At 44.1% G+C, this 134,876-nt stretch overlaps 2 protein-coding genes across 2 annotated transcripts; one reads left to right on the top strand and one right to left on the bottom strand.

Moving 5' to 3' along the window:
- Positions 1-36,547: 36,547 nt before the first annotated feature.
- On the top strand, positions 36,548-133,157 carry syn3 (synapsin III). The gene is made up of 14 exons (XM_036520506.1): positions 36,548-36,642; positions 46,648-47,039; positions 56,586-56,643; positions 69,391-69,482; positions 76,922-77,078; positions 77,400-77,489; positions 113,837-113,899; positions 117,561-117,703; positions 119,649-119,723; positions 119,867-119,969; positions 125,235-125,366; positions 126,019-126,061; positions 126,995-127,154; positions 131,158-133,157. Exons 2-14 carry the CDS (start codon positions 46,699-46,701, stop codon positions 131,285-131,287), a joined length of 1,587 nt encoding a protein of 528 aa, XP_036376399.1. The 5' UTR covers positions 36,548-36,642; positions 46,648-46,698; the 3' UTR covers positions 131,288-133,157.
- LOC118772204 (metalloproteinase inhibitor 3) lies at positions 79,991-94,346 on the bottom strand. The gene is made up of 5 exons (XM_036520507.1): positions 93,960-94,346; positions 85,285-85,367; positions 84,212-84,323; positions 82,453-82,574; positions 79,991-80,201 (listed from the first exon to the last, which is right to left on the bottom strand). Exons 1-5 carry the CDS (start codon positions 94,087-94,089, stop codon positions 80,004-80,006), a joined length of 645 nt encoding a protein of 214 aa, XP_036376400.1. The 5' UTR covers positions 94,090-94,346; the 3' UTR covers positions 79,991-80,003.
- Positions 133,158-134,876: the final 1,719 nt, after the last annotated feature.

Below are 134,876 nucleotides of genomic sequence, written 5' to 3'. Positions count from 1 at the left end.
GTGAATTAGGATGTGTTAAATGCGTGTGATGCCTGGTTATGTTGAAATAGGTGCCTGTGTTGCTTTGCCATTCGACGTTGATTAAAAATGTTGCAAGGTTTCATGGTGTGAAGCTCCTTCTGTGTATCTGCATCACGTTGCTCTTTCCCTGGGTGAAAATGTGTGTGTTCGAATGCTGCAACAGGAGGAGAATCCGGTTTACAAGAGTAACGTCTTTTTTTGAGTGTGTGCCATCATTTATCTGAAAACATACTGAGGAAAAAAATGAGTTTGTGGGCGGAAAAACAAAACAAAATCGCACTGAGTTGCGTTTACAGGTTTACGGTCCTTCAATGCCAGGTGCTCTGTGAGGCGTGTGTGGGGAGTGTGGGTATTCACAGTATGTGCTGGACCAATGCAGGAGTGCCACTGAGATCCCGAGGGAAGGGCGGGGGAGGGGGGGTGTGGTTACACTGGCTGTGTGCCGGACCTTTGCCGCAGCACAGTGACATCACGCGCTTGCTCAGCAGACACTCCTGCCCTCATCCCGGGTGACACACACCGTCTGTGTGTTACACATCTCTCCCTTCGGTCAGGCACCCTGCTAAGGCTCCAGGCAGCAACAGCTGTCACAGTGCTGTGGGGCGGGGCGTCAGGGTGTCACAGTGCAGCCCAAAATTTCATCCCTGTGTGAGAGGATGCTCGCTGCTCCCTCCCTCCCTCACTCCGCGGTGTAGGAGTTACCCTGGTACTCCCCTGCCCTTAATGAATGGGCTCTTAAGGTTGTTTTTTTCACAGGCCCTGTTTGGCTGTAACTGCGAAATACATTCCTGGCATAGTTCTTGGTGTCAGCACGGCTGTGCGCTAGCGTTGCAGTGGGCAGCACACAAGGACTCCCTCTCCGCCCTGCGCTCGGATATCTCCCTCTGAAACCCAGCAGAGCTTTCCCTGGCACCAGGCCTGATGCGTATTGCTCACAGTCAGTGCCCTGAAAGTTTATGCCGTGTCATCTGAACCCCTTCCTTCAATAACATTTTATATTAAAAAGCAGCTGCTGGAGCTTTTGTGGGGCGCATTGGTGATCCTGTGTGGTACTTTTCATCTTCTCTGAAGTTGAAAGTTCAAATGTTACAAGATTATCAGCGTGGTTCCTTCCATGTCTGCCTCTTTATTTTTTACTGCAAGATGTCTAATATTGCAAAATTCCTGTTTAATTTTTATCTTGAATGAGGGGAAAAATGGATGTTTATTTTTTTTGGCGAAAAAGACATTTTTGCATAATTTATTGTGCTTATTTTTATTTCCTCTGTTTTTAATTATTCTGAAATGAGGTTTTAATCTATTCATGAGGAGCCTTGTTATCGTTCAAGAGAGGAAATCTGCTCTGGAATACAAATTAGAGGAAAGCCCCACACATCAAAGAAAGGCCTTTGAGAGACGTTGATTGTGCCAGTAACTAAAAACATAAAAACTAAAAACATAAGGTGTATTTCTAAAAGAAGTTTCTCATGCAAACTTCAAATAATATCTATGCTCTTTCAGGGCGATTATGTTATGTCAGAAACTACTGCTGTTTCATAGTGCTGCCCTGGAGTCATGGTAATAGTAGGAACTCAACATTTGCCTTAGATTTCTGCTTTCTCAGGCTGCTGTTACGCACATCCTCATGACCTGTTATGTGGTCCATTGTGCATACAGGGTCTCCCATCACCTGTGGAGGTCCTTCCTGAATTGGGCACTAAGCTGACAGACCTAACACTACAGTGGTTCAACAAGGGCACAGGGGGTGTGGAGCAGGAGTGCACCGCTACTCCAAATGCAGTCTCTGACAGTCTGAATTAGCATGTTAGCATTAACAAACTGCTGACAGCTCTGAAGCTGCGGCAGTTTATTTTCGTGCAGCTTTAAAGGTTTTGGGCTTTTGCGACATGATAATTGAACCACTCAATTGAAGCGTAACTCATTGAAGGCTTCCTGAAATGTAACAGATTTATAATTCCTTGAAGCGAAAACAATATTTTGAAAGGAAGACATTTTTTATTTTTATTTCAGTTTTTAAAATTCCAGTCAAATGCTGTTTATCACCAACTGACACACTATTGCTTTCATTCAGGTTTTGGTCTGTATTTTTGAATGTGTGTGACCGCTTTAAATGTCAGATTCAATTCTGGCCACTGAAGCCAGCTTTCTCAGGCAGATCACTGAAGTAAGTACTCCCTGACTGCGTGACCCAGCTGAGCACCAATGAATCACATACTCTGACCGGGTCACCCACATCTCTGTGCTTTTTTAAAGGACATTCAAATGAATGAGAATGTATTTCAAAACACCGCTTCATTGCACACCAATGGGACCAAGAGGATGCTGTGCATAGCTGCGCAACCACATGGCTAACCCGACGTCAAAAAAACGTGGACAATGACATAATGTCACATGTATGAAAGGGGAAATCAGTTCAAGGCATGGGTATATGGGTTCCTTCCCATGAAGCTTGTGACTGCAGTCGTGGTTCATATTCTGGGACAGCTTCTGGTGTCAGGTGCCAGGCGAAGACTGTCTGCTGATATTGGCAAGGGAAGCACTTTGTGATGTCATGTCTACTCTTCTTTGGTCCTTCTCAGCTACACACTTTTACAACATACATACTCATGTGTAGCAAAAGCTAATTCATCACGCCTGAGTTCAATGCATGCAGCCATCTAGAGACAGCTATGTGATTTTGTCTGACACAGCACACTATGAAAAAGGGATGTGATGGTGCGTGCCCTTTGTTCTCTCTGCGTCTTGGCTCTCGTGTTTCCCGCTCCGTGTGTGCGGCTCGTCAGCTGGCAAGGGAAAGGTCCTGCGAGAGTTCCCGCTGCGAGCGTGAATAATTTAGCAGAAGTAAAGAGTCGTCGCCCTCAAAACATGAATTAACATTTGAAGTACGCCCCACTTTTAGTGTTGTGTCATTTTTAATCATTTGTCGGCAGAGAACAGCTACGTCTCTGGGGCGGGGCCTGCAATTCTGGGTTATTTTTGGCATTAGGTTTGTAATTGGTGTGTCTGCACCTACAAGAGCCTTTATCATTTCATAATAGTAATATAATAAGAAGAAGAAGAGGAAGAAGACTATCTGTATACACTGTTGAGCCTTTCAAGGTTCTCGAAGCACTTCATGAGTTTCACACTGAATTCAGATGGACACACCGCTTAACCTGTAGGAGGTCAGAATGCTGCCTCCTCGCTCTTTTGATCTGCATTCATTCGGTCACCGTGCTCATTGTTTTCCTTCACCGCATCTGTTTTCCGTTGTGGCTGAGCAGCCCTGGAAATAGACTCGCTTGCTCGCCCGCGCACCCGTTCGCTTGCCTACTCACACATTCGCTCACTCTCTCGCTTTCTCTTTAACTTACTCGCTTGCTCACACACTCGCTCACTCTCTCGCTTTCTCTTTAACTTACTCGCTTGCTCACACACTCGCTCACTCTCTCACTTTCTCTTTCGCTCATTCACTCACTGACTCATTAATGCACTTAGCCTCCAGAATTGCGGCAGAACCTTTGTCTTTGCTCAGCGGGGGTGTTGCTCAGGAGTACTGGCAGCCTCTGAACATCGTCTCTCCTTGTTCCTGTAGTCTTGCACCAAGTGTGCGTGGCGGCAGCGTGGCTTTAATGCTGGAGTGTGGTCTGAGAGTGAAAGCAACGACCTCACCGTGACCTGCTATGTGCCAGTAATGGGCCTCTCTATCCCCCTGTCAGACTGAAAGGAGTGGAGGAGTTGCTCTGTGGCCTGCGTGGGGCAGGATGCTACATAATAGCATGACTTCAAGAACAGTGTTGTGGAGAAAAGAGAACAAGTTTTGTGCGAAGTTAAGGTTGACACAGGACTTCCTCTCTACAGCCCACAAATCCCTGTCCATGAAGCTGTAGCCCTGTACATTTCATTCCAGGCATGGTGAGGGGTACCCTGGGATACTGTGAGGTCAGGCCAGGCCCCTTGTTTGTGTCTGGGACAGTACACTGAAGGGAGTGAAAGGACCCGCCAAGATCAATTTGGACTGTAAAGGGGACTTCAAAGCGGCTGGGACACGCAGCTCTGCGGCCGGGAGGGAAGTCGAGCGTGAAATGCTTTCGTTAACAGTCCAGTTGCTCTGCAGTGCCGGGCGCATTTTATGACTGACTGCGTAACCAGGCTCCAGCTCCAGCTCCACTTTGCATGACAACGCGCCGGCCCTGTCGCCGTGACAACGGGCGCGCGGTTTCTTTGCAGTTCGGCCTGGAGTGCGGGATTTACCATGGGTGTGGAAAAGGGAGGGGGTGGGGGCCTGGGGGGCGGTCACCCCCTGCTTCGTAGTGAGGGGTTGTACAGCCCAAAAGAGACACCCCAGTGGATCTCTGTTTCAGACACCTTTACCCTAAAGGTGTGTTTTATGACCATCTGCTGAGAGTTGAAATTGATTGGTGACCCGTTCTCTTCGCAGGCCTCAACACAAAGTCAGTTTAAAAGGGTGTGTGGAAATCCCGGCTTTTTTATTCGTTTCTGTCACACCGCTGTCACAGTTGTCCCTTTGGCTAATGCGTTGAGCCTCCGTGGAGGACACTCACAATAACCATCAGATTCTCCTCCCACAGTCCCCGCTGCAGAAAGCCATCCTGCTGCCTTTTACAGCTGCAATGGGAAACAGTGTGAGGGAATTAAGGGTATAAATAAATTCTGGAGCTTCAAACCTCTAGGTACACACACTGCTTTGAGAGCCCTCAAAAGGGGTTTTTTAAAATCATTTTTAACTGTGTCTTTATCTTCCGTGCATGCATGCCAAGATACAGAAAACCGGAGGCTCAATTAGGTTTTACTGCAAAATGAGAACAATGCATGAGAAGCAGGAAGAAAATTGCATAATACATTGGCATAGAACACACCACCTCAAAACCCCATGCGCATGGCATCTGCGAAAACGATATTGGATTAGATCGAAATGGCGCACATTGCAGGAAAGCAATGAACTGCCTCCGAAAAGGCTTCATAATGATGCGCAAAATGAATTTTCTAATGGCAAGCTCACATGTTTATGGCTCCAGTCCCTATAAAAGAAAATAAACCCGCCTGCTAAGACCGCATGAGCAAAACGTTTAGCATTCCATTCTGGGAAATCACGGGTAGCTACAAAATCACGCAAGGCAGAGCCCGGCCTGCATGTGCCTCTGCTGTTGGGCCAGTCGAACGTGGCTGCTCTTAGGGCCCCTGTATCTGTGCAGTGCTTGAAGGGACTGACGCCACGGTCCAGGTGCTTTTCCGATTTCCAAGAAACCGCTAACTGCAACCATCGCCCACCAGACACATTAACACAAACATTGGGCCATGACTTTGAAGCCACCAGCCTATTCACCAAGCAATGAATACATCCTTAAGTGCAGACACACATTACATGGAATCAATGCGTAATTTGCTTTTGGGTCTCTTCCTTTGAAAAACCAAGGTGAATTACAATTACCCACAGCCACTCGGGGTGGCCTGACGTGACCACGCACAATGGAGACAGCAGTGAGTTTGAATTATTAAATGATAGATTACCAGCATATCTGATTACTGATTTCCTCAAAACTAAATATCTTCTGACTGGGAATAAAAAAAACATTTGACATCAAATCTCTGCATGCTATTCATTGTTAACCTTGATGTGTTTGGAGTTGCTCACCCGAGCACTGAACCCACAGGTCAGGACGTGTCACAAAGGTTAAACCAGGCCTTGAGCTCTTTCTGGCTTCCTACTCTGGAGATGTGTTGGCTTGGTGTCAAAGAGCTGTTCAGACAAGGGCAAGCAAGCAGTGCCTGGCATCATCCTTCTGTGTGTTTTATTGAGATTTACTGAGGTCAGAGCTGGATGTGCCATGTCTTCCTGACCCACCCTTTGCTTTAAATACAAACACCTTTGAATTATTCATTAGGAAGTTCCCACAATCCTCCAGGATATGGATTATTCTGGATATACTATCTTTAGGTCTGTATGTGATTTAGGTGATTAGGCTGTTCACTTAATTAAGGATTGCGTTGGAGTAAAATGGCTGTTTGGGCTGTTCGCCAGTTCTTGCAAGAGAACATCCCCTGGATCAGAGCCATAACCATAGGCAAACTTATACCAAGGTCACCACTGCAGTTCAAAGCCAGATCACCCCTCCCAGTCTTAACAGTGCAATTCTGACCTCAGGGATGTTTTGAGCAAACAAGTAAACTCATAAGGCCAAGAATTTGGCAGGAACCAGCGTCTTTATAACTGATACATGCTCAGTGCGCAAAAGGACAGAGGCTCAGCCTGAGGCAAAAACGTTTTCCTGCATGCCTAAAATTTGCTGATATTACAGTTTTCCATCCACAGTGTCTGTAATTATAAAAGCGGCCTTAATCACTCAGCTACCAAATCAAAATAACTGCATCTGCCACTGTCCCGCCTAGAATGGACTGTTGGTTCACCAGTCCCCCCACAGCTAAAATTCACCATTCCTGCACTGTCAAAGGCAGCTCATTTGTGGTATGAATTCATATTGTCCACAGTGTTAACAAACCAAAAAAATGGCCTGACACGAAACACAAATACACTTCACACAGAGGTGAGCTGAGGTCATTACCTCTGTGGCCTCCATAGTAGCTACACTTCTGTCTGGAGTGACAGCCTTCACACCCATTCCCCTGAGGGTCCTCTAAGTGTCAGGGTGAATCCAGCGAGCAGATTTAAAAGCGTGCGGAGATAAGCCTTATGGGCCATCAGATGGGACAGCACGCTCCTCTCTGCAGAAGGTCCACCTCGTCCATCTGCCCAGGCTCCACGGGGCAAACGGGATAATTCACTTTCGCTGGTGAGACGGATATCACTCCTGCCTCTCGACGCAGAATTGAATGGCAGCCAACATTCTGATGGTTATCTTTCCCCAGTTTTCTCCACATGAACAACTACCTTATTGTTCTTTTTTTCTTTCTACAGTACAGTTTTTCCCATTTCTTGCTATTTCTGTACACTTTAGATCTCTACAGCAACAACTGTTAGCAAAAAATGTGCATCCCATGATAATGTTATATACATACTGTACAGTATTCGTAACATAACAATGCTCTCAAATGCCTGGTGAAATCTACAGATTGTTTCATGCATGCTGAAGAAGCTGAATCATTTTAGACATCCATTGCAGAGATCATCTGCGTGGGATGTTGCAGAGACCGATGCATCTATGCTTGTATTTGGCAGTTCACAGTGGCACACCTGAGTCAATATTCACCATACAGTTCTGTCAGGAGCTGTTAGAAAAGTATATGATTTTTCATTTGGAAAAATAGTATATTTGATTTGTCCCTGTAGAGTTTGAACGCTGCATTTGCCAAGATTCACTGTCTTATGGATTGCCAGCTGAGGCCACTTTACCTCACTGGAGACAAACCAGTGCCTTCAGGCAAAACCGTTTCAAATGCTATAAATATCCACCAGGGGAGGGCTAACCCCTTAACCTCTGGAAGTTTTTGTTCGGCAAATGACTTATACCATCTGCATATGACTCACCAGTTTGTCTGCAAGGCAGGTAAGGAGGGCTTCCTCAGGATTGGCTGAAGAATAGAGTGATATGCTGGCATCTCGAGATGGGGTGACCCCTGTGAGGTACTGTAGCTGCCGCTAGCAGGGTAGCATAGTGTGTCTATGTGCTGAACTGCAAGTTGGTGAAACTCCGGAGCCTGGCAAGTATCAATGCATATTAAATAAATCAAGAAGAACTGTGCGACTCCTGGCCAATGCCATTCAGCAAAAGGCAGCTGCCTACAGCTAATATTTCCCTTTGAGATTAAATTAGATATTAGATTAAACTAGAGACTAATGGGGGCTATTGTGATTGGACGTCAGAGGTAAAACTATGGGTAATCAAATCTGCAACCATTCAGCCACAACAGGCATTTGTTACGGAACCACAGTCATTTCTCAAGTTTAATGCATACTAAATTACATGTAATTCAGAGCCCAAAGACTGAAAATCTCATCCTTGGGCAGCTGTTGTCTAAATTTGTTTTCCTTGGAAATATATTGTTTGTGCATGATTGAGCAGTTTTAATGTAAGAAATCCTTCAGAAAATTGCAGCTGAATTTCAAATTCTTACCATTTGCTCATGGTTGACTTAACACACAATGATGATTTTCTCATTAGAGATGGTTGTTTGAGAAAACAAAGACAGATTGTTCAGTTTGTTTTGAGGTTCATCTCCCCAGCGCTTTTTGTGGCCCGTGGTTTGGTTTTGAGTGTGATTTCTCCATGCCATCGTAATAACAATTGATAATGGCATATTGCTCACAGTCAGCCCCTGCTGGGCTCTCTGCCTGGTTAACGTGGGCCTTTGGCTTTGCGTTTCTCTCTATTCCCTAACCGGCAAGCATACCAGTACTTGATTAAGGCAAGGTGGAAATCAAGCAGAATAAATAAGATCTTCCCCGAAAGATTCTGCATGTTTCTAATGGGATTATGTCACTGACGGTTTTGCTACTGAATTGTCTCTAAGGGGTATGTGGTGGGTAGGAACCAACCTGATTTCTGCTTTGCCACCAAGATTATTGCAAGGGCAGGGCTGGGCCTGTTGGCGGTTTATTTGAAGGACACTCATCCAGAGACTCCAGAGACACAGGCGGTGAGGGCTTAGGCAGCTGGTTGGCGCTAAAGCCTGGCCCGGGAAGAAATCACATTGTTTCCTGTGCATGAGCGGATCTTAGCTATCCCTTCCAATTTATCCAATTGGAGAAACAGTTCAAAAATGTGAAATCCCTCCTCAATATTAATCAAGGATTGCACTCTTTTTTCATAACACTGAACCAGCAAATGCCTTTTTCTTCCACCAGCAGAAATACGTCAGACCATCAATGTGACATAACAATCTCTACATAAAAGCACTGTAGAGATTGGCCTAGATGCACATTTAAACCCCTTGGGTGATTTTTTGGCATAGTTTTCACATTGACATTTCGTGGAAAGCAATGTAAGAATAAGAATAAGAGTAAGAAATACTTTATTAATCCCGAAGGAAATTTGAGAGGATTTGTAGGAAATGTAATAGTAGAACCTGTGTTTGGCCTTTCATGAGACATCGAGAGACTACAGTGCATTCAGATACTGGAGACAAAATACTCAAAGTCTGTGTAGAAGGACTGAAGGAGTCTCAACTTGCACGTGTTGACAGTGGATATGTGAGTATTTGTGAATGCAAGCTGGTCCAGATTTGATTGTCTGAGTGTTTTTTTTTTCCCTACAGATCAGTAGAAACTGACTCATGTAATGTGGTAAGGCGGATAAGATCAACTCAAATCATGAGGAATTTGCTTTGTTTGGGCCTATTTAGGAATTCCTTAATTTAACTGAAACGTTCCAACTGGTGTGCTTGTACACGGCTGATGGAAGTCTGCTGCAGTCGAACTGTGAAACATGAGAGAATGTTCAGTTAACGTTGGCTGGTGGGTGAAATTGGATTCATAGGAACGATGAGTTTCTCAGAAAATCTGTGCTGTCATGCAGGTTGAATCCGAGCTGACAATGTAAGTGGGGGGGAAAAACAGACAAAACAGAAAACACAAGGCCGGGCACGGAACAGGGCGTCAGGGCCTGCAGCGAAGAGTATATTACAAAACAGCGAGGCTGATCCAGAAAGCCAGAAAACAGCCTTTGGCCACTCTGCGTGCAAACAATAATGAAAATATGGTCTCCACAATGCTACAAAGTGAGCTATTTTTAAATACAGGCTCACTAACAGCGTTCAGGCCCTCCGTACCAAATGGACCATTTGAAGCAGGAGGAGTGCAGTTGGTGGTCCTACGAGACTGATCTGGTTTGGTCCTGCGAGCCGGAGGTCCCCGGTGGGCTGTTTGGTGAGGCTGCGGCTGGAGAAACCATGCTGCGGGTGCCATTTTATTTCAGGGTCAAAGGTGTCAGAGAACTGCGGGTAGCAGTGTGGCGTAGTGGTAAGGAGCAGGGCTTGTAACCAAAGGGTTGTTGGTTTGATTCACCGCCAGGGCACTGCTGCTGTACCCTTGTGCAAGGTAATAACCCACAACTGCCTCAGTAAATATCCAGCTGTATAATTGGATAAAACTATAACCTACATAAGTCACTCTGGATAAGAGCATCTGATGAAAGACTATAGTAATAATGTAATGTAACTGCTGTGCAGTCGTCTCTTAGTATAGCTTAGCTCTGTGCTCACTTTATGTGCTTGGAAAGCCCCTCCCCCTACTACAGAAATCTATATTCCTATCATTTTGACATTAGATATGATGAGATTTGAGTGGTCTTCTGCACTGATCCTAAGATAGACATGATGAATTCTTCACAATAGATGATTTTTAATATCATTTGCCATATTCCCCGCAGAGCTTCACAAACTAAAGTGTATATGGCAAATGGTCACATACTGGTTAATTCCAAGGCTTTCTATAAATTGACACCGCTGTCCTGGCTCAGAAGTAGGGCTTCATTAAATCAAGGGCCGGGAGAGGAGGCTTTTAGGGGATAAAAACGAGCGGACCATGAAGCAGGCGAATACTGAGTGTCAACTCTGATTGGCTCAGACAGGGTGCCTCTCAGGTCATTTATTAGGATGAACTGTGCCTGTTCGACTTCTGCATCTGGCTCCGGCAGCTGGGACTCCCTGTCATGATACAGTAGTGTGCCTAAGGCTAATGTCTCGATAATGGGGGTTGTTGCAGGGGTGAGGTTTCACTCAGTTAAATGGAAGCCAGAAGTAATACACTCTCTGCTGTGTATTTCAGAAATGCACAGAGATCATGCCCTTTACCGTAATTGACCAACATACGACCAGCTAACACATGTACATAAGCTAATGCTGTATCCTATATGTGGGGATAAAATGCTTGGAGAAGGAGGTACAACAGTGTCCCATTGCTATTGTTTTTATTATTATTATTAGTAGTAGCAGTAGTGTCATTAGAATTAGTACTGATAGTCTGTCTTATTATATTCAATTATTACTGCTTTTTCTTAGTTATAGTAGAAGTATTAACCTTAGTCATAGAAGTACAAGTAGTATTATGTCATCCTTTTTTCTTGGATGGTATGTAAAGTATAAGAAACAGCATAAAAGCAAGGACCATATCAAGTACAGTCAAGAATGAAGCTCATATTTGTTCAAATTAAAACTATAATCAAGCAGTTTATCGCAGCTGCAGTTTAAAAACAAGCAGAGGAGCGGCTGAGCATCTGATGTCACTGCTGGTGCTTTCCAGTTGCCTCTGCGTCTTGCTCGCCTTCTAATCACTCGGATCAAAACGTGTGATTAGGCCCCGAAAAAAAGCGCCAAAACTGTGATTTCCTGCCAGGGTGGGCGGAGCACCTGGAGCTCCAGACCAAGTGCCTGCCAGCGCTGGGTGCTAGCTGGCGACGAGGAGGACAAGGAGGAGGAGGAGGAGGTGGAGGAATCTCATCTATAATTCATGAGGAAGGGGCCATCTGCGGCGGGCGTCCCGCGTCCTCCCCCAACACCCCCCCCCCCCCCCCCCCCCCCCAGAGAACGCTGAGCTCCGCGTGAGTCGCCGTCCCATCTGCCCGTACGGCAATTAGCCGGCCTTAACAGGGCTGCATTATTTATGTGCCCTGCCCGTCCTCCTTTCAGGTTCTTAATCTTTGGCGGGACCAGTACGGAGTCACAGAGTGGCCACAAATCACTGCTGGCGCCTGGGCGGCATTGTGGCCAGCGTCCTGGGGCGGGGGAGGGGGCGAGCGGGCTCCAGTGATGGACTGGATACTGGGCAGAGAGGGCGAATTTTGGCGCAGGACATATTGGCATCGTGGAGGGCCTGGAGGGGATCTTTGCGAGGCAGACAGCTCGTATTATCAGTGGTGGGAGGGATTGTGAGGAGTCATGTTATTTTGGCCAGGTTTTGATTTAATTAAACAGGGATTTGAACAGACTGGCATTTTTGCTGTCTCTTGTAACTGCCCCCCCCCTTCAGTTCTGCATCTCCACTAAACGTTTGCGCTGTATTGAACATGGATGATTTACAACATGTGCTATATGGAACTATAGGCAGTTAAGTGTGATTGATACTGGAGACCATTCAGCAGATGGAAAATGATGGTACTCCACATGCGGGGCAGGATAAAAGAAAAAACTCAATTTACCTGGTACAGTGCAATGCCAGCTAATCTAACAAATACACAAAATTGCATCACATTGAGAGGGGCATTCATTCACAGACGGGGGCCTGTGAATGCTCTCTGGAACAGGACAGATTTGGTACCGCGCCTTCTGTGGCCTTTCTGGGAGCTGTGTTACTTCTTCTTCTCCTTATCTCCCGGAAACTTGACCGCCAGGCTCCCCCCACCATAGCTCCCATCTCATTAGGCAGCAGCCGTTTCTCTCAGACAACTACTGCATGCATGTGTGTGTGTGTGTGTGTGTGTGTGCACGTGCATGTTTGTGTATGTAGTGTGTGTATGCATGTTTGTGTATGTATGAGAGTGTGTGTGTATGTGTGTCTGTGTATGCGTTTGTGTGTGCATGTGTGTGTGTGTGTGTGTGTTTGTGTGTATGCTTGAAGGTTTGATAGGCTTACGTGAGTTACTCAATGCCACCCCCCACCCCCCAACAGTTTGGGTGTTCCACAGAGGGAGAAGGTCTTTCATATCATACGCATGGGAGTCAACTTGGGTCAGAGAGCTGAACCCCTGTCTATATTGAGATAGAGCTGACGTGTGATGCAGGTCCAGCACCAGAATGCTAAAGTGGAATCAGCAAAGTGTAACATAATATTACTGAAGCAACGTGGCACCTTGAATTTTGTGCTGTGCAGTCATGTTGGGTGCATTCTAGCTCTTGTCCATTTACTGCCCTGGATCTTCCCTCTGTTAAACAAGCTCCTCAGAATCTAGCAGAGCACTTTTTGGGGGGAGGGGGATTTGACATGATGAAAAACTCAGGTTGTCACAGAAAGACGTTGTACAATTTACAATGAGCCTTCGGTTCACTGACACTTGGCATAACCATGGTGTCGATACCTGACTCACCAAGCATAAAACACTTTTTTTGACAATGAAAAATGACATGTGTCAAACTGGCACTGAATACTCTAGAGTCCCTGCAGCAGTAGGAACAAACCTAAACTGAAATACGAAACATTTCAGGTAAGAAGAGATTCTTTTTCCTAGCATCCCCTTATACACATGCACACGCACACACAAACACACACCTCTGTTTCTCTTTGGCAACCGGGACTCCCGCTCTGTCATGTATCTAAATTAGTGCTGCCATCAGCGTCTGACACAGAGAAAGCTCTCACTCAGGTAAACAGAGAGCGCTGTGTCCTTGTGAGTCAGGGCAGCTCAGCCAATAGGAGCGCAGGACCCATTTGGAGTGCGGCCAATAGACTAAGGGTGCTTTCACATGAGCTGCAGATACTTTCACTGATCCCAAGAATGGTCATAACAGCTCCACTTGAGAGCTCTATAGTTTGTGGGCATTCCAGAGCCAATCCATTCACATAATCAAACATTTTTCTACCCATTTCATAGGGGTTTAGCTCACCCACTGGCCTCTCTGATGACAGTTTCCTTTAAGGAGGAACACAGGCTTAACTCCCAAATTCAACTCAGGGCCTCTGTTTGCCAGTACTGCTATGAGTGCTTTGGCTTTGACAACACAATGAATAACCTTGTGCAATATGTAGGCATCTTAAGAAAACCACTACCTGGAATGTTATGGTTGTGGCTGGCAGATTCTGACAAATCCTTTTCAGATTGCGTTATCTTTCTGTTGGTGTTCAAGTTTCATGTTCCATTGCAAGTAAGTTGTAGCACATTTGACAATTGCATCACAAAAATGTAACTTGTTGGAATACAAAATAAATTGATAGTGTTTCCTTGATGGTCTGAATAAAGCCTTGTTGTAATCTGAAGAAAATTAAAAGATGCACCTATGCCTCTGTTTTGGGCTGCATTTTCAAAGGTTAAGGTATGGAAAACCTAGACTAAGCATGTAAAAGTTCACATGTGGTACATGTGGTGAATACACGCCACAGAGCATATCTTTGGGCTTTTTGGTTCCAAGACTAAAAGTGCACGTGTGTGCAATTTGGACATGTGGAGAAGGGGATGGTTTTCTGGAGCATTCCGGGAAACTCCGGGGATTGTTTACTGTCAGCGTCGCTTCACTTCTTAAAAGTAACATGCTTGTTAAGCCTTCACTCGTCACTTTTTAGTGGAGGTAAACAGTCCCTCTGCTTCCTGGAAAGCCTCCTTCGCCATCTGCAGCGTGGTCTTTCAGGCCGTAATCCACAACTGCTGTCCACCTCCAGGCCTTTTGTTAGAGCTGCTCAGCAATCTCTTAATGCTGCTGCCTGATGCTGTGGGGACAATTTGCACACCACATACCCCATCTTTAAATAAATCTTGCCGTCTGCTGGATGGTAAACTCAGGGTGTGGTCATTCCCAAAAGTACAAACCGCTCCAAAATGGACATCAAAGGCGCCCAAAGTACAGTGTAACCAGTCTTTTTAATGTCTAGACGAAAAAGGCTCTCTACTTGACATGCAGTCATTTCATGGTTAGCGCTATGCTAACCATGTTTATAAACAGAAGCGACAGAGCTACAAACCTGTGTTTCGCTTCCTGCTTTGTACTGCTCAGGAATATATGTCAAAGGCTTCTGCTGCGGTCAAAAACTGTGTCTCTACCCCACCTGGGGACTTTTTGTTCAGTAGTCCTTCATGTGCCAGCTCTTTCCTCGCGCCGATGGCCAGCGCTGAGAAAGTCAGCGGGTAGTTTCGAAACATTCGGCCCCCCCGTCTGAAGCACGCCACCTGTGGTATTTCAAGAGCAGCGGGAAGTGGGATTCTGGGAAATGATCAGTCCGGCTGAGGTGGGAGGGAGAGAGGATACCCTGCCGTCTGCCGCCGTGCCCCACCTGTCCTTTGCAGGTGAAGGCGGATGATTCAGTGGGGGGATGGAGGGCCTGGTGTGAACCGGGTCTGTTGAGATTTATTTATAGGCCTCGTTAGACCCCGTCCTGTGAGGGAGTGAGAGCCGAGGCGTGAGTTTTAAGCAGCCCTGCCTCTGTGCGTCTGCCGCTCTGCGCTGCTACACACTCCCCATGCGAATACACTTCGGTTTTACACCTCTGCACTTCTCACACTGCGAAGTCATAAAACCCTGGCGCCTGCGCGCCTTTCAGGGACGTTATAGACAGAAATGTTGATGCAGAACGTGCTGTTTCTTCTGGCTGATTTTTCGGCTCCAGCGCATTATCCGAGGACACGGTTCAAGGAGAATCAGAGCGGGGGGTTGAGCGAGGGGCCGGTGGGGGGGGGTGGTACGTTTTGTCCTCAAGCCCTGGTTCAGTTACAGCATTGTCATGTGAGACAGCAAAGAAGACACTGAGCAGTAAGGCAAGTCTATAAAAAGAGCCAAAAGTCTTACAAAAACCCTCTGAAATTTATAGAGAATAGCTGCCCAGTGTTGGAACAAAAAGAGACTAAATTCAGCCAGATAAAGGCATCTTTTATTTTCAGGGACCCTTCACAAAAGGAACAAGCTTTCTTTCACATGGGTGATCTGTCCTCTCTTGGAACAGGCTTATTCTGGCTCCGCTTTCTCCTCCAATTGTTTTTTGAGCTCATCAAGGAAGGAAAAAGTGCTCTCCCGCTGTTCTTCTGGGCAGTTCCGCATCTCTGTTAGCCAGAATGTGAAGGTTAGCCCTACAGACTCACATTGAAGGTACCTCTCATCCCATCAGTCCTTGAAAATTCCCCTCTGCCACAACGGCAATTTGAGTTCTCTTAATTCCCCTTTATTCACTTCACTCATCCAAAGCTTTCACTTGCGTTCACTTTGGGTCCCTCGCGCTGATGTTAGCTGACGTACCTCTCCTATCATCAGTCCTTGTAAATAACCCTCCACTATGAGAGGAATTCGAGTTTTTTTCTAATTTCTCTATTCAGTTCACCCATCCAAAGCTTTCACTTGCATTCGTATTGCGTCCCTCATACTATTGTTAGCTACGTTATCTGCACAGAAGGGTTTCCTTAATATACACAACTGTGGACCTATAGGAAGGGAGAATTAGTGTATGGCGTGTTTCTGTGAAGAAGAAGCTGTGATTGCAGTGACGCCAGCCACATTGATGTACAGCAGTAGTCCGTCAGCAGGGCTCCATAGACCGGAAGTACCCGATTACCCTCTTCCCTTGGCCCTTGAAAGTCAGCTAGTCAGCAGAACCCATATCACAAGGCTGTCATGGACATATCATATATTATTAGAATAGGGGCAAAGAGGGGCTCAAATTTCCTTCCTGGTGAATAATGTCCCATATCTCTCTGTAAGGTATCTGGAATGCAGCTCCAGAGATGCCTCTAATCCAAGCCTCCATGGGTAGGATCTGTCTCATTGGTCTTCCACTGGGGACCTTTACTTTAGCTGCGCTAGCCCAGCTTATCCTTCTTATCCAGCAATGTCCTACAGGGGCAGTAGGGTCACTTTGGTCATGTTCCTTCTTGCCCCATACACACACACACACACACACACACACACACACACACACACACACACACACACACACACATATGCGTGCACTCTCACACACATGTGTCCGTCTTTGGAGAACCGAAATGAGGAACCTGTCTCTTACCAATCTGTCTAACCCCCCCACCCACAATTTCCATCTCTGTCTCAATCCCTGCTCCCCATCCCCTGTTAGCTGCCCTCAGCAGATTGGTTTCATCAGAACAAAAAAAAAAACCAAGGGAGATTTAAAGACCATATTGATTTTATTTTCCTTCTCATTTCACCCAAGTGTGGGTCTTATATCTTTTTTATCGAATGTATTTTTGGAACCTAAATGTGCCTTGCGCAAAAGCCCCTGAAACGCGACGGGGCGTAAAATGAACTTTGAAGTAATGATGCCGAGTTTCTGGGTAATGGTGTCAGCCGAGGGATCTCCTACGGGGATTAGCAAGGAGCAGGAGTGGACAACCGTGGAATGAGCTATCTGAAATCGGTGGGGTAGCGGCTTCGCGCATGCAAGTGGACAGGGTCATGCAGTCTCCTTTCTGCTCATTAGCACTTGGCTCTCCCAGGCAGGTAAGGAGAAATGAACAGGCAGGGTTGTGAATAAAATTAATTTCCTCGGCCTCTTGAGAAGAGAAATCTGGACAAGGGAAAATGGAAAAAGAAATGGAAAGGATTGGATTAATTACTGTTCTCTATTAGTCCGAATCTCTGTGAGATTTACTCGGCTCATAGATTGCGTGCCTTCGTGTGGCCTTCGGCAGGTTCCCCATAAAGGTGAATGGTCCTGGTGGGGTTTGCTTTAAGAAACAAGCACGTCGTTTCTCTTTCACAAATGCAAATGTGCGTAAATTGTCTTCACAGACTGAGAGCAGTGCATATCATTTTCTTTGGTCGGTCTGTTTATGGCTGGCCTCCCTCATCTGGCTCTGTACTTAGTGTAGGAGCCTTTGATGTTTCCAGAAAATTAGCATTCTAAAAGCTGTGCTGGAAAGGAGAACAAAAGCGATATAAAAGGGAAATGAGTGGAGGAAGAGTAATAGTATCAATTCCGTTCAATGCAAGCTAGATGCAGAGGAGGTTTGTACAAGGTTTGTGAATTGCTCTACTCTTTAGGTAAGTGCCATTCTGTAAAATTCAGTTTAGGAATCATATGAATAATGGGTTTTTAATAGCCAGTTAATGATGCACTGAAGTAATGACCATTATGAAGACAAAGAATATCATTTTCATAAGAATCCTTCATTGACATGAATTAGTATTTAAATTGCATTGAACAGTAAGTTTAATCAAACTTGTAGTCACAGAGAAGCTGAAGCATCAATATGAGTCATCATCATGTTTTCATCACTGCCTCTTGCCAAATCATTGGTTCTTATACTGGAAATGATTTCTGTTATGAGGTCTCATGATTCCAGACCCAACAGTCCGTCATACATCAAGCGTGGAAGCAGGACTCGTGTTGTCTTGTGAAGAGCTTTAGTTTTCAATTTCCTGACCAAACAGTTGGCCATTGTCTGTTCATCATAGGACAGCAGGCTCAGTGGTTAAAGGATATTGGGTATTTTAGACAGAGGAAAACATTTTAAACAAATTGTCAGACAGCTGTGTTTTTTTTTGCCTCAGCCTAGTCGACCCTTCTTTAAACATACATAATGTATTTGCAAAAGCCCATAATTGTATGCTTTATCTCCCCTGTAGCCGGCGCGGCAGTGTGTTTATATAATTCATACGACGATGCTGCGTCGTTTGCGAATGCTGATTTTGTTTTTCCCAGCGCCTCGAGCGTTCTCATAAATATTCGAATTCTCCTCGACGGTCACCTCGCCAAGACCCGCTGCGGAGGAGAACAAGCAGAGCTGAGGTTGTTTCTGCGAGAGACAAGCTAGGAGGGGTTTAGAAAAAAAACACAAAATACATATGCATAATATTATAATATAAAAATATACTGTTGTATAACAGAGCATGGCAAGCTGGGGAATTACCCCATTTCTGCAGAACACCCCACCTCTCTTCTCCTTACCCCATCTGTCAGCCTGATCATCAGCTTCTTTCTGGTGGTGCATTAATCTGTGATCTGACAGATTGTTGATTATTGACTGCAGGACCGTCCTGTGAGGCCAGGATAGAATGGCCTATTCTTCAAACAGCACGCTCTTCTTTCTGCCATTCTGTCTGATAGACCGCTCCCCACATCATTTCATGCTGGTGGCCTTTCTTTGTTTTACGATTCTTTTCCCCGCACAAGCCACAAGGCCGGCCACATCATCGAGGCTACAGCCCCTCAGGGAGCCATTCATCCACTTTTTGAATCCAATGCTTTCGGTTTCTGTTCCCTGCATTCCATCCGTATTTCTTGCACCTTGCAGCCCCCCTCCCCTGCACCACTAAAGAATATTCATGACTACTGTCTTACACCTCTCCACCGCCACACCACATGTCTGTCACCGAGAGCGGAAGCTCCAGCGGAGATGAAAGATTGCATATGAAAATCTCCCACTCTGTCATGCTGCGTGATCGGCCACGGTGTTTTCAGTCTCCTCACTTCCTGTCCAGGGCCTTACCCCTCGATTGCAATTCATCTGACATGTTATTGGCTCCAGTACTGGCACTGTGATCCCACACCCCAGGCCAGGGTAACATGCCAGATGTTAGGTCCTCCTCAAAGAGCCAATGAATCAACTACATGGCACATTTTACACTGTTAGCCTCACATATGAACTGTCTGGGAATGTATATATAGGTGTGTGGTGTGTGTGTGTGTGTGTGTGTGTGTGTGTGTGTGTGTGTATGTAAATGAGTGTGCATGAGATATGGCGTACGTTCAAGCCAAAGTTTTCTTATTGGTTTAGTTTCAAAAGCTTGACAGCCCAGATGGCTTTTCAAATGAAGCATGCTTTACGCTTGAGAAAAGCTACCCCCTTCTTCACAGAATCCTGAATTCTCTAGAGAATCCTCTAATGAAGTGGACATATCCGGTATCAAATCTATCTTGGCGGACATTTTAGTGAGGACTCCATCCCAGCGCTTGAGTAGAGTCCAGAGAGGCAGGGGAAAAAGGAAAACGGCTGTTTAGAGTCTCTAACAATGCATCATTCTAATTGCTTCTGACCACACAGACAACAAAATCATGTCAGTCATGATTGCCTGATAATCATGATAATCAAGATAAGGTCTCTGGGCCTCTTGTGCTGACAGAAGGTTTTACTCTGTGCTTCTAAAAAAAAAAAAGGAAAATAAGTATGTGCTCAAATCCCTCAGTATTTAGCTTTTTAAGCATGCATCTCACTGATGTGTATTCTTATTGGTAGCCTATTAGAAAAAAACATGCTTTGATCACAGAGGAGTGGTGAAGCAGATGTTAATGACAAGTCTTCCTTCTTATGTCTGAAAACTTCTTCACAGGACATGAATGGAAGTAGAAGCTAAGAGACAAGGTTGTTTCTGACATTCAGTCATAGGAAAAAACAGGAAGTGTCACATTAAGGTCCAAAGGTCCTCTGAACTAGAGGAATGTTTCAGTACATGACACATCACAGAACATCTAAACTAAAAGCTGAAATCCAATCAAATGTCAGATGTTGGGAAATCGGGTGCAACAAAAGTCTTGGGCACAAAGTGGGTTTCTGTTTATAGCCATTTCCGTTCTAAACCAGAAGATTCAATCAGCGGGGACAGAGATGGCCATTGTCTAGAGTGGCACGCCAGAGAAGTGGCCTGATGTTAGGGTCTCCTGAAACGTGGTGAGGTCATTGACTACATGGCACATTTTACACTGTTTGCCTCACATATAAACTGTCTGGTAATATTGTCTTGGTGTTAGTTCTTTACATGAGGGAAGAGGCCTAGCTGGATCATTACATTGCATTACATTACATTATTGGCATTTAGGAGATGCTCTTATCCAGGGTGACTTACACAGGTTACAGCTTTTTGCATGTTACCCATTATACAGCTGGATATTTACTGAGGCATTTCTGCATTAAGTATGTTGCCCCAGAGTACAGCAGCAGTGCCCCAGCAGGGAATCAAACTGGCAACCTTTCAGTTGCGAGTCCTGCTCCTTACCACTACACTTCACTGCTACACCCTCATGTCAAGGTTGCTCCCTGCCCCCAACTGTCTTCTATACTGTAGTTGGCCCTGGGCTGGGTCAGTCAAGGTGACTGCTTCGTTTTGAGCGGAACAGGTGTGTCATAACAACTCAATTAGCCTCTTTACAGAGAGTGAGGGGATTATTATATGGAATGACCATGAATCTGCTCTGTGCTCTGGGAGTAATATCAGGTTGCAGAGGAAGGTCTTGCTGCGTGGGGGCTCTTCAGACAGGCGGACTGCAGCTCCAGGCTGTGGCTTCCCTGAGGGGAAGCATGGTGATAAACACAGTTTCTCTGCTGGGGGATGGGGGTGACCAGAAGCTGCGCAGCAACTTCCCTCCAGTCACACTGCACTGCAGGAGAAACCTGAACTCTCTTCAGTGCACACTCACACACACACACACACACACACACACACACACACACACACACACACGCACACACACTCACACGCACACACACACACAGACTGATGTCTACATAGTATTTATGACTTTTTGTACATTCCCTTTGATTACAATTGCACCCCTCTGTATTTTCTCCTACCACCAAGCCTGCTTACATCCTTCCAGCACCTCAGACCTTGATCAGCCTTTCAGAGCTGCCCACTATAACGGGCCACTGTGCTTGAGCCGATATGTATGCATTTTAGGGTGGACATGGTCACAGCTGTCATTTTCAGAGACTGAAAAATTCCCAGAAGTCAATAATGATTGCTTCCTGCTTCCTTTAGCGTACTGACTGCCGCGGCCTTTCAGAGTGAGAGAGACAGACAGCCATAAGCTTATCTGCTGTCTTGGGGATGATAAGATTTATCTCCATTGAATCTGAAATGGCATTAGGTCTTGTTGCAGAGATCAAAAGAGCCTCAGCTGAAAGGGGCCGAAAAGAGAACTCCACACAAATGCTCTTATGAGATGGAATTTCATGCAGAGAACATTCTGACATTCTGACGTGCTGTATGAAATTCCAGTTCAGCTTTGAGTTAATAGATAAACATTTGTTTTGGCCTTGGATACAAGACTATATTTTGAATTAAAAAATGAAATGTTTACTAAAATGTCAAATGACTGGTGAAATGGAACCATCCAGCACAAATGCATTTGACTTTTACTCATACCAGTTGTACATGAAAAATAATTAGAACTTAGAATAGCCCACTTGCTGTTGCTTGGGAATTTTTCCTCACAGGCCTTAAATACACCTAGGACTCCAGTGTTACACGAAAGGTTAATTCACGTAATTGGACACTGTAAGGCTTTATTGGAAGTGTTTATCTGTGCTCTATCTGCAGACTTTCATTTCCTGTGGATCCTTAGCCTTTCTTTTCCTGTGGATCTGAACACTTTCATTTCCTGGTTTAAACCATGGTAGAAATGGCACTGCAGCTTTGGCGCTGGAGCTTTGATGTGACGATGAAGCATGATGACTGTGCACCTCTCCACTCTGCATCACTTGCCAGATCGATGGTGACCAGTACAAGCAGGTATGGACCTTCCTCTGTTGTCCAGGGGTATATCAGATTGCTTTTCTATGCTGAATTATTCCTGTCCAAACATCAGATGTCATGTGAGACACTGGCTCTGTGAGAGGAAGGCTTTTGGAGTGTGTTCTTTTACAGGTAACAAAGGGAGAGAATATTTTGAGATTCATCTGTCCTTAGACATCATTGATTATGGATGACCGGACTATAAGGCCACAGCAGAGGGGAGAGGTTGTGGCAGGGAACCCACTTTGTTTTGCTCACGACGGCAGAAGTTTCGACAGCCGAAAGGTACTACTATGCTGCTATCACTGCATTTGTGTTGGCTTCCCAGAATGCATTGTTCCTTCACACAACTGAGCAGATCAGAGCGATAAGTTGAGCTGGCCAAACACACAAGAGGCGGCCATTTGAACAACAAAAAGCATTGTTTATCTTCTTGTACATTCTGTGCACATCTTATCATTAGTGATCCTTAGCGTGCTGGTGATGATAGCTGTCACTGATTGGTTCATAACTGCCCCATCCCCAAAGAGGTGATCAGACAGGAAGTCATAAAGAGGCGTAGCCACTTATCTGGCCGCTACATGTACCCTCCTTTGAACTCTGTTCTCCATCAAATGGATACTTAGACACAAGAATAAGCTTTCCCATGCGCTGTTTTCTGTGCTTCCAGTCCCTGCTGAAGTCCTGCTTTGTCTCAGCTCTCCAGCAGCACAGAAATATCCTCTATCCTTGCAAGTCTGCCAAGAGCGCCGGCCATCCATCTCCGCGCTGCTCTAACGATTCGCCCTGCTGCTGCTCACGGCAGATTCCTCTGACGCTGCTGCAGCGGAGCAGAAAAGGACTGTATTGTGTGCCGCTGAAGAGAGCCGCAGGAGGACGGTGTCCGCAGCCACGATGGGACCCTCAGCGTGTGCTCGGTCGCCCCTGCATTCGCACAAAGAGGATAAAGCACTCGCTCCGTTTCGGAATGTCGGTCTCTAATGGTGCTCAGCCCATCTTACAAAAGATCCCCCTAACACGCTTTGAGATAGATGCCATTCTAAGTCCAAAGAAAGATGGCACTCCCCCTGTGAACGTATTTCATTCTGCCCGCTGTTATTGTTACTGCCTGGTTTGGTCATCATGGCAGAATTCGGTAAAGATGCTTCATCGTGATCTCTCTTTGATTGAATTTTGAGCAGAGGGTAACATTTATTTTAAGGGAGACCGGTTAACAATAACATGCAATATTCAGCTGAAGCCTCACACCCTGACCAAATAGATTTATCAAAATTTATCAGAAGTTTCCAGGATTCTTCAGTGGCATCAAAGAGCTGATCTCAGGCATGAATAAGCTGTCAAAGTGGAACAAGTGAGTGCCATCTTGGTGGGCTTAAATCAGATGCAATTCGAACGGCAAAGAAAATAGGCCAAAAAAGAGGAATGAGCAAAAATAGAAAAGGCTATATTGGTGCAAATAAGCATGTAATGCACTTTGACCGATGGCTCCTTTTGGCAGTCCCCAGACACCACGTGATTGCTTGCTCTACACTAGGGTTGGGATCAATTAATCTTTGCCCTAACTTTGTCTGTCATCTGTCTCCCAGGCCTCCTTGGGAGTCATTGGTCAGCATAGTCTGATCAACAACACATATACTGAATATGACTATTTAAGTCAATGTCCCCACCAGTCAGGCCAGCCAGCTGCTGCCAGATTAATGTTGATTAATCATGTCTTGAAAGGGGTGCAGAGGACTCCACCTGCAATAGAGGTACAGGAAGTCTGGTGAGTATTTTTTAAAAGCATGACACTGCTCTGCTTAGCCTCCCTTTAAGAAAAAAACCGAAGCCAAACAAAATCTAGCTTAAATGTGTTTGACTGCTCAGGGTGCAGTTGTGTTGAGAAGGAAGTAAGAGTACTAAGCATAGACACAGACAGGTCTGGGCACAGACAGTAAGCAAATTTTACTCTGAGTATACAGCTACTAAGGTCATGCTATTGATGTCTGTAATGAGCAAATATTCACAAACAGATCACTTATTTGGTGCTTGTTTTTTCAGTTGCCCAGGTTTTATGTAGAGAACAGGAAAATAAACAGGAAATCACCAGAATGCTTCTTCAAGATGTGTGATTCAAACCTTGCACCATACAGTGTGCTATTAAAGGCAACGAGGCAATGCCAAATGAACAAAATCACTTGGGCATGATTCTCTATGTGATAAAAGGCTCTGCAGGGCTTTGGGACGGTCCACTTCATGAGCTGTTTAGGTGTAGGAAATGTTCTGATTCTCATCTTTTTGAATAAAGGAGGTCTGAATCACAACCAGCAGCACCACTCACCCATCTCTTCCCCTGCATGGCATGAAGCATAATAGGGTCGTAAACCTTAAAAGATATGATACAATTTTGACACCTGGGCAATGATTCGAGATATTGGGATATGTTTAACGATTCGCTTCAAGTTATATATAATTTGATACATTAGGTTTTGATACAACATGATTCAATATGACCTTAATGTTATTCAGTGCAATTAAAGAAATGTAGACTATATAAGCATTATTTCATTATTTGTAGGATTGTGGGAAGTGCTGTAGTTTCATCCAAATTGCTGCATTAGAATGAATAAAAATAAATAAATAAAAATTCATTGCTGCGGATCCATTATCACATCGCAACACTGAAGCAGCTGTGTCGTTTCTTTTGCATGAATGCATCAATATGAATCGATGTATCATGACAAGCGTAGAATATAATGATCGAATCGTCTCATATGCTAGGCAGGGAGGCCGGGGCACTTTGTGTGTCAGGAGTCAGGTAACTCACAGGTGAAGATCTCACCCTGTGATCGCATTCATGGTATTTCCCTCAGGAGTCATTGCTGCTAATTGATTTGCCTGGAAGATGGATCATCACAAGGGACACATACTGGCATACTGGCAACTCCATCCCAGGCATCTGGTGACACAAATCATTTCAGGTGAAACATTCACCGTCAGCCCCATTACTGAGTCCTCCACCATGTGACAGCACCGCACCACAGTACAGAACCACTTCCGTCTGATAATCTGTCTGTTCTCCACAAGCAATACAAGGACTTCTAAAAGTCCAAAAGAAAGACTCAGAAAAGACTCAGTCTCCTCTAACCCTGTGTGACAAAGTAGTTAAACTGACCACAAACAAATGCAAGAATAGAACACTCTACAAAACCTGAATGAGCAGAATAAAGTTAATTCATAAAATACAACTGAGGTGACTGTATCCATATTCATGCCTTGGTAGATTTCCATGAAGCGGGGCCTCAGTTTCTAAAGCAGAGGAGCATCTATTTAGAACTGCAGCCAAATAGTACTGTAACTTGTCTTTGATCCTGCTGCAAATACGGTTCAACTGAATGAGTGGGAAGCGGCAGAGTCGCAGTAATCCGCGCTATACTGATGCATCATTTCCTCATGGCGGGGGCACTGACCATAAATCCGACTTACTTCTACGGCTGAATCACCGTGGCTAATTCCTTCGGATGTGGGTGCGATTGTGTTTGTGCGTGTGTGTGCTAGTGGCGGGGGCGGAGGCCCGTTCTTTTGCTTAGGGCCTGCCTGACCGATGTTCGTGCTCAACCTTTAAACCAATTCTTCTTGCAGATCTCAGATTTCAGAGGACTAAGGCAGGCTTCAACCAGTCACTGAATTTAATTTGATTATGTTCTTATTCTTATTCTTATTCAAGATTACAGTGCAGTCCTAGCTAGAAATAAACTGCTTCTCTACTAGGGGTGGATGTGGGAATGTGTTAAAATGTGTTAGAATGTTAGACTTGCAATATTGTCCACATTCTGCTCTTTTAGCTAAATTCACTTAATGTCTCCACTCTCAAAGGAGCTTAATTTTAAGTTCACTGTTTGCAAAATTAAAACCATTACCCCTGCAATGAAAGCCATACAATCACATTAGTCATTTTCCTCAAGTGCATCACTGTTACAATTGTCCCTTCAGCCAACCAAATGGATTGGTTCTTCCATAGCATTTTTACAGCCTGGAATTAGCATTGATAATTTACCACCTATCAGTCATTGTGCTGGCCTTCTGTGGCCTTTGATTGGCCAGTCAATCAGCCAAATGCCAGTTAGTTCAGGCTAATTTAATCTGCATAACAGGGGCGTTTTTCTTAGTGAGCATTTGGAGTGTGGTTCAGTTGCGCAGATGCTTCAATGAAATGAAAGCATCCTAAAAGTAAACCATATCTCAGTATCCTCATGTTGCTTTCTGCATCCTTCTTTTGTCTTCTAAAAAAGCAATGGAATTTGCAATCTGTGCACTCTCCCCTCCCTCATCTAGAAAGTATGGTAAGATTATGATTTTATTTGATTGCATTTTATATAATCCTGTATTTCATATTGTTTGTATAATCCTTGGGGCCTATAACCTAAGAGCTCTTTGATATCATACTGTTACTCTTTCAACCAACTATTGCTGCAGCTCTTAATTTATTTGAGCAATTGTGATGCCCACAAAATCACAAGGCTATTGACTGTTGTAATGAAAGAGCTCCAACTAGTGGTACAATCCTATTTACAGCAATTACCCCCTCCAAAATACAGATCATTGCTATGTTGCACAAAAAAAGATAGCTTGACTTGAAACACATAAACAGTATTTAAGTTTTAAGTTCTGAAAGTTCTTCCTATATCATCCATGCTTATTTAATAAATAATTTCAGGATTTGAGATAAAAATGAAAAAAAAAAAAAAAAAATCTTGAGTCGGGAAAAAATAAGCATTTATATATATATATATATATATATATATATATATATATATAAGCAAGAGTTTCCCATAACACAAAAGCATACATCATTGTTACAGATATTGCTTGTCTTATCATCTTAACCTCCTAATGGGAAGATTAATATCAGTATCTTCTTCCACTGTGCTGTTGTCAAACACTATTGAGACTGAAGAGCTGAGATCGTACTGATGCCAAAATGCCATACGCAGCTCCATGAAGTGCCACAGCAAGGTTTCAGATTAAATGATGCTGTTTATGAAACAGTGCTCAGTCCGATCTTTTGAAGTGTGTGTAGCGTTTTACTGGAACATTTGAAAAAAAATCTACAAGTGTTCAGTTCCTTTCTTATTCCTTTCCTTTTATAATCCTTTCTCGCCACTCAGACTAGACAGTCTTTTCAAGGTGCCTCTTAGCATATTACACAGAGGGAGACTCACAGATGGTGCAGACCACAGGACCTGCATAACTGTGTGTTGTAAAATGCAGTGATGCTGGAGATCACCGTGAGACACACCATGCCCGCATATGCACATTTGGAGCATCTCGGGAAGCCAGCGCGCGGGGTAAATCTGATCAGCGAATGCACGTCTAACCTTAATTCACCCGCGCTGAGACACAGCCGGTCACTGACAGCGGAGCCTGTGGCATTCAGAGGCCCAGAGTGCCACCCAGTGCCAGCAAGGAGAACTCAAATTTTGCCTCAGCGGCTCTGTCAGGAGTCTCATCCCAGCAGACACGGAGGGTATCACACAGACAGAAGCAATTAATCAGGCGAATTACACTCCTCTGCTCCAAATGAATTTTAATGTTGGAGTGGGCACAAAAATGATCATTCTAGCCAATAAAAAGAGATTCACCATTAACCAGCTTTTAAGGGAGGGCGCGTTTGTGAAGGGTGTCTGCCGGAGCATTAAGTGAGAGACACCGCTCTGACTTTTGGCGCTCTGCTCGTCTTTTAATTATAGCTTTAAAATCATTATTCAGGCAGCCGGGAGTTCTTCGCAGAATCATTCAGTGAGGAGGTTTCATCTGAGCTGAGCTCAGGCACTGTTTGCATAATAACCAGGAGCTGGGGCTGGGGCCATGGCATTAATCACATGTTTTATAGCTCTGGATCCCTTGTGTTCACTGGCCTGACAAAGACAGCCTCTACAGACAGTGAATCTTCAGACTGTGAATGAGGGATGCACTGACATGTGACAGAAATAGATATATGGAATTCTCCAGGTATATGAACTGATTGCATTACACCTCAGTCTGGTCCTTACAGATGCATAATGATTTTTTTTCCTTTTGCTCTACACTTCAGTCAGGGACAGTAGGAGGAACAGTGGTGAAGAAACTGAACATCTGTAACCAGAAGGCCACAGGTTTGAGTCCTGGGCAGGGCGCTGCTGCTGTTGTCAGCCTGAATGGCTTCAGCAAATGCCCGGCCATATAAAAGACAGGGCACATGTAAACTGTGTCATTTATGCTTGGTTGTACTGTGGAAAATAAATAATGACTTAGCACACAGAGAAGTAACCCTTTCTCAAGCGTTAATGTGAGGCTCTGATGGCATGTCGTAAGATTGCTTGAGGAAAACAACGTAATACATTTCCTTGGCACATGCGCACTAGAGCCCAGACTGTTAAGCCTGAGGGACTATTGTCAGGTCAGAAAAGAGGAAACTGGGCAAAGAGTTCCCTCACGTGTATATATGGCCACATGTGGGCGCTGCTTGCATTTTCACATTGGCTGCTAAGTGATTAATGATATTTAACTGCAGTTTGGTTATAATGAGCTGAACCGGGTCCATTTAATTAATGTGTCTGTCCTTCTGGCCTTAATGTTAAATCGTGAAACATCCATGTGAGCAATGCCTAACAGGAATGAACAAAGGGAAGTCTCTGTCTGTAAAGCAGTTGGGGAATTCCCTGTTTCCATCAGCATTGGTGATGTTTGGTCATGCAATACCACAGTTCCTCACACAACACCACCTGAACTGGATTCCTTTCCTTGGGAAACTATTGAGAAAGTACAAACAGACTGGTGAGTATACAACCATTATTTGTTGTGAGAGAAATATTCCTTCATGGTATACTGTCTCCTGAAAAGAGCTGCACCTTCTCAGAATCAGATACTGTTTCCATGGATATTGATGGTGCTGTAATAATGCGATTCAGAATTCAATGGTGAGTGATTTTGAGTAAGTATCATCGATACGCTGTCTGAATTGTTGTGATCCATCAGCTGAAGAGAAAGATGAAAATATGAAAGAGAGGAAGTTTGTTCTTATGCTAACAAGCTTTGCTTTGGACCTCATCACTAGAACACATGCAATAGCTTTTATCATCTCATTAGTAAGCTGTCTGAGTACATTTTTCCTCCAAAAATTCTTTTATGCTTCTTCAGACAAATAGGCTATAAATTATAAGACTTTAGATCAATATACTTGGCACTGTTGTCAATATCTAACGTTTATTTTGTGTTGTAAAATAATGAATGCGGTCAACCTGGCTTCATTGCATTAAATGTTGGCTGAACACCACACATTTAATGCCATTTGAGCTGAAATCATAAATAACATCTGCCGTATGAACTGATGTTTTGAATTGAATTTTGTTTCCTGTTGACTTGGCGTTTTCATGAAGACAGCATTTTCAGTGCATATGCCAAGGGATATAGTATTGACATTGAATATAGTCACCCTATTTACAGTAGAATAAATTATTATTATTGTGTTATTTTTCACATTTTCTTCTTAAGAAACGTGTATGCGTAAATCTATAAAATGGGACAGGTATATACCTACAATAGGTATCTAGCTATGTCGCTTTGGATAAAACCGTCTGCCAAATAAATAAATCCAGCTAATCTGTGAGACAAAGGTAGAAATAGCAGTCTTCTGATAAACTGCATGAACCAGTGCAGGCGTCTCATGGCGGTTTCCTTCTCCACGGTGCAGAGAGGTATGAGGGGAGATATTTGACAGAGCTTTCTATAAGTAGGACGTCATCCTAGATGGTCATATGGTGCTGTTTGGTGAACTGCGTTCCCCTGTGCCCCTGTGCTAGTGACCCAGCAGAGACCCGTCTGCCTGCCAGTGACCAGAGGGGCTTACACCCACATACCTGTGATTAGAGAAGCTGTCTGAAGATGCTTCAGAACAGAGAGTATATTCACTACTGCAGTGGTATTCCCCGCCTCACCAGTGTCCAGCCAAATGCAAGGCTCCCTGGATGTCTTCCAAGCCAAGGGGGATTATGGCTTGCTGGCCTCCTACACCAAATGAGGTAAGCTCTCCCTTAACAAATTACTCTGGGAAGAAGAGGCTCTCTCAGTACTATGTTCAGTTCATTTAATTAAGTAACAGTGAGCAGGAGCTGTTGGCAGGTACTGTATGCTGGCTTGATTGTGTTAGTTGTTTAAATGGGTTGCAAGTGGAATGCAAGTGGAAAAGGGCATTGTCTACTGTCAGATGGAGGATCCACAGTTATAGCCCGCCTGAGGCCACCAGGTCATCCTGTGTCCACTCCACTGGCGACAGAATGGAACTGCTACAATAAACTGATGCCTTTTATGTGACCATCTTTTCCTGGGGTCAGGGAATAATTTTCTATTTTTTCCATTTTCTCTGTTGGCCCGGGGTTTTCTGATTTTTGACTCCCTCTTGAAAATCCACTATGCTGCATACACAGCGGTTTGTGACTTACTTGAAGTTGATTGATTGATTGATTAATTGATTGATTGATTGATTGAAAAGTGTTCAAAGGTTAAGAAAAGTGCCCTCAGTTTTGCTCATTTCACTCACAACCACAAGATAAGGTAAGTAGTTATTCAGTCAGGTGGTATGGATAGATATTAGCATATATTACATATTACATATGACTACATATCCTTTACCATGACCATATGAGCAGTAGCACTGTGGATGTGGTATTCTGCTAGGTGATGGTCCTGAGGAATACACACCACTGTAGTAATAAGCAAAGAAGGAAGAGCGCAGGGGGAAAGAGACAGGCCATTGGAGCAATGTCTGTGTAACTGGTTGATGAAGAATGATTCACACACTTTACAGAAAGGCAGTGCAATGTGCCAAGAACCAGCAATACAGTACGTTACAGTATGGCGTTCAATACCTTTGGGACGAGTCAACATAAACCCTGATGAAATGCTCATTTAGCGTTAATCACTTCCTGAATTATTAAATGAGCGTATGATTCAGCCGCAAATGGACTGAATTGCAGTTATAGTCCCCTCCATATTTATTCATACCTCTTGCTAAACAGGAATACATTTTTCTTGTTATACAAGAAAAATGTATATATTATGTATTTGTTTTGCTGGATTTTGTGTTTCATTTTTGGCTCAACGAGCACTTTGTCTCTGACAAATTTTAGTTGGCTACATAGACATACTGTCACGAAGGCTTTTTTGCGCTGTTTCAGCTAGCCCCTTGAGTCAGTCACCACTCGATATAACTCTGAATCCCTCCCGCAACAATGGAGGAGAAATGCGACAGACTTGTATTTTGAGTGGCACAGAATAGCCAGAGTGAGACACAGCTTCATGTAAAAAAAGCTTCCTAAGAAAGACAGCGCAGAGTGCAGTCATAAATACAGCGTGGAGTAGAGTCATAATTGGTGGAAATGATTCCCTCTAGTGGCCCATTGCTGCCACCTCCATTCTGAAGATGATTGCACATTTCCTCCTGGTACTCTCTCCCTGCTTGCTCCTGCTAGCGTTTCTCAGCCCACAGTCAGCAGCGCGGTTTGGCCCCCGGCCCAGTGTCTGATAAGGCATAGTTTAGAGCTTATTAATCGGGAGCAGAGATCCCTGTGTGTTAGCATAGCAGACGATAACATTTCAACCACGGGAAACGAATGAACGTTTTACATTTCACAATCTAGCATTTTCTTTATTCATTATTAGCTGCCCTCAGGTTATAGCTGTATACTTTCACTCTTTTTATGCTGGTTTACACAATCTGTTAATCATTGTTTTAATCTTAAGAGAGAGAGTGATTGAAGCAGATAACTGTTTGTATGTTATACACACTTGCCACAAGGGGGTACCAGTGAGACATACTGGTCATGTCTGCTGTGTTCATTTACATGCTGCATGGTGATTTCTCGGTGTTACTGTGAACATGTTGATACATAAATAAAGCGCAAATCCCTTACCAAACCCTCAATATGTGGCCAACTCTGTATGATTCAAGGATTGTCTGTTAGGAATCATTGTGACGCTGCTTTCCTCCATTGTTATTGATCTGAATCTGAATCAGATAAAACAACAACTGAATTTAATTAACTCACAAGGTTCCATTATTCATGCGGAACATATTTGCCTGTTGCAAACGCTCAGTGTAGCCTGAGACACGATCCAGCTGCAATGCTCTTACCTTTGAATGAGGAAAATAGCAAAGGTCCAGAGACTTTGTAGGGGCTGTAAGTCAGTAATGACCTTGTCCAGTGTCACTTTGTATAGGTCCATATTTTACATTCACATTTATTCATTTGGCAGACGCTTTTATCCAAAGCGACATACATAGGTTACAGTTCTTTTCAATGTTATCCATTTATACAGCTGGAACCGGCAACCTTTCGGTTACGAGTCCTGCTCCTTAACCACTATGCTACACTGCCGCCCATATATAACATGAATGACTGAGTTAGTTCTTTGAGTTCTCCCTGAGTTAACTTAATTCAATGCTTTACATCATCTCTTACATTCTTCACAGTATTGCCATAAAAACTCATCATAGCTGTCTGTCTGGTAAGCAGTACCATATGTGCTGCAGAATCCAGAGCTGTAATAAGAATACAGTTTAAACTGGCAGTCAGGGACTATGCTGACTGGAGCATATGCACATCCCTGACTAACATCACCTGAACCATTCGCAGGTGCCTGTGGGGTTGCTAGAGGGTGTGGATGACAGGGGCAATGAGGGGACCCTGGCCAACATAACTCTCCTTACCACCCCTCAACATCCCCCAGAAAGGAGCCAGATATGTTCTGCTGCTGTGGACTTCCAGTCACTGTCAGCTAATATTACGGCCTAGACTCAAACTTGCGATGTCTTGGCCCACAGGGCTCAGACTGGGCTTGAAATGAGAGCGTTTCCTGACTGAGCTGCTCTGGAGTGCTCGAAAAAGGCAATGTCTGACCAGGGTGATTCCACCTCCTGTAACTGTCTCTGAGCGCAGCCTCGGCAGAAGCTGAATAAACCACACCTCACCCCAAACCCACCCCAGACACATCTCAATCTGGCGCCCCACCTCCACAGAACACAAATCACTCTGTTCACTTTGCTACCTCCTCTCCGCCTTCGCCGTGACCCCGTGGGCGAGCCCATGCCCACAGGGCTGATCCCAGCAGACTGAGACCAGGGGGCTGCCTGACCGACACCACACACAGAAATTGAAATGCAAGTCTTACCCTCCGGCATCTTTATGAAATTAGCCGGAGCAGAGAGCTAATCAATATAAATGGTGCTACGAAATGAGCTACTTCCATTAGGCACAACAAATCAATTCGGCTTTTTTTCCCTCCTACATTCCGACTGAGCGTATTTATGTTGTTTGAGCGTGCCCGGGTCTCCTTTACTCTCAGCAGTGACCCTGTATTTAAATGAGGGTCCAGGGTTGATGCATAAAGTGGTTTTCTGCTGTTGAATTAACATCTTTGCAACACACCATGTGAACAGCACAAGCGCTACGATCCATTCAAAGCCAATGCAATGAAAGGCACTGAAAATGCCCTTGCATGCTGAAGCTCTCTCTGCTGAAGACCACGTCTGTTTCTGGATTTATGAGTATGTTTAATCAATTAAACCCCACCACTGTGCCAGTGCATGGGAGACTTGAAGTACATTGGGTATGAGCCAATGATTTTTAAGTGTGGGTGAGTCACACTTTCTGAGTATGCTAAGCCATTACATGGACACAGCATTCATGAAGAGCCAACCACTTGTGTGACCAAGTGAAAGTCCTGCTGTCTGAAGAGGGGCGACGTTTTATCTGGGCCTTGAGTATCCAAGGCAACCATACTCTGACAGCAGTCAAGCAGCTGCAGTGATGAGGACTGGCGCTGACATGGCTCTGGGAACATGGCGCCTCCTTGATCGTTGCTCAAATGTCAGAGTGTCTCCTTCGAGTGCGCATGAAGAATCAGTGAAAAACAACATGTACAATGCTCCTTGCTGTTGCTCATGCCACACAGAGTGGATTCAGGAAATAGCATTGCCTGATGAATTTGCCGGGTCACAAATTTTCACCACGATGCATTTAGTCAGTTATTGAAATATACTCACTATTAACATAAAAACGTTTATTTCTTTGTAAGAACAGAAGCACCGCCTATTCTGTGGACCGTAAAAGGAGGTGCCTGACATGGAAAGATTTGGACTCTAAACTGTCACCACAGTGCTCAGATAGTCTTAGATTCAGATTATGAGATCAGACTTCCGGCAGTGTTTCAGAGCCTTTCAAAACACACACAACAAACACAAACCCCTGCACAGGCGAGCATGCGGAACAGCTGCTCTTGATTATGTTCTGTGTGGTATGTGGCAGAGGATAGACTAAGCCCTGCCATTCTTCTCCAGCATCCTCTTTTTCACCAAATCACAGATCACACATTAGTCCTCAGCCTCCTCTGCGAATGAGAATGGCGCACTAAGTGCCACACAGGCAAGGCTTCCTGGTGTGTGTGATTGACAGGTGCCTTGCGCTGTGCAACTGCTGCAGCAGGGGAGGATGGCAAAGGCTGTGTGTGCGCGTCTCTTTGCAGCTGCGGGGACCGCTCCACGGAACAGCAGGCGTCTCACCCTCGGATTTCCTCTATTAATATTTAAATATGTCACCCTCTGAGCAGGAGAAGATCCCGCTCGTCTTGGGGCCAAGTCAAGTTCTTAATAAGCCAAGGATGAATTGCTTAAAGAGAAAGAGGCAGCCCAAGTTATTGCCAAAGTTAACCGTGTTTTAATAATTTTCTGAGATTTTCAGCGGCTTCTTCGTTGAGAGAATATCTACATTTATTTCCAGAAGAAAAATATGCATTATATCTCCTGGTCTGCATGGATACTGAGCCTGCCTGTTAATCTCTCAATATATACAAGATGGTGTTACATCTTTTTTACACTGCACGAAGAGATGTTAAACACACAACTTCCTGCTTTAGTTTTTTTTTAGCTGTGTAGGAATTAAAATTCATTTTATGTCTTATTGGAAGAAGACCCTTTGCAGACAGAAACACTTAAAATATCATTGTCAAGCAAGCTGGTTACATAGCCTGCCTGTATGTCTGCCTACAGAGTGATGCTTAAGCTCCTGTCATAGGTGCCTCAAGTCAAAGACCATTGTGTGTATAGCTTTTGTAGATGACATCATTTGTGTTCTTAGCATTGTGTGATGATGGAGGCGGGGAGAGGGCAACACAAGTTCATTTAAGGTTATCCGCCATGAAAAGTGTTTGGATGGATGGACCATGAAGAAAGAAAGATAGATAAATAGACAGATAGATAGTACTTTATTGATCCAAAAAGGAAATTATCTTGCCAAGAGTCAAGCATGTTGGGAAGAGAGGAACCTTTACCTGTGAAGGTGGCGCCTTCACCTGTGTTGAAAAACTAAGTACCCCTAAAACATCTCCCCTGTCCCCTAAAAACTGTGACTGATGTAACGAAAGTCTGTGAAGAATAGTCAGTGCCCGTGTTTGTTTATTAATAGAGTCATTTGTGTTGTTACATCAACCTCACTTGAAACTGGATCATTGTAATTGTAATTGAATGCGTGTGAAAGGAAATCAGTCGTTGGCTTATCAGTGACACCTGTCTAGTCAGATGCACTTAAATACATGTGTGGTTGCAGAAGGGTGGGTATGAGTGAGTGCAACAGATGTTAAGGAGATCAACCTTTTGAGTGTTTCCCTGTTGAATGTCACGGAGGAAGCTAATTAAGCTGACTACCTTCATTTCAGTTTCATAACATTCTTTACTTAATGCCATTCTGTGGCATTCTTGTCACTGTCATCAAAAACTACAGAAATACATCTGACCTCCAAACTTGCTAATTGACATGAAGGAGATTTGGAAGGAAAAACATTCCTCCTTCCTGCAAATGGGGGTTCTTAACCTATCATTAAATGTCTGCTTGGCAGCAGAGGCTTGAACAAGACTGATTAACACATTGTAAACCCTAGGAGTGTCCAACTAAACTCGTTCCTCATGCTTACTTTTTTCATTCATTCATTTATTGCAGAATAACTCAAATGCCTTAAAAATAATTGTAATGAATAATGTTTTCATTGAATAAGTGGCAGCTGTAACTTGACTGAATTAAGACAGCGCTGATTCTTAGCCATTTGGATTTAGCTACTCACTTATTCCACGTTGGATAAGCATTCAGTTTTTTACCTTACACGTATACCATATTATGTTAAATATGTACAGCAATAATGTAAACAGAAAATTTACATTTGTAATTCAGAAAAGCATATCCCAATACCACTTGCAGGCAATGGCGTTAGTCAAAGCACAGAAGCACAGTGGCACAGAATTCGTGGCTGTCGACCTCTTGAAATATTAATATCCCGCTGTTCATGCGAATGAAAGGAGGTCCTTTTTAATTTCAGTACCAATTCGACCAATCGAGTTCGAGGAGCATTACAGAATCAAGGCAATATACTTCCCATGTTCCCAGCATGCTTTGCTAAACGGTGGGCTGAAGGGGATGTAGCGCGATCTGAATGGTAGGCTAGTAGAGAAGGGGAGTGCGGCAGCTTCCAAACACACGTACGACTAGGATCCGTGTTCAGGTAAAATATGCGTATTAAAACTGTTTCGTCGGTGACATTTCAGTGCAGAAAGCGACGCAAATTCCAAAGGTGTTCTTTCGCTTTTGCGGACAGTTTTCTTTGCGCTGCAGCTGCGAGCAATTCTGAATTAGCCACTGCATGGTCTCAACCGCTCCTTCAGATGTTCAGCTCACCGTAAACAAAAGCAATTGATGTTATTAGCAAGCTGGTAGATGTTAATCAGCTGTAGCAGATGGTCAGAGTGTTGTGAAAGTACAGTGTATAATCTTAAAAATTGAAGCAGTATTTTTTTCTGCAGAATGTTCTACGCAGACACTGCTCCAATAATGTGTGTATTTCTGTAATTCCCATGGTTTATGTATTGATTTTGAAATGATGTCGGAAAGGAAATTGCCTTGACCGCATTTCTTAACCTTAACAGCAGCGTTTTACATTAACAACGTCAAAATGTTATTTTAAACGTCACAACAGGAGTCGTGAGGTAAGCGCTTAATACTCTGTATAAAATTAGCTCAAGGCTACACGGAATATTCATGGTAGTATAGCTTGCCCAACGCAGACTGTCGCGTGGATGCGACAGTGCACTTGTTGAAAATAACAGTTGTCGAACCCTCTCAACGACAGACGGGTCATTTTCAAACGAAACCAACTTAATACCTATCAAGCTTGGTCCTGAGTGGAAATTAAATCACGATAAGAATCAGTTATGTTGAGCGTTTACCCATTCTGTCCGCCTAGAGGGGAAAAAACGACAATATCTTCGCTGCATTGATTTTGTGTTTTTAACGCAGTTTGCCAGATGGAACACAGTTTGTACATAACACTGGGATTTACGCGAAGGAATCTGGAAGAGAGACTCCTACACAGATATTACAGATTCATACCACTTCCACCGTTTCTGACCGCTTTATCTCTTCTTTTCACACGATCATAGAAACAGTGGAATGGGCGCCTCAACTGCGTTTGTCGTAAGGGGCCTCGCTGTACTGCACTATGCTGTAAATTTGATCACTGATACTACATGCGTTACCTCTCCATGGTGCTGAACTCCAGTGAAACTTAAAAACTGACACTAGAATCCCATTGTATACAGAGTACATGGCCTCTTATGGGTCGTAAATAATGATTAGCGAGACTAAATTTTGGATTTTTGTTTGAACAGCTTGCCGGGTGACGTCTTCAACTTGTGTTGCGCTGAAGAATAAGATAATGGACGCAAAAGCAAATCGTTATTAAATAACTGGCTGCCGTTTGCGGCCGTCGTCGAGATTATTGATGATGCAATCTTTGTTCTTGCAGAGGGACGTGGTAATGCACGAGCACAATGGAAGCAAAGGAAACGAGCACACAAAGATTAATTCAGAGCTCCCACCTTCTGTAATTCAATAAGTGCCCTCATAAACTGTTCCTGATATAAGGCAGAGCTGTGGTTTGAGCGTTGCTCTCTCTGTATTTTAAGGCCTAAGTGATTGAGGCTTGGCAGACTTTATTACACATTCACATAAATTGAAAGATACATGCTGTCTGCAGGGTTTTATCAGTGCATTCTATGGAATTCTTCCGCATATATCTGTATGTATGGTCCTTTTCAGGACTGTGCTCTCTACACTACACACTCATACTGAATGCATACGTCATTACTTTGTTTGGTTTTAATCTGTTGGATTGATATTCTACACATCAGCCAGCTGTAAATCAGTGAATATAGGATGCCACCTTTGTAATGTGTTTTGCATCATTGCATCACAAATAGACAGGGCCAGACACAGAGATGAAAAATGCTTTTCCCCCCTTCCTAACTAGAGCGAGGGAGAGAGAGAGAGCAAAACATCTTTGTGTGAGGAAAAAAAAACATGGAAAGATGCTCTGAATTAATTTATACTTTTGATGCAGAGGTTTATACATCTATGATGTGTGGGGACGTAATGTGTAATGAGCTATTATAATGTGTGGGGACTGTGTTGACATTATGCATAATGGGCTAAGATGATGTGTGGTGAGCGTTGTGGTGCAAAATGGCTACTGTGTCGAACACCCTGCTCCCTCAAAGCTCAGATCTGTGACAGGGATGAAATTATGAAATTCATTACAGTGATGATTATGATTATTTTCTCTTGAGTGCACCTATATTCTTTTCCTGTAGTTAGCAGGAGTCCGTGTCTTGCTCTCTCAAACAAAATCTCATTCATATTCTTTTTTGTGTCTGGACCTTGCTTGTTCCTTTACATGGCGGGAGTGTGAGAGATAATAGCCAAAACGGCTTGCCTTTCAGCATTTCATGTGACATACCTCATGATTATGCCAAACGAATCTCCTCCTGTTGCACAAATATAACATTTCCATGCCACAGAAGCATGGTTAAGCTGGGAAACCCCTTTGACATGGCATGAATTCTGTTTACACGGGTTCAGTACGTGTAAACAACACGTGTTTTATGCATGTCCTGCAGATGCAATTGGCTTGCATTCAGCATGACCACAGAGTTAATTATACTTACCTTTACGGTGACACTTCACCCAAAAAGCTACACTTTGAACAGTCTTTCTCCTTTACCTTGGTAATATCCTAAGGAAGGTTCCAGGTGTTGGCTATTCCTCATAGGTAGCCAAAATCCCAGGTTTCTCGACAGTTTTGCAGTTGGCCCTATAGGGATGTGACAGTGGATATGTGAATACAGAATTTCAATGGCACACATCTCTGTTTTGAACATGTAAGCATATATGAGGGCAAACATCAATCATAAATCAAATTTTTGACTCGTGGAATGGGGTGGTGCTCCATCCAGATCATAATGTTGAGTCATAATAGAGTGTACTGTCCATCAAACAACTGTGATCATCTTCCAAACGCATATTATAAACAATAATATGACTAAGAGTAATACTAAGAGCAATGTGGCAAATTCTTGTTAGGGTGCTGTTTCACCTTGAGCAAAGGAACGTAATGTGAATGGGCGAATGTCCAGCTTTGTAAAAGGGTAACGAGTAAGGTCACCCTAGATGCAAGTTTCTGCCAAACAAATAGAAAAGTGTATTGCAATGAGAGCTGTAGTATTTTGACAAACGACCAAGCGGCTGAAGGCGGCTTCGCCTCAGCGATCGCCTGACTTTGAGACCGGATCCCTCCAGCCGACCCTGAAAGACGCTGTTTTTTTTTTCTTCAAAGCCTTTCGGCACTTTGGATGTCAGCACCTTAACCCCCCCTCCCCCACCCTGGTTCTCCTTCGCTTCGTCGGGTATCGCATCGCTTTGGGCTGCAGGCCATCTGCTGTGAAGCGTGACCCGGGACCCCTCTGCGGACGTTTGTGCTGAGAAGTGATAAAGTGATGCCGCCTCGCAAAGTTGAACCTGCATGAGTTGATGTGGATGACTGTGTGTGCCTTAAATCGCACAGCGAAATTCTTCGGCTTTAACTTACTGTAAAATGTTGTGTATAGGCATCTGTTTGGAATCCCTTGAAGAGAGAGAGACTAATAATTTGTTTGCCTAGAATATTTTTCGCAGGATATTGGATATCTCAGAGTAAGAAACAAAGAGAAAGGGGAAAGGTAGGCTTGCTACAGAAATGGGATTTTGTAAAGCCTTTGTAAATGTTCGTGATCTTTTTTGCCTTAGAAATTCTGAGTGTTACTGCATGAATATGGAAACAGTAGTTGTAGTATCGCATGCGAAGTAAGCCTGTGGTGGTTTCAGTTAACAGAATGTCACCTTCTCAGGTGCAAATGAAAAAAGGTAGAAAAATATTAGCTGACAACCATATATGGATGAAGCAAAGGAAAGGAGGAACATAGAAGCCATAAATATTTACTCTCAGCTGACAGCATTTTTTAACTGAACTTCATTTCCTTTACCCTGTACGTACCTGTGACCTCTAAGACAGATTGATGTGTTGCATCATCTGTCTGAAAACAGAAGGACATTGGATTACATCAGCGTTTTTAAACTTTTTTTGGTTTCTTTCCTCTTTCCCCCCTTCTTTTTTAGTAGTTGCCTTACGCTCGTCACTGCTGCAGTGACATTTGCTGAATGCACTTAGGAAAGCGGGCTGTGGTCCGTGCAGTCCTTCAATACACGTGTACAAGTCCCACAGTGCACCAGGGGGCAAATGCCACCAGAGGAGAACCGCATCCTCCCAATGCTATCTGAGTAACTTGCAGACGACCAGAGAGTCCTGAGGGTCCCAGAGTGCTGAGAGTGTGACGACAGAGATCCTGGCTGCCCTGCCGACCCCTATCCCCAGCGGAACGTAGTTTGTTCTGTCAATGTTGGCCACAGTCATTGTAGGCAGATGACATGGTCAGTTTGAAACCTCGGCTCTAGGGCCAAGTTGGCGCTTGAAATGAGAACTTTTACTGTCTGAACCACTCTGGAGCACTGAGTGTGTTTTCAACTTGAGATATTTGCAGTAGGTCAATGTGTTCTAAACTTGAGATGTTTCAGTAGGTCAGTGTGTTCTACACTTGAAGCATTACAGTGGGTCAGTGTGTTTTAAACTTGAGACGTTTCAGTAGGTCAGTGTGTTCGAAACCTGAGATGTTTCGATATGTCAGTATGTTTACAACTTGACGCATTACAGTGGGATAGTATGTTTTAAACCTGAGACATTTCAGTAGGTCAGTATGTTTAAAACTTGAAGCATTACAGTAAGTCTTCTATGTCTGACATCAGTCATATATTTGTGTGTCATATATTTGCTTTAAATCAGTTTGTCTTAAACTTGTGATATTACTGTAGTGTAGGTTATAAGCTGCCAAGTTTTGTAAGAAGCATGTCGCTTTCTGAACAGAAAAAAATGGAAGTGGTTGCTAAGCGACTGGTATGGCGATGAAGTACATGCATGGTTTCACTGCGTCTGTGTACCATGTAGACACAGTGAATGCTATCATACTCGAGGATGTGTGTACTCGTGTGTATTTGGGCTGTGTGCTCATGTATATTCAGCCCCAGGCTTGAGACCATAAGGTAAGAGGGGTGAGGTTCAGGATAGTGATGTAACATAATACAGTGCTAAGGGCAGTGGTGGGCACTAGCATTCCCATTGGAGTCATTCCTGCAGCTTCTGTAGATATACCTACCCTTCTTCAGCAAATCGTTTGCACTTGCACCATCAGGAGATCTGACGCCCTTCTCAAAATAGTGACCTCGATTAATAATTAACGCCTGAAAACCAGAAACCCCCGGGGCCCCGGAAAGAGAAACAAACATGCCGCCCCACATTGTCCCAAAACGTGTTTGCGGGGCTTTGCAATGTGATATTTGCCATCCACGCTGATGTAAGCGGATATGGCTGTGCATCGTTCCGTCTGTTTTACTGGAGCTGACACTGACAGCGGATGCCTTTTATCCGCGCCTGTTTGTACTTCATATGAAATTAAGTGCAGTTTAGGAGGGAGAGACAATGCGTGCTTGCTCTGTGAGCAAACAGGAATTACCCACAGTCCTCTTCACCTGTCATAATTTATTTGTTGACACTAGCACAAAAGGCAGGTTCCGGCGTGCAAGCAGACTAAAGTTAGCGTGGCGTCAGCCCTGCGTGTTTGGCTGTGTAGTACAGCGCGTGAGAACGTCAAGCAGGGAACGGATGGATTCATTTTTGGTATTGGTCTAACCTCCTGCCTAGATTCATGGTAACAGGCTGAGTTTGAGCTCTGAGTTCAGCGGGTTTTTGTTAACTTGGATGTCTGTGGTGTGACTCATTCCTATGGGTTGTGACAGAGACATTGCCACCAGCTGTCTCCACAGCATGCGGTGGGCAGTAGGGCACTATTCCTCCTGCCTCGCACAACATCTGATGGCAAATTGGACACAAACACAAGGCCAGTTATTTGTTCTTGAAGGGTACTTACAAGACCCTCCTGAAGCCCCTCCTACAAGAGCTGGACATAAAAGACCGACATGAAGTGAACCTCATTCGACAAAGTCGAATATTGGATGCTGGATTGCTGCTCCATTTTAACAAGCCCTTAGGTTGGAGTAAAGTCTGACAGTGGACACTGGATTGCTGCTCTGATTACAGTGTAGAGCTGGATCACGATGCACCACCAGTGCAGCTGGTCTGGTAGGCTGCGTTCAAGGTCTTTATTACAGCGCAGGCATTAATTGATATCAGCAGGGAGGGTCTGTCAGGGCAAAGGATGGGCCCTGAGACAAAGAACTGCCACTTTGACGCCTCAGTAATTACTGCTGTGGTAGGCTCCCTCTGTAGATTTTAACTGTGGGTTAAATGCCAGGGAGCTGGGCTTTTTTTATATACACCACTAGCAATGCGTGTTAAATCCCCTCCTGAGAAATATTTGGCTAGATGAAAAGGTTGGACTTCTGAATGGATTAAGTTGTGTGGAAAGGATAATGATAGCATTTCTGGAAGGTATGAGCAGGGATTTTTTGGAATATTTTAGCCTTAAGTTCACACAATTTTAGTCCTTTGAAAGTAGGAGCCCAAAGTGACCACAAAGGAATGTCTAGTTAGTTGCATCACCTGGTTAGTTAAAATCACTATTTATGAGGGAGCTAATTCGCATTGTGTGGCATTAAATAAAATAATAACGTATTTTCAACTTTCACACATTTCACTTCAGTTCCTCAGGATTCGGGTGCTACTCTGCTGCTGTCGTGGTGGTCCAAAATGTCGTAAAGGCCCTGGGCTTCAGTCGGGGAATCGATGAGCGGAGTCTCTGCTTCTGTGCACCACAGAGGCCAAACTACACGCAGGTCTCCCCTCCGCTTGTTACGCGCTGCGGATCCGTGTTCTAACACCAGGGTTCCGCTGACATGCCAATGGCGGTGTCAGGTGAAATAAGCTTCACTCAGAAATGTCACTAAATATCCCGAATGTCTGGTTGTGAGCATTATTAGCTGCCATGCTCTACGCCTCCGAATCAAATCCCACCCTGTGGAGAATAAAGGAAAACATTTCCTCTGCAAGGGCTGCCGGGGTTTATAGCACACATTCATAAGCCTGCCTTGCCAGGACTGTTGGCTTGGTGGATGTGTGGTAGGGTACACCCAGCTAAACTTGCTGGCTTTTCTTTCTGCCACTTCTGGCAGTTCTTCAAAGAGCATCCCTAAGTGTCCTAATCCCTTTGCAGAAACAATGTCTGTATGCGGCTATTTTCCTTACCGTTACACACTGTGAATATGTCATTATAAAATCTAGATTAATGCATCATTATAAATCCAAATCAGTTTCAACATAGCATTGTACCCCATAATTTCCGTTATCTTGTGTGTATACCACTTACATCTTTTAGGAGATCTTCGAAACCTAAAAAATAAAAACAGGACGCCGGTCGAATGCCCTCCCTCGGCTGTCCTCCCTGCTGCCCGTCTGCAGAGCCCCGGAGCGCGGGCATTAAGTAGGAGAAGAGAGCCCGAGCGGCTCGGAGCTCCCCTCAGGCTCCGCTCACCCCCTCTGCGTCTCCGCTCCTGCATCTTCCGCATTACGTAATCCTGTCTTACTCACCAACGGGCTCACATACAATGAATGTGGAAGGTTTTTTTTTTTTTGAAAAGATCTGACAGTTTATGAGAGTTAACCAGGTCTGTGATTCAGATCAGGCTTGTTTATATTTGTTCATCATTTCTTACCAAGAATTTATCTATTATAGTGTGTTTACATGTTTATTATGAGAAGTCCAAATATCGGCAATATAGATTGAAGTGTGTTCAGCAGTGGATGTGTAGAGAATGCTTAAATGCACAGGCACACTGAAATGACTTTTCCCTAAGAAATGGCCAGAATCATTTCAGTTCAATTACCCTTGAATGCATCCACATGTGAGATGATGTGTCGCCGTGATTGCACAATATCACACGGAGTGTTTCAGCTGCTTCTGCAGCTGATTTTTTTTTGCTCTAACACGCTTCCCGAAAAAAAGAAAAAGGTCGGGCGACAGAACTGAAAGTGATGTGATACACAAGTTAAACACGTTCACTATTTCCTTCATCCCCAGAGTGAGTGAGCAGCATCCTTCATGTATATTTATTTAGGATTCTAAGATTAGAAGCATTCCCGGTTTCTGTTTTGAGACATCTCTGCTCACTCTGTAGATGCTTGGCATTACTATGAGAACATTTATGTAATTGTAACTTGGCCCAGAAGAATTTGATGTCATGGGGTGTGTGTACTCCAATGCCCTGTCTCTGTACCATGCAAAGTATTTGATAAATAGCGGGTCCAACCAAAAACATTGCCTGGGTTTATGCTCATGTAGGTGCACTTTGAGTATAAATCTTTATGTTTGTATGTTTATATGTTTTTACATTTTTTTCTATCATTGCTTTTCTGGTGTCCAATTAGCGAACCTCTGAAATAATCAGTAAAAAATGCTTTCATGTACACCCACACTAATGGGTTTCTTCTTCTGTTCTAGAATACTGTGGCAACAGTAGCAGTTACATCCCGCATGAGTCATAAGATTGCAGTGGCACTTTTATGGCTGTTGCTGAAAGGGTTAAAAGATAAATGAGTCCAAAGGATGCGTGATGCATTGTTGCCTTTTCAAAAAGGCTGAAAGGAGGAGTACTGGTTGCTAGGTGACTAATATATCAGGTGTACAGTATGATAGATGGGTGTATATCTTGTGGCTGATGCGTGCGTACACTAATACATTAGCGTGTGTGTGTTTGTGTGTATGTGGTCCTGTATGTATGTTTGTGTGTCTGTGTGCACATACATGTGTGCACCTGTGTGTGTGCCTCTATGGATGTGTGTATGTGCACCTTTATATGTGTGTGTACAAATATGTGCATGCTTGTGTATGTGTTTGTGTGTAGTACATGTGTGTGTACATGTGATTCTGTTGAGACTTCAAAAATTCTGATTCTTAAAGTTATTTTAAAAAGTTTAAATCTTTTATTCAAATCTTTTATTCAGACAGATTTTTCAGCGATGGCCATGCTGATGAGGATGAAGGTGACAGAGCTCAGGGCAGGTGGTGGCCTGTAACAGGCCTCTCTCCTTTGATGTGCCTCAGAGCGGCAGGTGGTGCATTGTGGGTACTCGCTCACATTTGGGCCGTGCCGCCTGGATCCTCCCATTGAGAGACCTGGACTCGGGTCAAGCGGTATCAAGCGCTGCTGGCGTCTTTGCCACCTGCGCTCGATCCAGGTTTCGTCATGTCCCCCGGTCAGCACTTCAGTTAACAAAGCACCCGTTAAAGGACAATGCTGACAGCAGCACAGGAGGCGAATGGTTGCTGTGTTGGTGTAGAGGTGTACATGCTATATCTTACTTAGCTCTGTAATTGTTCCCGGGGGACTGGCCTGCTCAGTGTTGGCATGCTGGAAAGGCAAGGCCGGCTGAGGATGGTCTGAAATTAAACTGCGTCCATAATACTAATGTGAAATAAGTGATGCTAAAGTGAACCAGCCTTGCCCTGGCTGGAGGGTGATCAGAGAGGAAACCAGAAGGGGCAGTTAGGACAGATCTTATTTTTTTGGCGTTAAATCAAAAGAATTACAATCTAAAACTAAAATACTGGACAAAATAATGAATCAATTTCCCATCAGAAGGAAGATGCTCAAATTTCAGCAGGTTTTTGTGCCTGTCCTCACCAGCCCCTCTTGGTTGCCATGACTTTCTTGAGAACTTGGCCTCCTGCATAATGAAATGCCCTATACTCACCTTAACTAAGGCATATTTCAATATTTGACAGGTTTCTGACATCATAGTCCCAGGGCCAGGGTTATCATTTTAAGCCAGAAGTGTTTTTAAAAGCTTTTCTTAATGTACCAATATATATATGTAGAAACATATCTCTAGTTCCACCGGAGTCCATTTTAAAATATATCAGAAGCATGTTTTGCACTGAACTATCTTTTACCAATGCAAAAAGAAATGTTCTTGTGCTGAAAACATTCATGACATTTAATACATTAAAGGTCATATGCAGCTCTTTGCAGAGGTTGGCTCATTACACTGAGGCAAGGTCACAGCAAAGGTGTCAGAATTTGGAGTTAAACTGCTGTACCAAAAGGTTAGCTCTCATTGGTTCCTTGCTTCCAGGAGTGTTACCTCGGCCCAGACTGCCCTCCTCCCCACACCTCACCCGCCACCATGAACTACCTGCGCAGACGTCTGTCCGACAGCAGCTTCGTGGCCAACCTGCCCAATGGGTACATGATGGACCTGCAGCGGCCCGCCAGCCCGTCCAGCTCGCCCGTGTCGCCCGCCACAGAGAGGAGACAGACGCAGCAGGACTCCGCCCCGACCTCCTCCGCTTCCTCCTCCGCCGGCTTCCTCAGCTCCTTCTCCAGCGTGGTGAAGAGCGCCCAGGCCGCCAGCAGCGGGCAGGCCCAGACAGCGCCCCCTGCTGCCCCAGCACCCGCCCCGGCCGCCCCGCCCGCGCCACGCAAGCCCAAGATCCTGCTGGTCATCGACGACCCCCACACAGACTGGTGAGTATGCCCGTCCGCGAGTGTCAGGTCTCTCACCGCCCTCCTGCTCTGGGCCTCTGCTTTAACACAGAACGTTTCATTTACTGACTGTCGCACAGCGTTGTTTCAATCTTCAAGCTTGAATTTTTAAAATATTTTTTTTAAATCCACTTATGGGCAAACCTCAAAGCAGGAGGATTGAATTTCATCCTTCTCCACGTCCAAAATGATTATGTCCTGAAAAAATATGGAGTGTTTTACTGCACAGGTCTGACATATCTTCATTTCAGCCTAATTGCTACACTGTTCTCTGTTTCTGTGTAATAGCCCAATTGCTCTGGGGCAGGATTAAGTCATTAGAGCTTACCATTGCAATTGTAACTCATTTTTATTACGTTATTACTCTTTTATCCTGAGCTGTAAAGTAAAGTGCAAACAGATATTTTTCCCGTGGACAGCACGCCACAGCAGGAGAGTAAATGAACTGGAAAGATGAGAAGGGGTGTGTATTACACGAGACGTGAAGGTGTCAGACTCAGCAGAAGTTAAAGTTCCTGCCCCAGCTAAGCACTCGGATGCTTCACTGAGTCTAATTTCCCATTAAGTTCATCAACCTACTTAGACTCTGATAGGTATGTAAGATGTTAACAGGGCGATACACTTGTGAAATTACGACATCGTTACGTGGGTTTTAGGACAGGCTCTTACATGGCCACTGGTGTGGAGCATGGGTCGAATGTGTGTGAACATACGCGTGGATGAGAGAAAGTGGGTGACAGAAGACTGCTCAAAGGCATTTAATGTCATAAAATGGAGGAAATGAAAATGGCCTCTTGATTGTATTAGGTGAACATATCACTTAGTTTAGCTCACTTTGTGGTGTACATTAATCAGGGAGATTCTGTTTTACACGAATTGTGGGTTACATTCTGGGATCCATAGTGACGTCTTCACACATCCTCAGTCATCTGCATCAGCTGTTGTCAGTGAGGAATTCATACATTTCATACATGCTTGTGAATGGGGGGAATGTAAATGAAGGTTTGGGGATACTCTCTCCTAGCAACGCATTGATCCTGTCTTGTATGTGTTCCCGGTTTGGCTCAGAGTGTCGGTGTTTGATGATCGGCTGTATTTGGGGAGAAAGGGCATTGTGTCTTTGCTGGTGCAGTTTCCAGCTCTCTGAAGAGTGAATCAATAAGAAAGGCGTGGAGCAGACCATTTGACAATGCTTACATTAGAATATTGGCATAACGACTAGAATTTAGCAGATGACCATTAATTTAGCTTGCAGAGTGAAAAGTTGTCACCCAAGCTCAACTCTAAACCTGCACCCTTGCGCTACCTTAACACTTCCTTGAATTACCTGAGATATGCAACAGTGAGCACATGCCGTTCTTCACGCAGCTTAACAACACAGTTATGTGATAAATCTCGCAGGGTGTGACAAAAGCACCTTTAAGCCGTGACATACTGATGGCTCAAAGACTGCGACCGAGGAATGTTTCTCTCTAGAGACAGTCATTTGAAAGTGCTTGTTACTCCTCCTCCGATACTCGCTACTATTTTTATTTCAGCTGGGATGGCACTTCCAAGTGGTCTCCTTCATCTTCCCTGTAATCAAGCCCTGACTTCTAATACCGCAGTTTACCCTGGGGCTGCCAGGGGGCTGAGATCCTGCAGGTTCCCAGTCTTTGCTGCTCTCTGTTTCTGATGCTCTGGGAATTTAACAGGCACCTGGAGTGCCTCTGTGGTGTAATACAAATGAAATCCAGGGAAAAGGCTCGGTTGCCCATACATACGACTTGTTACTCAGCCTTTCAAGGGGCATTGGTTTGAAGAATGTTTTGCATGTCTGGCAAACACTTTCCCTGGGGTTCATTTTGAAACACCTGAGTTGTGTGAAGAGTGATTAATTACTTGCTGCAGGAAAATTTTAGTCTGCAGGTGATGTAACGTTGGACTTCGGGGCAGTAATGGACTTGTTGCAGAGTCAGCTGATTCTATGGGTAAATTTAGCTTTTCTTTGATACATTTGTCTGAGGAATAAAGAAGAGGGCCAGTATTTTCTGCATGGCTCTTGGTTGACATTTTGCTGAAAACCTTCCCAAATTACATGGCAACTGGAAAGGGGACCGTTGACATTTCTCAGAAAACAGCCCCGGGTAGCCTTTAACTGGTGTAATTAGTCAGGAAATATGGGAGAGGCTTTTGTTCTATGGTTTTCATAGAGGAAAGTCAATTGCCAACCTTTGTGATGCTCACATTATAATACTCATTTTCTCTTGGCTTCCTGATGCAAATCAAATGCAATTTCCTGCTAAACCCTCGTTTCTACTTGAGGTGGGCAACAAGAAAGGCATGCTGGGAGCAACATGACGTGGCTAAATTCATTTAAGGAATATTAATGACCGGTAAACCTGCTGGGATCCCAGCTTTGCTTTGCCAGTGTTTTGATTAGCTCTTGTTCCCCATCTCACACTTCTCTCACTTCAACACACTGCCAGAAAAAAAGTGAAATGTTTGACAAGACATTATTCCTTTTGACGTGATTAATTTCACTGTCATTCTTTGTCACCCTTTGTCAAGATTAATTACTTTGTCATTATGAGAAAAAAATCTTAGTTGGCTCCTGTGAGCAAAAAATACCGTAATTGAAAAAGATCTGATTAACTTGAATCCATCTTATTTGAGGTGCCATTTTGTTTGCCCATATTTGTGGCTGTGCTGTGGAACAGAATGAACAATGAACCAGGCAGCAGAATGCAGTTATCCAATAAGCACATGCAATTTAGACTGTTCCATGGGATGAGACTTTAAAATCCTAATTAAAACCCTAATTGAAAGTGGAAAGGAAAGAAGCCCATCAGAGGAGGTAATAGAGTAAAACTGCTTTTACTGAGCGACACATGTATACATGTATTGATGAAATTCTTGTGCCACGCTGTGTCCCATTGCTTTTCAATGTCTGTGTGCTGTACTGGGGCAAAATGTCTCTTTGGCAGCAGTCTTTCAGTGTTTCCTCTGACTGTTGTACTTCTATGCTGACTTGTTTAAAGCCAGCTGATCCCACTATTAGTCATTCTCTTTTTGTGCTCTCACATACGCCTCAAGCTATTGCATACAGTGTTTCCCATTATAAACTAGCTAAGGACAGAAAAGGGATGGAAGAAGTACTCCATATGCACTAAGTTGTGAGCTCTGGAACTGAACCAGAACAAGATCTTTAGAGAGTGGTAAAACATTTCCTGAAGGAAGAAGGCATAAGCAGCATAATTCATATTCACATTTCTCTGTGTAAAACATACAACATTTATGGTGATAGTATTTGATACCTACTTTTTAGGTTCTGGAGAGCCGCACTAGCTTTTTTGCGGAAATAGATATTTTTGAGGATTGATGAATGTATGAGAAAAAAATATATATAAATATAAATGGAAAAAAGTATATAAATGGAAAACAATGCATCAGTAATTCACCGCTGTACAGCAGGGTGGCAGTGTGGTCCAGGCACATAAACCGCAAGAGTCAAAAGAGAGTCAAAAGTGTATCCTCAGCAATACAACAGCATTAACACTAGGTGGAGCTGTCTGATCATGAAAAGATTCGGGTGGCACATGACACAAGACAAGCCTGTTAAGAGAAAGGACATTGCCCTTGTGACACATCAAATACACCATGGCCGCTCTGTTGTTACCTGTTTTCACTGTATCCAGCTTTGAATTCACAGTGGTTTAAGATGCATTCCAGGCAGGCTGATGAAGGGCTGTATGGTAGTGGTTTAGGGCCTGGGATTGCAAACTCAAGGTTGCATATTCTTTTCCCGGGTGCAGCGCTGCTTCAGCCAGATACTTCATGTGAATTGCCTTAGAAAATATTCCTCTCCACAAATGGATGTATAATACGTAATGCTATGCTGTACGATGTAACAATATATTTTTGATAAGGTGGCCAAAGGTAACAGTTAAGCAATTAAATAATAGGTCTGCCCTATACATAAAAAACAACTGTAACTTGATGTTAATTCCATGTCTGAAACTAATGCCCCGTTGTGGTCTGTGATTTGGTGATGTGTTCTGCTGTACTTAACACAGTAAACTACAATATTAGAGAATACTGTGTACAGGATAGATGTTGGGCTGACCGAATTGCTTCAGTAAATGCCATGCCAACACCTACATTCTGTGTCATAACCACTGCAGTGAGGCTGACAGGAGAATCTGTGGCCAGATAAGTGGGACATCAATCCACTCCAACTTTGCGGAAAAAATGACAGTTTAATTTCCAAAACAGTCAAATACGCTAGAATAGTTTTCTGTGATATGCCAGCATCTTCTCTTGATGGTTTTTGTTGTGGAATTCTGCGGGGAAAGCCAGAAAGCCGTCGTTTCAAGCTTGGACAGAAATGCCACGGACAGTTTTAGCGCAGCCTCTGGTAGGAGCTGCCACGGTGACGGCGTCGTGTTTTCCAGCGGTCACTCCGGCCGGCAGGGACCGGCTAATAACAGCAGCAGGGCCTGCTGTCCTCCTTTAATATGGAGATTAATTGAGCCTCTTTCAGCCCTCCTTTGGCCGTCTGTAAACCTCATCGCCACCGTCCTGGGACTTGGCTGACATTTTGTCGGAAAAGCAGAACCCCCCCCCCCCGCGTTCCCTGCGCCCGGGGCCCAGAGCACAATGGCACGTCCTCGCCGAAGTCACTTTTTCCATTTCTGGTTGTTTTGTTCAAGAGCGCGGACGTGGACGTGAACCGCCACCCAAACCCTGGTCGGTTTACCGCGGCGAACAATGGAACCCGGCGGGGACAATACGTGCGGCCACGCTCAAAATGTGAAGCTCATGGTCTTATCGGAGTTTGGGAAAGCGCTCGAGTCTCCACAGAGGTTAAGGAAGGCTTGGGACAGCGTAAAGCCACACTGCTGTCGTGCTGCCAGTTATGCGTCTTTATAGAGACCCATAGAGGAGAGGGTTCTGTTGTGGTGCTGACAATTCTGCAGCAGGTATTACACATACAGTCACATTATTTTAGTGCTGGGCAGTGGAGTCCCGAGTCTGGTGGAAAATGTAAACTAGGATGTGACTCACCACCAAAGCATCGCAGAGGCATTGAATTCTTGCAGGAAATCTTGATGAAGTGGTCAACAAGAAGTGCAGGGGAATTTTTATTTAAAGAAAAAGAAAAACAAAAACAAAAAACTGTCCTTTAAAATAGAGGTGTTCCCACCTCCTTGTTCTCCTGTTCTGTTTCTTTTTGTGCCCCTCCCTGCCTGAAAATTTGGAAGCACAAGTGCATGTGTCACCCTGAGACAACACTTCACAGGACCTGAATATACTTATATCACTGTACCTGGATCAGCTGAGTGCTGACTCAAAACATAACCCAGTGATGGGTTAAAGACGCTTGCTCATAGGCATTGGCTCCATGTAGACATCAGCATTGCTCCAGGTATCTTTGTATTAACTCATCTGGATAGGATGAGCTTGACACATCCATACTATATAGAGATCAGAGAACAGATGTCTGCGGGCAAAGCAGACACACTGAAGACATGTTTTGGTTTGATGTGAAAATTAGAAATAAGAATCCAAGCATTTCTTACAGCTGTGAAACAGCACGTTGAATGCTGTTTTTTTAGGATAATTATGACTGCCCCTTTAAAGAAATCTCATTTGTATAGTAATCCAAACAATATGACCGTTTTAATTCCTGTCCAAAAAAGGCTTTATTTGTTATTCTGAAAAAGCAAGAAATCATATTAAACATGGGGGATTAATCTGTTTCTTGTTTCGCTGTGTGCAGTGCAAAGGTTTACTCTAACCTTGGCCTTGCGGTGCACATTGCCTCATGCTGAATTCTCTCATGTTGGAGATGCTCCATTTCTGTGATAAATGAATTCGTTTTACAGGTGGCTTATTACAGTTGTGTGTCGTTGCAGGGCAGGTCTAGCTCGTTTCACTTCACATTGCTTGGGAATGGGAGAATTTTTTTTTTCTGCATTGCCATAAATCAGCATTGATCCTATCTCTGGGATGTTGGTTTTACTATTGTTGATGCCAAAAACAGTATTTTATCTGGAACGAAAACTGTCATGGACAACAGATGATCGGATTACTGTAAACTATAGGAGATCGGCTCAGGGACTAAATCACCTCAGTAAAATCTGTCTGTTGACATTCATCTGTTTTGCAGGGTAATAAAAGTTGGGTTTGGATTCTTCTTCCAAAACTGCTTACGCCCTTAAAATCTCTCTGTGGCAGTTGCAGACAAACAGGGGCCAGTGAAAATACTTCTAGTTCTGCCACTCTTTCTCACCCGAAAGTGAATCAGTTCACTGCTCTGTCAAGATACTGCTCTCATTGATATAATCTGTTTTCCTCAACACGGATATGCATCCTACAGTTACCTTACAAACTGCGGTCTCTGGAAATGTAATACCTATTTGATCGTTAAACCCAGGAACAGTGTTTGATTTGATGTACCAATAATATTATGAGCCACTCCCTAATCTTCATTCCACTCCGCTCTGATATCTCCACTCCAACCCACTCTACTCCATTATTTAACCTGCACCTCACTCCCTAATCTTTACACCACACTCCTTCTTAATAACCACTCCACTTCACTCCTCCTACTTAATCTATATTCCACTTCTTATCACTCCAGGCCACTCTCCAATCACTAGTCCACTCCACTCCACTCTAATCCTTAATCTCCTCTCATCTTCACTCCTTAATCTCCACTTCATGCCGCTCCCTAGCATCCACTCCATTGCATTCCACTGCGTAATGACCACTCCACTCCGCTGCCCTGCTGTTGTTTTGCTTTAATTCCGCCCTAACCCAGGGAATATTTTCAATTTTACTCCGAGGCCTTGAGCAAGGGGCCGTGGCCAGCAGTGGAGAGGCAAGCCCAACGCATCCTTGCGAAGCTTTAGTCCTTGGAGAGCCGGGCCAGGGCATTCCAGAGCAGGGCCTGTGTATCTCTGGGGAAACCTGGCCTTTCTGCTCAGCGTAGCCCCATGGCAGCCCCATTCTGAGGGAGGCACAATGGCGGTACACAGCTCGGCTTTTGTGGGGACATTTCTCACTGGTGCCCTGACGCTGGACTTTGAACGGGTCTGACCCTTTGTGTGAGAGCGACTCCCAGCGTCCGTGTGTGTCAGATCTAAGGTGTCAGTCCTCCAGTCCCTAGAGGGCGCTGTCACAGCACTGGATCTGTGGTTGCCAGTGAGCTATAAATACGAGAGTTGGGGAGCTTATATTTTGAAATGATAATGGTCCTAGACCTATTTGTGTGTTTTAGATTATAAGTTTTGATGAGTAGCTTTAACTTAAAGCTCTTTTTTTAGAATAGTGATAATTTCATCTGAATTGCACAAAGGCAGAGCTTCCATATTGTCTATGGCTGTGTTATTATTTTAAACTGTCATGCTTGTTACCCATGAAAAAACAGGTTTAGGATAATCATGAAAAAGGATTTTTGCCCACTATTCATATCTTCCAACCCACAACGGCCCTAGGTATTTGTGAAGCAGTGTGAAGCAGTGAGCTCTTTGCTAATGTCTTTCACTGTGGTAAAATTGGTACAAGTATATCATGCACCACCCCCTATCAGGGACTCAAACCTATGTCCTTCAGGCTGTGGGTACTGTTGCGTAAGTGCACCCCTACCCTGATGCCATAACCTGACTCCAGTTCCTCACCCTAAGTAGGGAAAGGGTTGTTGTTTTTGGTTGTTGATGTTGAAGGTGCAGCAACTCTGTATGAACCCTACACTTCATACATATGTCTCCATGCACCTCGTTCTGGGCCTTCTATATTCTCATTGTCATAACATCTTTTTCAGAATTCGTTAAAGATGTCGTTATAACTAAATTCACTATATATATTTCATTTTTAGTCAAAGTGCACCACTCTCAATGCATTCATAAGAACTAATCTTCATAGAGATGAAGCTCCCATTCTAAAGAATATTTAGTCATCTGTTAAATATTTTGTGCTGTGAATCAGGATTTTGGAGTCTGAATGTCAGAGATACAGCACATATTTTAGGGCGTTTGAGAACGCTCACGCCTGTGTTTGCCAGACATCACAGGAAGTAAATTAAATGGATTGTTTGAGGTGGTGACGTGCTGTGCAGTGTTCTGAACACTCCATAGACGGTAGCAGTCAGTAATTCACAGCAGCCATTTCATTTTTGCCTGAAAAACAATAACTTAACAGTCCTGAATGTGGCCCAGGGTGATAATACATTTTACAGGTCAGTGATCAGAGAGCAGTGATTCATAACCCTCCGGTTGGGCAGGCGGGAAGTGTTAAGAGGGAGATGCAGAAAATGACGGGGCAGCAGCGAGCCCGGAGCCTAATGAACGGGGTTATTGAAACATCTGGGAAACAGAGCCCATTTCAAAGAGGGGAAAATTGCCAGCCCAACCCACCATTCTGCAGCCGTTAGCGCTCAGCGGCAAAGATATATAGAGCACTAATTTTCGACAGGGCGATATCCAGCCTGCGCCTCCAGGGGTGAGAGGTCAGCCTCAGGGTCCGCGGAATATTGCCAGCGCACAGACGCGTCAGTGTTCCGAGCGTGTTTGCTCCCGAAAAACGCGGGCAAAGGCACTGCCGCCTGGGAATTCCTGAGCTCAAGACGGGCTTTGAAAGCTGTGACCTGCAGACGGTCCCGGCGAATGGAAGCAAAGGCGCGTTTGTCCGCGCTTTCTGCGTGAGTGCGAGGCAGACGTTTCCCGTCCGTCTCGTCCAGCGGTGCTATTGTGAAAGAGAGACTGCCCCGGGACGTGCGGCAGAGGACACAGGAACTTTGGTTTAAAGAGATATTTTTGAAAGGTGGGGCAGAAGTTGTGCTTAAATGCGTGTGGATGTGGTGAGCGCATGGAACCGCACTGGAGCTGAAGACCTGAAAAAGAGCGCAGTGCCTTATCCAGCAGTGAGAATGTGTTACATTCCTGTACACTCAAGATCTCTCCATACACTGTTCCACGGTGGCACTAACAGTTTAATAAACAAGTTACATGAAATTATACCCGATTATCTGTGCCCGGTATCTCCAAAAATCAGGCTTCCATGTGACTGTCACACAACAGCAAATAAAGAGTGACAAAAATTATTAACTTCACTTTGACTTGCAGTTTATGAATGGAATCAAGTGAATGAAATAAGCATTAGGTACTCAGGTCCTGTTTATTTTGCATAATAATAAGTGGAAGATACAGCATGTATGTTTGTTCACATGTGCATGCTCGGGCAAAAAGAGAAAGGCATTCTATGCGGTTTTGAGAGAGCTTAACGAGGCGTTGTTTAGCCAAGCCAGTATGAGTGGAATAAACTTGTCTGTGAAATCTTTGCAAGGACATGGGAGAAGGACCTCTTCCTGTTGGTTGGATTTCGAGCCACCGTTAGAAGGTGCAGTGTCATGTTTAGAGATTTATATGTAAACTGACATTAACCAGAAGCAATGAAGTCTCTTTAACAGGATCATTAATGAAGATTAACCGTAAAGCGGCTGAGCTTGAGGGTTCACGTTGTCTCTTCCTTCTCTGTCTCTTGCAGGGCGAAGTACTTCCGCGGAAAGAAGGTGAATGGGGAGTACGAGATCCGAGTGGAACAGGTTGGTAGCATGTGCGAGGCGCCCAGGCCGATATGGTCTGTGCAATGAGGCGAGGCAACTCGCTGTTAGCTCAGCTGACGTCTTTTATCAGGTCGATTTCCACTGCTTATGTTTTGCAGCGCTTCCCATTTATACAGCTGGGGTTTTAGTGCGGCCATTGTTTTTTTAAGAACTCTTGCTTAAGGGAACAATTCAGTTCAATGGCCCAACCAGCACTTGCTTCACACTGTTGCCCTGCTTTCTGTAACATGACGCATAAGAACCGTTGCTGCTTGGGAGCGGTTACAATGCCTCAGTAGGGAAGGCAGATTGACTTGATGCCTCTGGGTGCTTGTGAGGCTCCTGATCGTGTTGTACACGTCCGATAACACAAAGCAAATTACTACACAATGCCAGCTGTACAGGTGAGGTGACAGACATCATGTATCAATTAGCAAGATCTAGAAGTGATTCGTTTCCCTTTCAATCAAGAGGGAAAGATACACCTCTGCCGTGCGTTTTGATTAACCTTTGACCTTGCGTCAACACTCCAGAGGAAGTTATGTGTGTCCCCCTTGTTATTGAAATGGCGACAGAGAACTGTGACAAGATGTAGAGCCACAAGCTGCTGGCCACACAAGTGGAACGTTGACCTGTTTATATCTGTTTATATTTTCCAAGCCTGCTGATGTCATCATTTGCTATGGTTTTGTTTTCTGGTGGGATTTTACAAGCTCCATTAGCATGGAGAGGGAACCACTGTCTTCTACATTTATCTGCTCATTGTTTACAGAACGAAACAAGACACTCTTTGAAGAGGTAGAGGATGATACTAAACATGCTCTGTGATCCCAAGAATATACGGAAGGTGTTCTCACAGTTTCACCTGCCTGTGACCCCTGTGTGAAATGCTCTGTCATTCCATGTTGTGTGTTGACATTTAGTTATTACTGAAGGGGGATGGTGAGGTTGGGATACAAATATGAATGCAAAATTATGTGAAGTCTAGACATACAGCATGGCAGCTGATACGATCTTGTTTTTTCAAATCAAGTCCAGGGGCATTTTACCATATGGATTCAACAAGGCCCCTCTTTCTTCAGAAAACGTAAATTGTTTTCTTAACTTTTTTTACTAATAAAACATAAAGAAAAGAATTTATGGGAAAAGGAAGTCAATCAGAGAGCCGAAGTGAAGCTGAAATGGCTGTATTGACTTAGTTCTGCTGTTGCGCTCACACTTTGACCTTGGTGGTGGTGGTGGGGGGGGATAAACTTCAAGAATATTTGATAGATCTGAGAAAACGGCACCATCAGCCAGCCCTGCCGCCCCTTTTAAACCAAATAAACCGTGTGTCCAGACTAACGGGTCAGGCTAAACCAGCGGAAACAGACCATCACACCTGGAATCCCTTTGCCCCTCAGTGCAGGTCCTCGTCTGTCTCACCCATCTCTTCTTCCGCTCAGTAGAGTAATGACCGACTAATTACCCTCTGCCACTTCCAAGCCACCCGTGGGTCCCCCGGCTCTGTGTTTGTAATGTGCTATAGAAGGCTTCCACTCAAATATTGAACAAGTAACCCGATCGCTGTGTGAAAGACGGCCGGTGGGACGACCGGGGGAAATTAAAAGAATGTTTGCGGTCCGATTTTTCACGTTCCCGTCAGGGTTCCAGTTTGAGCTCGGGAGCTTTTTTATTTTCCCTGCTCCTTTGGTCTCTGCTGAACTGACGCCCTTAAAGCCAAACCCACCCCCCCCTCCCCCCCCCCCCCCCCCTTCTGCACCGCCACCACTGCCGCCCGCCTGCCTGCCACTCGCGCTGCCTTATAAGGTCCCAGCTGGAGGCTGCAGCCATGCCGCTGACAGACCACCCCGTCCTGCTGCTTCGAGGACTGATATCTGCGCTGCTTAAGGCCCGCTGATACAGGCAGAGCTGTGGAGAGAGAGAGAGACCGACTGAGTACCCGTATCTCTCAAGAACACCAGGCCCTCCTGCCGCAGATAAATTTCACTCGCGAGCCCTGTTGCGGTGAGCTATTTCTCCGCGCAGCCCAGACCTGCTTTCCTTTCTCCTCTGGCTTCGTTGCGCCCTTTTATTGGCAAAATCCGAGGCAGCAGGGCCGGATTAACGAATAACACTTTCACATGGTTTTGGCAATTTTGGAACACAGTAATGTGAAACCTTCACAGCGTATCTCAACAGTTACCAGGGAATAAGTGTCCTGTTTGTTCCCAAATAACAACGGCAAACACCAGGTGTGATACGTTATGCTGAAACTCACTTATGTAGCTGGGTTTTACTAGAGAGCAGGATAAGAACCCCCCCAGTTATCTGTCAGGTACCCAAACAGCTGCTCCAGTCTGCTTCTCTTGTTCTCCTGGTGTTGTCTGCATCTTTATCTCCATGGCAAATGCTGTAGATACGGCCTTATTGGCCGTGCAGCCCATTATCTGGGTACACATATGTAGCACACTCCGCACTTTGTTTAAAAAGAGGGTGTCTGCCTGTGTAGTCCTGTCAGCTATGGTGGTTACAGCTGTGAGTTATCCGCCCAGCTGCCTGGCTGCCCTCTTTGAAATTTCCAGAGATGTTTTGCGTTTCGCTCTGCGTTAATTCGGTGCAGAGGGCGCTCTAGCAAAGCTATAGTTAATCAGGATTTTTGGAATTACGCCGCTCTGCTTGGTCTAGCGTTCGGCTTTTCAGAATTTTGGATGGTTACCTGCTCCAATTAGGGTGATTAGTTGAATTAAGTGTTTAGTTGCCCTAGTGTGGTAAGGACCCTCCAGGATCAAGATTGTGAAACCCTAGTCTAAAAATGCCAAATCTTCTCCCTCCCATTGGCTAATCAGAACAGTGCCCTGCAGGACAGCCAGGGCAACATCTGCCTGCCAGGCATGTGACCTCCGTGAGGACAGCGCGGCCCCCCTGGCCAAAGCTTTCCCCTCCATAGCCACGGAAAACCATAGCCTGGCGCGGGACGGGTTTCCGTGTCGTTTGTGTGCCCGTTCCCTCGGGGCGGAGGACATCTGTGTTGACGTTCTGCACGAGCAGGTAGAATCTTCTGGATGGCATGTGGCGGAATGGGCTTCGCGTCAGTCCGCCATCGTTCCCCTCAGCTGGTCCGGCTGATCTCCAGCGCACTTCAAAGCCAGAACGGAGGCCTGTCCATCACTTGTTGGCGAGGCATGCAAGGCAGGCTGGGAAAACGTATGCGGGGTCAGGGAAGGACATGTTCCGGGACTCCCGGTGGACGGCGCGATTTTTCCGCGGGCCGGCTCCCAAACACGTTGCACTGATAAAGCCAATGTCTAAATCAATGGAATTCCGTGTCTGCGATTGCCCTTGGAATAAAGGTGACAGCCAGGAGTGAACAGCACCAGATGTTGGTTTGCACCAGATGGTAGTGAGAATTGCAGGTATGACCTGAGCAGTATCAAAATTCTGTGCAGCGAGAATTCCCATACCCCCCACCCTTCTCCCTGTCTATTCTTGTCATTTTCACTCGCATTTATTCTGTTGCATCTCACGTTAGCTGCCACCTCGATCTCATTGAAATGACACATAACAGACAATGACACTGAAAAGATGTTGGACCAGCTTCACCAAGTAAGTGGCTTAAAGCATGTCCACAGACTGAAGTCCCTATCACAATTTACTGGCGTGGTTCATTGTTCTTTTCAGTTGATTCAAGTTTACTTGGTGGCTAACATATAATTTGACTAGTGCCAAGGCTTATGGAAAAATGTTTAATAAGGTTATTGTGTGAAATAGGTCATTGTTAGAATTTTTTTTTTTTTAGAATGTTATTCCATGGATTAATAAGAAAGGTGCAGTGGCATTTGTAAATGCAAACTACTGAACTAGGCTACAGTTCCCATCTGAGTTTGGTGGTAATGTGACCAAGGCCCAGGCACACAAATAGACTGGCCAGCATACAAATAAACTGGCAGGATTTTATTCACATGATACAGAGCTGTTTGTCGGCAAATTGGAAATTTTCATTGAACAGGTAAACTATGTCATGTACTGAACAGACTCCAAATGACCAATGTGAAGCCACACGTCACTAGTGTGAACGTCACACTTTTCTTTGTGCCTAAGTGATGCATCACTAGGTGACAGGCGAGAAATCATGCAGATAAAGTCTGATATTATTATTGTGGCTAGGCAGGAAATACGCCAGTATGGGCTGAGTGGCCTGTTCTAGCCCTTTTAAATGGTCTTATTTTCTTATGCGTGCTGCGCGTCCCAGCTATGACAGTACTGTGTATTGCAGTACCTTTCCGTGACGGTAATTTGACATGAAAACCAGGATATCAACCTGAAATCTTGGGCTGGCTGAGGGAGCAGTGATCGGAACACACAGAATGCGATCGACAAAGAACAACAAACAGACTGGGCTGTGCCTTGTTAGCATCTACAGAACACAAAGTCCCACTCCCTCCTCCAGGGGGAGTTCATCTGAAATGCCTTTCCAGGCAGAGGAAGAGATTATTTCTGCAAAAAACTGACCTGCTCTGACCAAGAAGCTGTGTGAAAGCAAAGCAAAACAACTCCAGATTCTAGCGATAACCTGGTACCACATTAAGTTATTTTTTAGATTTTGAATTCCAAAAACTACATAAGCAAGCATTCTCCAGGGAGAAACAAGTGTTTATTTTACTAAAAAGCAAAGATTTAATAGGTGGCTAAAATAAGGGATTGTGAAATAAAGATCAGAGGAGAATTTTCCTCAGAGCTGCGTGTTTACTTTGGTTCTTGTGTGAGTGTTCCTCCAACATTTATTGTCATTCCTCCTAAAAGAATAATTCACTATGGTCGTTTTTGTTGAGCCCATAATCTGCTGCGGGTGTCCATGCTCTGCTTACCTTCATAAACCAGCCCAGAAATGTGACTGGCATAAATCATAAAACAAATTGCATCGCTTGCATTTGAACTCGCTTGTGATTGATAAACCTGGATTTTTGCAGGAGCAGCATAGGTTAAGTATGCAGCTTCGGTACGCCGTCAGGGATCCTACCACATGACCCCTGGGTCACGAGTCCAGTACCCTGACAGCAGCCCCTCACCGGCTCACAGTAGGTTATATGTTTATGAATCCCCCAGCTCATTATGGACTCATTAACCCCTGTTTGTTCTTGCCGTCACAGCGGTTATAATGGGATTTTCGACTGCCACTGCTAGTTCATGCTTTTGTCACGCTCTCCACGTGACCCGGAACAGGGAACACGCACATCTGAACCTCTGTGGCGCCCATCAGGAGACCTCTTGTGAATACCTCTGATGAATCCAGCTCAGTCAAAGGTTGTGAAGCTCTTATCAATATTTACTGAGGCTGACTCACCGCTGTTTATTTATATCAACTGTAACAGCATGCCGTGTCATAAAATTCACGTTTCTCCAAAGGGAACATGTAACATATTTTAGGAATAACCTTTAAGCAGAATGTAATTTTAGATGTTAGAATTAGAGTAGGATGGCACCAGTTTCAACTGAAACGGAACCAAGGTTGAAAATACCACCACGGTTTACAAATTCCAAGCTTGCTCTGAATCAAAATGGATTAAGGGCCTGGCTTTGGTTTGAAAACACTGGGTCTGTCGTGGGACACAGTGACTGAGCAGTGATAAGTTAGTTTCCCCAGACGTGTGAACGGTCAGAATCTTTTGAAAACTGCCATATTTATCATGACAAATTTTAATGAAGCATTCCGTGAAAATGAAACATTTCTTCAAATGTTAGTTGTACTGTAAAAGCTGTGGACAGCAACGCCTTGTCTAGTTTAAACAGACACTGGGCTAATGATAGCACTGGGTGTACTTCTGACTCACATTGAGCAGTCAGCGATTGGAGAACATTAAATGGTGCTTGACTTTATCGAAGGAGGACAACAAACAGACCGGGCTGTGCTTTGTTAGCATCAACAGAACAGAAATTCCCACTCCCTCCCTCCCCCCAGGTGACAGCAGTTCATCCGAATGCCTTGCCAGTAAGAAGAAGAGATTAATTCTGCAAAAACCGAAATATTCTTCATAAGAAACCGTGCGAAAACAAAACCACAAACCTTGCCAGTTCATCTTTAAGATTTTGAACCACGGACAGCCACATTTGAAAATGTTCGTTGGGGGAATACATTGTTTTCTTCACTGGAAAGACAGATTTTAATGGGCGTTTAACTGGGAGTAACAGAGAGGAGCTCAGAGCTAAAAACGGCTCAATTATGTTGAAGCGTACATGTGACCAGTGGAGAATCCTCCTTAGGACCCCTTGTTTACTGTGCAATAGTCCAAGTAATACTCCCTTCAAGGCTTGTTATCATTGCTTCTTAAAAGGTAGGTTGCTGTTATCATATGTTGAACCCTGCCACTAAAAACAGTGTTAAGGCCAAGGAGTAAACTCTGCTTTTGGTAAGAATGTTCTCTGCTGTACAGCAACCCACAAAATAAAAAATTAAACTTGTTGTTGCTAAACTTATTTAAGCCTTAAAAAGAGGTGCATGTATGAAAAAGAAATGCAGAATCTGTGCTGATGAAAGATATGGAAAAAAAAATGAAAAGATTTAAACACACAACATGCTGCTTTCATCAGTGAATAAACAGCAGACCAGCATAATTTATTCAACTTAAAGTTAGTTTTGAAAAATGAGTCTGAGAGTCTGAAATCCATGTGGTGAACTTTAGCTGTGATATTAGCAGGGAACTGTTTAGCAAGTAAGTAAGTGATAACACAAAGAAATACACACATATGCATTACAAGTAACACATGCAATAGGTAATAGAAAGGTATGCTTATGGTGTACTCAGACTGAAGTTTCATTTTGCATCAGCACAGAATGGATAGTCTGGGGAGAAGTGTGAATAAGGCAGTTTGTTTGGGAAAGGAGCTGAAGCAGGCCAGATTCAAACACAATTCAGCAACTGATCTAGGAGTCCAGTCAGGTTCTGTGTCACAGCTCTGAGGTTGCTAAAGGTCGATGCAGTACACTATGTAGTGGCTAGATGCACAGGATTCAGCTTTTTCTTTTCTAAATATTTGAAAAGTTGTGTTCAGGAACAGAGGAGTGTATGTGTCCCATGATGCTCGGCAGTGTCCTATTCAGAAACCTGTCCCTCTCAGACACCACCATCCTTCCCACACAATCTCTTCTGCTGGTTAGTGCGTTGCATTCCTGAGAAAACCAAGACACAAAAGTCATATGCCCCAGTGCGCTTGGTACATTTGCGTACATGCAGCTCCAAGGATTTATTTAACATGTTGTTTATTCATCCTTTTATGGCTGATTTGAGATTAAATAATCAATTTCTGGTTTGTTTTTTCCTGCTAATGTTTTGCTATTATGAATATTTTGGTGTTGGAATACACAATATTTATGAATATTTTACAGGCACGTATTAGCATCATAAAACGTGACGGAATCAGAGCCTGGCTCATCAGGTGGTTTACATTGATTTGCCAGCCCTTTTAATTTATTAGAGATGTATAAAGCTGGATTTTCGCAGGAGCAACATAGGTTAAGTATGCAGCTTTGGTACGCCGTCAGGGATCCTACCACACGACCCCTAGGTCACGAGTCCAGTACCCTGACAGCAACCCCTCACTGTTTCACAGTAGGTTAAAGGTTCTCAGGTCCCGTGGCTCATTATAGACTCAGTCGGTCCTGTTTCTTGTCTTTCTCCCAGCAACTGCTCGATCGTGTTTAACTCACATGTCCCTGAAGCCCCCCCACCCCCCCCCCCACTTCTGCACAACAAAGCTACGCTAGCGGTCAAAGCTTAAAAGGGGGGGGTTGCCGGGGGGGGGGGGGGGGGGGGGGTGGTCACGTGACTTGGCCCGAGGACCTCGTGCACCTGAGCGTCCGTGACGCCCGTTAGGGGAACGCTAAAAATACCCGTAAAGATTCCAGATGAGCTTTGCGTTGGGGAGCGGAGAAACAAAGCGTGGGTCGGACAGGCCAGTCACCATATTTGGAAGTTGCCGCTTCAGATGCGGAGCGGCTTGCCAGCGCTGGGCCCTGCCAGGGCGCCGGGCTGCGGTATGCGCAGGGATGTGCGTGCGCTCCACTCCTCGGCTTACCTCGCATATTAACAAGAGCCTGGTGTTTACTGAGCGCGAGGCGAAGGTCCGCTGCGTTTAACTATGGGACGATGCGCTGCAAATGTGAAACGCTACCAGAGCAGCTCTGTAATGCCACAGCTGTTCTTCTGACACGGCTCACAGGTTCATGCAGCCAGAGCAATTAGTTTTTAGAATGTCTGATTTATGTACACTTTCATTCACCCTCACACCTCACATGCCACTTAACCCTTTCTGTCCTGGATGCTCGTTTTCTGCTTGCTCTCTCTGGGTCAATTGAGGTTAACCACAGAATTATTGATACTGTCATTTTGTATTTGAGAATTACGCTTTAACTTGAAGTACGTACTTTATCAGTTGTTTCAGTCTGTGTTCAAACAGCAGCCAAGTGTAGAAAACATAGATTGGAAAGAATAATAATAAGTCTGCTATTTGATTGTATCATTTGATTTGGTACTCATTTGAGGAACCAAAACACTCTAAAAGCCTAGGTAGGCAGAGCTCATCTAACCTATTCGGCAGCCCCACTCCTGCCTCTCAGCCTTGGCAGCGAAGAAATCTGCCAGCTGACGTCATACAGATAACACTGGGGGCAAAGGCTGGAATCGGAGCGAGGCATTTGTCCTGGTGACTGCTTCCTGTTTTCCTTTCCCAGGGTAGGAACTAATCCAAGTGGCCCGAATGCATTATCTGAGCGGTAACCATGGCGATGGGAAACATACTGCGGTCTGTGTGCCTACCGAGTCCCCAACTGCTCATCCTCAGTGTCCACGGCGGCGATCGGAGCCAGCCATTTCAAAGAGTGAGCGAGTGAGAAGAGGGCAGAGAGAGCAGAGAATTGTGTGGGCTTCGGTCCCCATTGAAAACAGCCGCTCGCAGCTTTATCTGGTGACAGCCATTGGCACCGCAGGGCCCCTGGAGACCGCAGTTTCTCTGCATGGACAATTACCATAGATCCTGTGAGCGTGGAAAGGGAGGGACGGAGGACACAGATGTTTCTTTCGGGGGGCTGGTATCTTTGGAGAATCTGTGGGAGAGGTAAAAAAAGAATAATAGTAAAAAAAGGAGCGGGCCAAAGACGTGTCCTTGAGGCACGATGAGAGCTGACGCCAGTCAGCGCTGGACGGGCCTGAAGGATTTCCACCACGTCGCTCTGCAAATGAGATTACCGCGTTTACCCCGTTCCCTGCTCTCCCCTCTCACTGCAGAGCAAATGGCAAACAAGGCTGTTTATTCTTTTACCAATCTGCGCTTTGTCGGTTCGGCTGCTCGTTTTCACTGCCAAGCGGCAATCCCCCCCTCCGCAAAAGACGAGCTGTCTTATGAAGTTGTATGCTACTGAATAGTGTGCCTCACTACTTTACAGTCCTTTTTAACACATAGCACCTTTGTTACCTTTATAGGGAAATTTAGTTTGGTGATCACATTGGTGTGGCATAAGGCTAATGAATCAGCTTCCAATGAAAGTAACAGCAAAGTTATGATCTCTGGTTCTGATATCTTATATTGTTGAAAAATTTGAATAGGGAATAGGGACTGACTTAGCTGTACGTTTAAGCATACATTGCATGTCTTAAAGCCCAAGCATTAACACCCACTCCACCGTACCCCTACACTATTAACCTGAAGATTCCCATAATGTGTATTATGAGGAGACTGATTTTGCTATCAGGAGGACTGATTGCTAGTTGAGGCAGTGAGGTTCCCTTGATTCAGGTGCTCCTTTTAAAACATATCCAGAGTCATGAACTGATAAGATGTGTATATAAAATGTGCACAATCTAAACCAGTCTGGATAAGGACCTTTAATAAGCAAATACAGGAGTTATGAAATCCTAAGTCAAACTGCCCTTTTGGATGTTTGATAAGAAAATAACACTAAAAATAGTTCAGAAATAGGCATCCAAAATTTTGAACTTTGACCCCATGTTCGGCCCCCAAACAACATATCTTGGGGATAAAAGCACGGTTGGGAAAAAGCCAGTGAATAACTGAGTGATTTACCACTGCGGAGGGGAATAGTCTACCATTGCAGTCTGTCGAGACTGTCAGCCTTTTCGTGGGTAATCCTGTTTTTAGGTCATGGGGAACAGAAGAAGGGTCCTACCTCCGTTTAGTTCCCACGTTCCCTCCAGAAACGAGCCTCAAGTCCCGCATTTGAGGGCCTCTAGCCCCTGGGCTGCACTTTTTTTTGACTAAAGCCATTCCTGTAAACCTGTGAGCTGTAATGCATCCCTGGGAGGACTTTGCAAGGCCTGCTTTCATTCCCACTGCAAAAACATGTGAGAGGCCTGCTGAGCCTGAAGTAGGACAGATGACGACACCTCGTCAGATTGACCCTCATGTTGTTTTGTTGCTGCTATATTAACCACTGACTATAAATGTGCTCTGGACAAGCTTGGCTGTCCTATCTGCCTCTGGCTAGTTATTTTAGACCTGCCAAAGAGGATGTAATGTGTGTAAATATTATTTTCTGTACAGCCCACAAAAGGGAGGGGGGTAGTGTTTCTTCTGGCTATCTCCACACAAAGAATTCCCAAAGGTGACACAACCTAAAGTGACCTGATAGATATGACTTTTCAACTCCGGTTATTTTTATTCAGTACAGAGCTCCTTACAATGAAGCTGTCACAGGCCAGTGTACAGTGCGCCATGTCCAGTTTTGAGATAAACTCCAGGAAATATGCAGTAATGGATATTGTTACATGTGTATGAGTCATTGTGTCACATGTCAGGAACAGTCAGTCCTCTCTAGACTGGTGGGAGAGGAAGCAGCCTCTCTGTTTGTGTCCTCAGTAGCCAAGAGAGGGTGGTCTGCAGCACAGCGGTAAAACTGTGGGTCAGGTTCATTCGCTGATCCTGGTCATTGGCTATGTCTAATCCTGGCCTCTCAGCACACCGTTTCTCCTCAGAGAGGGGTGTTAACACTCAACAAGTCACCCAGTATGCTGATGGATGGGAGATGGGAGTAAGCCTTTAGAGGTGTCAGCGCCAGCTAGTAGATGACATGTAGACAATATCTATAGTAAACAGTGCAGTTTAGCATGGGAAAGTAGCTCTGTGCCTTAGGATTTGACCACAGTGCATTCCCTAACTCAGTCATGCCCTGGCTTTTAATGTAAGGCTGCAGGCCTTACTGTGGAATATCCATATATGCAGAGCTAAATGTATGTCTCAGACCAGGATTACAATGACATATTATATTGTCTCCATTAAGACACTGCCCTGAGCAAACCAGAAAATGACGGTGAACAGTATTTGTTTAGCTTTGATGTGTGTTGTTTAGGCTTCCTTTATTGTACAGACTGCTATGTCTTGGTGCATTGACCAGTAGAGTATCGCTGGATACCCTGAGGGAGAAGCAATATATGTCACTGTGTGGAAAATGAGAAATATTAAATCCACGATGTAAAAAAAAAACGTATCTTAATAGATGTATTCTTTAAACCATATGTTATCAATTTATTCTTTAATTCGTAAGGAAACATAGAGTTGGTCAATGCAGACCAGCTGCAAGGCCTCTTGCATAAGCACCTTAAATGCCTGAAAGTACAAGACAATACTCCAAAGGACAGGAGGCAAACTGAAGTATTCCAATTAAAATGAAATTCAGTAGCTGAAGTCAACAGAGGAGCATGGCAACGCAGTACATACACAGAGGAGAACACCCTACACTGCTTGCCAGAAAAGGAGCTGCAGATAAGCAGAAGTCTACAGAACTGGTCCAAATCTTTTACGCCTTTTGATCTTTCAGGAAGCAAAAAAAAAAAAAACTCTATGTCCCTCTGGGTCTGATGATTTCAATTGGCAGCAAAACACAGCATGGTTATCTCTCTAAATATGTAGCCTGAGTGAAGATCTGCTCTTTTTTGTATCTGCTGCAAGCTTCTAATGTCACACTTCACTAGCGTTGTAAGGGAGGACAGAATAAACAAGGGCAAATGACTTCATTTCCCAGAATCCTGCTCTGGCCCCTAACTACGTTCCCAGAATCTTGATATGCCACTCTTTCCTTTCCCAGAATCCCATTCTGTCCCTCAGTGCCCAGTTTCCCAGACAGCCCCACCTCAGTATTGAGTTTAATTAAGTCATTAGGTCACACCCAGTCACAAGTTGCTTGCCGTGCTGGAGAGAACTTACACGGGTAACTCAATTTGTCTCGGTCCCTGGGAAACTGGACAGAGGCCGAAAATTCAGACTTTGTGAGACACAATTTAGGTAATTGGTCTTTATGGCACAGTGCAGTGAAATTGCGAGATGACCCAATATCATTTTGTGCGGCTGGAACAGCTTCATGGGCGTGGCTTCCTAAAATTCTCTCTGTAATTAACTCTGCGGCATTGCAGCTGTGGTCACGCTGTGATGTCATAATCATAAATTGCTGACAGTTCCTATGTAGACATATAAGGTAACATACTTTTGTGTGAATGGAAGCTCCCAAACAGATCAATGATTGATCATTCATAATAGGAAAAAAAAAACAAGACTTTGCCCTGATGTTTGTATTGTGCTGTGAAACAGGTGAGTACATGTTGTTTGTTGCTTAATGACCGATTTGTTATTCATATTCGTTTGAGATTTTGAGTCAAAAATGGCAGCCCAAATGATTTGGGGTCGCTATGGTAGAATGGCTGCATTTTGGGCAGCTAAAAAGCATGTTGCATGTTTCTAACTGCATTTGTTGTGTTTTTACAGGCAGAATTCTCGGAGATCAACCTTGCGTCCTATGTCAATGGTGGATGTGTGATTGACATGCAGGCCATGAGGGGCGGGACAAGGGTGGTCAGGTAAGTTGTGATTCGTCCCTTTTTCAGATAAGTTGCTCAAAGATTTCAAATGGGCTTAAAATATTGGCTGAACTTTTACTGGGACACCCCTCAGTGATATTGCAAAGAAATGTGTCTGTCCTGACATTGACGAAAGACAAGACCAGCAGGAAATCATCAACTGAGATTGCCACTGCACTCTCACTTGGCCTTTCTACTGAGTAGTATTTCCAGCACATAGTTATTGCATAACAATGTATTCCATCACATAAATATTCATTCCACAGATATTCCATCACAGTCTGGTTAAAGCTGTGAACCACACTCATATATCACATGGCTGTAAATGCTCTGTGTGATGCATTATTGTATTTTGTACTCATACATGCACAGTATGCTGCTGTGCTACACTCCAGACTCATAGCACACACAATGCAGTTCCTAATGGCAGCGTTCTCTTATTTTAGCATGGTGTTGCAAAGAGTTGAGATCATCGGTGCCTCTGAACTCAAAGGAATTTGGTCCCTGATGAGTTAATTCAATAAGCTAATTCGATGCGTGGTGTGGAGCTTAGTCTCCCTTGACTTTCACAGCCATACAGCGAATGTCAGCAGTTCTGTTCACAGGGCATAGAACCAGTGTCGGGTGTCTTGCATACGGTGGCCTGAAAATGTATTTATACTTTTTATTAACAAAAAACAGATGCCCAGTGCAAGTGTGCAAATGTGCAATTTTAAGATGAACGGAGCAACAGTGTACATTTTGGAAATTACTGTTTCAACATGCATCAGATATGTTAACATCTGCCTTATTGAAAAATAAATCCTAACAGTGTAATGGACTGTTTGGGAATGAACAGAATCTTCTGGAACTTTAGAGAAGCAATGCCAGTGTTTGAAGGTTATTCACAGAAGCAGCCCGGTAGAAGTGCCTACTGTGTAATTATGGTCGTAGTTAGAGAGCTGTCAGTAAATTTCAAACAGACATTAGAGGTCGAGTGAGGGCTATAAAAAACCTCCTGGTTTCCACTGTAGCGTCCTTTATCACAAGGTTCAAGGCTGCTGGGGCTGTTGCTACCTTGCCAGGAAGACCATGCACGAATATCCTACCCTATCTTTCTGTGAGAAAAGAGACGACGTCAATCCTAAAGACAGCAGTTGGAGATCTGGCAGCAGCGGGACAGTTGTGACATCAGCTGCGTGAATCTGGAGCTTGTGGCAGAGTTGCACAGATGAGGCCTCTTCCGAAGCTACAACACAGGAAGGAGCTGTAGCAATCTGCCAAACCAACAGTGACACTTGGGACCATATTTTGTGGCCAGATTTAGAAAAACGTTCTTGTGTACTATACTTCTCAGTGAGAGGTTTGGTGCATAAAAGGTGGAGCTCACATCAAGAAAAATGCGCACGTCTGTGTGCACGGGAGGAGGACGGTTATTATTTATGCGAGAAGTAAATTTTATGCAAAAATATACACCTGGAGTTTTGGCCCGCTCTCTGTTCTGTCTAAATCATACCTTATCAAAGCCACATCTTTCACAGGGGGCTGTTACAGGAAAACATCCTTCTGAAAAGAGGAGACTTGAACGGGCTCTACACATGATTTTCATGCGGTCATGATCATAGCCAGTGCCATTTCTGTTTTCGGCTTGAGCTGCATTTAAGATTAGTTGCAGTGAGATGTGCCAGAGAGCTTCTCCGCCCCCCCGAACCATCTCTCCCAAAGCGATGAAATCATTTCACTGCAGCCAGTTGAGGCCCAGCTCAGCATTTATCAATAAGTCATGAAGGACGGAGTGAAAGGTATAGGCAGGAGAGGCACAGATCACAGTGCCAGGACTGAAAATTTAGGATCACTGCGGAAATGGCCAGCGTCACAAAGGATGAGATGCAACCACTGAGGGAGCTGTGAGGAGCATCCCTCTGAACGGAAGCAGAATCTGTCATTATCGCACAGTGAATGTATTATGTACATTCATTGCAGACACACTTGTCCACAGGGCAGTTTACATACATGGCAGTGCACGTTTACACCTGACCCATTTATAGAGCTGGATACTGAAAGAATTAAGGCGCAGCGCCTTTCCAAAAGATACAACAGCAGCCATTTGAGATCTGAACTCACAACCTTCTGGTTTAAACCACCAGAGCACAGCGTTGCCTCGATAAAAGACGATCCTGTCTGGAGGGATTTTTTGTGAACCCTTCATTACTTCAAACATCAGGCAGAGCCTACCTGTTATATCACCGCAGACATAAACAACGGTGGGGCGGCCCGGCGCTGTCATGGCTCAGTAAGACTTATCTTCCCGGCATTTCTAGGAACTACAGCATGGAGATGGAAGGGGCTGATTGCAGTAGCAGATTGCTGTCTGATTCCACCCCCCCCCCCCCGCCCCCCCACAAGTGACTAGACTTGGCCAGACAGACTGCCGGTTCCCCAAAGACACACAAAGATTATGCGGCACTCAAGTTACGGGCGGGCGGGGGTACAGCCTCCGACCACACGGGGCACACCTCCAGGTCCCTGAAGCCGTGGGCCTGCTTCTTCAAAGGGCATCTTAGCCGGGGTATCCTTTCCTAGGGCAAATAAACACTCCGCACCCATTCCGGACGTGAACATAATTCATTAAAGCGTTTCTTTTCGAGGGCCGGGGCTCTAATGAAAATATACACGGAGGGGGGCGTGGTTAGAAGCCTGATGCCCTTTTTTTTAATTGGGCAATATTCTGATAGCTGTGCTGGTCTAAGTCCTAAGAGTCCCATTTCCTGCCCAGGGAGGGATCACTTGTGTTGTATTGCTCTGCGTATTCTTTGGCCGAATATTGCAGGCTGGGCCTGAGCCAAACCAAAGGTCTCTGCTGGCAGACGTTGCGATGTTGCCGCCCGCAATCTGAGATTGGACCGGGTCTCCTGCGGGCCGAGGCTGACCGCCCCTATCCAGAAATAGCCCACCCTCTCTTTCAGAGACAAAACTAATGGCACGAATTCAATTCCGCTCAATAACTTTATTGTCACATAAACCGAAGTTGCTAGGAATTTCTGTGCTCGCTCGCACACCAAATGCAATAACAGCGTGAAGCAATAAACCAGATTAAAAACCATGTCAATGCAAACACAGACAGCACAAACGCTGATAAACACAATACAACTCCAGCGCTTTACAATGTGCAGAAATGAGAAAGAAACGGATTACTAACAGGGGGAAGAGTTAATGCGACCGTGCTTTATAAGGTAAGGACATCATGACTACTGGGCATTCATAATAGGATAGGCTTCAGAATAAGTTCTATTTTGGAAATGTGCTGTTTTAGTAAGAGATCTGAGGCATTTGGTTGGAGGGGGAGGGGTTGAAAAATGGACTTTTCTGGCTGTGATTGGTTAGGATCTTTCCACTGTCACTGGCACTCTCATCCAGTCCAAAACTCAGGGTTTTCTGTGCAGATGGTAGCCAGTGTGTGCTTATGAATTCAAATATACATTCTAAAATGGCTTTCTGCCCCCCTAATTCTCTAAAAATAGCTGTAGACCCTGTATATAGCCCAGTATATATAATAGTTTCTGTTGTGGCCTTGCTTCAGAAGCTGCAGTCCGCTGGGAGAAGAGCATGGTTTCTCTGTACGTGATTCTCAGCATGGTTAATTGTTACGTGACACAAATGAAAGTTTTCCCATGGGATTACTCTCTCGGTTGACGGAAAGTCAGATTTGGGAGATTAAACACTGGTAATCAGAGTGGACTGGGCACGGAGGATTTCGCAGAGAAAACCCTCTCATTGTGCTCAGTGAGATTTTTAAAGAACGCGATGAAAAGGTTCAAGATGTGGAATGAATTAATGGATGAAAAACAAAGACTGCGTTTGTGCCAGGTGGGTGTAACGCAAGGTGGGGCTCCCTCAAAAGCACCATGCAGTTTCAATCATCTAGTATTATCATTAACCGCAGGGATTTCTTGAAGAAAAAACCCCTCTCAGTCGTTTGCCATACAGTTATTTAATGTGTACGACTGGGGCTTAAAATGAATTTGTTAGCAGGCGCGTTGTCCAAACCTCTCAGGACCACTACATCATAGGATTTCATTCTCCAAAGTATTTAAAGCAAAGACTCTTCAGTGGAATATCCAGCTACATAAATGGATTGAGTGTAACCTATATCTCCCTGGAGAACGGCATCTGTTTGGCAAGTAAATAAAAGAATGAACAAGACAAGAAAGTTAGGATGTGGTGCACAGCTGGCTACAAAGCTGGATCGACCACAAAGTAGCTCCTGACTTTTTCCTCATGTTTACCTACCCTTTAATCATATTCACATTCATAGGCACTCCCAAAGCTAGGTACTCACGGGGGCAACAGCAGGTGTCCAAAATGGACTTGGCAACAGCAACTCGTGCCCTTGGCGACCGTGCATCCCCTATGCATACTGCCTCACAGATGCCTTGGCCACATAGTGGCTTTTCCAGTAGCAAGGGTTTTTTTTTTTTATCAAAGTGATGAAATTGCATTTGGGAAGGTACCCTAATAGGATCAGTAGCTGTGTGTTAGGTGGATGAAGTCTCCCATGCGGCCATTTTATGTTATCCACTATCTCTTGCTGCCGTTATCAGTGCCTTCTCAAATCCTTCACTGCAGTTTTAATGAGAGACATGAAGGGCACATTTCCATATTCATTCCTTTCTCAGGACCAATAGCTTGTAGGGACCGTAACTCAATAAAAACGCAGAAAGCTGATAAAACTAAAGAGTGAAATGGACAGGCGGAGTGAGTAGAGCGTGGTGACAGTGGACTGCTGCGCGAGGAACAGGGCCCTGCTAACTTTAATCACTTGGCCTGGATGCGCTAAGCCTCGCCCATATATCTCATCAGACAGCGGGGCTTTGGAGAGGTCAGAAAGGCGACACCACCTTTTTCCGGCTTAAAACGCCGGCTGTTTTTGGACGGCGGTCTGCCGCAGTTTTAGGGATCGCGGGGGCCGCGGGGTTTTTTTTTTTTTTTTTGCCACCTTACGTAACCCGTGTGTCGATGCGGCACCGAGTCTGGAATGGCAAGTGGCTCGCGGCCGGGGAGGTGCGGGATGGCACCTCTCCCAGATGGAAGAGTGGGGGGGGGGAGGGTGGCACAATACGGGTGACGCACTCTGCTCCGGCTGCCTGTGTCAGAGGCTGCACGTTCACACCCTGCCAACGCCCACCAATCAGCAAGAACCTACGCCTCGACATCTGAGAGGGGTCGGAGGTCACCGGCTCCTCTGGGACCCAGACGCGTAAGTGCACCCTATGGACAGAGCGCCAGATCGCTGCACGTCTTTGGCCGCGGGCTCAGAAATTAGGGGGACAGAGAATGTCTATAGACAAGGCTGGAAGTACAATACTCCCTTGCTGCACTGGCCTTTTCGGAGCCCGTCCTCACTTAGCTTCATTATTCTTCAGGGACAAATGCCCACCAGTAAAGCACAGTTGTGTTTTTAACTCCCCCCCCCTCATGATTATGCCTCCCTCACCTTGTCAGGCACCTCTGCCCTGGCTTCCTCCAAGGCTCTGTAAAGTGTTGAGCTCTGTTTGCGCTAGGCTGTTTCTGCATTTGGTGCAGCACCTTGTGTTCTAGCAGCTGGACTCATACCTACAGTGTTGTGTTCATTCAGAGAGCACGGGGCAGACTTACAGACAGGAAAGAGGCTCAGGGGAGGCCAGGCAAAGGGTTAAGAGGGCAGAAACTGACCCAGAAGTGTCCGAGTTGCAAAAACCGTAACATTACCGCTCTCAGAATGCACTGTTCTCTGAGATCCTTGTCACTGCTTGGAATGTACTTGCGCTGTCGATAAGGGAGCTTTTAAACCGGAGGATTAGGCGTGTTTCACAGCGAAACCCAGTCATCTCCACTAAACAGAATGGCTTTTGAAGTGGCGGGAAAGGGAGAGGAGGAGAGCGTAAACAGGAACACGGCGCACTGGCGTGTGTAATGGCTGAGAGTAAGAGCGTAAAATCGCTCGGGACTCCGAGCCACCCTTAATCAGAGGAGTGCTCTTAATGACTCGCGGCGACCGGGAACTTCAAAACAGCGCCGAGGGGGCCACGGGATGAGACGGGCGGCCCTCGGATGACTTCACAAGAGCTGACATTCTGCCGCAAAAATACCTGCCTGGGATCAGGCCGGGGGTTTTTTAATCAGAGCGCAGATGTGATACAGCGCTGGCCAATCTCCGCTGGGTCAGTGCACTGGCTCTTTTGGCCCCTTTCCCAGAATACTTTGTAATGAGCAAGATTAAGCTGTGTTAATTAGACAGATTGTCCAAAAGATTAGTTCGCAAACAAGCGCACCCCCCCCCCCCCCCCCCCCCCCCACAACCCCCCCCCTTCCCCCTCTCACCCCCCACCTTCCTTTCCCCCGGAATAATCACCCCTTTTCTGTAAACAGTCGGCTGAAAGGTAATGTGTTAATGCGATGACAGACAGAAAGCGTTTGGTCTGAGAAGCAGCAGCTGCTTTTTTGCGAGACGTCAGACTGAGCGCGAGGGCAGCGCGCCCCGGCTAGCGCTTCGCCGCCGTCCGCGGGAAAGGGCCGGGCCAGGCGCAGCCGGCGGGCACGCCATAATTCACAATCAGTTAAATTGACCTTTTCAGTTGCGCCAGTGCCTGTTGCGAGACAATTGCCCTGTTGTTCTGCGACGCGGGGAATGTGCCGTTTCCCAGGGTGATCTAACACATGATATAATTCCAGCACCGTCGAGAGGGCCATCTTGTCAGATCTGTGGTTGTAATAGTTAGTGATTTACTTTTATGCCCGTTTGTACTAGCTCATATTTTCTGTGGCATTATGACCCTCCCCTGAGAGGGGCAGTGGTGATTGGTTGTTCAATAGAATGAACTGTAGACCGTGTCACAGAGCCATGCCCATGTGGTCCCACCTAGCGTCAGTAAAATTCACTGTTCCTAACTCTCACACTGTCAGTCATCACTCACATGTGTGTCTACTGTAGACACACTCATTTTTTTCTTCTCCTGGGTGAAGAAGGGAATTATACTCCTTCAAGTGATAGGCTTACCCATATCGTAATATCATATATGTGTGTTTATGTATGCCTGTGTGTGTGTGCGTGTGTGTATGCCTACGTGCGTGTACACACGTATACACTAATACTACAGTATATGTAATAATTATAAGACATGATGTTGTTCCATTTTCAGGTACATTTACATTTGCAAATGTTAGTGTAATTGCAATCAAGATAACATTAGTGAGAATTAATCATAGGCTGAATTAGCATTCATTCGTATTCATGGCACATTCAAGTTCAGTCCTATTTGACGTCAGACTGACCAGCTCTTCATGGCTGTAATGGCTCATTTGAAGACTTGATTGTTTCCAAATTGTTTTTTTCCCCCCAGCTAAAGTAACCAAAAAACAAAAACATATATGAATGGTGGGTTTTATTCTGGGTTTGCCTCTGTCTTGTTTTATATCTCGAGGTCTTTCAAGCCAGACTTCATTTTGATTCGCCAGCACGCCTACAGCATGACCCCGGGGGAGGACTTCCGCAGCCTGGTGATTGGGCTGCAGTTCGGGGGCGTGCCCAGCGTGAACTCGCTCCTCTCCATCTATAACTTCTGCAGCAAGCCCTGGGTGGTAAGTGAGTGAAGTTTTCAGAGCACGCTTCCCAACCCGACCTCAGACTGATTTATTTAGGCAATTAAAGCGAGCTGTAACATCTGCCTCTTAAGTCAGGGGAGGGTCAGGCTGTAGCAGGGGCCATTACCATTCACGCACACGTTTTAGAGCGAGAGGCGTTGCAGTGATTTCGGAGCTTGTCAGGTTTAATTTAGGCAAGTGTGTTTTAGGTAGGATTGCTTGGGTGTAGTATTTATTCAAGGTGCAAGTCAGTGTGGACCTTCTTTTACCTGCTTTTTATGTGATGTCCAACTCAACCTCTCTGTCTTACTTTTCCAGTTTTCTCACATGATCAAACTCTACCATTCGCTGGGCCCAGAGAAATTCCCTCTGAATGAGCAAACCTTCTACCCCAACCACAAACAGATGGTGAGTGCTGTTGGCTTGCATAGCCAACCAGCATGTCAATGTGTTGCCTTTTTTAACTTTCCATTTCCAAAACTGGACCAACATACCTCACAAAGTTCCATAACTGCATAACAAATTAAAATGTTGATACGGACACAATCTTTGGAGATTTAGAGGAGCGACCCAGGTGCTGGACTGGTGACCAAAAGTTTCACCTTCAAGCCCTCATTGGACAAAATGTGTATACTCTTTGGCAAGATGTGCTACTCACTGATTTGCTCAGGAAACTCCACCCATTTAGTGGATTACAGCAGCAATGATAGTCACCTTGCATCAGTGTGTGTGTGAAGCAAATGTGCAACGAAACGTTATACGTAGGTTACATAATACGTTATACATACGTTATACATAAACACGAATACGTCCTATTCTACAAAATAGAAAAAAAACGTATTAAAACAAAATACCCAGAAACGTCCTTGACGGTTTTCATTAAATCTTTATTATAAAAATATAAAACACAGAGATTAAAAGTCAAACATTTCTTTAACCCCTACAAGAAATGGTTGCCCCAGAAATCAGTGTATGTACACATACACATAGACTTTGCCCGCATTCTGTCTTCTGCTAATTTTTTCCCACATGGAATCGATTTGAATGGGATTTTTTTGTTCTTGCGTTAAGCAGACAGTCTATTTACACAACATGAACCACAAAACTGAAACCAAGTTGCCACACTGGTTTGCAAGGGCCATATAATTTTGATTCTCAGTCTATATCTTACATGTGGAAAAATACAGGTTTTTAATGTAATGTTATTTGTAATGTCAGACATATCTGTAAGGTACAACTTTCAAATTTGCCTTAGATGAGAAAAATAGTTCACTTTACCTAGGGACCAATGAGCTACTTTGCTGCAGTTTTGCAGATTTCTTTCTTCTGTATAAATGATTGTAGGCCTTTTCATCCGTAAGAACAGTGGCCCTGCAAACTGTGTCAACCTTGTTTCTACAGAGGAATGAATGGAAGGTTCTAGAATCTCCTCCAATGGAAAAAAGAAAGAAAAGAGTTTAGTGACAACATTATTATTTTCATAAGTTCTTTAGAAGACGTAATACTTTAAACAAAAAGATCAGAAAAATTAAACGTTTTCTCTCCAAAACCTCAGCTTGAATTCAGAACATGGCCTCTCTTTAGTACCAAGACATGAAGACAGATGACTGAAGTACCATTACAAGAATCAGCAGAGGGTGGATCAGTGCAGAATTGACATTATAAATATGATCATGTTGTAATAAAGCATGTTTCTTGCTTTGTTTTTCCTTCGTTACTGAAACGAAAGTGGGGAGGTGACAGAGAATCGGCCGAATGGTGTTTCAGGTCATTTTCCCTTTAAGGTTTTAGGATCTTTTCCTTTAAAGATTTTCTTTCGCATGAGTCCACATTATTGGAGGATTGGTTTTACCTCTCTGGTCATCTTTTCATTTATTTCATAGCTTATGTCGTCATATAGCGTACAGAGTATGAGAAAGACAAAATAGTTTGCATCCATTTCTCTCCGATACCATACGCAGCCCCTCCGTCTGTGCTGTAGGGTTCTTAGTTATTATGATGTGTTCATGCAGCATATTGATTTTGCTTTTACATCAGCGTATTGACCAGGTAGTACATATGTAGTATACTGTTATTAAGTGTGTTTTCAATGGTTAATTAAAGGAGAGCTCTACAGCACATACAGTAGGGGACGCAGCGATAAAATCATCAATAAATAGATATGTTACAGTATATATTGTGGACATGTACATACACACGTGTATACATACATATGCACGTTCTATATAATTCAAAATAATTTTAAATACCAATACTTTGACATAAAATACCCAGGTGACTTGATCAAGAAGCAGTATTTTGATGAAGCATACCTTAAATGAGCATTGTCCTCTTACTGATCATAGTTTGTGTTATAGTTGTGCATAACTGTGGATTAACAAACGCTTAATGTTGGCACTCGAAGCTGGCCGCTTCTGAAACCATGTGAATGTCACCGCCCCTTGCCTCGCACGCAGTCGGACGGTTTTCGGCAGTTACTTATTGCTTTAACTGTAGTAGTGAAAAGCAGCGCCTCACAGTTTGTGAAAGAGCAAAGCTTCTGTGATTATAAAGCTCTTGCGTTTTTAGAAAGCGCTTCACTACGTCCACAGCATGCTAGAGCTTTACCAGACTCTTTGGGTTCAGGAATTGTAAGAGGTTCCATTTTTTTTTTTTTTTGTCCATTAATAAAGGGTTGTGTGTCTGTGTGTGTGTGTGTGTGTGTGTGTATACGTGTGTGTGCTTGTGGGGTCCTTAGAAACAAAATACACAGCATGGCAAAAAAAAAAGTATTGTTTACGTCTGAAGTGCTACCACTGTGAAGAGACAGGCACTAGTTTGTCATGGCATGGTCGTCAGGGTTACAGTAAAGAGTCCTATAGTGCTCTATGGGGATTTGGGATGGGGGCAGTTGTTGGGGGGGGGGGGGGGGGGGGGGTACGTTCAGGGGTCAGTGGCATTGATGGTGGTTTTGTCGCGGGACGACATTCCTCGGTACCAGCTGCAGTAGCCCTCCTTTTGCTGGATACAGGCATAGTGTCTGGACTGGTACCCGGGGTATCCAAAGTATGAAAGCATGTCCGTCCACAAGCACTCGTTCTTTGAAGTCACAAAGCAGGGCAGGTAGTGGCAGGGCTTAATCTACAAACACATAAGCAACACTACAGATAAAGCCTGGAGCCAAAGGAGAACAGCAGTAACAATGAACACAGAGAGCAGCACAGATGTAGCTTTTAGAGAGGCAGAAGCAATGCATTTCTGTAGGTCTCCATTAACGGTGAAAACCGCTAATCACAGCCTAAAGGCGGGTTTATAGCACTACACATTTACCTTTGGATTAACTGTACTTTTACTGAATTTATAGATTTAATTTTCTGAAAGGCACAGATGAGCTACTATCTTGATGCAGTAATTCATACTCTTCTATAGCTTTGTCTTTGGTTGTTTTTAAAAGCATAAAACTGGTAATATTTAAAGCTATGTTCCAGGCAAATGTGCAATTTTGCAGATAAGTGATACATTAAGATAACTCCCATTTTTCTGCACAGAGCAGTGTCAAACGTTCATATTTTTTGTTCCTAAATTTCCTTGGGGTTCAGTCTAAAAATAAAACCGAACTCCCAACAAAATTATATGAATAATCATGGTGTCCTATTAGTTTTAAAACTTTGTTTTCTAGTTGAGTGTGAACACACTTATGAGTTATGTTCATATGTAGGCCTGTATACTGTGAAATCACAGACCACAGTTATGGCCTTGTATCAAATATAGCTTTAATGAAAATAAATCCAGTTTTGATGAATAAACAGTAAGTGTGTTTTAGAGGAGGTAAAACTGGCATTTTGGCAAGAGCTGCAAGTGACAACAAGCATGAAGAAAAAAACAACAACAGCAAAGAACACCAGAAACATGGGTTATGCAATAAGTGTTTTGTCTCAGACATCAGAAACTATGGAAAAAGAAACATTCACGTGTGGGGAAATGCTGCAATGTTCTTCCTGAACCTTGAAAGATGTGAATGCCATGCAAATGCCTGTTTTGTCATGTTGTTGTATTATTTTATTTTATTTTTTGTTTCTGAAAGGGGAATGTGTCAGGTGAGTGAGAAGACAGCTATCCTTTCAGTGAGTTTTTGCGATTGGCCCATTCGGTCAACCCTTTAATCTGGAGCCGTTGCGATCTGTGTTCACAGCCACTTCACAAAGCTCTCAGACAGGTAGAGTAGCGTTGCATGAGGGCACGCAAAGCTGTGCGTACGTTTCAGCAACAAGTTGCTGCTTCTCATGTCTGTTTGCCTGCTGTTGAGACACCTGCAGGAGAAGAATTTGTTTCTCGTCTTGTATGGAGAGGCAAAAAAAAGCCTTGCCGCAGTTTGAGTAAGGAAGGGTTAATATAATATTAAAATGTATAAAAAAACCTCAATGTTTAGATTGGAAGGCAACAAAAAGGCCTAATGATATCTGCTTTGTTTAGTTATAACCCACCGTAATGGTATCTGTCAGCCTGCAAGAATGCCTCTCCTTCCAAAACACTCTTAAGCCCCTTGGATACAGCCCCAGGGCCCTGTCTGTGGAATGGATTGCATCTGGCGGTGCACTTATCTTTGCGACGGAGCCAATCGCAGGACCAGATGTTTGCAGCTGTGCTGCAGAGTGGAATATTTATGATTGCTGACAAGTGTCTATGGGAGCAGGTTGTACATAAAGGAGCCTGCTTGAGGTTGCACAGAACGGAATGCTGGACTAAAGGGATACTTTTATGAATCCTGAAAAATTATATATAAGTTATTTTCCCCGTCCCTCTCTTCCAGTCTGCGCTCGTCCATTTTCTCTCTGTGTATGCACAATATATACATACTCGCTGTCGAAGTGAAATGAACCATGTTTCCTACAGCATGTTGGCTTTCGTTTAAATCTGGTCTTGGTTCTGCTTTACTGTCGAAGGATAGCTGTAGCTGTGTATGCTTTGTGATATGTAGTGATGGAGCTGGTGATCGGAAAAACCTACTTCACTTACTTTACCATAAATACAGTATAACTTCTCAGAAGTACCCAAAATACAAATTAAAATGTACAGGCAATTAGGAGTAAATGTTTTGTAGCTGTAGAGGAGACGGTACTGTATATAATTGTACCCTGTCCCTCTTGCTCTGGTTCTACTCTGTTAGAGGGCTGTTGGAGTCTGTAATGTATTGCTGAGTTCTTTGCGTAGCCTGGGTCGTCAGCAGTAAAAAATGGGGGTTACAGGCACAGTAACTGCAGTGGGTGTTTTCCTCAGGTGCGGTCTATCGGAGGATCATGTGCTTGAGCAGGGTGTTCTCTCTGGCCCTGGTCCTCTTGGTGCCGCGATTGCGGCGCTTGCCCCCTTTCCGGGCACACTGGCCACCACTCACCCTGCAGTTACAGCCCAGCTGGTAGCGGTGGTTGATCCCCTTCTTCTGGGACAGGGTCAGGCGCTCCCACTTCTCGTTGAAGTTGCAGAGCCCGGTGTAGACCTTGCCGTCGTACACGCGACCTGCGGGGGGGGGGGGGGGGGAATGGGGGGAGCGGGCCGTCAGACACAGTGCGAGCCTTCGCTGGGGAGGGCGCTCGATCCAGCACAGGAGAATTTCACAAGTTCAAAAAAACCCAAGATATTTATTTAAAAGAACTGAAGGAAATGGTGGAAGATGTAAAAATTCACTTCACAGCCCTGATGATTTTCATGCTGTTTACACAAGGCCTGATTAGAGAGATCCTGTTATCTTATCCTAATTAAAAATATCACTAAGGGAACGGAGCAGACATCAATACCATGATTGCTCCACCAGTGTGTACGCACACAAACACAGCAGTTCAAAGATTTCAATGCTTTTTCAAGTGCGGCAAGTCAATCTAGAGCTGCGAGCGCGTATTCAGCCAGCATCCCATTTCTAAATGTCCAGAAGTCAAATGGACTCTATTTATAGTGACTAGCCCCTCACGGCTTACTACCGAAGTCAAGCCCCCAAAACAGGTGCGCGGCTGCACGCTAAACATAGTTGGGTATGGCATTCCGATGCACACGTATCACACCATGGTTGTAATGCACACGGCGGGCCGCTTTTCCTAAGGATTACTCAGCCGCGGGCGGACATGAAAAGAAAGTTATCAGAGGACTTCCATAAGCCGCATCTCTGATGGGCTTAATCAGCCCCCTGTGCTCTGATTGATCAAAGAGAATTTCTGAAGTTGCTCTCGCAAGACGGGGTGTATTTAAAGCCCCATAAGGACTCCCGCATCCTCAGCCCGGGGGGACGAGACCCAATTATAGAATCCAACCGGAGCAGGATGGCGCTCGCATCGCCGATACCGAGCTGCGATTAACGGCAGCGTGTCCGCCGGGGCGGTTTCCACGGTGACAAACTTCTACCCTGCTGGCAAGTAAACGGGTTCAGATTTTTTACAAAGATATGTTTAAGAGGGCCTGCCAGCGGTGTGTGGGTATCCCAATTAAAAACACCAGAATCAGTGAACGCCCCTGGCAGGCTTTCCAGCTTGTCTTGCTGAATCATGAATCATTAGCATCATGAAGCGCAAAGGGAAATAATACTCTTTTTTTTTTTTTCCTCTGAAACAGAGGAAATTGCTCCTAGAAACTTCTCTCCTTGTCCGAAGCCAAGGCCCCTCGCGCAGTAGTGCCTGGGAAGTTATAAATAGCGGGAAAGTTTGTGTCGCCGTGGTGGAGACGCCCCCCAGGGGAACTGAAAATGAGCTGGGGCGGCCGGTGGCGCCGCTGCCTTTGTGGCGGTGCGTGCGGGGAGCGAGCTGCAAATTAACCCAGCAGGCCTCGCTGGAGGTTCCTGCTGGGCGCCTTTCGCCAAAATGGAGTAATCTCAACCCCCCTCGGAAATACACAATTTTCAGTGCAGTGGTAACACACTGCAGCAGTTGTCCTCCTTTAGGGGACCGTTGGTTTACATGCGACAGGTTGCCCGACCTCTGAGACCTTGGCGCTAGGTGACAGACTGGGATTTTAGTCTCTTTTAAACATTCAGCTATTAGACAGCAGCCTCATAAGTCCCCAAGGTCAATGGAACACCCCGGCATGGCGGAGGATTCCGTGGCCCTCCATCTCTGTTTTTATTAATGCAAATGAGCTCTGTTCATTGCAATTATGGCACCGCGACTTACCGGTGATAAGGTACTGGTACTTGTTTATGTCAAACTTGACACCGCATAGGCTCTCAGAGGCGTCGGTGTAGATGTGCTGAACGTGCTGCATTTTGTTGAAGCCTTTGTACATCTGCAAAACACATCAGAAATTCTGTATCAGAAGCATGTTCATGGAAATCTGCAGAATGTGTCTGACACACCATATTAGAAACATGTATACGCACAGCAGGTCATGTTAGAACCTTATATGCAAATTCAGGCATGACAAGGCATGGTAGTCTGCTAGGTTTTGGTGAGGTAAAAAGCAAAAAAACAGTGCTTTACTGTGTTGCTAAGACCAGAGTTTTGTGATATTATAACTGATAAAGTTATAAACCAAACATCCGACATCCAAAATCTAAATCAACAAGAGGAAGTGGCTTGTATGGGCACAAAGGGCCTGAAAAATGATATAATTGCGTTATGTAAGTGTGCTGTGAAAGGCTGGCTGGGCGCAAACATTCCCTGCTGAACTACACTTGCCCATTGATTACTAAAAAATGGAAGAAAACATTAAGTGGGTAAGATAAATGTTTGTGTTTTAGTTTGTACATCCCAGTCTGTCACAGATTATTTACTCTGAAGCAGCAGGAAATGCATATTTACAGATTTCCCATGGAATGTTAAAAACTTGGCAAAACTGTGTTGTGAGGATCAAAACTACAAAAGAACATAAAAAAAATACAAGACTCCAGCAGTGAATCCAAGTTTAAAAATGAATGCGTGTGATTGAATCTGAGAATCTCAGTGAATCTCTGTAAACCAGTCTACAGACATTAGCATCACAGCTGCAGACAAGAGTGCACAGAAATCACAAAATGGCATTATGCATTTTGTCACCCACGTGCACAGTTTTTAAAATGACCACAAGTCACATTAAATTGAGTCTCTGCACATTAAGGCCTCTTAGCTGTATGCGTCAGAGCTGCTTCACACTGTAGCGTGAGATTATTTTCAGACTTTTTACAGCAGGATTCTACTTAGCCTCTGGATGTCTGGATGTGTTGTTGTGAAGAGAGTGCATGCGCTGTGGGACGTGGTTCTGGGCTTACTTTCATCTGTTTGATGGTGTAACGCATCGTGCCAAAGGGCCCATCCTTCAGGAGCTTCTTCCCAACCACCTTGGCCCGGATCACTGGGGACAAAAAACAGACACACATTCGCTTAAGTTAGTGCTGTTTTTCATCTCAGGCACATTTAACCCGTAAACGGCTGCAGTGAGTCTGATGAGAGGAGAGTGTACTTAGTAGAACGGGTGCACTGAGTCCAACATTGAGCAGGGAGCCTCAAACCTCAACCTGTGGGACACCAAATCACCACCCTCTTCAATACCAAATCTTCATCCAAATCAGTGCCAAATCTCCACACCGTTCCACACCAAATCTTCACCCTATTCAACATGAAATCCCCATCCAACTGAACTCCAAATCGCCGTACAGTTTCCAACAAATCACCACCCCATTCAACCCCATATCGCCACCCCGTTAATCACCAAACCAACACCCCCATTCAGCCAATTGCCCTTCAAGGCTTCTCTCTCCGCGTATTATGGCTTTAAAGACAGCTGGGAAACCTTCTAGATTGTGGCCCCTCACAGCCAAGTTTGAGTCATCAAAAAGCAGATCCCAAGAACCATTATAAAATGTTTTTCAGAGGCTCTGTTTAAGGTGGCAATTTCAGTGAAGTAAACAGCCATGCTTTTGTCCCAGAGCTCTCTATTTGGGCTGACATCCCATGGCAATGCAATGCGGGGGATGGCGTCTGCTGGGGTCCTCTGCCAAACGCTGTGGCACAGTACCATAGAATGGGAGCATTTTTAGAGATGCACTGAGGCTGTTTCACAGCATCATAACTCAGCTCCTTGCCCCAGGCAACTGGTGCTCCACAGCCGTTTATGAGGGCACCGGAGGGGCCCAGATCATAAGTCTGTCTCCTAACAAGCTGTTGTGACTGTCACCAATACAATGTTCCATTAACAAGTGAAAGAATTCCCACAATGCAACAGGTCATTCAGCACTGTAACGCTGTGACCTTCCCGGCCAGTGTACAATGAAATTAATGTATTTTTTGTATTTGTGATAAAATGCAGCACATCAATATTTTCTATTTTCATGGATGTAACTATATGCATGTATAGTATTATATAAAATACAGTTAAATGTACTATAAATGTACATTTAAAAAAATATTTGACAGCGTATTCATAAATCATATGAAAATTTCTGTAAACGTATGCAGTATACTACTTTCTTACAGTCTACCTTGAACCAGACAGAAGGCCCCTGGCCAGCTATGCCTGAGCTCTGGACATTTTATTCATCTGATTTTAACATCATTTGTTTTGCCCCAGTGGCTTCCTTGTTCTTGAAAGCTTCAGGGGAATTTCATCATTTACTAAATTTATAACACAGGAAGCAAGCTGGTTATGTACGTACAGCACAAATATATTTCTATACAAAAAAACCACTTCTTTCTTCTGCCCTTGGCATTACACTCTAAAATCACAGACACAGACATGCAGCATTTTCCTGCAATACACTCTGACCCCTTTGGGGGTCATCGAAAGCAGGACTCATAATAAAATTTACACAAGATTCATGGCGGTGTCCCAGACAAGATTACTATCATGGGCCGGATTTTGGATTCACTTTACCTTGTGTTCGTTCCATTCAAAGTGAGCTGGCACACTGATGAGGATCAGCTTACTAGAGAAGCCTCATTAAGACCCGTGAATGGGTCTTCCCCAGAGTACCTGTATCAGGGTTCGACTTGAGGGAGCGCTTTTGCATTGAGATGCAGCCGAGCGTGAAGTTCACCTGCTTCCTTCACTCAGGGCAGCCTCAGTCAGGAGCAAATCTGGCTGTTTGTTCTGCGTGTGGAATTTCCTTCCCCGAATTATGTGGGACTTGCATTCCTGAGCAAGTCAAAAGGCGTGCTTTCTTCCAGATGCAGACAGAAGGTTCTAGTGTCTCTAACAGGTCTTCATTGACTTTTACTGCTTTCTGAGCTCTTTATGGAGGCAACTGAAGGCATGTTCCCAAGCATTTTTTTTTCTTCAATGAGAATATAAAACCTAAGCGTCATTCAGCACCTCAGTTGCTAACTGAACAATGTGCTGTAAAATATGATAGCGCTTATTTTAAAATGGAATGATATGCCTTTGAGCTCTTTACAGCTGTGGATACTTGAAGAGAACATTATAACTAGGGCCCCCTGCTTTTAGAATTCCATGGAATCAACTACGGAATTGCAGAATTGACCCCTGGAAATGGAATTTCCCTTTTCAAACTGAGTCCAGCACTTCAAATCGGAATCAAGTAGTTTGCTTGGCCATGTAATTTAATGCACGCCAACTGCCATAATGTGAGTTACATAAAATGAAGGCGGGATGTGAAGAGTGGTTACTGTAAATCATGTGGTTTCTGCATATAGTGCTTGGTGTGTTAAAGAAAAAAAAAAACAGAATTTGGCCATCTTGAAAATGAAACTCATAAGATTAGTAAGATGCTCCATTGCAGTCTGATTTATTTATGTCGGTTCTAATGTTATGTGTGTGCTCTACGTTATGTGAAATGCCTTGTCTATGGGTGTAACATGACCTTAAATGTTCACCCTACTGCAATATTAAAAATACAGCCTAGCTTATTTTCTCTAGTTTCATATATCAACATTCATCGTTAATTTGTTTCAGTAACATCCAACTGTGTGTCTTCACTTGTTTCCACCTATCTCTGGAGTCAGTGAGCCAAAACTAATAGCTAATGAACTAATAACTAGTGTAGCATGTATGTATAGCAATGTATTGTGTGTCTGTGGCCAAATATTTCTCTGCAGTCATAAATGTTCATCACTGGCTTGGCCTTATATGATGATGTTAAAGGCAGGGTCAAGGGTTATGTCATCCCATATCTAAATTATGAGGAATGATTGGTACGAGTTAGTTGCACTGTCTCTAATTGGACGGCGATGATGTCATTGGTGAAGGAATGTGTGAAATAGCACAGATACTTGTGTTCCTGGATTTCTGTCACTGATTTGCATAACCTTTTGAACTCTGTTATAACCAAGGACAAGTTCTCCTAGCTTAACTCTGCATGCATGGTTATTCATGATTACAGAGCCCTGCTTGAGAAGCACCTCTGTACCAAGCTCAGATCTTAAAATCAAATTGGCAAAAACCTGAACACTTACATAACTAATCACTAACGCTCAGCACTGCAGCTGATGTTTTCCTTACCACCCAAGGGCAAAGTCACTTTGAGAGCAGTGTACTCCCCAGCAGTGAGTACCTGTGTCTACACTTCCATAAGAGCTTGTCTGGCTGTGGTGACAGCTCATAAGCCAAAGCCAGTTGCCATGGCAGGTGCTACACTTCTCTTTCTGATATATTTACTCACTTTTTAGTGGACTGACATACAGCCAGTGTGAGGTAGAAAAGAAAGATTGCAGGTAATCAAGGGTAAAACAGAAATGTCACTTAATACACATTGCATTTTTTTGACTTATCTGAAAGCCACTTGAATGCTCAAAGGCTCATTCCTGACAGATGATGCAGTGATTTATGATAACACGCTAAGCCTTTTTTCCCTTCCTCTTCTTTGAAAAACTGTATGGGACACTCCAGGCTAAAATGCAACTGGGGCACTCTGAACGCACAAAAAAGCCCACGCCTTTGCAGAGACTGCAGCCGGGAGGTGAGGAGGATTATGGGAGCAGGGCCTCTCGATGCGAATGTTCTGCTTCTCTCTGCGTTAACTCGCTTTGCATATTTTGCTCGTGTACCGGTTGGCGTGCTTTTGAAGTGCGAGGTGGGCAGCGCCTGGCGGTGGGCGTGGAGATTACCGCAGATGCGCCCGCGGGCGGCGCTCTGTGGGAACGGTGCGAGACTCCATACGGCACTCTCGCCAAGGGGCCCACTCGAACGACGGCGCGTACGCCGAAAGTACATTACACCCGCGCCCATCCGCTCGGCTACTCTTGACCTGAATAGGGAGATGCTTACAGCTGGCTGGCCAAATGAACAAGCGCGGCTCTATCTAAATCCGGCAGCTTGAGTTCTACGGACTCTTAGGCACTGATAATGTGCCTGTGTATGCAGTGTAAAAATGGATATGGTAGCGTGCCTACTGTGCTGGTGCATACTGACATGTAGCGCCGGCCAGAAAGCTCACGCGGTTTGACCCATTGGCCCATTTAACAGACACATGCGAGAGGCCCAAGTGAGGCTGGTAAGCCAGGTCTGCGGGGTGTGATCTTCGCAGTGACAACGCTGGCAACCCAGACCCTGTCCACTCTAAAACAGTGACTTGCGCTTCTGAAAGGCACCAGCAAACAGCCAGTGGCAAGCCTACAGTCTGTCCCAGCACGTCGGCCAAGTTAGGACTGGCTCTGAAAGGGAGTGAAAAGGAGAATGCCCGCTGCGCGTCAGCTGGAGCCGGCCGCCTCCCGCCACGCCTGGCACCACGTGATGCGTACAGGTCACCAGCGGGGACTGGTACGCGATTTGTGTCGCCTTGTTCTGGCTACAGGTACACAGGACCTGTTCCTCAGCACCTCCCGTTAGGCTCTTCAGCTTCCCTGCTTCTGGTTGTCCTCGCTGTGCTCGGAGGGCCCTCAAAGGCACGGGAACTACGGCCATCTAAAAACAATGAGCTGCTTTGTGCTTCTGCATTCTCTTATGTTCAGCATTATCTCAGCAGCCTGGCACAAGTGAGGGACTCTCATTCCGCTCTCCACCGGCTTGTGCATTTAAGGGGGAGTGTGGCTGTGTGTGTGTGTGTGTGTGTGTGTGTGTGTGTGTGCGTGTGTGCGTGCGTGTGTGCGTGCGTGTGTGCGTGTGTGTGTGTGTGTGTGTGTGTGTGTGTGTGTGTGTGTGTGTGTGTGTGCGTGCGTGCGTGTGTGTGTCTGTGTGTGTTCGAGGAGGGTTCCTTGCTGGGTATCAGGCTCACTTTTGCCCACTCCCCTCGCTGTGTGAGTCTGTGGGCCTGCATCCGTTTAACCGAGCCACTTAGCATCGGAGGGAGGCCCGATAACAAGCTCTGATCCTCCGCGGCGCTGCGGCCAGCCACAGGAGTGCACCGCGCGGCACACAGGGTCCCCTTTAATGAACGGTGGGCTAATCTCCTGCCGTGGAACGGTGCTGAGACTCGCTCGCTTGGTACAGTCGGATAGAGCTACCTCCCACGTCTGCGTTGATCGGGCAGGCTTGATCTGCCAGAATGAGCTTAGCGTCAGCCGTTGGACCTTAACCCAGAGCGCAGTTTAAGCAGACGCTAATCTGATGCACAAAAAAACTTTTGGGGGAAAAAAACAGCCCTCCCCTCTGGGTGAATGACCTGTTTTATTAAACGCTGTTCTGCACAAAATTGCACCAAAGTGAGCATCAGGCAAAGTGTGAGCTGCTGTCCAGGCATGCAGAGAGGTTTATATGGGGAGTGTATGTCCAATGACTACATTTGCCATAAATTCCCTGTTTAACAGTGTTGTGCTGCTGAAGGAAAAACATTTGGTTACAGAAATGTCCTTGGGTTGCTAGGAGGCAACAATTTTCATTTCCAGCAGTATATTTTTATTTCTACTGTTGCATCATTTCCTCACGTAGTACCAGTTCCTCATTTAGCAAGACATTTATTTCCAAAGCACTCAACTCACTCAACAACTAAAAACCTATGACAACAGTATAATTATTTAGTGAATGCGTACTGCAGTCACACAAGAGAAAAGCAAACAGGTGGAAATGCTGCGCCACTAGATTCAGAAAGAATACGTTGTGAAAGTTTTGGTTCGCTTGTTTCGTCCATGCTGAAAAGCAAACAATCTGTAATACATCAATCATTACACAAAGTGCTGCCAAGTCAACATTGTGATTCACCCTCCAGCTCAATTATCAGCAAACTAAATCAGTCCAGCTCCACTCACTCTTGGCTGACACTGCGGTGCTGGACTATTATTGGCAAATCCTTGCCAAAAAAGGGCGACCACTTGAATATGGTGACGCTGTAAGGTCTGTTTTAAACAAGGGGAAATTAATGATAATATGCCCAGCACTTTCAGCATACAAAGCCTGAAGTCCTAAACAGACACTTCAGAGTCTGGCTATCTGGAGTATTTGGGGACTGAATGGAAAGTCACTGTGAAGTAGTGTCTGACTCCACTTGTCTGAATATATATTCTGCTTTAAAATGTACTCCAAGGGGTTAGGTCACATCAAATCATATCTTACGTCACGTAATCTGCTATGATTATGACAGCAAAAGCTGGTTAATGTACATTTTTTGAGGCTCTATAGCCAGCGTTGTATATATCACCATAGGATAATATAGTAGAATGAGTGATAGCACTACATCTTTCTTCTGACTGATTCCTTAGGTGCCGCTTCTTGTTCCTTCAGAATATTATATATACACTGCTGTAATGCAAACGTGTATGATTCACTGTGCAACGAGCCGGGCACTCTCCCCTGCGTGCTCCTGGTGCTGAAAACAGAGAAGCAGCTATGTGCAATGCAAGTATTCAGAGCAGCTTGGGAAGGGACGACCTTGAAATAGGGATCTCATGGGGCTCAGTCGCCGTGGGCTGTGTGCATTGAAGGGACTCCCAGATCGCTAGATGGAGTCCCACTCTTTGGCATTTGCATGAGTGGAATAGGAGACACAAATGGTTCCAGGCTGTCTTGCAGAACCAAGGATGTGTTTTCTTCTCAGCATCAGGACCACAACACGACCGGGTCATAGTTGTGCGCGGACAAAAAACTGCTACTATGTCCACAGCTCTAGATCTCAAGGAAAAGCAGAGCAAATATTCAAAGGGTACCACAGCAGTCATGGGCAGTAAGAATCTGACTACAGGCTGGGAACATCTTGGTGGTGTGCGTACAGTAATTTGTATGGGGAAATGAAATAAATAAGATTCGCCATATGGTGTCCAAAGAAACAGTATTCCCTCTTTGACCATGTACCTCAGGCAAGGCTCGCTGGTTTGGCCAAGGATCACTTGTTGAAAATGCACCTCACAAACACACACACACACACACACACACACACACACACACACAAAACACTCCCACGTAAAGAGTTCCTCTTTTTGCCGTGCAGCTGTCCGCAATACCATTTCCATTTCCAACCGTGTAACGACAGTTCTGCGCTCGCATCTGATAACGCTGTTTGTGGGTATTGTATAATCCCCAGCAGATAGGCAGCGCTCCCCGAGGTAACGTTCTTTGTATAAACCACCTCCTGTTCAGAGTCCTGCCCAGGCTTCCTGACCGCGGCTCCTGCCAATTCATCTGAATTGACCTCTTTTTTTCACTCGGCATTTTTCTTCTGGATGGAGCCGCTAGCCTCCAATCGTCATTTTGGTTTATCAAATAAAGCTTTGTTCCCTCTCGAAATGAGTTTCGACTCGCTGCAGCCAAGGCGAGTAACATCAGCCCTTGAAATGCCGAAATAATGGTTTTTCAGGGTTTGGAATGTTTATTAATGGAAGGTTTAGAGGCATTCCTTGTTAAGACGTAGACTGAAATCAAGCTTATTATTTTTGGGAAAGGCATTAAGGCATGACCCAGCAATATACTTCACTCCGTAAAAGCACCCCATTTCTAGCCACGCCAAGAAAATCGGAGCAAAGAACGGAAGGGGCTATTAGCGTTGAGAGAAAATATGTCTGGAATTATGGTAGAAAATACCAAACACTTCATTCAGCAGCTGGATCTATGTAGATCTACCCTGGCTCGAGTTACTCTGATCCACTGCCTGTATAGAAAAAAACAAGCTTATTAAAATCTTTATTACCAACACGTGCAACCTAGATACAATAAACCACAGCTCAAGCAAGTGCAGCATGTTTAAATCAATTTTATAGATCTTATGTACTGTATGGAGTAAACTGAGTTTCACACCAACTCCTTTTAAAAGTCTCCGTTTACACTTGCTACAGTTATTTTATAATTTTTTTTCTGTAGCTCCAACAAATCATCCCCGAATACTGCTCTTAAAGCTTGATGTGGGCAAGCTCCGCACATGGACGCGATACCCACCCCCTTTAAACCCGCAGTAAAATACTTGGACAGCCTCTGTTTTATAGCTCAGCAAGTGGTCATTTGCCCAGAAAAACATAACACTCGCGGGGACCGGTTTCCATGGATACCATTAACTCTTCCCCTCACTCAAAGGAGAGCAATATAATATTTGGCTTATTTGAATACTCGTACATGCCGCGTTTTCAGTTACCCCTGTCAAAATCAACAGCAACACAAAGTTATTTCTTGCCTGTTGGTGAATTGATTTCATTTCAATGTAATTTATTTGCCAAACTTGCAGTCTGTGAGACTCAATTTTTACATGACACATCGAGGGGTACAGAAAAGCGCACATTTTCCAGAATGAAACTTTTTTTCCCAGTTTCAGATCATAACGCCAGTCTTCATTTAAACAGATAATGCATGCTACCGTCATGGTCATGTAAGTTAAAAGCCTTTGTATCTAGTACTACAGCTTCATAGTATCGTCAGATATAGTAGACTACACTACAGCACAACGTGTGTGCGGAATACTAAGGAAACCGTTACTTAGACTTGACACCACGGAAAATGGAAACAATTATGTCATGACGATAGCTACGCACTTCGCAATATTGTTGAAACACGCGCATTCGCCTCTACAGATATGATGATGCCAGTGCAACATCTCTTAACAATATGAAAGTGGCGTAACAGTAATAATGTCCTTACCTATGTCAGAGTTGCAGTAAGCATCCTGGGGATGAGACAAGGCGCACGAGCAAGCCTCTGTAAACTGCCTGATCTGCAGGCTGCAGAGAACAGTCAGCGGAATGAAAAGCGCGTAGTTAAACGACGGCATATTTAGCGCAAATTCTGCCTCTACGCAAGGAAGAAAAAAAGAACCCTCGCGAAATGAAGAATCAAAAGTTTCAGCCGAGATCTCAAACGTCTCCGATTTTCCTCTCCGCGCTGCTGCGTACTTCCAACCAGCTCGCGACGCCAGTCAAGCCTCGTCTGTCACTGCTCCCCAGCTCGCGAGTCACAAATTAGATATAGAGCGCGAGACGTGAACGCCACCCACAACCTCTCCGGCCCAGCTGCACGACGGCCAATCACGACGCGCGATGATTCCATTTAAATAGCAGCAGCATGAGATCTTGACGTCTCTTAACGAAGACTGTCTCTTTTTTTCCCTTTTTTAACATGGGTTTTTTTTTCCTCCCCTCTCCGTAGGGAGACTCAGTTTTATCAGTGCAATGCCATTCCACAGTGAGTCAACACTAGAGGAAACTCCTCATTAGATAAATAACCACATAGGCCTGATGTCATGTTTCTTTTTTTAGGGTATGTGGGATATTGGAGCAAGTTTTTTTTTAATTCATGTATTTATTTATTCACGCATTCATTTATCTACTCTCTATCTCCATCTGACCACAACCTGCATATATCTGTCTGTCTGTCTGCCTGTCTGTTTACTGTCGCTTTGTCTATCTGTCTGTCTCTTTATCTGCATCTCCTGGATTTGTACCACTGGGTAGCTATGCGCTGTGTTATCTTGTTCTTATTACAGTATGTGATAATGAAAAATCCCAGCACCTTCAGGCAGAACACATGCTCTTGCCATGGAAACCCGCATTGTTACTCCCATGGGAAAACAGCACTGATTGATGTTGACACAGAGGGTTTTGCAATTTTTTCACAGCATTCCTTGAAACACACCCAGGTCCATTGACAGAGTATTCAAACACCTTAGTACCAGGGCAGTGTTGCAGAGGAAGTTTGTAATCAGTAGTTATTTGCACAACAAAAAAAGAGCTTGAAAAAAAGCAGACCATATTGTACAGGGTCACTAGGTCATGGTGTTCCCCTGCCTACACATGTTCTCTGTGATACCAGTTCCTGTATGATAATGCCTTATACGCTGCAGACATGCAAGTTCAATATTTACTCTCATATCAGATTGCAATATATATATCTGAATGAAAGCAGTGCAGTCATGTATTTTTGAGACGTTTGGGTACAGGTTGTGGAAAATGCACAACATACGTGTGTTACATTTCAAAAGACTAACAAGATTTTTAGAACTGATTGCAACTCATAACATAGGTTATCACTTAACAAGCCAACTTGTCAAGACAAAACAGGAAATGACAAACTGTTGAGATTAAAAAGAAACTGAATTGCTCGAATATTCAACCAAAAATTGAGTAGGGCTGAAAAAAGAGTATGTGAATTAGCCAAATTAAGCTTAAGCCATATTTATGTAACTGAGAAAATCCTGCCGTGATATCGCCCCGGAGCTGATCTTTGGAGATTTAAGTTGCTGGGGTAGGGTGGTGTAAGTTATGTAACAGACATCTAAGTAATCCCATTTTACTAAGATGTAACCAGACCCATCGAACACTAACAATGTTAGCATTTATAAAGTTAACAGAATGATCTCATCTGCCTCTCTGTGCTTGCCTTCAGTTTAATATACTTAGATGAGATAGTTTTCACCCTCTACCACTCACTACACCTATCACCAATAAGTTTTAAGGTGAGAGGTCAGTAGAATTTGCCCCTCCTGAGTTTGTGCTTTGAAGGACTAATTCAGACTTGTTCTCTTCCTATTTAATGAGACACTGAGTTTGTCAAACCAAAATAATTCAAGCAAAGTTATGCAATAGATAGTTTGTTCCACGATCAATTCAAAGTAGTATTCCCTTTTGTAGCATTTTTCCCTCTTCTTCCCCCAACTGTTGGAATTACCAATTGTACATCTCACTGCAACAATCTCTGCACTACCGCAAGGGCCCAAGGCACAGTGAATGCAATCCTCTGATATGTACTCACGCCAGCCCTGGCTATTTTTCACACTGCAAGTCCCTCATTGCCCCCGGAAGGATGTCAAAGGAGTGATAGGCGCATTTCCCTGAATTCATCGGAGGGACCATATGCCCCAAAAAGGTTGCAGGGTCCTGAGAGTGGGACCAAGCCCTACCCTAGTGGGGCAAAGGCAGTTTGTTAAGCCATGGTGGGCTCCTGGTCCATGACTGCAGATAATATGGCTGACTTTGAACCTTAGAGTTAGGGCTCAGCCTGAACTCGGAATTATTTCCTTTATTTAAAGTGTTCTTTATACCTGCTTAATTACAGGTAGGGTTAGAATTAATGAGAAGACATGTAAATACGTCAACCATGCAACTATGTTACATACCATGATTGTGTTATCACCTTCCACAGATGTTCCAAGGGTATATTGGATGTTATTGTGGCTTATTTAAGGGCTCAGTGTAACATTAGACATACAGTATGTCAGACCAAAAAGGGAAATATAGCTGTATGTTTGTTTTTCATTTTTACTCCCGGATCTAACTTTCACAACTAAACCAGAATGATAACTTCCCGTGGATTTTTTGACCATGCAAACTGCAAATGAAGCAATTTTGATATAAAACATGACCCAATACCATTCTAATGAGTGGTGTCTGAACATTCTCCCAGAGTGTCTTTCCGTAGGTGGGATGGCATCTCAAACAAGACCCAAATCAGAAATGAAGGCATTGTTGAGTGATGACACAGTTTGACCATTGTTCCAAACCGCTGGAGAGCAACAGCGTGTCAACACATTCGTGGCATCCCATATTCTGCATGTTTACTTGGGAGGGATTACTAGTCACGGAGATTGAGGCTAATTAAGAAATGAAAAACGAGCTGTTGAACAGGATAAGGGTGGATTTCCTCTCTTTCCTTCAGTCGTCACTGAGCATTTCGAGCAAACACTTTGAGAACATTTCAGGCAAAAGCTATGAAACGCTGGAAAGGATTAACCCAACACTGTTGGTCGATTATGAAATCGACCATACAGGTAGATCTGTTCATTTTATTTTTATTATTATTTACCTGGCATATACCAAACAAAGAAAAAACCTACTGGAAATCATGCTGCCAGAGTATATTGAAGCAGTGGGTTGCACAAGAAGAATGTGGTGAGAAAGGCTCGTTCACATGACTTCTAAGTATAGAAATAAGTGTGTTTGTTAAGCTGGCTCGTTGTTGCGAGCCGCCCAATCTCGGGGGACCGCTGGAAGGTGTTGGAAGGGAAAGGCGTTTGAAGCCCCGCATGGTTCTGCGCCGATAAAATAGAGGGGACGATGACTCACAGGAAATACCTTTCATCCGACTGACAACCCGCTAAATAGATATAGGAAGAGAGACAAAAGCCCCGGCCCTCTCGGCGATAGCCGTGGAGAGGCTGCTTTCTGGAGAATCCTATCTCGACGTGAGTCACGGAGCGCTCTCTGGCAGCCCCTCACGCATGTGATTGCTGGAAAAATGGGATATCCCTGTCGATATCAGATGTTGAAATGAGGAAATTTATTTTAAGTTAAATTTTGAGTTTATTAAAACACAATAAACGACTCGCCTGGAATTGTTTGGAAGTGTAGGGAATTCTCAGGACAAAATCCTCTAGCAGCCATGGCGAAGGACACCGTAATTTGAAGAGAATAAGAATGATACAGGCGGTATTTAGTAATAAAGATATTGGACAGAGTGGACTCAGTAGACATGTTTCTCATCTCTTCTTTGACTGGAGTTGGAGACTAATATCTGAACAGCTCACATCTCCCCTCCCGCATTTGCATGATCCCTACCCGGCCAAGCTGTAGTTCCATTGAGGCTTTGACATCATACCACTGTTTGTGGCACATTAATCTGTTCTCCACATTTGCTTCTTTGCAGAAAAGGCCACCTAAAGCATGTTATCAGTATTCATCATCTCCCTGTCTCACCAACATAGCATTCTTGCCACCAGATGTACAGACATGTAGAGCAGCCACGTACATATGTTCGGAACCCGCTAAATGTTCATCTGCTGAGCTTATCAATAAGCTGATGTACTTTACATTGATTACGGTGGAAAACAAGCTACCTTTCCTCTGGATGACCCCCAGGTCCCTACCTTGCGCTGAAAAGCACTGTTAGGAGGGCCATCTGCCAGCTTGGCTTTGCCACCTGCACATTGTGCATTAATATCAGTTTAAAAAAAAGATGCACGCAATATTACGGGCACTCTCATATGCTCATAATCACCTCAGACAGACTCCCACTGTCACTCCTGCTGCTTATTTTTCTTATCTTTCAACAAGCAGTTTCTAAATGACTGCTGTTTGCTGGCTGACGTGACATCACCGATGCCATTTTGGCCCATCATCTCCCGCCTCTGAACTAAGATGTGCTTCCTGCTCCAGGCACACCGCCAAGCCACCAATGTTCATTAACATTATTTAAACCTCAGCGCCACACTCCACTCTGCACGTACACACAGGGAGCTGTTGCTACACAAACCAAAATTATTTGCATGAGATATGTTGTTTCATTTTGCACATGTGCGTGTACAAATGCTCCTACTGTTAACAAGTCAAGACCCATTCATCTCATGTTTTGACATTCAGTATCAAGGAAGCTCCTTCTAAGTGGACTTAATTCCCCTCAGTCCGCATAGCAACCCCTGTTAAGGTCTTCCACATGTTTTGCTTCCCTTCATACGACTGTAAACATCTAAATAGGGATGTTTGTTGGATAAATGGTGTGTGGGTGAAAAATGATTCAGTTTGGATTTCCCGAATGCCGGTCCGAGATAAACATTGGACGTACCACAGTGGACACATTCCATTCCCACTGACTGGACCCATCAGAGTAAATGTGAAACTCATCAAAGTGAAACCTTTCAGGGAAACCGGATTAGGAGTCCTAACAAACTGCCCTTTATCAGGGCAAACGCACGCCCTCTTAAGGCATGATTTTAGCTTAATATCCAGCTTTGTAAGAGGCCATCTTATATGTTTAACTTCGAGGCAGGGCTTATCCTTGCATACCTTGATGGTATTCATCCGAAATGGTGGTGGGTTGATCAAATGTATTTTGGCCTTGGCAGAAATCGTCTTAATTCAATCCACATTCCTTATTCCCTTAGATTTGTCATTCACCAAATGGTTATATGACGTATTGATGAAGGCTAATTTCCTTTTTGCGCTTATTACTATCAGAGCAAATCATCCAAAAAGAATATACTTAGCACCTTAATGTTGTTTTTTTTTCTTTTTTAAACATTTCATAAGAAACGGAAAAAGAACATTTATTGATACTACACTATATTTGGATTATAATCATTAGACAGTGAAACAGACATAAATACAGTAGAAACCTGATTGTATCAGGATGGAGACAGAACAGGTCGCAGACCTTTTTTTTTTTTATCTCTCTCACGGCACAATGGAAGTCTCCCAGATGTGAGAGATGACGGATGGGTGAAATGAGTTCATTTTTCCGCTCGCGCTCAGAAAACCTCCTTCAAAAAGTTCAGACTGCAGACTTCCAGTCCACACCACTGCCCACATCTACATATTTGCTGTGTGGTCAGAAAACACCAAGTCACAGCAACGCGCCGCATTACTGTGTCGTGAGATAATGTACAGCGAGTCTGACTAGAGGCACGTGGTCCAACATGACATACGTAAGTGGAAACGTGGGGGAAATTTCCATAAAGTTTCCAAAGGGCCAGTCCCCGTGTTCCTTCTCCCCACGGTTTTCCCTCGGTGCGGGAGGGAGAGTTCCGGAATCCTGCGGCCCCGGGAGCAGAATTCCTCTCATTGTCACCAGGTTGTAATTCGTCTCTGCTGCGCTTTCCTGTGGAAACAGGAGAGGGGACGGTGTGGGAAACGGTAATCGGGGACAGGGGAGCGATTCGCAGCGCGGGGACGCTAAAGGCCGCAGGGGTCAGCAGTGTCCGGGGCTTCACTGGGGAGGCCGGGAGTTTGTTTTCCTGACAGATTCGGAAAGCTTACATTTACTAACGGCATCACAGGCCTAATTTGCAGAGGGAATGGGTCCCCTGTTACTTTCTGAAGGAAGGAAATGTGGATTCCCTCACCTGTAACCCAGTTTATATAATCGTCCTCGCGCTTTGGAAATGGATATCGCACCTCCTGATGAAACTTGTGAATATGTAATCCTGCCTGAAAATCCAAGTTAAAGGATGGTACAAGTTTTAAAAATGGCTTCTGTTTACCCCTGGGAAAAATGGCTATAATGTAAATGTAAATGGTGTGATGGAGTGGTGTTCTTTTCTATTAGGTAAAGAAGGCTGTGGAGCTCTTCAGGTCTCACCGTGCCTTCTGAAAAGGCCGCTGCACTTGTCAGTGCTGAATAGCATTGTTTGCACTGGAGACTGATGAAGTCATCAGTCATGACCTTTGACCTTAGCCAGTGTATATTGTCCACTCTTGGTATTTTTCTGGTGTTTGAGTTTTCAGTTGGTCCTTGACAGAACTCTTGTGCTCTAAAATATCATGTTAGCATCAGAATAACAAAAATCAAGAGTTACTCTGATAATTTTTACTACTTTCTTCAATAACTTAGAACGTAAAAGAATAGGACAGACTTCCAATAAGAGCATCAAGTGATCAAAATTCGCTTTTCCCTTGCGACAGATATGCATAGCGTGGCACCAACTTAGACAGAGATATAGCCTGCTTGTTAAACAAGTCGGTTTCTGAACAGACGGTAAGCGTGACAGTGGAAGTGTCAGGACCTTCTGAGTTGATGCCGGTCCGTTTTACTTGGCGGATCACGCTCCTTTGTGGCTGCTAATGAATCGAGACGGACAGAGTGTGAATCGGCTGGACCAGGCATCTGCGAGAGGCACCGATCCCATCAGACTGTGCGGTAGGAACATCCCATCCAGAAGTTTACACAAGCACTTACCCGGAGCATGGGAAAACGGTGATCTTTCAGATACTTTGAATCGCTGTTGCATATCTTACCTCATACATTCTGAGGTGATGAGAACTGTTTAGTCTTGCGTTTGGGTCCGGCGGAATGTGTTTGTCTTATTTTTACAATGGGACAAGTGTTACACAAACCCTGGGTTTAGCAACAGCGTAAGTACGTCTTTCTATAAATACTCTCCTTTACATGGAAACTTTACAAGTTAGGTTAAAACACTAGTAGTTAAAACATTCTGCTTGAAGTAGCATTGCATTCAAATCAAGGAAAAGGGATGAACAATGTATGGATATTGGGGGTATATGACTCCCCAGTGTGTTTTCAGTTAAGACCAATGAGGGACCGTTCCCCACAGAAATGCGTCTTACTGTTAAAGTTTCTTATCCTGATCCTGCGGTCCGAACTGTGTGATGGTTTTTCTTCCAGCAGACCAAATTAATTAATTAGGTTCAGGCCATTGAAGAAATACTGAATTGGGTTTGACATCTCTTATCTCAGACTTATATGTTATGTAAGTAATTTGTGGAAGAAATATGTTGTTGGAGTCGACTTCTAAAAAAAATACATATATCTGCATTACACATGCACTTATTCCTAAAAGTGTTTACTTTTCCTGATTTGCGGCCCTTAGATAAATAATAGTGACTATTATTCAACCCAGTCCATTAAGAGGCCAGCTGAAATGAAAACCAGCATGTACGTTTGTCCGTAGGGCCAGGGTTGGGAAGCACTGCTGTAAACTCGCTGTCAGTGCAGGGACGGATGCGCTCAGGGTTAACACAGTGCAGAGAAGCTGGCAGCATATCCAGCCCTCCCATTTACGAACAGGGGGCGCGATTGCCAGGCCAGCGGCGATAAAAAAAAAAAAAACCCTCTCTCTGTCCTGTCGTCCGCGTCCTACGTCCTTAAATAACCTCTCGTCACCGAGCAGTTCTGGTCCTCCATGCCTGCGTCGGGGGCTCTCCTGTTGCAGTGTCGCTGTAAACATTCACCAGCTCCGCGCTACCAAGTAGGAGATTGGCCAGCCTAGGTGGATGTGACTCGTTTAAGACATCAAAAGCACGCCTGTGCTGTGTCACTTTCTGCCGATGACTTGGGAGTCGTAGGGGCAGAACTGGATTGGCTCCGTTCTTGCTCCGCAGGGGGTCGGGTGGGTTTTGTTGGCCAGGGTTCCCTTATTGCACCACTCTGCACCTGTGACCTGTACAAGGTTGATGTACACATGTTGATCAGGTTATGTCAGGCAGATGTGCCTATCCCCAGGTAGACGTTGATTCTCCTGGTAAACGCTTTAGTCTGTAGTGTCAGTTCCAAAAAGGGTGAGAAAGGGGGAAAGCTTTAAAAAACGACATGAAAGACTTTTGGTGCTTCCGTTGCTACATTTGCACACTTCCAGCTACAAGTATAAATAGTGACGACTTGCATAGTTGATGTCAAAATACCTGTTCAGTTAGGATACGATGCTACATGAATCATGATGTAAGTCAGGGCAGGTGTTGTTACTGAATTTTCTCCATGGTTTAAAAGCTGTGCCCTACCAAGGATTTAAACCTGCAAGTCTCTGGTTAGAAGTCCAGGTCTGTCTACAATCTCCTATCTTTGTGGGGATCTCCAGTAAGTGTCCAGGCAATTCAGTTTTTCAGAATGTATTTGTCTATTGAACTGATCCCTGTTGTTGAGCAGAAAGATACACAATTGAAATGGATTCTCATGGTGCTGGGGAAAAAAAGCTGATCAGCAGCACAGCTCTGAGAGTCAGAATTACAGAGCCACAGGGTGGTGACAGCATAACGTACCCCGCCCTGACTGGATTGTATTTAAAACACCAGGCCTACAGAATCAGGCAGGTCCACAGGGGGTCTCATTTGCATACATTTCCAGCGTCTCCCAGCCATTAACGTCTGTGTGATTTGTGACTGTTTGTTCTCTATCCGCGTCCCATTCATGTCGCCCGGAGCTGCTGCTGTACCCAGAGGTGTCTCTGACAGGAGCCGCCCGACAAACACGAGAGGCAGTGTGTCTGGAGAGGCAATTTCAGGTCGCATTTCTGAGAAGATGGATCAGCATCTCAGGGCAGCTTTTGCTGTTCAGAGGACATAAAGGCAGTTATTTGAATGTGCTCAGTTACTGAATATTTAAAGAAAGTTCCTTGAGAGGAATAAATCAAAAAATTTGCATGCTTCACAAAATGTGGTTTTAAACACGTAAATACAAATCACTTCCCTTATTGTGCATGTAGCACTACTTGTTTGGGGAAAAAAAAAAAAAAAACTTGCATCATTTGTGTACCTACTGCATTGGAAAAACTAAGTAAAGCAAGGTGTTGCCGGAAAGCTACTTGTGTTGCCACGAAAACATATCAAAGTGTACATTAAACCTGCCCTTGTAAACAAGGGGGCTGACCTGCCCCTGCTGTTTTGGACAGAGTCCAAGTGTAGTAGCTTTGGAGTATTTTTGAGTAAAAATCCATGCTTACCGGTGGTTGCCAGCCAATTAAAGATGTTATTGTGGTTCGGATTTAAAATTCACAGCGGAAGCTGGGGGAAATTGCTTCCTTGATGGGCAACCACTCCACAGGACATTGTTTTAACTCGAGCACGTCGCCTGGTCAGAAGTCGCCTCCTTGTTTTGGTTACTGGGGCAAGTGTTGCAACAGTGTCTTACCATTTGATCTTCAAAAATGAAAAAAGATAGATTTGAGGTGTGTGAATGTTGAATCCATAGTCCATCATCACCCAGTTCAGTGAGTGCCACAGATAAATTGCAGATACATGCACAAGTGTTTAGGCTTGTATACAGCCACTTGATACAGGGAAATTACAAGGCTGTCATTATTAGAATGTGAAATCAGTCTGTAGCCTAAATATTCCTCCTTCTCCTTTCCTCCCTTTTGAATGTGAAGATAACGTATTTATTTCAATGGTTTAGTTCAGCTACAGTCAACCCCTCTCACCCATTCCTGGGCTTATTGAATTTGTGGGATTATTCTACTTAATAGAGTGCATGGTTTTAAAAAAAGCTTTCCCCCCTTTTTGAAACCATGGTTTGAACTTGCTAGTTGTACGTTAGACTTTCATCTCAGCTCAGACAGCCTCTGTACTCATATCGGAGCATTGAGGCAAGATGAATGCACTGGGCCCATACACTTTGCGTGTGACCAGTGGCTCTGTTCTTCACACTGCAAGCCCCACAATGCCCTGCAGTGAAGTGAGCATCGTTTGGACGACGGGCGCAGCTCCACTGACATTATCTGAGCATCTGTGATGAATGGCAGGGTGTCATAGATTGGAAAGACAAGGAACCCATGCTGGTAAACCCACCGCTATTGTCCGCCAATAACATGATGGGGTCAAATCCGGGCCATCAAGTTCTGGCCTTGCACTCAAGATGAGTCCATGCCAGCTGAGCCCTGAGAGGATGTTTTCTTTTTTTTTCTTAAAAATTGCCCCATTAGTAGCAATACATGTGAAAGAGTCTGCTTTTTCAGGCCAAAGTAATCAACCCGAAGGTTGCGCGTGATTGAACATCCTGACATGCTGTAAGGGAAAGGCATGTGATGTGCAATGGTACCATGAGAAAATAAAACCCAGCCAAAGTTTTTGGTTAGACCTACCAAGCGTGCATCATTCAGCCCTATATAGGCCATAGGCTTGGTACACAATTGGTTTGACTATCTAAATACTTACCCCGGGAATCTTTTTGAACAAGGTGTGCATGTTTTATGTACATTGTAATGGAAATGTACAGTTTAAAGGATAATTATAGCCCACAGTTCCCTTTCAGTGACATGAATAACACTGACTCTTATTTTAAATCACTGACAAATTGTACTTTGTGCTTTCAGATGCTGTTTGTGGGTTTCTGTTCTTTGAGGGAAATGATTTAATCATGTCTAATGAATCCTTCTATAAAAGGCTGAATCTGAGAGCAGGGGGCATAGAACAGGCACAGATGTGCATAAACCTGGGATGGCTTATGAGCACCGGTAGTATTTTCGCACGCGAAAGAGCTAATTTAAGTCTCATTCAGTGCTTCCGGAAGTAGGCATTAGCAGTGCTGCATATCACAGAATTGGTTTTCTAGAACGCTCCAGTACTTTCCCCAGCTTATCTCCAGCTTTATCACCTGGGACATTGAGCTGTGAAGTGGGTCAGAGGAAGGTTACTGTATGAGAGATGGTCAAAATCAAGGGGCTGTGCTTATTTTAATGAGGCGTCCAGTGGATTTGTCACAGTGAATCATCTTCCTATCATATTTATGGTGGGCAGACCCAAAACCATTTAGCTGAAATGAGCTTGAAATGAGATGAAATACTGGCACAACCACAAAACTGGAACACATCGCATCCTAAAGAATTGCTTAGTTGCATGTATAGAACGTATATTATGAATGTGATGGTCGTATTGCCTCATATTGGCTCATATTATTGCCTCACATGGCAAATTGTGGACTTGTGGTTAGCTAACCTGGCCCAAACACAGAAGAGTTCAACTTTCATGTTTCCATGATTATCAAGTAAAAACACACCCCAACTTGATAAATAAACATATTTCAACATGTATTTTCTAGGCATAAAAGTACCCATCTACATGTACCTGCCTAATTTTCCAATTAATAGGAAGTGCTTGTAGTTTTGTATTTGGCCACATGATTAACTAATGTGTGATTATATGAAGAATAATAGAACTACTTTCTGCTGTAACTTAAATCCCAACCCTCAGAATAGTCCCCCAGATTAACCTCTGCATGCAGTTACAGGAACATGAACTGATCTGGAAGGCAGCACCTCCTTGCAGTATCATAGCACATATCATCAGCATGTGACTGCTGTGTATTTACATTGCCCAATCAAAATGTAAAGGAAAATGTAAAATTCAAAGCAGCGTCATCCCATTCGCACAGCAGACCCATCCTGTTGGTCCTTTACTTCCTCTTGAGTGTGCTCTGAAGATGAGTCTGCACATGACTGACAGCACAGTGACTGTGTTCAGGGTTAGGCCAGCGCCAGGTCAACGCCAATTTCCTCAGTACAAAGGAAGTCCTCTCGGCCAGCAGTGCTAGAATGTTCCGGGCTCGCTCTGCGAATAGCAGCGGAGGTCCAGCAGAGGATTGCCAGGGGCTAATTAGCACCTGCCTCACTCTCCTCAGTTCACAAGTTGAGCCCTTTTCTCTCTTGCCCCCCCTCCACCCCCACTACCTTTTAAACCCAACAGGGCAACTGTCTTGTTAAATCCTCCGTTGGTACCCTGGAAATTGATTTGGCCTGTGGAATTTCTGCTTTCATGTGGTGGAAGGTGCATTTAAAGAGGGCTCTGAGTCATATTTTTTTAACAAGATCCATGTTTCCACACATTTCCTTGCTATGCCTTTCATCCATCACGGTTAGTTCCCTGTCATTTCACTAATATAGAAGAGAAATATTTGGTTTGAATCTAACATTTTCTGTTCATATGCTTATACCTTTTGTAAAAATATCAATTTAACAAGTAAATTTAACACTTACAGGCCATCTATGGCTGTTTTTATTAAAATGTAAATAGCATTTTCCAATACAGCTGTTGTTCTGTAATATGTCAATAATGTACCTCTTTCAGGAGCATAACATGAGTTTGAACCTCCACCTTCAAAAAGACTCTAAATACTGTAGAGAGACCACACCTTGTAAATACAAGGTCGTGTTTATGTATGCCTGTTGCATGCACTCAAAAACTCTCCCTGGGGTTTCTCCGCTCACAGATCAGCCCCTTAACTCTCTTTCCTTTCACTCTCCTTATGACTTTTTAACCTCATTCATCCTGTGTCTGTGAAGGATGCTGCTCTTCCCAGGGACTGTGTAGTAAACAAAGTGATGATACAGACGGCTCTCTATCAACAAGGGATAGGACCATCTGCTCTCGATTCGGCGTGACAAATTGACTAATGAAAACTTTTATACACTCATCTCCGCATTAGCATTTCATAAAAATGAAAAACACATTAGAGCTTTGGCATAGACAAACGCACAGCAATCTGTTGCTGTTTCTGCAAAATATGTTTTATGGGAGTTTGTGCAAAAAAAAATCCAAAGTAGCGGAGCATTTTTTTCCCCTCTTTTTCTTGTTCAGAGTCTTTGAAACTCACTGGGCCTTTCAAATTATAAATCACAGCTGAGTTACGCTTCAGTTGTCAATGAACCTCTGAAGCCAAAGATATGAAACAAAGTCTGAGGGGGGTTATTTTCAAGTAAAAGTTTTTGACAGGAGCCGCTTGCAAAGGGTGACGCAAAATCAGAAATACCACAGCTGCAATTAACTCGGTGAGACCTCAAGTGTCAACAAAGTGCTTAGGGGGTGCCTCGGAGGTGGCATCACTTGTTCGCATGTTGTGGCATTTAAAACCACTCTCGCTCAGTTTTCTCACAGCAGTAATTGATATTGGTATTGCTGCAAATATTTCATAACAAGACATCCGATTCGCTTGATGTGCTGGCACAGCACTGCAAACAGAATCATTAAATTGATATTAGAAACTCTACCCTACGTTTATTCTGCCTCTACTCTGATTAAAGTGTGATCATCCCATATAAATCTGTAATACTTGGATCAACATGTGTGATTGTATTTCATTGCCCTTATAAATTATACGGAATGGGCAATTAGAATATAGAGTTTCTCCCTGTGTTTTTGTGGGGCAAGAGGGCCTATTTTTCTCCCTTTACGTGTTGTTCTAGTTCATAAACTGTGTTTATGGCCGTCTGATTTTAACAATATACCAAGCGTCCACCACTTCAGGCATGTGAACACGATCCCTTGCATTGTGTTGGGTTTATAAAACCCTTTTGGGTGAGGTATTAATTGCGTAATTATTGTTCAGCTTCTCGTGTTCCATGGACATGGTCCATACTCTAATGTGCTGCATTCACACGCTGCACCAGTTTCAGCTCGGTGCAGAATTTTCCAGGGCTCATTTCTGGGTTTTCTCATTAGCGATATAGCAATCAATGCTAACAGAGAGAACCTGGATATTAAAACCGCACACGCTGTGTGAGACTGTTGTTTTCAGTGCTTTCAATGTGTTACTTTTTTTGAGGTCGAATCAAGAATTCAATCGTGAATTATGAAACAAAGCCAGACATTCATAGAACTTAATGAAAAAAACTTGTTACTGTATGACAAAACTGACATTCAATAGAGGGTCTTCTATCAGAAAACGTTTATTGTGGTACAGTCCAACAGTCTAGTTGAAGTTGTTTGTAGCAACCGAGCAACAAACTGAAATAGTGCATCTTTTGTACTGTCTCCTGTCATCACTGGGTTTGCAATATGCAGCTCCTCCAAAGTAGTGGGATGCTAAATGTATCACATCACCTCATAGTTGGTTCTTCCATGAGATGTTAAGAGCTTACTCCCAAAAATGACTCATGGCTTTGAACCACAATGGGCCAATAGAGGTTCTCAGGACACCGGTTTGTACATTGTGAGATTCACCTTTATAACATGGTGCTTAAATGCAGTCATCTTACTTTCCCAAAGACAGACTCTCGCCTCTCAAGAGTGCTTTTATTTGTGCACAGTGCAATGGAAACCAGATGTACCCAAACTTCAGTGATCACCACAACCTATTAGACATCTTTAATGGTTTTGATGTGAGCAAATGATGTACTGGAAAGGATCTAGTAACTGGTTGCACAAGATTGTTGTAACCACTGCATTATCATTGTGCCTGGATTGTTAGTGATGTGCTTGATGCAATCCTAAATGTTGAAGACTTGAATTAAATTCATTCCCAGTGTAGACCTGCTGTCTGATCTCAAGCTACAAAGATGGTCAGAGTATTTGCTCTGAAAAGATCTGTCAGTGGAAAGTGGATGTACTGTTAGCAACAAGTAAAATATGACAAGTGGGTGCATCCACACTGACCATTTGTCTTCCCATTCAGACATGTCACATTCTCTTCAGATGGAACCAAGACCTAATAACAAAGATGGAATTTATGCTATATAGTGGATGGCTATGCAGCGGCATGAGAATTGTTTCGCTGTACCTTAGGTACATCGACTTAGTTAATCATTCAGAAAAGTTAGATGTCTGCGCTCATTTTCAAAGGTTTTATTGATTTATTTAGCCATCAGTGAGAGCTCGCAACATATGGCAAATCAGCTCCGCTCCGCCTTTGAAACTGTGAAATGAAATGTTTGAGAACTCAAGCGGGTTGCCCCTTGTATTGCCACGGTAGCGATGGAAAATGCATCTGCCGCAGTTATGAACTAATTGATATGTTAAAAAGGGAGCGCAGGGCTCATGCCACTGCAGGTGTTTGGCCTTTGATTTCTGGGACCCCCGTCCGCTCTCAGCGTCACTGGTGCTTTTTTAAGTCTGTGGGTTCTGTTTGGGTTTTGAGGCCTGGGGGCATCGCTGCAAAGCACATTGGGTCAGAAACCCCCACCGTTCCCATCATCTGTTATACTCATTGCTGCATGGCGTTTCCTTGATGTGGCGGCTTTGAACAACCATATTAACAATTAGGGGATCGTGTCAGCCAGATGGATGTACCATGTGGAGGATGAGGTATGGATGGGCCTTCTGCAGTGACGATACCCCTGGATTCAGAGTTGGGCCCAGATTCAATCTAAGCTTTGCGGGCGAAGTGGGATTTGTTGTTAACTTTGAGCAACAAATATGAGCAACTCTCCAGTTTCTATCAACTGTGACGATTCACCCGTAACCATAATTCAACACTTCCGCAAAGAGACGAAAGGGGGGTTACAGGAGGTTAACCAAGGACAGGACAGCGAGGTCCATCTCAGTCATCGCAACGGCGGCCTTACTCATTACTGAAGCGCTCCCGCTTACAAATCCGGTAAATTCGCCAGCACCGGCAGACCGTGACAAATGCTTCAGGTGTCTGTTGACATTTGGCCCCTCACCTGTTTCGTTTTTTTTTTCTCCCCCTCCAGCCAGGGCGGAAGCGGGCTTTCATCCGAGGGGTCGGAATGTGGCACGGCGGTGCGGTGAGGTCGGAGGGCTGTTCCGCTGACTCAGTCCGACGATGCGCTTGAGTCATCTCCCCCCCTCTCCCCCCGCCCCCACCCCCACCACCACATGCTCGTACACACAGACACCCCCGCACGCCAGCCCGGTGAGAAGGCTTCCCTGAAGCAGGGCCGCCTGTCTGGGGCACTTACTGTAAATGATGGAAAACCACTCTGAGAAACAAAGCCAGACTGGTGAAATCGCAGCCTCCCATAATTAGCCTTTTATGTTTCCGAATTATTTTACCATACGAACGTGTGTCTCCCTCTTTAAATGGAAACTTTAAAAAAGAGACACATTTCATGCAGTTGTCAGACAAGCACAAAAATATGTAAGAGACTGGATTGGATCAAAAGATTGACTCTTCCACCATAAAGATAAAAAAAAACTTGAAAGCCCTGGTAAAGGGCAATTTGTGTTTCATCCACTATCCACTCCTGTTGTCAGTGTGCACCACAAAAGCAGTTCAGGGGACACGCTCAGCAATTCTCCACAAAGGTATCACTTTCATCTGACCTACAGCTTATAATGAATTTCATGTTTCCAATAGGAAATATAGGTCATGCTGTAATTTGCAGAGACGGAGAATACGTAGAAATTATATACGTGTGTGTGTAGGTAATATGCAGCATTCTCAGACATCTGATGTGTTCTCTACATATTTTGTGGGGATGTTATGACTCACAGAGACAGTGTATGTCGGTGTGCGTTCCAGCAGGAGTGATGTAAGCCGGGTGCAATAGGCTTTCATTGTCTGACATATGGAGTGTCCGATTTGAAGGGGGAAGCAGTGGGATGGCCCTTTCTTACCGTCGCCTCAGTCCCGCTGTGGTAAAGGGAGCCACTCTCACGCCGCGCCCGAACCCTCTCACCCCAGGCGGATTTAGCGGGAAACCACCATCACAGTTTCGGCAGGGAAGTCACCACTTTCTCAGGCTTTCTCGGCCGTTTACAGTCAGATTGTTAGTCATTTGCTCTCAGGGTTTGGTGCCAGTTACATTTTACAGACAAAAGGAACCTGAAAATAGGCCTGAATTGTTTTGAATCTCAATGTGTAGTAATTCAATTTAAGGACTGAAAATTTTAGTCTTTCTTTCTTGCACATCACCACTTGTAACCACGTTGGGGTTAGATTGGATAGCGGCCATCGCTTGTTACTCCCCCTGGCTATATCAAACATGAAGGAAGGGCTGCAGAAAGTCATAATAAGGGCCCTTTGAGGAAACTGATTTTTTACGGGAAGGTAAATATTTTTAGTGTCCTCCCAACTCCTAAAACAAACCAGGGGCTGGATGTTTCCATGAAAACACAAAGCCTTTCAGGTCCAAAGTATCCATAGAGTTGAGTTATACCGAGTTTATGTGTTTGATATTTGGGATTGCATTTGCCGGAGGACATCATATATTTGATTTTATCTGCTTTTTTCATAGGGTTAGAATTAGAGAGGGATAGTCATGAGTGTGGTGTTTGAACCCCAATAAAGCACATGAAGTCGGCTATAAGTATTGCTTTATTCCTGCAGTATTCATAGAATCGCTTAATTAACCCTATTATATATGCGCAACATGAATATGTAAGTGATTTTTCACGCTACGTCTTGTTTGTTTTGTAGGTGTACAGTATGCTGTGCTTTTGTCTTTATAGGTCTTTCTCTTAACTATGAGGGTGAAGTGAGGTGATGTGGTAATGTGTTTGATCCAGTCAATGATTAAATCATGTTTGTTTTTAATGAGATGGTTATCAATGATTACTGTTAGAATCCCTGTGCTTTATTCCTGAAAAAGCCTGCTTCATCGTATCTGGGCTGCAGCCAAACTTTTACCCGATGCTACACTAACAGCAAGGATTTAGTTAGGTGTGGTTGACCATTAGCTGATACATTCCAGATTGTCACTATGAAAACCGAGGGGGATTATGCAAAACTAGACTGGTCCACATCCTGCCGTGGGTTTAACTGTTTCTTTACCTCACCATTTTCATTACCATTTCTTTAACTTCCCTCACTTGGAAAATTTAGATTACTGTCATTCAGTAGAAGCTCTAATCCAGAGCAATTTACATAAATTACAATTTTTACGTTATCCATTTATACAGCCATTTATTGAGGCACCTCTGAGGTGAGTACCTTGCCCTAGGGTACAGCCACAGTGCCCCAGCAGGGAATTGAACCAGCAACCTTTTGGTTACAAGCCCTTTACCATTGTGCTACACTGCTGCCCCATATTAAAGCAATAGAATGTTCCCTTGAACTGAACATTTTACTGTGGAGTTGATATGGTTTCTGGTTCACTCCAGTAAGAGTCTACTTTCGTTATTAGTTTAAACATAGGAGGGTTTTTGACAGGAGTAGATGCATCCCAGCTGTCTTTATAGAGGAGCTGCTTTTGGTTTTAGTCTACAAACCAGACATGTTACCCGGGTTGGGGCTGCGAGGAGATGAAACCAAGCGAAGTGAAAATAAAAGTGTTTAGCTGAACGTTCCCCAGCGTTTATAGATTGGCCGTCTGTGATTGATTTATAGGATCTGCTGCAGATCAAACACTGGTGAAATCAGCCTGGGCTGCTGCCCTCGGTCGTGCGGGTGGTCCGAGCGTTTGATGAAACGATACCAGTTGTCTGAGAGCCTTCAGATGGCGCACATGACCATGTGCCGTGGCTGTATGCATGTATCTGAGGGTGGATCTTCCCTGTAACCTCCTTAAATACCAGCATGAAAAGAATGGCATGTAAACTGTATAAGGATGACCTTAATTACTCCTCTTTTTATCTTTTTTTTTCCCTGGCTTCTCTCACCATCTGCTTGAAACTATTCTCTTGAAGTATTTTATACAGTATCTAACATCCAGAAAAGTGCATTTTGATGCAGTGAAAGGTTAGTGTAGAATTTGATACTTTAAGAAATACTCACTTAAAAAAAATACTCACTATACAACTTTGGTAATCAGTGTCAGATTAATCAGTTAATCACAAAATTTGCTTCAAAATGAATGTGCTGTCTGGATGTACTTATTAACGTAAATTTCAGTTTTTGTCCATTGAAGGGTAGGAACAATAAGCTCAATATTGAAAACATGTGGCCTTTTATTGGTGGTCTTTTATTGTACTGTATTAGGATGGGAAATATGCATTATTGATGTATTAGAGAATTTAGCTGAATTGCCAATTGAGCGGAGGCACACCCAGGAGAATGTAATATCTGACAATGTCAGAGGCCAGAGCAAAAAAAAAAAAACCTCATCATCTGATCATATCAAAGGCCAGAACGGGAGAAAAAAGATTTTTACTCATTTAGCAAACTTCTTTGTTGGGCACCTGTTTATAATTATAGCAAGAGATTAATAGACATTGCAATATATCTGTTGAGGAATGTTTTAGTCATCTGTTGGTGTTGACTTAGATTACACATACAGGACGGGCTCTTGTTTTTTGTCTGCGGTCTTTTCCTTTTGTTCAGAGCCCTATCTTTTGCCATGAAGGTTTTCCAACCCAGTTTCCCAGAATCCTTTTTATTTTGTTCTCAACTCAGTATTCATTTGGCTATAGCACATACCCTGAAATTATAGTTTTTTGATTGTTTGGAAATTATTCTTGTAGCAAATATCATTTTTAGAACACTTTTGGTTCCTCTCAGTTTTCATAACAAAGTGGTCAATTGTGTAATCATGTACCAAAATAAAGAAAAATTTACCCCCTGCAGTATTTTCATGATCATCTGATCACTGTAAACAGAATGACTGAGCCATGGACAGCCACCGGCCGTAGGCCTGTTGCCAGGGTGACAGCCTCTGAGGTGGCTGACGGCTCTCTGCTGTGTTTTTCTTTCAGCTCACCACACCCACGTTCCCAGTGGTGGTCAAGATGGGACACGCCCACTCCGGCATGGGAAAGGTAAGTCCCACGGAGACACAGCGGGTCAGGCGCCGCTTGATGACGCCATCACTCCCACCCGCTCGTGTGCTCAGAGGGCAGGGTCAGTCTGATTTATGGGGGGGGGGTTAACGAGCCCGAGAGTAGCATTCCCTCTAAAGTTCCTCCCCGTGTGCCTCTGGGAACGCCAAGGAGACGAGGCTGTTTACTCGGAGGAGGGGCAGGCATGTTGCTGATTACTGGATCCAGTCCTCGTTAACGCCCATGATCTCAGTGCTGGCCCATGCTGGTGTAGAGGTGCTAGCAGGGGCTTTCCACAGCAGAATGAAAGGAGAGCATAAGGAGATCAGCAGACACTCAGACAGGCCGGCCTGCACAGACGACCTTTCAGCTATCTCTCAGGTTATTATAAATGTTTTAGACAGTTCAAGCACACATTCATTATATGTATTTATATCCATTTTCTACTTAAGTGATACCAAGTTGTCATAATATTGCTAAAGCTATCGTCTCTGATTATACAGAAAAACACATTATGCTTTACAGGTCTGGCCTATTTACTTAACATGAAATGCTTAACATATTGCTCAAATGTCCAGAAAATGCTTGGGAATGTATTTAAATCCCAACTCAAAATGCATTTTAATATTTCATCTAATGTACATTACATGTATACACACACACACACACACACACACACACACACTTTCACATATACACTCTCTCCCAGTAGATTCTTCCTCAAAATGCATGTGCAAATTTCCTGTTGTAATGCATTCTTCTTACTGGCCACAGCCAGGTGTATATGATCTCACACTTTGTTTTGTCAGATCCAAAGGAAATGGTTGTTTACATTTTTGTGTCATTTCCTCAGTATACTACCCATATGATATACACTTTCCCAGCTTTTTTTCAATGTGGCAGCAACATACAGAACATACAGAATTATGACCCTGCCGTGTTGACCTGAACTTAAATATTTTATGTCAGATTTCATCTGAGCTCATTTTGCAGGGCTGTAGTACCTGTTAGTGTTTTAGACAGACGCCTTGCGGCCCTCCAGGCATAGGGCTGGACCCCGCCTGCGAGTCCCCCTGTGACCTAGGCCCGTCGGCGCTATAGGAAAGCAGACGTTCAGGAGACATGCGTTTCTGTCATTACGCTCCCCCTACAGTAAACCCCCCGCTCATCTCCGTCTCGGACTCTCCTCGCGTTTTAATGGCGGAATCTGGTCTCAGGAATGTCTTGGATCCGCCGTGCCGCCTGGCAGCCTGAGACATGCCTCCCTGGCATGCGCTCTGGAAACACTCCGCCGAGTCTCATGCCGCAGTCGAGCGGCGGAAACGCCGACAGCAACAGACAACAACAACAAAGACAAAACAACGCTCGCGACTCCGTAAAGATAACCAGCCCAAGCTTTTGCCCAAACAACAGCTCAGCCCATCTTGATGCCTTCAGTGGTGTGTCCATGGGACACATACTCTCTGTAGAATAAAGAGTTTGCCACGCCTCGTAACCCAGCACGGGTTGCTCATGAGAACAGAGTAAATAACAACACGAACGGACACAAGCGAGCAACCATTCTCCTGCGCTTTCCAAAGGAGCAGGGAAAAAACCTGCACCAGATTGGCTAAGTGGGCCATTAGCGGTTAGCATGGCAAGCACAGCACACACACGCACACACACACACACCTAGGAGTGCAGTTAGAAGGACAAAACCAAACAAAGCTTATGATGACTGTGGGGGACTGCAGATGACCCCCCCATCCAGGACGAAGCTTTCACATGGCCCTTTGTGTCCACTGGCAGGGTCCACTTCCCATACTCAACCCCCACATGCTAAAGCAGGGTTTCCCAGTCTGGCTCCCTGAAGGACTACAACCCCTCGTCTCAGCACGTCAGCGCTTAGGTCACCCTATTGTACAAAGGTCCTCAGTTCACCCACTCAGCCTCCCTGAAGAGGTCCAGGACAACTGATTATTGAGCAGAAGCTGCAAAGTCTGCTGGATGGTTGCCACTCCACTCTGATTATTGTAGACCATTCAAACGCACATTGTAGAGGTCCTCACTGAACAGTGCTCAAATTCAAATGGACCTTTTTTCCAGCCTCTGCTTGCAACCCGGTTACCAAGGGATGTTTGCTTGCAGAGCATTCTTGTAAATGTAACAGGTGATTAAATTCAATTCAGGTACTACAGAGCATTCCGTCAAATACGGTGAGCGGAAATTTGGACAAATGAGTGAATGCTAATTGGGGTTAGTGCAAGATTAAGATTTAAAATTTCAGCAGTTGCCTAACTCGTGAAGTTCTGTCAATAATGGAAATAGTGGTATTTGCTTCAGTTTCATGCTCAAAGTACATTAAGGTCAGGTAGGAGATTAATTTACTTCAACTTCAGCTTAATAAACGCATAGCATTTATTTAAATATCTTAGCTTGAAGCCATTGTCATTGGAGTTGGCATCAGAATCAATATATTGATCACTCCATTGAATATGTAATGCTTGCCAGCACTAAAAAAAGACGCTTACCCTGTATTTAATGTCTCAGAAAACAAATAGGTTGCTGAGGATCCTTAAAGGATGCCTCACTTCACGGACGAACATTCCCAGCAGACACAGGAAGTGCACAAGGACAGAAAACACGGAGTAAACCTGCACGGCGCAGCCCCGCATTCTGCATCAGGCTGCTGTTATTCGTGCCTGAGAGCCCCACGGAAGGTTTATTTTCCATCCAGTGCCATTGTGTGGCTGCGCTCTTTGCGGTCCACTGAAGTGGCCAGGGAAGGAGGGTGTGTGGGAGCGATCGTCAGCCCGCCTACCCCAGCGCCCGGACCCCAGAGTCACCCTGCACTCCCACGCGGATGAATCACAAAAATAACAATCGCAAAAAGAGAGATGACGGCATTTGGATGCATAAAATCTGAAAATTTAGCTCGTCCCCGTGCATTTTAATGACAGCCCACTGAGCACGAAGGGCTAATTTTCTTGTTTTTATTTTTATCCATCTGCGGGCCCTTTTAATCATAGCTGAGTCGTGTCTTCATTACCGGAATCCCTTTCTTAATTAAGCTTGTTATCGCCATGGTGATTTCTGCAGTAGAAGGTCACTCACTGTATTAGGAACAGCAAGAATCCGATCGATAAGGCCAAGGATGGACGCTCTGTCTTCTATACACTGGCCTACTTTATAAACCAAATTAAATATTTAATTGCATCCAAAGCTCACTAGCAATTAAAATCAAGCTGTAGTTGAATGTCCTCCATGAAATGTAATTTCCACTTATTAAAAGAAAGCCCCAAAAGAGTGCAATCTGAAAAAAGAATATTGTAAATGGGAAAAATCTATAAATCCAATCACATTTCACAGGTTGTGACCGTGGCAGGTCATCATCTTTGAAGGAGTGATGGATGCTTCAGTTTCAAGTCATGAGTGGAGTAGTGTGTAGTTCATAATTACTGTGGAGTCAGTAACTTTTTGAAATCCTGTCATGTTGTAACACATTACGTATCTCTCAAACTCCTCTACTCATTTGTTGGGGGGAATATTTAATTTTCCTTTTTGATTAGTACATTCACCAATTTGAAAGGCGCTGTAAACTAATCTGTCATCCAAACATTGTCTCTTTCTTAAACAAACATGCTGTTCTAATTAGTGCTGCCCCTTTCTCCCACACCAACAGATAAAGGTGGAGAACCACTATGACTTCCAGGACATAACCAGCGTGGTTGCCCTGGCAAAGACGTATGCAACCACAGAGCCATACATCGACTCGAAGTACGACATCAGGATCCAGAAAATCGGCAACAATTACAAGGCCTACATGTAAGTGCTGGTTGATCTGGGTTCCCTGGAGAGGGGCGGGTAGCAGCTGGGCGGGGGTGTGGAGTTGAGGTCTGGGCAGGAAGGGCATCGGTTCACTTCCCAGGTAGAGCACTGCTGTCACCTTGAGTAATGTCCTGTACCCAGACTGCCACAGTCAACACACTACTGTGTCAGTGGGGCACTGAACAAGGGAGAGTGCAGAGAACCATAGTGATGCATTACAGGACTTATCTCCTGTCATCAGGGAGCGAGAGACGATTGGTTGTTTTGCCCCCCACTGATAGCCCAGTCATGTTAAACTATAGTATGTCTACAGACCTTGTGGTGCGATTATCTATCAGGTATTGCTGAACTGTTATTGATTCATTGTGAAATACAGTTGTATATGTTCGTTTACTTAATCTGACACTGTATTATTGCACAGATACAGGTCCCAGTGAAAGACATAACAGGCTGTGCAGGACATAGACACGCACTCAATATACAGCACAGCAGTGAATGAAGGGCTGATGGAGGGTACAATGAACAAGCTCTGGACTACATTTCCCATCAGCCCCTCTGTGAGAGAGTTTGCAGTGTGCTGCTAATTGAGCACAGCCCTGGTTTTTCTGAGAAAGCAGCACCAGCCCCAGGGTGGGGATGTTGGGAAGCGGGACCGTGACTCGCTATGTCCGCATCCTGTCCCAGCCACCGCAGAACTTCCCATTCGGTCAGCGTCTTCGCACCTTCGAAATCACCGAGGCCACTCCCTTCGCCCACACTCCCCGTGTCTTTGATGACAAGGTGCTGTTGTCAGAGGCATTGAGACATTAATTACTGTATTTGCCTCGCTGTGACTGCCAGATGCTTGTAGTACCGGGGTCTTGAAAAGCTCTTAAAGACTGTTCTATTCTGAGTACAGAGGGATCTGCCCATGAAAGGAAAAACTGGGACTCGCCCAGTCTGAGAATTATACAGAGGTACTGTTGGCTGCTTTATTGACCTTAGGAGGGTAAACATAATGTCATAAAACTCAAAACAGTGTTTTTACAAGTGATGTGAGACTTCTGGTCTGGTCTGTTGAGACACTGTGGTGTAGTTGTGGACTAGTAACCAGAAGGTAGTGGGATCACATCCCAAGCGGGGTTCTGCTGTTGTTATCCTGAGTAGAACTGAAAGAGAGGCCTCTGAAAGTCTCCCATTGTAAATGTCAGCATTTTCATCAGCAGTGTCCTAAAATTTTTAATTTGTGTGTGGGCGTTTGCTTTTGAAATAATTGATACATGTCAATATACTACTGCCTGTAAGCAGCAGAGCACACCTTTGTGTCTGTCTGTTGCCTGTACATTGATCCAGTCTACCGCAGGTTTTTGTCCTGAATGGATAACTGGACAGTTTTAACATTAAATGTTTGTCCCCCCATTCCAAAGACTCAATGACACAGTGGCACTTAATTCTATGCATTTGACTCTTAAACGATGTGCAGTAATAATTTTTAGGGAACAGCAGCCCACACATGTCCTGGCACTTCCTGCAACCGTGCTGAACGCCCCAAAAGTCCCGGGCCTCCGGCAGTCCGCATGAAAAGCATTCTGATTGGCTCTAAGGGGCTGATCTCATTGTGTTGCATTCATCATTCGCGGATAAGCCACGCTGTTGTGGCAACAGAACATCCCGCTGGTCTTCGTCTGGCCCTCAAGTTTCTTTTGCAACTCAGCAGCCACCCTTATGACATCACGCCCTCTTTGGTTTACCATCTTGTAGCGCTAGCGCTAGTCATGACGCTGAGGGCTTGTCTTCAGTCACAGAGATACGCCTCTGCAGCGGGGGCTAAAAGCCACAGACGAAACGAAGGCCGTGACCCTCTCATAAGCCGCTGCAGGATACAATTGAATGTTTAACCCTCTGTTCCCTGCCTGTAATTTTTTTTCTGAAAGTAAATGCTTGACTCGCCTTCCCCTTACAGGAGAACGTCCATCTCAGGCAACTGGAAGGCCAATACAGGCTCCGCGATGCTAGAGCAGATCGCAATGACTGACAGGTGCGTTATATCATCTTCTTTTAAAGCCTTAAGTAATCATGAATAGTGTTTTCATTTTAAAACGAGCCGGTCCGGACGACGGTCAGGCTGGCGGCTCTGTGGTGTTTGTTTGGCTAACGGTGTTGGGTGCGCCCGTGCGCTAGGTATCGGCTGTGGGTGGACTCCTGTGCGGAGATGTTTGGCGGCCTGGACATCTGTGCGGTGAAGGCGGTCCACGGAAAAGACGGCAGCGACTACATCATCGAGGTCCGTTTGTTTTCGCTTCTCCCTCCCAGGTCTATATTTGAACCCTGAAAGCGGTGCCCGGAATCTTGGCGCATGAAACGGCCGCTCTAAATGTGCGTGCGAATGTATTTGCGTCTGTCAAAGCTGTCAGGGTGGAAATCACGCGGCTGGAAGCCTCATCCGCGCTTTGGAAGGGGTCGGGTTATGCGAAAGCGCTGCCTTTTTGGCTTGGCTGTCGCATAGGTGCGCAGGCGGAGACGTTTGTTTCCTCGGTGATGCCAAAAGAAACTGTTTGAGTGGCACGAAGTTAAATACAGGCAACCAAGATGAACTGCTCTCGTTAGACAGATCAGGCTGCAATGGCATTGTTTCAGCAAGTTACTTAAAAATGGGCCAAAACCACTTTAATATTCCACTGGTCAGCTCTGCTTTGATGGCCCTGATACAGTTTTAGCCCGTGTCCAGAGCTCATGTGAATTTGCGAGATAGCGGCCATTTCTCGTCCCTCAACTCTTATCTGTAAGCGTGTAACAGCGTTTGACAGTCCCCTATTCAGGCCAGCACACATCAGTCCTCTGGACTGTTGCTTTTTCATAGCGATAATGCAATCGCTCGCGTTGAAAGACTGGTAATGACAAAAGAGGGCGGGGCAAAGACCGCAATGGCAAGTGGGCGTCAGACCTGATCAGAGCCAGAAACAATGAACATGTGGTCAGGATAAAGAAAGAGCATTGTTGTTTAACAATGATTTGATTTCCTTCTGGAACAGCGTTTGTGTATAATAGTGAGCTCATAGGAGTCTGCCAGACCTCTAATGATGATCTCTGTTGCTTTAGTGAGTCAACATTCTTGGAGTTTTGAAAATCCAGTAGGTAGTGGGCGTACATTGTATATTCTAAGTTATCCAGACAGGGATATATCTCATGCATTGAGATATGAAGTAACAGTGATATACTTCCCTTACGTAACATAACCGCTTAATAATTTCTCTGTTGGCTGGCAGCTTAAGTGACCTGGTCACCAGTTACTCTTAAGAGATGAAAACCACATTAATTTAAATTAACACATACAAAATGTCTTGAATTAAGATACAGTTCCCATGGTTCTTTCACACGGTGGTCATGGATTAAAACATACGATGTAAGGCATTTTTAAATACCACAAAATTGGGTGCATAAAGGCTGGGCATTTTAAGAAAGTGAGTGCGGAGAAAGAAAGAAGAGTAGTCTCTCTCGAGAGAAGACTTATCACTGTATGAACTTCTACTGAAAATGACAAGGGAGAGAGATATTCAGTTCATACCATTCAATGGAAGCATTTTTTGAGCATGAAACGATGTTCTGAATAATACTGAAGCCACCTGACTGCTGTCCTGCCTGCCCACGACCAGGGGAAGATTTCGTTCCCAGCCTGGAGGCGGACAACGCGCCGGAGACAGTGCGCGTCTGTTTTGAGGGGAGAACAGGCAATGCCCCAGGCACTTCCTGTTGTTCTTCTGAGCTCATGCTGTTCCTACGAGATCAGTGGGTCAGCTGGGCCCGGTGATAAGCGGGACCGCCGTATGGCTCCATCCCGTACGGGATGGGGTGCAGGCTGCTGTGTCACAGGCATCTCTCTCCCCCCCACCCGCCCCGACCGCTCACCAACGACCCGCTTGCTTCCTGCAGACAAGCCCAGCTTATCTCTACAGACGCGACATACGGCCTGCAGGGCACAGCTGGATAAGGAGCAAAGGCTAAGTAGATCCTGTAGGAGGAGTGTTTACTCCGAGGAAGGATTCAGTGCACACAAAAACACATCAAGAAAATGCACCACCAGGCGAGCAGCAGTCACACATTTATTTTTTACATTTACATTACATTCACATTTATTCATTTGGCAGACGCTTTTATCCAAAGCGACTCACAAGAGAGGTAGAGTACGACACTAGCAAAAAACCATAAGGTATCAACAATATTAGAAGTGCTGCATGACCAGGTTTCAATGGTTGGCCAGACTAGGTACAAGTCCAGCAGCAACACAGAAACCATCTATTTTTACTTTTAAATGTTGTACCCGTAATACAACAGGTATTGTGAACATGTTTGACTTGTTGCCCCTCTCTACTCATTGCCTCTACAAATGCATAATATTGGTGCATAACTTTGAAGGCACAATTCCAACACCATTCACTGATAAGCATGATTGAAAGCATGAAAACTTAATTTCAGTGTATTTTTCCATTTCTCTCAGCCTGAAGAAAAATGTTGTCTGCGTCATGGCATTGCCTGCGTGTTGATTGCCCACATGTTAAGATTTGGCTAAACTGCCTCCTATTTTGATTGAATCTGTCTGCAATATGACCACTGCATGACTAAACATATTAAGGGTAAATGGTGAAGACAGGTGTTTCAAATCCCACAATAATTTAATAAGAAGAAAATCAAATTCCTATCCTATGTTTTGCGAAAACCTTTTTAAAAAACCCCTGTTTTAAATCTTGATTTTGAGTGCATATCTCCAAGGGATGATCAGTAGAACTTAAAATTGTACAAAATGCTAATTTGTTAGTGTTCAGATTTAAAGAAGTTACACTTAATGGATCCATAGCACTTTTTCCCCCTCTCCTATGTAAATCAGTGCTGCTCTTTGCCTTATTCCTCATGAGAGCTCTATGGTAATTTACAGTTATTGTTGCACAGAGGCAGGGATCTCCTTATTTAGATGGAATATTAAACTTCGTAATTCCGTACATTTTTAGCTCGCATGTCATGCATTCCACCCCTTTTGTTATCGCAGGAAATCTCTCCCGTCTCCGGAGACCCGGTGACACTGCATGATCTGTGCATGTCCGTTGGTGGGAGACAGGGACCAGAGTGAGTCAACCCAGCAAGAATGTTTCACAACAAGACCCATGCTCTTCCCCTGACCTCTAAGCCAGATAGAATTTAATTAGCAAAGGGGAAGTTCACTTGTTGGTTGTCCTTTGTAAAGTGAAAACAAAACAAACAGAAAATGTACTTGTCCCGTTGCCAGAAAGGAATATTCAAGACACCACCCAAATGGAAGATGGTGGTGGTGGTGGGGAATAATATATTTCATTTATGGTATTTTAATTTTGATCTATATTTATTGAAAGAAATTAGAAATTATATTTTGGTTTGAAATTTAAACCAGGGAACATGAGGGATGTGAATTAGGCCATTAGATGCATATAAAATCAAATATTTTTACACCACCATCTTTCAAGGATATCATGTGTAAGTGATGCAGATGACCTACTTTTCTGTAATACACAGTAACTAGGTGATCACTGACATATAGCATAGAGATTTGCCAGGAAAGGGTTGTCATTCTCTGTGTGTTTTCTTTGTTGGGGTGTGGGCTTGTTAAAATGTTTAAGTTCCTTGTAGTAGGAATCCCTCTCAGTTTGCTAAAATATGAATTTCAAAACCTAAATCTGAAGCACATAAAGACACGTCACTTAATACCATTACAACCTTATAAAATTTGATTTATGATAAACATTGCTATCATAGGATTGATATGATTCCTTCGGGGTGGAATTGCAGAAATGAATGATAACATGCAAGAACTGAAATAAAATAACATTCATGGCTTAAAAAATGTTCTTTTGAAGTTCCAGGACAGCTGGTGTTAAAGTACCTTGCGGTCACCAGCCCGGGATTGGGACAAAAACGTGGCCTATGAGACAGTTCTGTGAAGCGTCACAGTAGTCCAAATCAAGAGGGAAAAAGAACACCGTGCACCCCAATAAAATATCACAAACAACAACCCCTACCAACACACGTGGAGGGCAACGCGACCGTGTCATCTGCTGGATGACTTTATGTTCCAGTAAATCACCAGGGTGTACCCCGGCTCAGAGCGAGACCGCATTCATTTGAAATCTGCCTCGCGGTCGGCTGCCAGTCGCGCAGACCTCAATCAATGCGGTCATGACTAACAGGCAACACCACCCTGTCTTCCCCAGCTCCTGTCCAGAAGGGCTTTCCTCTCCGCGCTCCCTCCGGGCTCTGTTTATGAGGCAGCGCGCGTATATGAAAGGCCCTTCTGTGTTTAAGCGCTGACCAAATGTATGCGCTCGGTATACTCTGGGACACCAAGCCATTCTGCTCTGCCTGCAAGTGGCTTTTCTGGTTTGTTTTGTTTCTAATTTGAAGCGAGTGTGGCTTTTTTTCTAATTTAGACTCATGCCTTTTTGGTTTATCAGAAGTCCCTGAACTTAGAAGTATGCACAACACTAAACGAGGCGGTGGTGGTGTTTTAATGTGAGCGGGGGATTTTTTTCCATGTAAAACCTGTTAATAGTAGCACCGCTTTAGGATGCAGACAATATTTATACTTGTGATTTATACTGCTTTTCAAGCATCTGGGTATTGCATTGCCCTTTATTCTGTGTTTGTTCCCTGTAATATGTTTTTTCAGACTCCTTAGGCTGTTAATATTTTTATAGGGTGTTCACGTTCCCAGTAGTGTTTCTCTCGTCTTGATCTCCACCCTCTCCGAGTGATGAAATGTCCTTCCACAGTCTCTTCGTTGTAAGATGACAAATGCACTGGATCTGATTTACAGGGTGTGGATGTGTGTGCGCTTGGTGAGCGTGTGCATACACAACCGTGTGCGAGTGTTCAGGAGTGCTTGTGAGTGTGGTTCACCGACCTGTCTCTTAAGAGCAGTTTTCAAACCTACAAATGCACAGTGAACCCCCCTAGTGGCATAGGGTTTTTGAAGCCCTTTACACCCTGCATGCAGGACAGTGATAAAATGAGTAGCGGATACAAATAGCATCTTTCCATTCCTTTAAGAATTTGCTGGTCACCCTTCTTTAGTGATTTCTGATTGGTTCATAAGTGAGTTCACCCTCCTCGTCCACAGAACCTTAACAAAGAGAGCAGCACTGTCCAACACTGGCCTCTAGTGTCCAAACTGCAGCAGTTCACATTTACTAAAATCTTGGTATCCTGAATTTACACAAGTGCCACAAAACTGTCTGTTCCACTGTAATGTTTGATTTGTGTTACTTGATTCATAAGTTAATGAACCGAAAACTGAACATCTTTAGGACAGGTCACTTGGTGTTTTATGACAACAGTTCCAAGTCTTTGCACTGCAGTGCAATATTAATTTCAGAGTAAAAGTATATTGTCTGTCAATTTGAGCTAAACACGTGGTTTGAAATATGCAATGTGTTCTAGTAAACGAGCCCCCTGATTCATTGCAGATTTTCTTCTCTCTTTTTCTCTTCCGCCCCTCCGTGATTGGCTGTCCTCTTGGTGTCTCCAGGTGATGGACAGCTCCATGCCTCTGATAGGGGAGCACGTGGAGGAGGACAAGCAGCTGATCACAGAGCTTGTGGTGAACAAAATGGCCGCGCTGCTCACCGGCGCCTCCTCGCCTCCGCTTACCTCAGCCAAGGTTTCCCTCCCTCCCTCCCTCCCTCTGTCACCTGCACTGCCCGCGTCACAGTCAGCCATTGGTATAGCATTTGCGTCATTTGCCTTTCACCTGAAAAGCCCTACCTTTGAGATGTACCCTTTCAAAGAGGAGTCATTCCACATGTAGAGCAATACCGGACGCAGTGCTAAAGTGCTGCACATCATTCAAATGTTACATCAGGCTTGGCAAGCGTGCGCTGCCAAGCGCAGGAGTATTTTCCATTGACCGCAGCCAACGGGCTAAACGGGCCTTGTGGGGGGGAAGGGCTTTAGAGAAAGATGTTTTGAAGAGAGCCACTCTCACTCTCTACAGATGTGCGAGTGCCCACTCGAACTACACGTTCAGGGATTTGTGATGTCTCACTCTTCGACATAACTTCATTTGCTCAGGAGACGCTCCTCTCCAGGGCAGCTTACAGTGCACACGGTCCCACACATGTTGCTGCACGCTCGGTGACTGTTCCACAGGGCCAGCTTTGCAACCGGAACTGCTGAAAGGCTTTACACTAACGCAGCAACAGCAGAGTCCTGTATGGGATTCAGGCGCGTGATGTCACAGCGCAGTAGGACAGGCTGAGTCCTACTGCGCTGAGTCCGGTTAATGACTAACCTGACGGCCTTTTCCCCTGCAGCCCCAGCCTGGACCTCTAACGACCCAGCCAAGACGAGCCCAAGGTTGGTGACCCATCCTCCTCGACACATTACCACAGCTCGCCCTGTGATTCACGGGAAGTCACCGCCGTGTTAGTGCAGTGTATTTTCAGAATATTACGGTTACCTATGTTAGATGTTCTGTTTTGTGTTTTGATCAACTGATCAATCACAAATCGACATTTTAACGTGGCTTTGACTGTTACACAAGCTTTGTACTGCCTCATTGGTCAGACAAGTGATTGGGCACAGGTGATAAACCTTAATAAATGCAAAGCCTGTTCTAAAAAGTTAAGGAAGAAGAAAATAACCGGTATACTCCCCTCTCTGGGCACTTTTCACAGTGAGAGATCTTGTTATTGAATTTCAGAATTAAAATTGCTGAGCGTATCTTGTTTGTGGTTTTATTTGTTTCTCTGTATTACCTTGCTAGCCCTAGAAATCCCCCTTAAAAGGAGATACTACACCTTTTTTTTATCCGCAGAGCCAAAATTTAAAAATGAGTAAAACTAATACAGCAGAGGTCTGACTCACTGTTCCCCACAGAGCAGAATGAATCGTCAGACTGAAGTGTATGTATCAACTGCTCTGTAGCACTCTTCCAGAACCAAATAAGTCAATGGCCAATATTCTAGTCTAAACAGCTGACATGGTCCTGGAACAGAGCTAATTGGGGCTATGACCTCTGAGCAAAAATCTCTACGGTTCTGTTTGGCAGGCTGCTATGTCTCACTTTCTGTTTTGGAGACTAGGGAACTTAGCTCAGTGGTTTGCGCTGAAAAGTTTTCTAGTGTTTTCTGTATGTAATAATATGATAACAAGACACTGGTTTATGGCAGACAGACCGGCATGTTATTGTTAGAGCCCATTATTGTGGATGTATGGTAGTACTGCAGTTGGTCTCGTTATGGTGTCAGGCTTATCACGGCCCTGCACTGCTATGCACATTCTCCGCAGGTGTTCCCCGATCGAGGGGGAGCTCCCCCTCCCAGTCGGCCCAGGGGTCTCCGCAGAGAGCGCGCTCAGCCACCACCTCTCCAAGCCAGGCTTTCCAGCCCGGACCTATCCCAGCATCCTCATCCGGGTCAGGACAGCAGAAACAACCACCACAGCTCAAGTAGGTCCCGTCTCCACACAATAATAAGGGGTCAATATCTGCCCTTTGCTCGCTTTTGCCTAATACCAAAATACATTTGACTTTTATACATATGAAACATGGCACAATACGGTAATTCCAGTCCGTCGTCTCTTTCGCCCTCTGGTGGCAACAACATGAAATTACGGCATATACAGTAGCTGTACCTATTGCACTCAAAAGTGAGTGATTTTAAAGAGACTGCACTGTGTCATATGTGTTCTTATGGAACTGAATTGCTGCATTGTCAGGCACATGGTTAAAAGATTTCGTTAAAATGGCACAGAATTACACTGTGGTGCTGCCTTCTTTGAGTGATCAGTTGCACTTTGTGCAAATATCTGTTTTAAATCAATACTGAAAGGAAGTACATCATAAGCACAGAGCTTCCTGGCATAAAAGGAAATTTTATGCCAGGAATATCAGCCAATAAGAAGTTGTGATTGTAAGACACTGCATTATATATACTGTAAATGGCTGCTCCTTGTGAGATCACAGGTAGGTTATATACCCAAAAATACATGATCATGGAGAACATACTTACCTTAGAGGACACTTTACAAGAAAGGCACCACTCAGGACCACCCAAGTCTTTATTTGAACATCTTCAGCTTTATTCTGAAGGATTTTGGCTTTAATCCATTTCAGCCCACACAGTATTTGTTTATTTAATAGTCTGTGCAAACTGGAGAACTACTTGAAAGTACAAAGCGGAGGTTTGAATGACTAAATTTGTCATTTCATTTCAATCATCAGTTCTGTAATAAATGTTCTCAGAATGATTACTCACATCTGACAGTAAGTGGTCAGCTATATTAAGAGACACTGTTAAAAACCACCATCTGTAGCTGCTCATTTCTTACAACGCAGTCAGAAAACAAAACAGTCCTTACAGGCCGGTGTCTTTGTGGAGGTGCCGGTGAGAATGGAATGACTCCACAAACAAAGCCCTTCACAGAGTTGTTGGACACGTTTCATCCCGAGGCAAATTGGATCGAGCATAACAATACAAAGAAATTCTTTCCGCACTCGACAAGAAGCGCATGAATTGAGTTATGAGTCAGGAAAATTGCTTTTATGTCAGCTTTTTTAAAAAAAAAGAACAAACAGAATGACAAATAAAGTCTATTAGAACTCACGACAGCTCATTCACATCAGCCCCGTGGCAATTGACACAACATTTTCACTAAACTTTTAGAGCTCAGTCTACTCATTGTGGATGTGATATGATTCTTATAATTCTTTGTATGATACTATTGTCCTTCTTCAAGTTACTGAGGAGAAGTGAATGTGTTTAAATGTTCTTTTTATACCAGACTAAGACCCAGATATTTTTAATGCATTGCCTTTAATACTTGCCAAGGTTTAGATGGCTTTACGAGTTTGATCTCTCCCTTTGGACAGGATGTTCATCACAGTTTTTGAATGTCACTGATCAGGCATGAAATAATGAAGTGATTAGATCAATGCCTTTGAAAGGGCAGTTTCCTTTTCTCCATTTTATTTGAATCCAATTTTATTAACCGTATTGTCACCTTTATCCATTTATTTATTGCGACAAAAAATTGATCTCCTCCATAATATCCAGTTCTACATGTGGGCATATATGTACAGAGCATGAAGTGTGTCTGGCAGATAGAATTTTATTCAATTGATCCAACTGAGAGCAATCTGTCCCAGCTGTTTATTGATCATTTGAAGCTTCTCAAGCTTCAGTGACTCCAAAATCTATGTCTTTTAATCTTTTAATCTCTACCTCAGATTTCAATCGGACAGGTTGAATAACGCATCTCTATTTTACTGGGAATCAGACATTTTCAATTATGTGTCTATTATTGTAACACCATTATTATGTAATATGTTTACATTTTAGTCCAATTTTTGTCTTTGTCCTGTAAGACCAAGAAAGACCTAGTCCTATGAATGAGTTTGCCCGTGTCCCTTTTATCCTGAATCTCTGTTAGTGGGCCAAGTATTTGAAAGGAATGAACTTTACCTTGTTAACAAAAATGTCAATGTAAGAGAATGTCATGTTTAAGATAATATTAAGACCACAAGGATTCCACATTTCACTCTGAAATATGAAGGCTTTTAGTGCAGGATTTAGCTGCCTGACTTTGAACTGTACTTTGTAGTAAACACACACTGAGACTGTTTTTGAATTCCATCCCAGCATGTGGTCAAGATTCTTCATAGATCTACAATTAATCAGCATTTATTTACCCAAACCTAGCAAGGGTTTTTAATTTATTTGAAACAAATACAATATTTTATCAGATGTTATGGATAATATTTGATCCACTGGAAATACCATTAAAATATATAAAAATGGTTCAGGGAATTTCAGTTCTCCTGCCCATTACTTACTTGCAGTTTAGATTTTCCTGGTGCTGTAGTTTCTGAGAAATGAACCAACACAGTTGGCCCCTCAAAGGTAATCGTGATTTATGCAGTTAATTTTGCTTACTACGTCCTTGTCAAGAGTGACATCTGGGGTTTACCTGATTTAACCTAAGAAACTTTCTTTGTCCTGCTCCTCCTTGATGAAGGTTCAGGAGGCAGATTTGAATTTAACTTTCAAATAATGCTTAGATACAGGTAGTTGTAATCAGTTCAAGCCTTTATCTGAAGTCAATATGGCAGTACAAAGAATAGTTCCTGTGAAATTCAGTATGTCCCTCTGTTGCTGGGGCAGGCAGTGGAAGAACAAAGAAGGCTGCTTTTATGACTCAATCACTGTCTGATCAGCATGACCACAGACACCAAAGGCACTATACACAGGCTCAGCTGCAACTGCCTTTAAACAGCCAATAATATTGCAAATACTTGCTGCCTCAACAGTGGGCCAGCACCAAGCTCTCTTCCGCTATTGGCTGACTTAGTTCCCCAGCAGCCGGCAAGAGTCTGGGATTGGGTTTCCTTCTTTTACCAGTGATATTCTGTGGTGTATGTTGTACCACAATGAGTGACAGTAGATTTTTGTGTAGTGGTTGCTCCCTGAAGCACCACCTGGTGGTGAGGAGTCTTTTTATAGTGATGCAAAAATACCTAAATATAAAAAATCACTCAGTGTAAAAGAACGCTTGTTTGTGCCTCAGCTTTGACTCAGCCTCCCACTTCCACGTCTCACACAGCCGCCCACACCCAGGCAGCAGAGGTAGAAAAATAATTTTTTGTGACATTTACGGTGTCTCATGCTTGCCTCAAGTTGTCCATCCGGTTTTCAGGTATGGCTGTGATTTCATTTTTAACAGAAATCCAATGTTAAAATTGTTGTCCTAATTTCCTTCAGTTCATTGTTATAGACTTAATAGGTTAATTAGCTAAATTATTTGAGGGGAGGGCATCCTAGGTGTCATTTCTCACAAGGGATTTCGTATCTTGCCTGTTGTTGTCTGGCATAATATTTGGATAGCCAGCGAGGTGTGAGAAAGTTGTTTGGCCCCACGTTTGTAAAAAGGTATCCATTTTCTTCCACAGAGATAGGCAGCATAGTTTCTGTGTTTAACTGCAATTCTTAATGCACAAATACTTCACTCAACATTGCTGAATTTCTGTGAGCAATCAGTTCAGTGAAGGCATTGATTATGCTGGAGAATGGGACAGCTGGGACAGAAACCTCACAGATTAATTATGGCCAAAAGCATGTTTTGTGCATGTTCCACTTTGATTGTCTTGGCCAGTGTGATACTGGGGGAAAGATGTAGGTTATGCAATAGTGTGCAGTAACAGATGTTCTGATCTACCATTTGGATCATTGAACACTTGGAAAACAATCTGCACATTAGAAAAAAGGCATTTACTACTAAATTACTGCTAAATTGCTGCTAAATTACAGATTTTTTCCAGACCACAAATGTATTTTTGTCTTAAATGTAACTTCAGTATTATGGAACTTAATAGTAAAAAGGGTACAAATACACCTTCGATTCAGTTTGGAAAATGACAAACAAGGTGTCGATTTTCCTCCTTCCTGTTCTGCTAGTAAATCGCAGTCGCTCACCAACGCCTTCAGCATCGGGGAGGCTTTGCGGGGGAACGTCAGCGAGGATGAGGCCAAGGCCGAGACCATCCGCAGCCTCCGGCAGTCCTTCGCCAGCCTCTTCTCCGATTAGTCCCCCCCTCGCTGGGGATGAGCCTCGGAAAAACCGAAAGGGGGCACCCGTTTCTGGGACACCCGGGTCTGCAGTGAGGAAGCTTCCCATCCTCTACTTCCTGTACTTCCCCACACACCAGCCGGGAGGGTGCGCCGCTCAGTCTTGTCCAGAGGGCAACCAAGACACGCTTAGACAGTTCCTGCGGGGCTGCATCATACACATCAGCTTTTTGCATCTGTCATTCTTTCCATTGTCCGTTTCAGTGCCGTTACTCCATCCATTGTTAATAGTACTCATTTACATGTGGAGATTTTCACTTTTTGCCCCATAAATTTTTAATCTTAAAATATATGTGGCTCCACAGCAATGTGGATACTCTCTAGACCTTGGAAATATTGAACCACAAGAAAAGAACAAAATAACTTGCCAGTCACATATTCTCAGTTATTCTTAACGCAGGAATACAAACCTTTCCTTACAGCGCCAAATAGGTCATTTCTGATTGGGGGGTGGATCAAGATTTGATCTAATTTCAGTCTTTTAGCTTTAACTGCAGTTCATCTACTTGCCTGTCCTCTGCTTCATCTGGTGGGCTATAACCTTCAATATGCAGTTCAAAGCTTGGCCTTTAACATCCAAAGATATCTGCACTGAAATTTTACATCTTTCTCTGTGCTTAAAAGAACGATTTGCATAGAGAGGCTCAGGCTTTCCTAACCTGGATCATTCGTATCTTCTGCTGTGTGTAGTCTTCCACTACAGGCCAGTACTCCTTTATGAACCAGATCATTTGTTACATGTACTCCATATTATCTGTAAATAATACACCAAAAGGAAAAATCTAGATAAATGAAACAGAACACTAAACTGCAGAAAAAAAGAAACATTTTGCCATCACATGTCAAGCCTGTCTTAAAATATGTGCACCATGTATAAGATATATTTTCTTAATTTTTATCTTAATAAAAAGAAAACAAAATCTTATGCAACACCTATTTCACACAAAAGGGTTAAGAAATTTAAGCTTATACATTCTCATATTTAAGGGCAAGTGACTTTCTGAAAAGCTTGACCACTGAAATGAATAGAGATAACAGAGGGCTACTTTATGGGCTACAGCTGTACATGATTCTGTTGTACCCTGTAGGTCCACAGCTGGGAGAATCAACCAGTGAAAATGCAAATATTAAAAAGGACCAATCAGAATGCATTGTGGTTGCAGTCAATACAGTAGGCCTCTGTTATGAGTCCTTGTTTCATTGCAGCTTCATTTTGGTCAAGATTTTCTCTCAGTTTCTTAATGAAATTGCCACCATACACCAGCCACATATTCACATATGTTTTTCTACACGACTTTTCATCTCAAAGGGATCCAGAGAGTTCTCCACAGGGAAAAGTAGCTTGTATTCAACTGGATTTTGAATTTCTCTGCTCACTGCAAAGAAAAGCACTGGCTTGTAGTAAAGATGTCATCACCTAGAGGAGAGCGTTGGGTTCTAGTATTTTATTTATTTATAAATTTTTTATTTTGTATATTTGCTGTGAATTTCTTCCGTACATACTTTATTGGTCACCTTTTCAGAACCTCCCAATTATGAATGAACACATGGCCTTAACGTTGGATGCACCTACTTCCAGAAAATAGCTTGAACACTCAGAAGTGCTTCCTTGTTGACTGTTTCTCAGTGCGATTTGTTAGCTTTGTGTATTCACAAGGAACATATATCTGTCCAAGCTCCGACCAACATTAATATTGTATATGTTGCGCCTGTGCAACATTCCGGAAAAAACTGTAGTAATGAATAAGTTTTACACACTCACCTTTTATTTTCTTCTGAAAATGCCCAAAATCAACCTACGTCTACTAAGTATTGTTTACCGTTTCACTTATATTAATCATGAGCATTTAAAATGGTAATGTTGGCAAAATACCGCCATTACTGTTGAAGTCAAAACTGTCTTCTCTGAAGTTTGTGTGGAACTTTAGAAAACTTTGATGAACTCATTTGGTTTAACTTGTTTGTAATGTTTAAGTCATTTCAATTGCTTTGGTGATAAATTACAGTTATGTATACTTTTATACAGCATATACCTGTATGTGTCTGCAGATGTCAATGAGGGAGTTACCACACTCTTTGAAATTGCTTCTGATTATCTGATGATGTGCTTTCTGCAGACACGCCACTTACAGTTCATGAATGAAATGAACTTGCCCTCCCAATTTATTTGTACAGGAACATTGCCGTATGTTCCGTGCCGAAAGGACAGGGTGATCAGGGACTATTTCCGACAATTGCTTCCTTTGCTCGAGTTTCAATTTGGTGTCTGCAGATCAAAATGATGGCCGCCATCATTTTGCTGAGTTTAGTAAGAAAAGGCCATTTGTGTCCTCAGCTCGCCACTCCCGGTGTGTGCTTAATGATATTGACAGCTGGATTAGCTGAACTTTAAATGTGCCGTTGTTTTGAATCTCCAGAGTGTTCCGGTTCTCCTGCATTATTTCAAGTTTGAGAGTGAGCGCACATGGAAAATTATTACCAATGGGGGAAGTATAGAACAGTTTAACCCTTGTTTTTCCATCCATTGTCCTTGTATGGTTGACTACTGTAAAAAAATTTGATTGATAGTGATTAATCATGTTATTTATTAATTTTTCTGAGGTGCAAACGTTCCATTGTTGTCACTATTTGTCTTTGGGGTGGTGTCGAATGGACCAAATTATATGTTCATGTCATAAAATGTGTTTTTATTACTTAATGCAATTATTTGAGTATGCATTGATTTTCCATATGCTTTTGATGTGTAATATTTCCTCTTCACTATACTGAAATTACACTGTATCCTAGGGGAAGCCATAAAAAAGGGGCCTTTGAAGATTGCTATAGTGTGTTTTATGGCTTTGTCCCAATGCGGCTATTGCTTATTAATTTCCCTTATTTCCTTTTCATTGCTTTTCATGAATCCCCTTTTCAATAATTACTCACAATGTGTAAAATTGAAGTGAGACATCTTAAATTATTTTATTTTGGCATCTTATATTTATTTTGCGATACTTCAAATATATATTATGAAGTGGTTATTTAATTGGAATTATCAGTTGAAAAGGGATTGAAAGGATTTATGGGTCAATGCACATGGTAGTCAAATATGAAATATAATTTTGTCCAAGTCCTGCCAAGAGGATCTTTGAAGTATTGCTGAACTCAAAATATTTTACCGATCTTGTTGGTGAATGCCATTTTTGGAGCATTTCACTTGATCCAGACTGGTAGCACACTCCATAAGTGTGAATAAAATATAAACTGCTACAGGTAAATTGAGAAAGTCACTAGCGGAAGAGCAATGTCAGCGGTAATCTGTGTCACACCAGCTCTTTGGCAGAGGTAACTTCGGTAGTGTCTGTGTTTTGCTCTACTCAATAAATCAAAGTCCACGGTTCAAGGTATGTTACTCCGCTACCAGCCAGGGGAATTTTTTTTTTATTGCTTTTTTTTTTTTTCCAGCTAACCTTCCAATTAAGAACTATCCATATATCAGGCTTTCCGGTTATACAGATTTAATATGGATTAGTCTTAATGGTGCTCCAGAGCTGCTCCTTTTTGTTTGT

The sequence above is a fragment of the Megalops cyprinoides genome, chromosome 25, assembly GCF_013368585.1.
Source record: "Megalops cyprinoides isolate fMegCyp1 chromosome 25, fMegCyp1.pri, whole genome shotgun sequence".
Lineage (NCBI taxonomy): Eukaryota > Metazoa > Chordata > Actinopteri > Elopiformes > Megalopidae > Megalops > Megalops cyprinoides.
Note: the sequence above shows the minus strand (reverse complement) of the source record. Positions and strands in the feature narration are given on the sequence as shown.

Bases quoted from the DNA above. Each gene is read 5' to 3' on its own strand.
- syn3 (XM_036520506.1), top strand. From the start codon at position 46,699: ATGAACTACCTGCGCAGACGTCTGTCCGACAGCAGCTTCGTGGCCAAC. The intron at 47,040-56,585 runs GTGAGTATGCCC...TGTCTCTTGCAG, and splicing joins GACGACCCCCACACAGACTG to GGCGAAGTACTTCCGCGGAA. The intron at 69,483-76,921 runs GTAAGTTGTGAT...TTATATCTCGAG, and splicing joins GGCGGGACAAGGGTGGTCAG to GTCTTTCAAGCCAGACTTCA.
- LOC118772204 (XM_036520507.1), bottom strand. From the start codon at position 94,089: ATGCCGTCGTTTAACTACGCGCTTTTCATTCCGCTGACTGTTCTCTGC. The intron at 85,368-93,959 runs GTAAGGACATTA...TTTTGTCCCCAG, and splicing joins TTACTGCAACTCTGACATAG to TGATCCGGGCCAAGGTGGTT. The intron at 82,575-84,211 runs GTAAGTCGCGGT...CCCCCCCCGCAG, and splicing joins GTACCAGTACCTTATCACCG to GTCGCGTGTACGACGGCAAG.